This window comes from Ursus americanus, chromosome 20 (assembly GCF_024610735.1).
Source record: "Ursus americanus isolate L20-20 chromosome 20, mUrsAme1.1.p, whole genome shotgun sequence".
Lineage (NCBI taxonomy): Eukaryota > Metazoa > Chordata > Mammalia > Carnivora > Ursidae > Ursus > Ursus americanus.
Window position 1 is genome coordinate 31,131,979 of NC_142146.1, and position 122,624 is coordinate 31,254,602.

General features: G+C 50.1%; 1 protein-coding gene across 3 annotated transcripts; it reads right to left on the reverse strand.

Annotated features, from left to right (window-relative positions):
* Positions 1–3,760: 3,760 nt before the first annotated feature.
* SLCO2A1 (solute carrier organic anion transporter family member 2A1) lies at positions 3,761–84,116 on the reverse strand. 3 transcript variants are annotated; one of them, XM_045791797.2, is made up of 14 exons: positions 83,227–84,116; positions 47,466–47,603; positions 41,743–41,905; positions 24,161–24,388; positions 23,203–23,301; positions 21,019–21,155; positions 19,177–19,255; positions 18,474–18,638; positions 17,218–17,236; positions 15,021–15,186; positions 12,511–12,674; positions 9,233–9,297; positions 6,663–6,786; positions 3,761–5,754 (listed from the first exon to the last, which is right to left on the reverse strand). In XM_045791797.2, the coding sequence occupies exons 1-14, from the start codon at positions 83,320–83,322 to the stop codon at positions 5,634–5,636; spliced, it is 1,764 nt and encodes a 587-aa protein (XP_045647753.2). In that variant the 5' UTR covers positions 83,323–84,116; the 3' UTR covers positions 3,761–5,633. The 3 variants fall into 3 exon arrangements, with proteins under 3 accessions (XP_045647753.2, XP_045647751.2, XP_045647752.2); XM_045791795.2 differs by having other exon boundaries at positions 17,218–17,407; positions 83,227–84,115; XM_045791796.2 differs by lacking the exon at positions 83,227–84,116 and adding an exon at positions 47,719–47,875 and having other exon boundaries at positions 17,218–17,407.
* Between the last annotated feature and the right edge of the window lie 38,508 nt (positions 84,117–122,624).

A 122,624-nucleotide genomic window follows, 5' to 3' on the forward strand; every position in this document is an offset into this window, starting at 1 on the left:
GAGATGGGGGGCTCCTTGTGAATGTGTGGGGGCAGGGATAGTGTGTGCTGGGAGTACGGAAAGGCAGCCCCCTGAGGGTATAGCATGGCCCACTTAGGAGCCCCGTTCCAGTGTAGATTCCAAGAGGAGACCCTGAACTAGGAGCACCTTCCTGGGATTGGTTGGCTGGGGCTCTGAGGCCCTTCTCCCAGGCCCTGACCCAGGAGCGGGGACCAGGCTGGCCTCTCCACTTACAGCCTGGTGTAAGCTAGCCCTGAAGACCCTCCAGGAGCCTCTGATCCTGGATCCAACTGCCTCTCCAGGATTTATGTCTGATCTCCTTCGTGGGTCCTGTGTCCATGATTTCTCAGAGCTTGCCCAGGTTTTCCTGCTTCCTTCCCTTTGCCTGGAATGTCTTTGCACCTTGGAGTCTCTTGAGATCCAGTCCATCCTCCAAGACCAGGATCAACCCCCTTCTCTGACCAAATGAGCTCATAGTACTTGAACTCTGCTCTCCGTTAAGGTCTTATTCTGGCTCCTAATATGGCCCTGAAGGCTAGGGACCATGTGTTTGTCATCTCTGCTTCTCATCTTCATCAGGTACTAAATGAATAAATGGAGGCACAAGTGACAGCTAGAAGGGGCCTCATTTTCTCCCTTCTGAGGATAGGATTAGCCATACTGGCCTTCCAGGGCTGGTGGAGCTCGGGGTAAGTTTCCTCCAGAGCAAATCGGCTCATCCCCTCTTCCTTTCCAGGGTCACTCAGACAGCTGTACTTCTCTTTGGTTTCTCAGCCTCCCCAGCAAATCTCTCCCATCTCAAGAGAACCTTCCCGGACCCTACCTCAGCTCCGCCTCCTCTGTTTCCTTCCCCACCTCCCCACCCCTCTGCAAACTGCCTGTGGGCTGGGCCTTGCCTAGAAATCATCTCACCAGCTTTCAGAGCCAGCATGGATGCTTTGGAAAACATTTCCCCCTCCCCAACAGCTTCACAAAACTGGCTTAAGTGTCCAAGAGCACCCACGTCCCCCAGGCTCGCCCCCAGTCATAGAGGATTCTAGCACTGTCTGTACCTGCTCTCTGTTTCTTCTTAGCTCACAGGGTTATCTTGCCCCACCCCTGTGGCAGTTGGCCAGGGACACGCACGTTCTGGCCAACAGGCTGTGAGGAGAGGTGGAGCGTGTCACCTCGGGGCCGGCACCTTGACTTACCAGTGCGAGACCTCTGAGGGCTTTCTGGCCCTGCCTCGTCAGTTCCTGTGGCATGTTATGAAACGGAGGGACCTCGGCATCTGAGCAGACTGCATTGCTGAGCCCCTGCCCTGGAGAGCCACCCAGACCCACAGTAGACGTCGGGTGAACAAGATGAGAGCACCCGTTGTGTCACGCGACAGTCGGGGGCGGTTACACAGCCCGCCCTGCCTGTCCTGCCTGAATTCCAATCAGAGCAGCCAGCGAGGCTGGCGGCAAGATCCCCATGCATTTTAGTCACTGTTATTGACAAGATATAAGGTGGGCAGGTGCCTGGGGGGGGGCAGGGGCTTCAGCAAGCTGGGGTGACCCCGGTGTCGTGTGGGCATGAATGGCAGGGTGTGTCATGGCAGGAAAACTTCTCTCACTTGTGATTTGCCAAGGGCTTGCCTGGGACCTGTTTACATATTTAATCTCTGAGGAAAGGTTATAATGAATCGGGTGCTATTGGCAGGAGATGGACATTTCCCCCAGGTATGTAGTTTCTATGGTTGGAAAAGAGGATTTCTCCTTCGGATTTGCAGGGTTTCTCTGTCTGTCTGTCTCTCTCTCTCGCACACACACAGAGCCCCTGCCAATCTCATCACTTTGGGAACATGTAATATGATATTTTAATAACAATCTGAGACAGACGGATTCAGCCCCTAGCTTAGCCGTATCTCTCCACCTCTGCGAGTGGAGACCACAACGTGGCTTTGTTTCCTAAACGAGAATCTGCTAACCCGTCACCAGGTGGGGGTGTCCCCTTGAAGGTCTGTCTATGTGCAGCTACCTCAGGGCCTTTTCTCCTGAAAGCCTTTTCCCCTTTGTCCATTTTCTCAACAACTCTCCTTGAACTCATGGTGCTGTGGGGCGAAACCGGCCCTGTGTAATGAGCACGTGTAATGTTCTTGCTACTTGAATAGAAGGAGGGGTAAATGACGTCGTACCTGGTCCTCCCCACCTCCATTCCACATTACATAGCCCTCAGTAGATTCCCCCACCTCCCTCCGTGGGCCAGTGACGTTCAGCGCAAATAGAGGGGCCTCCCCCTATTTCAGAATATCTCAGTAGGGAGACTGGGGCTGCAGCTGAGTCTGGACGAGAAAGATCAGGACAGCCTGGTGTAAGTCCAGACCCAGCCAGGTGTCATTTGGGTGAAGTGGGCCACAACGATTTCCTCAATCTCAGATTCCTCATCTTCAAATGGGGCCTTCGGACCAGCCTGGCCTCCCTCATGGGGCTATGGTGAGGATCACCCCGGAGCGCTTTGGCCAAAGGGTCATTCATGGAGATATGGTATTTGATTTTCACTGCATTTCCCACCCCACCCCACCCCACCCCGAGCTAAGAAGTTCCAGGAAGGATGAGGTGAAAATTTCCTACAGATCCTTCTTTCCTGGCTTTTTTTGTTCAGCCCTTGAGGGGCTGGATTATGCTGGCAGAGGGAGTGGAACATAGGGTGGGCTTCCTAGGGCTGGGCAGGGAGAGGGCCTCACCCTGCATCTGGCCTCTGCACGGTTTCCAGGCTCAGGGGGCAGCAGGGCAAGTAGGGAGCCTCCGCCTGGGAAGGGACTGAAGACTCATGCTGGCAGGACCCAAGGGACTGTGGATGCCTTTGGGGGCCACACCCGAGGACGGTCGATGCTAACTTTCCAGCCAGCCAGCAGGATGACAGTTAGAAATCAAATGTAACTGATTTAGAGAATAATTGTGACATTTTTTTGCACACTCAAGCTGGGAGAGTGAAAGTCCCACTTTCAGTACGTGGCATGAATTTAACACAGTACAGTGAGCTCTGTTCTTCATGCCCACTAGCTCCTCACTGCAGCCACCCAGGAAATCAGATTAACAGGCCCCCCATCCCTGGTCGTCTTTTACTTACCAAAGGCCTACAGAGTCTATAAAGTTCTCAGTGGCCTAAGCACAAGTGGGTGTCCCCGAAGTTCTGCTGCACTGATGACCTACCACCAGGGTTTAGGGACGACCCACACTGGCCTCACAGGAGGGGCCAGTGACAGGTGCCTCTCCCATAGACTCAGGGGCTGGCTGGAGGGGTTGGGAACCTGTATTTTAACCACATCCTCTATGAGTGTCCAGCACTCAAGGAAGTTTGCTCAGCTTTCGAAGTGTTTGCTCTGGAAGTGAAATGAAAGTGACACCATTATATTTTCTGCCGGCCATCAGGAGAAGATTTGCTGTGGGGCGTTGTAGTATCACTGTGACCAAGTGACTGATGGCAATTATGATGTGATTTGTATCACAGACTTAGCTACTGGCACTCCACTCCACTTACGGACGTAAACTCAAGGCAGGGATCAGACTTTCCGAAAGCCCAGCCCCGTGGGCCTTGGACGGTTATCTGCAGAACTTCACTGAAGGAACAAGAAGCACTGGCTGCCTGCTCTGTACCAGGCTGATGCGTGGAGAGCAGCGGTACCTCCCATCCCTGTGGCCATGCGCCCCTGTGGTTGCGGCACGGGCACCACCTCTGGCCAGAAAAGGCAGGTTCTCTTGGCTCTCTGACAGACACAGATGACAGTACAAATTCATGACCAAGTTACATCAATAGCAAAATTATAATATATTAATAGCAATATCATAATAGAATAAAGGCTTGGGAGGGCAACCAATCTTCCAGAATCTGCAGGTTGGTGTTCATTGTCCGTGAGCTCAGCTGAAGGCAGTGCCTTCAGAATGTGGTTAAATCACAGAGAGAAGGACCAGGATTAGTTGCAGGGAATCATTCTCCAAGCAGAACCATCTTAAATGCTGGAACTGGCCCCTGAGGATGCATGGAGCCTCCCTTCCTGAGTGAGATCTTTGGAAAAGAGGCCTCATGTGGCAGTGGCTTTCACAAAGACTTCAGTCTCGTGGTAGTTTGGCCACTGGCATACATTTTTTGGCTTACCACCACATGAGCCCTTTCCAGAGGTGGCTTTTGGTATGCTTCTGGAGGGTTCTTCCAAGAGGAGTGGCATTCAAGAGAGCCGTGTATGGCAATAACCAGTTCCCAGCTGCTCCAGAGGATATGGCGAGCCAGGTCTCTATCTGGCCAAGGGCCAGGTGCAGGGGCCATCGGGTGGGACATGGATGGTCAAGATCCTGCTGACAGTCTCTGGGTGTGTGTGCTTCCCCTGCTGCCGCCCACTGAGCACACTCTGGGAGAAGGCCCAGCGTAGATGGCGGCATGTGAGGGGAGATCCTAGGAAAGCCTGCTGGAGAGCCATGTACTAGCACTGCCTTGCACAAAGCTGGTCTGCAATAAATATAATACTTGCTGATGAAAGGCCTCCTTTGTGGACGTCTAACTCTGAACCTTTACCACACAGCAGCGGGGTCGCTCAACCCAGGCCCCCGGAGGGGCAGCGAGGAGAGGCTGAGAACACGTTGATGAGCACAGGCGTGTCTGGAGCCAGGGAAGCCGACCACCCTGGCCTCTAATTCGTGGGCTCACCATCCAGCTTGGCAGCCCCTGAACCAGCCCCCTGACCCCCAGCTTCATTGCTTGCTCTGCTGACATCTTGGACTGCCTGTCTTTACTCTTTGGCACACAGGGTGAGGTCCAGACAGGGAAGCCCATGTGTGGCCACCTCATCTGCCCCAAGGAAACTTGGGGAGGGTCTTCCCATCACTCTGAGTTGAGCAGTCTTGTCCTCACATAGAGGGTGTGGGAGGTTGGGCTACTGACCTCTTCATGACCCTCCTCAGGTCTTCACCATGGTGTGGCTTTCTTAGCACAGAAGGATCTAGAGCTAACAAGAACAGCATCTGGATGACCCACCCTCGGGGTGTCTTGGTCTCTGCTCTGGTGCCTGAGTGTGGGGTAACTGAGAGGGGACCAGGTGGCCATACTTCCCAACATGGCAGCTTCCAAAATGGCCTTTTGAGGCAGGAAGCAAAAATCTGAGGGGAAGGAGGCAGTCCCTCCTGGGTTCTGTGCTGATGCTGAACCAAGACATAAGGGGAGCTACAGCCAGGCTCTCCTTCCCCTAGCCTGCCTCTGGCCATTCATCATAATCCAGCCCTCTCCCTTTTCCCCCTGGGAAGATAACGCTTTGCTCTCTCCACTTAGGAAACCAACCCCACCCACAAGGCTGGCGCGGGGGGCAGGGGCTGCCTCAGTGGGCATCCTTGCTGGGGGATCCAGCACTGAGGAGAGCCTAGGCACACAGGGGTGCCTCCCAAGGAGCCGGGGAAGACCTGGCCCTCCAGCTCAGTGCCCATCTAGCCCAGGTACACCGTGGACCTAAGGAATCCTGGGGCGGGTGTGGGGGGATGCGGGGAGGGCAAATGGTGACTGGGGTTTTCTCTTATTTAAAAACAAAACAGAAATGACGTGTCAACATTAGTAAATACAGGCAGGTGTGGAGGGGCAGGGTCCACTTTCCGGAGCAGGGCAGTGGCTGGGCCGAGGGTCAAGGGTCAGATGAGGCCCGCAGCCTTCTCCTGCACGTTGTACTCCTTGCTCTTCTTCACCCGCCAGCTGATGAACAGGAGCAGCAGCGCACCCAGCGCCTTGTAGCCCACTTGCAGGCCCAGGTACCTGTGGGGCAGGAGGAGACGGCACCAGTGAGGGGGCGGGGAGCCTCTGTGGCCCGTGTCCTGGGCCGGGGCCATCAGGAAGAGCAGCATCACTTTCACAGTGGCCCAGGGAATATGCGTCACTACTCAGGTAAGGATCCATTACCACCCAGGTGGGGACCATGTCCCAGTCGGCATGAGACTCCCAATGCAAAGGTCCTCATCCCTGCACGGGTGACTCCCCCAGGGCCAGAGGCAACGCTGCAGCCCCAGCCAGTCGGGAGGGTCCAGTCCTCCCAGCATAGCCAGGAGGAGAGGGGTACCTGCTTCTGCCGTCTTGGTGCAGCCCTCTCCCAGCCTTCTCTGCCACTCCCGCACGGCTTCCAGACCCTGGTCGGCCCCCTCAAGCCCACTCTCCCCACGGCTTCTGGTCTATGTGATGATGGCAGCAGGTGAGGTGGCTGGAAGGGGTGCAGAACTAGTGAAGCTGCAGCGGGACTTGGACTCGCAGAGGCAGGTTAGGCCCACCTGCCCTTGACTGCTACCATGAGCCACGATGGGGCCACCTCTCTCTGAGCAGTGGGAGCTGGCCTGGCATCGTTCCACAGCCATGGCCTTGCCTCAGACTCCAGCCAGCCCCTTCCCCTTTGACAAACTTCTTTCTGCTGTTGCTTTTCCTGAGGGACTGTGGACTGGGGCCCAGCTCCCAGTAGCATGCAAGCACACATGCGCACGTGCACACTCCATCACATGGATGGCTCTCTGTCACCAGTGACCCCTGCTCCCTGTCCATGGCAGCACCCATCTGGGCCTGTCCCTTGGGGGCCCGGCAGCCCCCACAAGGGGCACTGCAGAGGATGGCTGCCCTCTGCTCTGGCCTGGCGCCTGACACCCCCCATCCTGGACCACAGCGGCACGCGGGGCCCTCACCTGTCTCGGAGAGCATCGTTGTCATAGTAGGCACAGGCCCCACGTCTCCCGGAGCACTGCGAGCCCCATCTGATGCAGGAGTAGTCGATGGTGAGGCCGTACAGGGCTGGAGATGGCAGCCAGGCTGGCGTCAGCGGGAAGAGAGTTCAGAGAGTCCAGGTTACATGGAGCTGCAGGCAGGGGTGCCCGGCAAGGTGGGGAGCGAGCCCCTCCCCCTAGTGCCCCTGCATGGTTCCGCCCCACCCCTGGGAACCACAGTGACTTTAGAAAGCCAAATCACTTTCTGTGAAGCCTGAACTCCTCTTTCACCAGAGGCTTGGAAGAGAAAAGGGACCTGAGCCATCCTTTCAGGGCAGTGAGTCACAGAGGTCACCTAGCAGCCAGCTCAGAGAGACGACATGATGCTCACACTGGATTGGCCTCAAGTGGAGATATGCTGACCTCCACCATGTGGCAGGGGTCTCCTCAGGGCATCGAGTCCTCACATCCTCACAGGGCCTGGAGGTGGGTGGGTGCCCTCGTTCTAAGGAGGAGGAAGGTGGGCATGGCCAGCTCATGCTTGCATAGCCAAGAGGGTCAGAGCTAGCCTTTGAACCCTCGTTTCCTCAAAGCCCATGCTCTTCCCAGGCTGCCCAGCTGGCTTAGACAACTCCCCCAGAAGACCCCCGACACCCTGGCTGCTCAAAGCCTCTACCCCAGGCCCCTGAACTTCCCCACAGCTGACTGGTGAGACCTGATCCAGCAGACGCTATGCCTTCCTGCTGTTAAATATTCGGAATGACCCCTGTATTGTTAGCTACAGTTCTAGACAGTCACGGGACTGGGGAGGGATTCGTCCGGGATCCACAGCCTGAACCACTATGCTCAGAACAGCCTCACTGACTCTGTTGAGGGCCCCGTGAGCAGCTGCTTCAGGAGGAAAGAAGGAGGAGGTCTGCTTGTGGTTCCACCCATAAGTGGGAACCTTTGAGAACCTCTCTACTCAGACCCTGCTCGCTTCCAAGTCTCCAGATAAGCAGGGGATGGAAACTGCCACAGGGATTGTCCACCAAGGATGGTACCCTAAATAGAAACGAAGTCCAGAAACATTTTCAGCCAAGTCCCAGTGGGTAATTTTAAACTTGCTGGGTTTTATCCATGTGAAGTCCTTCTTTCTACCCCACAGTGCGATTGCGTTCTTGGGGATGAATGGAATGCCTCCGGCCCGGATTTTCTAACTGTGATCCCGTGTCGAGTTGTCTGAGCTCAAGTGACAAAACAGAGGCAGCAGGTGCCATGAGCGGTGGGACAGTGGTTGTTTTCCAGGTGGCTGGGAGAAGCTCTTCAGAGTCCATCCTGGCCGCTGGCTGCGTTGGGCTTCCTTCCCAGCAGAGGTCTCAGAGCAAGCTACGCATGAATTACGCGTGATAAGAAGGAGCTGTGATGACAGCAGTGCCTCTGCCACCAGGACAGGGTAGACCCCGCTGCCCTGCATCCTCCATGCTGGTAACACAGGCCTGAGCAGCGGGCTCTCCAGGGGCAGTGCTGGGACGAGGGCAGCAGGTGGCTAGACACTGAGAAATCCCATGGAAAAGGCTGGTTTGGTCCTCATCATCTGCACTCCTCACCCAGCCTTTGTGGGAGAGGGCCCTGCAAAGGTTCATGCTCAGCAGGCCCCAGAGGGACATCACCGACCCAGCCCAGAACGATAATGGAAGCCGCTGGAGGGCCAAGTGCAGCCTGGCTTCTGGATAACAAGGCACAGTGGGCTCTGCAGGGATTTCAGCATTGGCGGTCAGCAAGTCCCTCCACCGCAGCTGCCATACTCCCTGCAGCCGCGTGCACCCACTGGGTCCTTAATCAATACTCAGTTGAATGCAGTCCCTTTACTTGCCTTACCCGGCACTGCGAGGGCCTGCATATTACTGCCCAGATGGGTCAAGAAGGAACGGTCCAGCATAAGCCTCTGGGAAAGGGCAGGCAAGGGGCACTCATGTCCCACCCTCCCAGCCCATGCCCCCAGGGAGGGCTGGGTGTTCCCCACTCCCTGAGGGCAGCTGGCCCTCCTGGGGGGCATTACTGATCATTTGCACAGGGCTCCGTTTCTCCGTGGGCTCTGGGCCGCTTGAGCGAGCATAGGCCAGGTTTGCCGGCAGAGGGCCCCGCATGGAGAAACATTTGCTGAACAGAGGCAAGAGGAGTGAGTGTGGGAGGGAAGCCAGGGCTGGGCTCAGCTGCTGTTCTGGCTGGGACAGGAATGCAGGGTTTTGTTCCTACAGCCAGTTCTTGGAGAGAGATGAAAAAAATACCTGCCTCCAATTCTTTATTAGGTATTCTCAGCTGTGTCCACTTTTCATTTTTCTTACATAGTTTTGTTTGGAATTAATGCCATAGATGGAATCTTTCCTAACCTCAAGTAACGGGGAAACCGCCCATATAGGGTCTTGGCCTTTGCTGATGTGCTGATGATGTACGGCCTCTCCTTACAGCAGAGATGAGACAGGGCTTCCCTCAGCCCCACCCTGCACCTCACAGCCCTCCGATGCCCTGGCGCCGCCCTCAGGAAGGAAGGGGGCATCTCAGACACTCACCCAGCAGGCGCATCAGCAGGAACTGCACACCAATGGCAAATGACTTTTCCTCCTGGTTCACCACACTGAAAAGGAAGGTAGGGAGTCAGCAGCCAGAGGACTCGGGGCTGTGCCTTGACTCAGTCAGGGGCAGCCAGCCTCAGAGCATGCCAGAACCCACCCTCGAGTGGCCTCACAGCCACCTGGCTGGCTGGAGTGCTCCTGTTGTTTGCATCGGCGGTTCCCATAGCATGATCGCTGGGCCGGCAGCATGCATGCCCATCCCCAGGAACTCGTTAGAAATGCGAATTCTCTTGCCCTATCTTAAACCTAAGAATCAGGTCACTGGGGGTGGGGTCCAGCCATCCGTGCTTTAGGAGGCCCTCCAGGAGATTCTGCTGCACACTCAAATTTGAGAACCTCTGGTCTCTGTGATTTTCAGGGCTGCCCGTGCCTCCTTCAAGAGGCAGAGGGCAGAAGAGGCTGGGAATGGAGAGAAGGATGGGGAAGGGTGTGTTCACAGTGGCAGGTCTGAACAGCTCCCACAGAGTGTGAATAGCAATAAAGACAGCCCTGATAAAAGTGTAATTAAGGCCCCTGTGTGCAAGTAAAAGAATCCTTCACCTGGGGCCAGCTCCGTGGGCGTGTGGCCTGTGCAGCCTCCCGGGGCCCTGCCCTCAGAAACGCCCCAGGTTTGTTTAATGCTCTGCTGTGGCTGTCTTGAGACTCTTAATAATTTTGGAACGAGGAGCCTCCAATTTTCATTTTGCACTGGGTCCTACAAATGCTATAGCTGGGCTTGCCCCTACCCTTCTTCCCTCAAGAGAGGACAAGCATTTGGCTGAGAAAGGAGATTCAGAGAGAGATGGGGAAGCTATCTGGTGGTGGTATTGCCAGGCCCTGCCATCCCAGCTGGGCAGGGGGCAGAGAGAGAGGACACCCCAGCCACAGGTGGGGAGCTAGAAGGTGGCCTACAGAAGCACCAGGCTTCTCACGTTCTGAACACCCACACTCCTGGGTGGGTGGCTGTGGGGGAAGGGCATTTGGGGCAGAGGGGCCATCAGGGAAGGGAGCTCTGAGGGAATATCCAGGTCTCCGCACACACTTTGTTCTAGCCCCACGGTCCTGCTGGCAAAGTGGAAAGGGACCCTCTTCCAGTTCTTCTGAAGGATAGCCCAGTGAAAGTAATACTCACAGGGTTGAGGCACCCACTTGGGACCCCCCCCAATGGAAAGTGCCTCAAATCTCAATCTAATGGATGCTCTCTTTATGCCCACAGGTCCCTCCCATGGCCCAAATTCATAATAGTCCTGGTCATTGTCCCTGGGCAGACACCCCTAGATTCTGGACTGAACGGGGCTTGGGCACCCTAGTTTGGCTTCTGATGGACAGCTTGAGCCCCTTCTGGTGTCTGCCCTCGTCGGCTGTGAACTAACTCACGTTTGGACCACTCTCTGCTTCCACGTCTCTGGTGAACCTTCCCTCCCAGCCTGTATTTCCATGCCTGGTTGGGGCCAGGGTACAAATAATACTTGGGTCGCCTGCAAGGTCATCTTTAAGCCTCACCTTCACACTAGTATCCATTCTGATTTGTCTTTAAATGATTTTGGGATCCTGTAACCTCTAGCTTTGCTCCAGCTCCTGAGCAGACTTAGAAGGGAGAGGTTTTCTAGGGAAGCCCACCCCGTGGTTGAAGTGATGCTCCTCCGCCGCAGCTTCCCTGGCCCTGGGGCTCGATGGAATCCTCTGGGAGGCAGACTGACAGGGACTTCCCCTTACCTGCTGCTCAGGAACTTCCCTGTGAAATTTCCTGATCCCGTTCCCTCTCCTCATCACGGCCACCCACGGATATTCCTCAGGGTTAGAGGGTCCACCCTGGCCCATCTGGCCCTGGTGCAAGAGGTAACCCCACTCAAGGGCCTTTGAGGAAAGCGGCAGTGCTTGGAATGCACCAGGTGGGGAGTGGTAGAAAGAGGGTGCTGATGGTGTTGGCGGGGGCAGTACGCTGTGGCTCTGAGCATCCCCACACGTTCCTGTGGAATATGCTAAGAACACAAGGTGCTGACTGCTCTTCTCCTGGGCCATTTCTCAGTGTTGTGGTTGCAATGAGCAACGTGGAGGCATGGGATAAAAGCTTACCCTAGATCAAGAGCAGGCTTGGTCTATGTCGGTGGCGGCTCTCAGTGTTCCTCACTGTGACAGAAGCTCACTACATGTGAAGAATACACCTTGGTACTTCAGGTCGCTCCGTGGGATGTGGGGCACAAGGATAAATGACGCAAGGTTCCTGCTCTTTGCATGTACCTATGAGTAACAGTCCTTTGTCTTTGAACCAGGAGTCTTATGGTTCAGTCTCTAGGCCTGACCTGCCAGCATTCTTGAAACAGTAACAAAAACAGGAGCTTGGTAGTTTGCAAGCTAACTTGTCAATAGGGCAAAATCCCAGGCCCTGACAGGTGGCTGTTTCTGTTCTTCATCTCCTAGTCTTTTGGGGGAAAATAGCTCATTGGCACCTAGCTAGCTGTTAATAATTCTTAGAATTTGGTTAACAGTGATAATTAACCAATATATAGAGTACCTTATATTTACAAAGCAATTTATCAGGTAATCCTGACACCAGTCCTTTGTGGTCAATATCATTAACTTCCTTTCATAAATGAGGAAACTGAGACTCAGTGAGGTTGGCAACATCCCAGGACATCCAGCCAGTGTATGGCAGAGCTGGGCCTTTGACCCTAGCAATGGGCATCCAGATCCTGTGTTTTTCCCTCTCTGCTCTCAAGGGGGGTGAGGACAGGAAAGAGGCGGGCAGGGGTGGGTTAGGTGAACTTGGTTGAAATGTTGTTTTCTCTTTGGCAGAGGGTGAGGTGAAGGAAGGGTCAATTCCCTCTCAAAACCTCAGAGGCATTCCACCGCCACTGTAATGGGACACCTCTGCTCTCCCCTCCCACCTTGGCCAGCCTCTCCCTTCTGACCTGAGAACTTGGTCCTGGCTCCTAGCACACTGGGCTTTTCTTATTTTCATCCTTTCTCAAAGCCCTCATTCTATCTCTGGAACTTTCCACATTTGTCCCCTTGATTTTGTACATTTAACTGAATTCTCTTCCTTCCTCTTAGTTCTTTAAGGATTTAAACCTAAGTGAATCTTCAAGCATTTCCACAGTGTGGAGCTAGGCAGCCTGGCTTCCTGGAGGCTCAGCCATTCATGGCTCTGCCCTCCCAGGGATGTGGTCTCTCAGTGGCAGGAAAGGAGGAGAGGCAGAAGCGGGGCATCGTGGGGGACGGAGAGGCGCACTCACCGCAGAACCATCATGTAGAGCGGGTTGTGAGAGATGCAGGCAATGAGGGCCACGAAGGAGATAAGGAAGATGGCCGGCAGCAGGAAGTGGGCACAGGGGATGGGGCACGATCCCGTCTTGGCTGAAGAGGATGCCCCGGTCACACAGCTGCAGTTCAGATACGTCTGGAAAGGAGGGGGGAGGGGAAGATCTGCTGTCATCATCATCGCACTGCCACACACTTCAAACGCCAGTACCACATCCAGCCAGAGTCCCTCAGGTTTGGGGAGCTGGGCGATGCTGCGTGTGGAGGCTGGAGAGCAGACTTGGTGAGGTTTTCAAGGTGCCCCACATATACAACCTCTGACCACTGTTTGGGCCATCAAAACCATCTTCGCCGAAACCGGTCATGGAGCATGGGCTGGGTCCCTCCCGCAGTTCCACCCACAGCAGGACATGCGGGATCCCAGTGCCAGGCTAGGCCACCCGGCGTGGGACCAGGGCTGGGAGGGTTCTCTTCAGGGCCAGGTGCCCTGGGCCCAGCAGCAGTGGTTTTGTGTGTGCTTGTTTTTGCTGTCTGTGTGCTTCTTGCAGGGAAGGTAAGAAGAGTAAAGACAGGAGGAGACAGCAGAGGGAACCCAGGGGAATCCACTGAGCTCTTCACCTGTCAGGCCTTTGCCAGAGCTTCCTGAGAGGAACTCCTCCTGTCCGTGAAGGACCCAGGGAAGAGGTCCGTAGCTCCAGTCTGCAAGTTCATATGGTTCAGCACTCTTGTACAACTGGCCTTGGGGGCTACTGCCCATGTCAGGTGGTCTTCACCCTACTTCTCATAGCATCTGATGGACTAACCTGTGACCATTTAAATCTCACAGCAATTACAAGGCTAGGACTGGAACAAATGAGCTAATATGCTTCCTTCTGGCAGACAGCAGGAACTATGCATCCTCTTTATTTTGGCTGCTGGGAAGCTCAGAAATAAGTTATATACAATATGGCTGTTATTTCCCTTAGTCTGCATTTTTTAACACAGATTTTTTTCCCCCTTATAATTTATATTATGTGTCTTTTCTTGATATGATGCTAAGGGATTTGTGTTGTTGTTGGAAACCTGTCAGGATGATTTCTGGAAGTAGATGAATCAGAGGTAAGTAAATAAAGATAAGAAAACCACAGAAGCCACCAGACTCCTCCGACTGGAAGACAATGGAGAGACCATCTTATTTGCGCTCTTTGGCCTCCCTCTGCCAACAGAGGTGGCTGTAGGAGCGGTCTTGCCCTGTGCTCTCAGAGGAGGATGCTAAGTGGAGGCTAGCCTTGTCCATGCCCTCCACATGGGCTTAAGGGAATGAGGCACATTCTTCTCCTTAGGGCACACTTAGCAGAGCTGCACGGACTTCCCATTGCTCTCAGGAGAAGGCACATCCAACTCCTAGCCCCACCTGCCCAGCCTTGGCCTGGGTGTGACATGCTTCTCAGCGCTAACCCTGGCCTTCTCTGCTTCCTCCTGGGCCCGGCTCAGTCATGCCCTTGAGACTTGCACTTGCTGTTCTCTTCCCTGGAATGCTTCACTTCCAGGACTTCCTAGGGCTTTCTTCTTCTGGTTGTTCAGTTCTAATGTCACCTCCTCAGGGAGGCCCCCAGGAACAAGAAACCTAGTCATTAAATTTCTCCGTGGCATGGGTTACATTCTAAAACTACCTTGTACATTTATTTGATGGAATGCAAACTCGACGAGAGCAGGGACCTTGTCTGATGGGTTCCCACTGAGTCCTCAACACCCGTGGCTGTGCTGGCTGTTCACTAAGTATTTGTTGAATAACTGAACAGATGTCTTGACTTGGTTTGCTGCTGGCTGACCCTAGAAGCCAGGAGCCATAGCCCTCAGAGGGCTAGTAGAACCTCACCTCGTGGGCCCAGTGAACATGGGCTACACAAGTGGAAGGCTGGTGGCCAGGAGATACATGACCTTGAAGAGATGTACCCAGACTGAGGCAAGGTCTTGGGTTCTAGTCCCACATCTGCCCCTAAATAGCTGCATGACTTCAGGCCGGTTGTACAGCTACATGTCAGGGCTGAGGGGTTCAACCAAATGCCCTAGATCACACTTCCCACTCTAACCGTCAGGGTTCAGATCACAGAAGACCCTCTGCCCAATTTCTCTGGGCCTGTCCTTGTGGCTTCCCACACAGGCAGGATGCAGGACCCAGAGATGCCCCTTAGGATCGTCAGGATGAGATTCTAAGGCCTCAGCTGAAGGATTGCTTTGGTTCATTTCTGCTCTGAGCACTTTTGGGCCTCGGAAATGTGAATTTTTTTGAACATCAGCCAATCTTTAATTGCCTTTGGGCTGTAGGCATCTGGTCATGACCTTAGGGAAGGGGAAGTGGAGAGAGGGTGGGTGTGGCCCAGAGGCCAGGAGGCTGGGAACGAGCGTGGCATGGGTGGCATTCTGCCCATCCTGGAGCCGAGGAGCAGCGTGCGAGGGCAGGCGCTGAGTGCAGAGACCCCCACGGGGCTTCTCCTGCCCTTACCAGCTGCTTGGAGGCCATGGAGCTGAAGTTGACGTTGCTGCAGCCGGCATGGCATGGCGAGAGGTACTCTACCCCATTGTCCCCACACACTGGGTGGAAGATGGCGTCTGGGCATGAGCAGTGCCTGCGGCAGGCAAGAGGCTGCAGATGTATAGAACTTGATGTCCTGCCAGCAAAACAGGAAACGGGGAATCAAACAAAGCAAGACCAAAGAGAAACCTCCCCACACCAGCCCAGCATGAGATCCCCGGCTGGTTAGTGTGCCTGTGTGTCTCCGTTTGTCTTGGGCCAGCGCCACCCTGGGATCTGAATTATGCCTATTGGAGCCAGTGGTGAGTTGACTCAGTGCCCATGGCACCAGCAACTGCTGGCCAGAAAGACTTGGTCAGCAAACCCCACACTGCAGAAGGGCATCAAGATAACCCACCCACCAACTGACCCACCAACCAACCAGGACTCTGATGAAAGAGACGGCAGATGCCACAGCAAAGTCACAGGCAGTATTTCCCTTCTCTCCTCCTCCACCTGGGCTCGGGCCCCTGGTCACTGTGCCCGCCCCCGCGCTACAATCCAGGGGGTTTTACCAGCCGATCTCACCATTCCCACCATCCTCCTCATCTGACATTCATGATCGTTCTCTGGGGGGAAAGGGGGTTGGGATAGGCTGACAAATCACAGACTGGGGCTCTGCTACAATTACACTGCTGATAGTTAACATTAATGGGGTATCTCTTACGTGCCAGGCACAGTGCCCAAGGCTTTTCATGCTGCCATCACGACAACTCTACAATGAATCACATTCCTTTCGTGATGAGAAAAACTGAAGATTAGAAAAGTAACTTTCGCCAACTACAAAAGCACTGTGCCAGAACTCACCCCAGTCTGATGACAAAGCCCTGTGCTAAAAACTCTCCATGGGGGGCGCGCCTGGGTGGCTCAGTCAGTTAGGCGTCTGACTCATGCCTTCAGCTCAGGTCGTGATCTCAGGGTCTTGGGATCCAGCCCTGCGTTAGGCTCTGTGCTCAGCAGGGAGTCTGCTGGAGTTTCTCTTTCCCTCTCCCCTTCCCCTTGCTCATTTTCTCTCAAATAAATAAATAAATAAATCTTTTTTTTATTTTAAATTTTTAAAAAAGATTTTATTTATTTATTTGAGAGAGAGAGAAAGCATAAGCAAGGGGAGGGGCAGAGGGAGAAGCAGACTCCCCGCTGAGCAGGGAGCCAGACATGGGGCTCAATTCCAAGACGATGGGATCATGACCTGAGCCGAAGGCAGATGCTTAACTGACTGAGCCACCCAGGCGACCCTAAATAAATATATCTTAAAAAAAAAAAAAAAAAAAAAAGCTCCTAGTGAGAACCACCCAAAGGCTCAATGTCTTTCTTCTCGGCTTCTCTCAATCCACAGTCAGCCTGCAGCAGAACACAAACTGGGTGGGGGGTTCTGCCCCAAGCAACCCTCCCTTCCCTCGTACCCCTTCTCTCCTTCACCCGTCAAAGACAAAAGACAGTATTTCAAAGAAAAAGAGAAAACACCAAGGCTGAAAGACACAGTTTCTCCAAACTTTGCAACCTCATTAGGCAAAAGAAGAGGTGGTTGGAAGGGGCACCCAGGAAAAAATAAATGCTCCTTGTTCAGCACCCTCCGCTCATGGGCCTCTAAAGCTCTTCCCGAACATGAAGCCAGTCTTAAAACTTGGGACCCGGTTGCCTTATGCAAACTGACAGGTATACTTTACCTGCCCTCTTCCTCACCTGCCCTAGTTTTTTGAGTCTGCCATCACTTCCATTGTTCTTTCCCAGATCTTTTCAAGCCCCTTCTCTCATCTTTCTCCAGCAGCTCAAGGAGACTTTGTAATTGTAGCCGGCACAGAGCTGATGCTAAACATAGCTTATTTCCTGGTTCCTGAGGCTCACGGCCCTACACATTCATCCTGAAACCAAACTAATTAGTTTTTGGTGCTTCTTAAAAAACAGAGCCCTGACCCTGATTGCCGGTGGCCCACTAGGACCCTCCAATTTCTTCTCATCATTGAGCATATGATTCAAGACCTCATTTTCTAAGCGGCCATGTAAGAGATTAGATCAAAAAGTAAAAAGGAGAGAAGGGAGTTGAGGAAGCAAAGAGGAAGGCGTATGGCAGCTAGATCCAGGCTCTGGCCTCAGCAAAGGGGATCTTCTCACCTCTCGTTCCCATTACCTGGGGGGATAGACCTCGGCTACAGTGGGGGTGGAGCATCCCATGAAGAAGAGAGGGGCGCAGAGGACCATGGAGATGGTGATGATGGTGGCAGCCACGCGGGGAATGGTTTGCAGAGAGAAAACAAAACGTTTCATGAGGATTCCTCCAAACAGCATCCCCAAGGCTGCGGCAGGAAGGTTCACAGCACCTACAGATAAAGAGAAGCTGGTCTGGGTGCACAGGACTGGGAGTGGGGGCAGGGCATGGACGCTGAGCTGAACCATGGACAAGGGGGCATGGCTACTTGAAGGAACATTTGATACATTCAATTGCAGTGCTAATAGCTGACATTAATTGAGCACTTACTGTTTGCCAGGCACATCTACAGAGTTATCCTGACTTGTCAGATTGCCCTGCTTGTGCAAAGAATAAAGAAACAAGCGGAGTCCTTGTAGCCAGAGGGAGTGGGTTGAAGGTGCATTTATTAAGCACCTTTCATTACCTGGCCCCTCATTGCATTCTCACTGTGACCTCATGGGTCACACAGTGGTGCCCCTGTCTGATGTGCTATCTGGTGACTGAAGGCTAAAAGGATGAGGTCAGAGCCAAGGCCCTGACCACCTTGCCACATCCATATGGACAGAAGCACCTGTGGACTGGGCTCAGTAGTTCACTTTGGTACTTGGTGGGACCACATCAGTGCTTCTCAGTCTCAGCTGCACAAAATACCAATGCTGGGCCCCACCCAGAGATTCTGCTTTCATTGACTGAGCATGGAGCCTGGGTGTCTGTATTTTTTTTTTTAAAGTTGTCCAGGGGATCCAAAAGTGCAGCCAGGGTGGAGAATCACTGGGCCACATATTCCTTACCCAAGTGAATGTATTCAAGTCCTTGGTGAAGAAGGGAAAAAAAAACCATGAGGCATTTTGCCTAACACCAAATTCTACCTTCTTTCTTTCCTCTGTTGCCCCTGATGATGTCAGAGCCTTTGGGAGGCTGTCAGGCTTCCAGCCCCTCTGACGGTGAGGAAGGCAGACCCTAGCCTCCACCCACCCCTGCCTGGAATGATAGGGGCCCCAGAAATCTGCCAAGAACATTCTAGATTGGTAACCAGGAAAAATGTCCTTAAAATTCTTTCCTCTGGGCCAGTCTCCTCTGGCTCTTGTCTGTGTCCGGTCTGGCCTCGCCCATCCCTGGATGGGCGGAGGAGGGCCCAGCTGCTCCCTCAGGCAGGGCCCCCCAGCTCCTGCAGCGCCCTCACCCTCCAGACTCACCAATGAGGAAGTTGGCATAGGCTGCAGAGGCGCCATACTGCTTCTCCAGGAACTTGTTGAGGAATGTGGAGAGGCCAGCAATGACAGAGGAGAAGGTGCACTGGGCCAGGACCACCAGCATGAAGAGTGGGTTCATCAGCAGCCTCAGGAAGATGCGGGGAAAGCCTGCAAACAGACGGCTGTCAGGGGCCGGGCCCTCATGGCAGTCATCACAGGGGTACCTTGGGACTAGTCCCTGCCCTTCCTCCTCCTCCAGGCAGCCCTCCTTTCTCCCTCAGGGCAGATCTGAAGCACCAAGATGTTCAGTGGCCAGGGGCACACAGCTGCTCGACTCCCACTCAACGTGCTCACGGGCTAAGTAAAGTGAGGACATGCCTAGAAGATGTAGGGCGAAGGCTGGATAGAAATAGAGCTAACACTGGGAACATCCTCACATGACAGCCACCTCCATGTGAAAGGACGGGAGAGAACACGGGGGCCGGACCACGGAGGCGGGGCTGTCTCTGCTTAAATCTGAGTCTCCTGGAACTTGCATAGAAGCAGTCACCAGGACCCCTGGCAGAACCCCTCCTGTGAGGTGGGACCACCTGCTCTTACTGCCCCTTACCACACACCACACCACATGGGGTGGGGTACCCCCTGAACCCCACCTGAAGCCAGCTCCCCCTCCCCACCCTGGGGCTTTGGTGGGTCAGTTAGTTACGTTTAATGAAATCCACCAGGGAGCTTCTTGTCTTGACCTCGTCCATCTTCCTTGCTTCATCCACTATGGCAGGAGACCTCTGCAGGCAGCAAAGAGGATGAATGTGAAAGGCCCAGGCTCCCTGTAGTGACCCTTTCCTGGGCCCTTGCCCCTTGCTCCTCCTCGTCTCAGTGGCTCAGAGACGGGCAGCACTGAGCTGCCTCGGGTGTGTGTGGGAGGGCGCCCAGAGAATGCTCTCTTGAACCAAATGCCACCTGCCTGTCAGTGAGCCCAGTGCTGTGTCTGCCAGCATACATCCAGGCCAATGCCTCCTGAGACTCCTCTGGGCATGTTATTCATATCTAACTTTCCCTTGATGGATGCCAAAATGTGTCCAATCAGATCTCACCCCTTGTCTGTCTGTCATGGCAACACTTCCTCCCCATCCTCAGATTCCAGGGGCTGCAGGCTTCTGGGGTACACTGGTCTAGAATGACCTCTGCTTCCAGCTCTTTCTTTCTATCTCCTCTATAGAGTCCCTGCTTTCTTCTGGGTGCAAAGTTGAGTCCTGCTCAAGGCTCCATCCTGGCCCCTGGCCCACACTTTCTACTCATACCACCTCAGTGAGCTTGCCTACCTCTTGTGAACTTGTCAGCTGCAAATTTGAACCCCTACACAAAGCATGCCAGGCTCCCAAGCTCTGATGCCACCAGGGCTCCCCAGGGGAACACACCACCAGGCCCGGGAGCTCCCATGCACTGAGTCCTTACTCCACACCGGGCACCGTGCCCAGCCTTCCACACGCATCGACACTCCTCACGGCCTCCTCGGAGACAAGTGCTCTATCTCCAGTATTTTAAAGGAAACTTAGAAATAAGGAAACTTGCCCAAGATCACTCAGCATCTGGACTCACACTCAGGTTTGCCTGACCCCAAACCACCATGATGCACTGACAACCTCTGAAATTCCTCCCCGAGACTAGCGGCGGCTCTCCCACCCCTGCCCCTCCTCCCACAGCTCAGCCTAGATCTCACACACCTCATTGCCAAACACTGAGCTCTGGCTCTGGCTCAAAACCTTGGTGTTAACTTCAGCCCCCCCCTTCTCCTCCACTCTGCCCGTTGCTGAGTCCTCGGCACCCTCTCCAAGAACGTCTCTCCCTGCCCTTGCCTTGGCTGTCTGGCAACCACTGCCCTGGCTCTCAGCCTCATCCCCCATCTCTGCACAGGCTTTTTCAGATGGCCAGCTGTCCCTCCTTCCTGTCTCCCTGACCTCAACCCAGATGCCATGGTGCCACCTGCACGGTCACCCAGTCACCCAGCACCCCAGAACTTCATGGGACTGGAAGAAGTTTTAGACCCTAGGCCTAACATCAAAGCCCCATCCAGACTTCTTGTCTCTGTTTTCTATTCCCATCCTCTTCTGACTTCTTTACAGCAGACAGGGCCAGCAGACACACAGAACTGCTCACGACCGGCTCGCTCTCAACCCACCCTCCCGCTCTTCAGCTCTAAGCGGTCTCCTTCCAACTCAGTCCTGCACGTTCACACATGATGGGCCAACCGTGCCAGGTCATATATTTGACCTTTTCCTTTTTCCTGGCTCTTAACTGTGAACTTGGTGTTTTCCAAACTGCTTCCCTCCTGATGCCTATGATGCTGACATGGTAAGGGGACACTGATGAGAGACCATCTTTTGGAAATTCAGCAGCACTCTCACCTCTCAAAGCCTCTGAGAAGTCCTGTGTCATATAACTTGTTTAGATTTCACCCAGAATTTCCTTCTCAGTTCAGTTTATTTTTTCCCCACACCTCCCTATCTTGAACTCTGATAGGCAGAGTCATGGGCTCTCAGAACCTTACCTCCGTTTCCCTGAGCATTGTTCGAGGAAAGAAAAAAAAGGGGAAAGAGGTAAGAACCAAGGAGGCTGAGGAGATGAGCAGGCCCAGCCACCAGGCTCCAATCCACCGGGGGTCTCTGGGGGTCAGGTTAACGGCAGCTGCAAAGAAAGCAAAGGGAACAGTGTTTTCTGGATAAATGTGGGATCTCATGCTGCTGGAAAGAAGCCTCTGATCAGGGGGACTTTCTTCCCGTGATGCAGAAAAGGTAAGCCATAAGCTAGAATCTGAGTCAAGACAACATTCCCTCTGCAGGCCAGCGGGTCTCCAGAGCATGGCAGCCACCAAGCATACGGCTGAGATGCAGAGAATCCCCAGGCAGAAGGAATCAGAGCCTTGGCCTCACTTTTATTCCCAACTCCTGATAGGAATAACAGTGAGGGAGGCTGCATCCACCCACCTCCAACCAATCAGAAAACTGAGGGTCAGAGACATTAGCTTTGCCCTGGTCCAAGGTCAAGGCTGGTAAGTATTATTTCATTGGTCAATTTTAAGCCCATGTCTCTCTGGTGTCCAAACCTGCACTCTTAACCGCTGAATGCTACTGCCTCCCAACCTGATGATCCCTAAGGAAGGAAGCCCCATGATCCTTAGGAGCCTGAGGGAACAACCATCATCAGTGTGGGCTGCTTAGCCTCCAGAGGAGATACTTCTGGCAATGTCTCCCATCCACATCTGAAAATCTGCCATTGTGTCTCTCTTTGTGAAGAAACTATGTGGCCATGGAAGGAGGGAAAAGGTAGCAGAATGGCCCTCAGCCAAGCAATGACAGGTATTGCTGGGCATTGTCCCTGGTACTGGGACTCAGGTGAAAGTCTCTTTGGGTAACTAAGAGGCAGGAACCAATTCAGGAAGTGCCGGTAAAAGGGCAAAGATGGCTTGACGCTGAGGCAGAAAGCTTCCCCCACCTTTTCCCTGTCCTGTGAAGTAAAGGCAGGTGACACTTCAAGGAAGACACTGTGGTCTGATGGTCCCCAGGAACAGGAGTCTATGGACTCTGGCAGTACGGTGGCTTTAATGCCTGTCCACATTCTTTGGTTAACGGGCAGTGTCTGATCTGTGTGCCAGGAACTGATGGGGGTACTATTCCTGAGAGTCTGGCTCAGACCTGCCTTCTAGCCACATCTTCTGGCTTGTGGGAGCTTTCTGTATCACCCCCACACTTCACATATGTTCCACCTATTGGCTTTGTCCAAGTATTTTTCTCCACCTGGAAGGCAGAAATCCCACCCACCACTGGGGCTTGATGCAAATGTCAGCTGCCTGGAAAGCCCTCCCTGACCACTTTAGGCAGGAGCACTGTCTCCTGCCTGAGAGCTTCCAAAGCACTTTGCCTGCCCCTCTGTGACAGTGCTGGCTCTCCCTGCCCTCTGGGAGGCTGGGTGGCATAGGACAAGCTTACAAAGGCCATGAGCTCTTGCAGGATTCATTGGGGGGGCCGGCTCCATGAGTGGTTACCTCCGTGTTTGTGCCCTGGTCTATAGACCATATGTCCTCCTCATTCTAAGATACACAGGGATTTAGTCCATACCATTTTGTGAAGAATAAGAGTTCATACCTGTAAACCTCTTAATGTATATCAGGCATGTTCTAATCCTTACAACGACTCTATTTTACTATCATCAGCCCCATTTTACAGATGAGGAAACCGAGGCACAGAAAGCTAGAGATGCTTGCTCAAGATCGCTCAGCCGGTGAGAGGTGGAACCAGGATTAGACGCAGCTTGCTTACTACCAGAGCCCACAGAGTTACACATGATGCGAATCATAATCCATGTGTTTATTTTATGTAGTGCTTCTTTTTTATCCTCAAAAGAGCTCTTATTAGACCATCTTAGAATCTAAGGACCATAAAACTATTTTTAATACCACCACCAAAATGGGCAGCTGTGGTGGCAACAGCTGAGGCCCTTCCCCAGCTCTCCAGGTTTCTTGCTACAAACTTCCCGAGGACAGAAAGGGTCCTGTGCCAGAGAGGCGCATGGTCTGCTCTTGGCCGTCTGATGCTCTGCAGGAGTGAACGAATGAGGGAGAGAGCAGACCCAGGCATCTGGAGTTAAAGCTTCGTTTTCTGCCCTGCCTGGCTGGAGCTTGGGGAAGCTGCTTCATGGAAGCAGTAGTGGGATGGGCATCCTTGCACACACTCACCTGTGTCCACTCTGCCATAGTCCACGAAGATCTGCAGCATGACAGAGCCCAGCAGGTACCCGAAAGCCGGTCCAAACACAGAGATGGCAAACAAGATGGCTGGAAGGGGAGGAGGAAGAGGAGGCTGAGGGAACTGGGGAGGGTGTGGCAGCCCCAGGTTCTCTCCCTGGCTGAGGGATTCCCAACATGTCACCCCACTTGTCCCCTGGCCCTCACAAGTCCGCACTGTGGGCATTTCCCATAGACAAGACCAGAATCACTCAAGATCCTGAGATGTGCAGAACCCAAGCTGCTTCTCCTCCAGCCAGCTGCCAGAGACATCCACTTGCCAGGACGAAAAGCCTCCCCAGCATTTAACGATTCCTGTCAGGTGTGCTGGTGGGTGAAGCTCCCTGCAAGTACCATGCTGGGACCCCTGGCAGGAGCTGGGGGGCCACTGAGGCAGGGTGGGTGCTCTGTCTGGTTTGGGGTGTGGGCTTCAAGAATGCTCAGTGTGGCTTTTTCTAAGGGAAGGATGGGGGCAGTCAGATGGTCATTTGTTATCTGCTTTGCTTATCCTTCCTTGAGGCCATCCTGTCCCTAAGTGGACAGTTCGGGAAGACATGGGTACCGTGGCCTGTGCCCGGAGGACTGGACAGCAGCAGTTCCAGGAGCTGGTAAAGGAGCTCCCCTGTGCCCAGTGTGGGGCTAAGGGGTTACCAACATTACTTACGTAATCCCACAGCTGCCCAGGGCACGGACACTATTAGCCCCTGGGCCACCTGCCCAGGATCACACAGCTGGTAGGTAACAGAGCTGGCATTCCAACCAAATCTGTCTGCTCCCCAAACCTCAGCATTCATCTGCTGTGTTGTGGGGCAAAGAGGGCTCGACCTCGATTCAGCCCCTCAGAGTATGAGCAAGTGCTGCTTCAGGACTGGGCCCCCTCCCTGCAGCCCTCCTCAAGCCTGTGACTCACAGATATACAGGGGTGAGTTGTTGGGCTCAGAGAAGTCGTCCACATAGGAGATTCCGAACGGCTGAATGGGCACCGTCCCGACACCTGCCAGCAGCTGGGCGACCACCATGAGACCCCACATGCTACTGGTCTCCTTCCGGGAGTCTTGGGTGGTGCTGTGGCACTTGCTGGGGGGCAGGTCCTTCCAGTGCTTCTGACAGAGCTCGGCCTGGAAGTGGCTGCTGTTCCCTGCAATGAGAGGGCATGCTGGTCACCACCCAGCCTTCTGGTCCCATCAGCTCGCCTCCAAACCTGCCCTTTCTCTGAGGCCTTTGGGAAGTGACTACAGACACAGAGATCAGAGTGTGGGTTCCCTGTTCCGGGAGCAGTCCTTCTTCAGTGGGAGGGAAATCTTCCACCCATGGCTATCCATTCTTTGTCCTCTATGGGTACAGGCAGGGAGCTGAGCATGGAGGCCAATACTGTCTTTCCTGGAGGAAAGGGTCACCCAATGGAAAAGGGGGATCCAGGACCAAAACCCAGGCTTGCTGGCCTGAAGTGCCCCGTGCTGAGCCTCAAGCTTGGGGTCCCTAGGGTGTGGTTTTCTTTAGCAGGACAAAGGCCATTCTGTCTCACAGAACACAGTGTCAGCCCCACCTGGGATGTGTCCCTCCTGTGTCGTGACCCTTGGAGCCTGATTCCTGGATAAGCCTGCCACTGTGTCACACAGAGGCATTTAATGTCCTTCCCAAATGTGTGCAGCAACCAAGAATCTACAACTTGGGGAGCTGGAAAGGACTTGAGACCTTCTAGCTCAATCCCTCCTATTATAAATGGGGAGTTGAGGCTGCACCCACAGAAGCCAGGCTGTACCTTGAGACCCTTCTGTGAGCGTCCTGGAGACTCCCAGCATGCCGTGAGCACCATGCGGCCTGTGGCTGTGGGGACCAGACCAGGCTGGACTGTCACTTCCACGTGGATGTTTTTAACTTGGCCTCTCCAAGGCCTCAACAGCTCTTGAGGGCTCCCTTCCATAAGATCCCGTCTTCTCCTACCTTGTCCAAGTCAATGAACACCACTGACATCACTGATCTTGCTCTACAGGTTTGCTCGTTTCACACTAACATAATTCCCTTTAATTCTCTGGTGCTCCCAGAGAGGATATAAGCCCTGATCTATGTGGGCCTCGAAGCCCCACAGAGAGGAAATATGAAGGCTGTGGACTAGATCTGCCCTTCATGCTCAACTCTGCCCCAGGCTGCCCTGGATGGTGGGGTGGGAGAGGGTCTGCCCTCCTCATTGCCCTCTCCCTCCCCCAGGCACATATGCTCTGTCCAGCCTGGCCCCACCCTTAACCTGTCCTCTACACTGGTGTTTTTATAGGACACATTTGAAAACTGCTGGCCTATGGGGCTCCCCATTGAACAGGAGGCCTGTCCCAGGAACAGCAAGGGAGGACAAGATGTCTTCTTTTTTTTTTCTTTTTCTTTTTTCTTTTTTTTGTTAAAGGAAGTTTCCAAAGGAATTTTTATGTTTGTTTTGTTTTTTTAAAGATTTTATTTATTTATTTGACAGAGAGACAGCCAGCAAGAGAGGGAACACAAGCAGGGGGACTGGGAGAGGAAGAAGCAGGCTGCCAGCGGAGTAGGGAGCCCAATGCGGGGCTCGATCCCAGGACCCTGGGATCACGCCCTGAGCCAAAGGCAGACGCTTAACGACTGAGCCACCTAGGCACCCCAGCAAGATGTCTTCTTGTCAGGGTCATCCAGACTGGGGGAAATCTTGGATGCTGAGTCCTGAAAAAACTCCTGGACCAAATATCATTCATCCTCAGTTGGTCAGTTCTTTGGCCAAGAGTGACTGTGGACAGGCGCTCTGCTGGGGTGGGGGACAAGGAGGTGACAGAGACAGGCGCAAGCGCTGCCTTTACAAACTCTTCAGCCCACTGTGGTACGCAGCTCACTGAAGAAGCAACCACAGTCCTGCCTGCTCCAATCCAAACCACAATGAGCTATCCCTTCGCACTCATCAGGATGGTTACTATCAACAACAACACACACAGGAAGCGTCAAGTGCTGTTTGTGTAAGATGTGGAAAAAGTTAGAGCCCTAGTACATTGCTGGAAGGAATGCAAAATGGTGTGGCCACTACGGAAAATAGTACGCAGTTTCTCAAAAAACTTTAAATACAACTACCATGCAATTCAGCATTTCTACCTCTGGGCATACACCCAAAAGAACTTAAAGCAAGACTTAACACATATTTGCACACCAGCCTTCATCGCAGGGTTATTCGCAACAGCCAAAAGGTGGAAACAATCCAAATGTCCATCAGGAACGAACGGATGAACAAAATGTGATAGATACATACAACAGAATATTACTGAGCCTTAAAAAGAAAGGGAATTCTGACACACGCTACATACAAAATGGAGGAACCCTGAAGGCATTATGCTAACTGACATAAGCCAGACACAAAAGTGCACACAGTGCCTGATTCCACTTCCATGAAGAAACTCGAATAGACAAATTCATAGAGACAGTAAGTAGAATGGTGGTTATCAGGGGCTGGGCAGGAGGGGATGGGGAGTTAGTGTTTAGTGGGTACAGCTTCAGATGGGAAAGATGAAAAGTTCTGGAGCTGATGGTGTTGATACTCGCACAATAGTGTGACTGTACTTAATGCCATTGAACTGTCCACTTAAAAATAGTTAGAGTGGTAAATGTTATGTTACCCTCTCTCTCTCTCTCTCTCTCTCTCTCTCTCTCTCTCTCTCTATATATATATATATATATATATATATATTCCCACAGTAAATAATAATGTAGCCTGATCCATACTGAGTCGGGAGAGGACAGGGAGCATGTGGGAGAAGCCCAAACCCAACGTAGCTTGGAGAGGGTTTGGGAAGATTCCTGGAGAAAGTGGCCCTGAGCTAAGAAGAAGCGATAGGGGTAGACAAAGATCAGCGTCGAGGAGGATGGAGGAACAGCAAGGTGGAGGGGCTCAGAGATGCGGGTGACACGCTCCATGGCACGAACACAGTGCGGTGCAAGCAGCATGCAAGTGTAAGCAGGGTGAGGCACGGCCACTCCGGGAGGGCTTGCGGGTCCTGGGAAGGGGCATGGATTGTGTCCTAAGGAAACCCCAGAAGGGTCAAGATCCTGACGGGAGCAGTACAACGAACACACGGGAGGCATTAAGACCAATTTGCAAGGCCCGTGTGTAGGGAGTGGAATTGACCCAATAAAGAGCTATTTTGGTGGCAAAATAAGTGATGCCGTGCATTGCACGAGGGGCAGGGAGAGCTGGCCGGCTCTGCGGCCGTGTGGGACCGGGATGCACAGCTCAGAGGCATGCGTGCGAGACACGCAAGGGCAGGCTGGCAGCAAGAGCGCGTGACTAACGAAGGCCTGGAGAATGAATGTTTCTTTTCAGAGTTCTAGTTCTTGATTTCTCTGATTCTTATTATTTTACTACATTCACATTTCTTAGAACACTGTTGCTGGCTTGGCTGGCAACACTATTTCCTGTGAGACACGTAATGGTCGTCGAAGATAGTAAAAATGTTGACTGGCTTATTCAGTCTTCGCACGGCACATTGCAGGGTACGCCAGTGCCACAAAACTCCTCACAAAATTCCACCTGATGAAACGTCCAGGAGGCAAAACCCTCTGGGGGTCATGTGTTATCATTAACTTTTAGAATGTTGCATTCCCTGTCTTAAAGTGTGTATTTTAAAATACAGTCAATTGGCCCCAACTCCAAGTCTATGGAGTTCCTCTTTGGCTCTTCCGCATGCCAAATCGATTCAAGATCTCTTAATGAACTCTCTTCTCCTTATGCCAGCCCTGAATAGGGCCAAATCCACCTGGGCCCAGGCCGTGACTCATGCGAAATCCACCTGCAGAGGACCAGGCTTCTTGTGCCAGGGAGCACTGCCCGTGGGGAGGCAGCAGCTGGCTGTCCTGGGGGCAGGGAGCCCCCGAGCCAGGAAGAGCAGGGTGTGGCAGTGGCTAGGACCCGCTGCTCCCTGCCTCGATGTGGGTACAGGTATTTATGCCAGAGACAGGCATAGGGTGGGCTTCCCAAGAACTCATGCCTGGGACTCCGGCAGTGGGTGGCCATGGCCGGCTTCCTCTGGTGAGAGCGGAGTCTTCTAGAATTTAGACCATTAGGCTCTCCTCTTAAAAATCTAGAGGACAGGCATCGGTGAGTCCAAGGGGTGGAAGAAGGAGGAGGAAAAGACCTTGTGTCAGAAGACCTCGGCAAAACTGGTGGTGGGTGGGGGGACTCGGCTTTCTTTGTCCCGCTCCACCCTTCTCCTCCCTGGACTGGATTTCTCAGCTTCCTTTAGGAGCTCAGGCCCACGTGAAGGAGACAGAGCCACCTCTCCCCATTTCTCAAGCATTCCAGCAAACGCCTGTACCCAGCTACTCTCCATTGACCTATGGAAGCATATCACCCTCCTCTTCTGATGTTGCTAGCTCTGAACTACCCACCGTGTCAAATCCTGTGGTAAGGTCAGAGAAACGGCTGCCTATTCCAGCCACCACAGACTCCAGAGGCTGCCTGCCCACCCAAGGTCGCTTTCCTCCACCTTGGAGGGCCCTGAGAAAGGAAGGGAGGGAGGGGAGTCTGTTCATTAGAGGGATGTCAGTCTGTTTCTCATCTTCCCCGAGGCAGACTTCTGGAAGGCTCAAGTTCATCAGAGCACATTCTTTTCCCACAAGACACCAGAAGTCTGCTGTGCCAGTTTTCACAGGGCTGTGAAATGCTAACTAGAAACAGGCTGGGACCTCTCTCCTCCTCCAGCTACCCCAGCACCACCCCAGCGGCACGTGAGTCAACCCTCTGACTCATTCCACAATTTAAATTGAGAGTTTCAGTTCTAATTTCTGGACCCCTCAGTCAGTTTGGAAAGATAGGGGACTCTGTCACAGGAAGGTCTACTTCCCCAGAATGGGACCTACAGAGACAGAGCAAGGTCTAGTCACTCCATTGTTTAAGGGCACACATTCCAGGTGTGGCCAGGCTGAGGCCAGCTGGAGGGTTGCCAAGGGTATAAGAAGAGGTCTCTGCACAAAGATCTGAAACTGGGTCTGAGAGAGGACCCTAGAAGGGTCAGGCAACATAGGAAGGCCACGACAATGGGGCTTTCCTTTGACTAGTCATGCTCATCATTCTGGTAGAAGAAAGAGAGTTTTTCCAGGGAACAGAAGGGTGACAGTGAGTTTTCCTTCAAGTCATGTTCCTTGAAAGCCACATAGACCTCCCTGCTCAGAAAGGGGCATGGTTTGTGGGTAAGTGGGGTCAGGTGAGGCAAGACCCAAGCCTCAGAAGCAATCCATAAGAGAATAATAGGAAAAGGCTCGGGGGTGCTTCTGGAGAGTTTTCTGGAAACATGGCCAAGGTGCCAAGCCCTCAGGCTATCAGCAAACCCCTGCAACCTCATTCAGAATGTTCCAGTCTGAAGGACCTATTTCCTCATCCTCCTAAATTCAGCTACTCAACAGTTCTTCCCGAAAACTCTGGCAACACCCACCAGCAGGCCTGGAACAGACTGTCCCAAACTCAGACATGATTTGAGATCTCAAAGCGGTTTGCAAAGTGGGTTTTTCACACATCAGAAGTGATTGGGTTCCCAGTGCACTTCACAAAGCGTTGTTACTCCATAATGCCCTGCTAACAATATGTGGTCTATTCCAACTAGACTAAGTCTCCACTTACAAAATAATTTCTATGGGCATATGCATTCCAAGTTTCATTTTGGGAAACTAGGGGAACAGATTCTTCTGCACCAGCAGAAACTGAAAGAGTCAGGTTTGACAGCCTGAGACACATCATGGGGTAGTGAAAGGGATTCATATTTTGAAACCAGACAAATCAAGTTCAAATCTTGGTTCTACCACTCACTGGTTTGGGGGCCTCTCCGAACCTCAATGTCTTCATCTCCAAAAAAGATATAATAATACCTACCTTGCGATATTCTCATTAGGATTAAAAATAATGGGTATATTATAACCTGGGACATAGTGATCAAATAATATCAATTTTCATCCAAAGAGACCAGAAACTTTGAGAAATTTAAATGAAGAAGGGAGAGGGTGGAACCCTGGAGACAGGTGATAAAGCCCAGGTTTCTAAGAACTTGGGGGCTGGGTCTAGACTAGGGACAAGTAAGATCAGTGCTGATCACCAGCAGAGGATGGACTGTAATGAAGGAGCTGCTTGGAAGGGTTCATATCTTTGAAAGAAAAGAGTGAGCTCAGGGAGTAGAAGGAGTGTTCCTATGTTCTGCTCTCAGACTGAGTTTGCAGGACTAGTTCTGAGACTGAGGCTGGTCACCTCTTCACACAGCGTCACCCTGGCACTAGCGGGGGCCCCGGGGAAAATGCCTACTTGTATTGAGGAGGCCATGTGACCAATGAGCCAGACGTGAGAGGGCAGGTCCACTGTGCACAGTGAAACAAGGCTGGACGTTACCCTGCTGGCAAGGGGCTTTCCCCACCCATACCCTTGCCCCTGCACCCTAAGGAACTGCCACCAGGCCAAGGAAGAAGGCCTTGCCTGCGCTTGGCTCATCATCAAAACTATTTTTTAGTGGATAGTAAGGACAGAAGATAGACCTGAGTGAGAAGGATGGTGGTTTAAAGCCATTTAACTTTAATTTTGGCATTTTATTAATATTAATATTGGAAGAGATGTGAGTTTAATATGTACCCCCCAATTGGGAGTGAAGCAGAACTTATTCTTCACAGGTTTATTCAACAGGCTGATGAGGAGCTCTTCGAAAAAAAAAAAAAGTGATTGGCTGAGCCAACATGAGTTCATCAAGAGCCAGTCATGCCAAACCAACCTCATTTCCTTTGTTAATGGGGCTCACAGACCAGCAGGAAGTTGTAACATGGTGTTACTTGACTGGAGGAAGCCTTTTGACAAAGCCTGTCATGATATCCTGGTAGACAAGATGTGGACACGTGTCTGGGGAGTCCTCTGGGGAGAACTGGTTCAAAGCGTGCCCAGGGCTGGCATCAATGGGCCAGTGCGACCCAGGAGATGGTCCTAACTGTATACCATTCAACACCGTTGTCACAGACTTGGGTGAAAGCAGGAACAGCTGACAAATTTGTGAATGACACGAAACTGAGAGGAATAGTTAATAAGACAGACAAACCATAAGAGACTCTTAATCACAGGAAACAAACTGAGTGTTGCTGGAGGGGAGGGAGGTGGGGGGATGGGATAACTGGGTGATGGACATTGGGGAGGGTATGAGTGTAATGAGCACTGGGTATTATATAAGACTGATGAATTATAGACCTGTACTTCTGAAACAAATAATACATTATATGTTAATTTAAAATAAAAAGAAAAAAAAAAAGACAGTCCAAAACCTGAACACTCAAAATTAGGCCTGAGGCTGTAAGGAGGGGCTCCAACCAAGGAAATGAATCTAATGGAATTGGTCTGGACTGCTATACCAAAGTATCCTAGACTGGGTGGCTTGTAAACAACAAAAATTTATTTCTCACAGTTCTGGAAGCTGGACGTCTGAGACCAGGGAGCCAGGACAGATAGGTTCTGATGAGAGCCTCTTCTGGGTGGCAGATTGCCGACTTCTTGTTATGTCCTCACAAGGCAGAAAGAGAGTGAGGGAGCTCTCTGACCTCTTTTTTTTTTTTTTAAGATTTTATTTATTTATTTGACAGAGAGAGACAGCCCACGAGAGAGGGAACACAAGCAGGGGGAGTGGGAGAGGGAGAAGCAGGCTTCCCGCTGAGCAGGGAGCCCGATGTGGGGCTTGATCCCAGGACTCTGGGATCACGCCCTGAGCTGAAGGCAGACGCTTAATGACTGAGCCATCCAGGCGCCCCGGCTCTCTGACCTCTTATAAGGGCTCTGATCCCATTAATGAGGACACAACCCTCGTGACCTAATCACCTCCCAAAGGCCTCACCTCCTAACACCATCATGGTGGTCCTGACTTCTCTGTGCTGTTTCCCCCCTTTAGATCTGAGCCTCACATCCTTTCTGATGTTGGCCAATCCAAGCTCTGAATCCTGAAGAGTCCTTTGCCCTGTCTCTTGCTGGTTTCCTGTCTCCTGGTGAGTGACACACTACCCAAATGTGCCTGGTGGTTCCCATTTCAAACCTTTGGGCCACAGGAGGTGTCTGGGCACAGCCAACGGTTCTGCTCTAGCAGGTGTGGCAAGAAGGGCAGAAAGCTCCTCCCTGTGTCCTCCAGGGATGCTCAGGGAGCCCCAGGCCTCCTGCAGAAGAGATCAATGGTTTCTTTAAACCATAATCCCCAGTGGGACAGGGGCCCACACTGTTTCTGTGGGGCTATCCCTCACTCCCTAACAGTTTTCCCGAGCCACTGGAATAGTAACCACCCTTTCTTTTCCTCCCTGTGTGCTGACTCTCCCGAGGAGACCACCCCCTGCAACCACTCACCATGCCCAAGACATACACTCAGCCGGAGATGCTGGAGAAGTGTCTCCCCAGGGGAGCAGGGTGCAGGATACAACTTGCAGGATGTAGCTTGCTTGCCTAGCACTGCGCCCCTCCCCACCAGACCCAAGCAGAGCTGCCACGCCAGCCTCATTCCTGAACAGGGGAAATGACTAAACAAGCCTTGGGGGCCTGACTGGGAGGGGGAGCCACACTCAGGTCCCTACTCAGGCCTCAGCTGGAGACTTTGGAGAACAAGAGGTTCTCATTTCCAGGCTGGCCAAAGGGGGAGATTGTAGCTTGCCCACAAAACAGATGTTAAGAGAGCCTGACAGACAGTCAACAACTCTCATATCGACTGCCAGGGCCTTTAGAGAGGCCATGGTCCTATTGCCATGGAAACAACCAGTTCACCTGAGGAGCCCCAGCTCCTTCCCAGGCCTTCCCCAAATGTTCAACACCACAGCCTAGCGTTTTCTATCATTTCTCCCCATTGGTTTCTATTCTTTCCTACACTATGTATTAAAAAATGTTCCACATCAAATTTCATTAGGTTTTGCTATATTCATCTGTTTGGGGCTATTTTTTTTCTCAGTTGATTTAATCACCCCCATGTGCTTTGTGATTCCCCCCCTCCCTTATTGTTTTCTTTCCCTTTTCAGATTAAATAGATCCAACTGGCCAGGTTGTACAACTTCTACCCCAATTGCCCACTCACTAACCCCCTCAACACACACACACTTTCCCCTTCCCCCCCAGATACACCCCCACCTCCACACCCTCACCAACCCCTGCCATACACACTTTCCCCTCTCACATACATCCCCATCTCCACGCCTCCCCCACATTTTTTCCCTTGCACAGGTCCCTACTCCCACCCTTCCCTTCTCCACATACATCCACTTCCTGTCCACACCAGTATACCTTCCCTCACACACACACGTATACACAATTACCCCAGAGACACACTCACACTTCCCCCTCCCCGCTGCCGAACACCTTCTGAGCACACCCATCTCACACCACAGCTGGGTGTTCACCACTGAACAGCCCTGGGCTTGTTGGCCATGAGCAGTTCCCTCAGTGGCAGGACCCTCGGGGGCTCCCGTAGCTCAGCGGAGTGGGTTCTGCTCTGGAGTTTGGGGAGCTGATTCCAGGCCCTGTGTGTTGTCCACTGAGGAAGAAACACAGTCACTCAGGAGCCTGAGGCTTCCCCTCCTTCTGCCTCCTTACCACCCTCCTTCCCAGGGACACCCTTGGGACGAATGAGCATGGCTGAGCTGGCACCTTTATGACTTAAGGACTAGAAAGTGACTCTTCCCTTTCTTTTCATGACTGCTTCAAAAATACAATCCAACCCCCACCTCTTATCTTGCAGGAAGCTCCCTGCTTGTGTCCATCCATTGTCTGCATTGGGGCCGACTTCCCTCTGGACTTGGCTTAGGAGCTTTCACAGGTTACACCTAGTCCTGCCAGACAGTGGTTTCCGAAGACCCTTCTCTTCTGTCCTGAGGGAACTGGTGTCACGTTGGCCTGTTTCCCATCTACCCAAAACATCTCTGCGCCTTCCAGAAGTGGTCTTGGAGCCTTGGCTGGGTAACTAGTCTTTTTTTCTAAAGGCGCCAGGCCACATTTCCGGACCCCTCTGACATTTAGAAAATCTAAACATTCATAAATGTCTGCCTGGCCTTTTTAAAATTAGCAATTAGCTGTTAAAGGTCTCCATGATTCCCACAATGTTCAGCCCCTCTTTATTTTTTTCCTAAAATACATAGTTACTCTTCATTTCCCATGTTCATTTCTGGAGTAGCTTTGCTCCAAGGGGAGGAAACCAGCAATCAAGACATAACAGGTCTGGGGGTCATTACTTATGAGTAACAAATTTCAAATGTCACATCAAGGGTAGGCAAAGAAAAATTTGCTGGACAGCTAACGTGGGCATTTTACCTATACTATTTTGTGTTAATTTTGCCCTCAGAACACCCTGAAAGTGAAGGTATCATGGGTCCCATTTTACAGATAAGGAAACTGAGGTTCAGAAAGGTAAAGTAGGAGCTTGCTTAAGGAGCCTTGGCAAGTAAATGGCTGAGCTGCATTTGAATGTTGAAGTCCGTGCTCCACCCATCACACGAGGCTGCTCCGACTGAGGGTCTGGGAATACAGCAAAATAGCAGCCCAAGCTTCAGCTGAGAGAAATCCTATGGACTCACATATGGAGGATGCAGCAGGGACTATGTTGAGGGAGGAGCCCTGCTCCAGGCCAGAGCAGAAGACCTACAGTGAGGACCGGGGCAAAGCTGCCTTCAGATGCCGCAGGATGCCCAGCCCATCAGCCATGAGCTGTGCGACTCAGCTTGCTACAGGAAGCGGGTGCTTGCTCATTTGGGACCCTAGTTTACCCAGCATCATACATATCTTATCCTCACCACTGCCAATTTTTTTTCAAAGATTTTATTGATTTATTTGAGAGGGAGAGAGAGAGAGTGATTGAGCATGAGCTGGGGGAAGAGTAGAGGAACTAGCACACTCCCCACTGAGTGTGGAGCCCAACGAAGGCCTCCATCCTAGGACCTCAAGGTCATACTTGAGCCAAAGGCAGACACTTAACTGACTGAGCCACCCAAGCACCCTACCCCACCACTGCCAGTTATAAAAGCCAACGTTTAACAGGCTCAATTCTGAGCAAGCATCCTCCCAGCCCTCGTAGCCTTGTGAGCAAGTGTCCATTTCATACGGGGAGAAACTGAGCCTCAGCTGTGGAGGAGGTGGCCCGAGGATGCACTGTGAGGGAGTCTCCATTCCCAAGGACTGCCTGACTCCAGAACACCATTCAGGGTGGTGCATTTAATAAAATTCATTTGTTCCTGATCGCCTTGCATAATTCAAAACTAAAGTTCCCATAGGAATACATTTGAAATAGGAGTTGCGTTTCAAACTTTTCCCATGAAGTGAGACCTTCTGGATATTTTCATTTGCACATATTAGCATAGCGCATACCCATGCTGCACTGGTATCCAGCGCACAGCCCCAGAGAGATGCCACGGATGTGGCTCCTGGACCAAAGTCCTCCTCCCACCTCCTGACACCGGGAAGATGCCCTGAAGGTGTCTCAGCTCTGAGCACTTCCAGCTGCTGCTCCAACCCCAGCCAGAGCAAGGGAGACTGCTGTGCCTCATGGCTGCACATAGCACTTACACAGATGAAACAAGCAACGACAATGAAAGAGTTTATTCTCCCGGCCTGTGGTTCCTCCCTGCAGGCTGAGAGGCCAGCTGTGGCCCCTGTCCCAGTCCCCTTCGGTTCCCCCTCACTGGAGTTTGGCTAAGAGCACTGAGGTCAAGCAGGGAATGGCAGAGTGTCTCCCTGTGAGCAGGGAGGACCATGGTGGGCTGAACCCCAGCCAATGGACTGTCCCTAACAAGGCGCAGAGTGATTGCTTTCAGAGGCCCACCCATCTCTAACCACCCTCTGTGGTGGCTGCTTTCTGTGAAGCAAATGCCATTGGTATGCGGCCCAGGCTTCGGGCAGCCAACCCACCAACCCAGAGTGTGTGATGCCTGGCAGGGTGCCCTCCCCTCAGCCTGGCTCCGGTGCCCCAGACTCCCTTGCTGACTTCATTAACCCAGTCCTCATGCTGCTGAAGAAGTGCCGGGACCCTGGGTCTGGAGTGGGCTTGGCACAGGGTTCTCTGGCAGGGTGGCCAGCAATACCCAACTCTCCTACAGAGCTGGCCTCAAATCCCTTGTCTAGACTGAGGAGGAGAAAGAGCATGGCAGGACACCTAGGTTTGGGTCTGTCTTCCTCCTGGACCTACTTGAAGAAGGATTCAGTCTCTACATAGTCCAAATAGATACAAGGCCGTAACGCAGTCATGAGAAGAGATAAGTTCACTGGTGATTTACATAGAGGTGGGGAAGATTCTCATGATCAGAACCCAACAGCCATTTCATCATTAGACACTGCTACTCGGGCTCCATTCTTTTTCCATTCCAGCCACCTATCTCTCCCTACCCGAAGTCTCACAACCCATAAAGGAGTCCCTTCGGGGCACCTGGGTGGCTCAGTTGGTTGAGCGTCTGCCTTTGGCTCAGGTCATGATTTTGGGGTCCTGGTGTCGAGCCCCACATGGGGTCCCTTGCTCAGTAGGGAGTCTGCTTCTCCCTCTCCCTCTGCCCCCCACCCCCTGGCTCATGTGTGTACTCTCTCCCTCTCTCAAATAAATAAATGAAGTCTTTAAAAAAAAAAAAGGAATCCCTTTATCATTCTAAGTGATTCAACTCTTGAACCTGACCTCTAGATATGACAAAAAAAAAAAAAAAGAAAAAGAAAAGAAAAAAAAAAGCCTGACATTTAAGTAAACAGGTAAACAGGAATCAGAATCAGTTATTCCCTTAGCATATCCTTTGGTGGCTCATTTATCCTCAGACATCTTCAACTCCAATACGATGTGCCAAAGATGACCATTTGTGGACTGGGCCTCTCATTGCTGCTCATCACAAAACCACTGTCATGTCTTACGTCCTTCAAAACATGTACAAGTTTATCCCAAATCAATAAATTATCATAAAATTAGCCCCAAAGCAGTGTTGTTCCTGGGGTGCTGAGTGAATGCAAAGGCAAAACCACTTTGTAAGGCTATTCCCCCAACCCAGACCACACAAAATTTCTACAGGGGAAAAAAATCCCACTACAAATGATCCCAGAGGCAAACATTATAAAACATACAGGAAATAATCCACCATGAACAAGAGCAAGCAAACACAAAACATGGGAGGATTAGCATTCCCAAAACTTTAGCTAAGGGGAGCAAACTGAAAAAGACTATAAAATAAATATGTTTAAAATAATTGAAGAGACCAAAGTAAAAATAGAAGTCATAAGGCAATATCAAAAATCATGAAAATAGGGCAGAGAGATAGGAAAAACATAATAACTTTTAGAAATTAGCAAAATATATAGAGCCATTAAAATATACAATGTAGAGTATGAGTTGGATCAGATTAAGAGAGCCGGAGGGAGACTAAGTGGGCAGGAAGACGTACCTGGATCACCCAGGAGGTAACTTAGATGAATAAAGCATTTGAAACTATGAAAGACAAGAGACGAGGAGGGCAGACATCAAAATGTATTATATACATTTTGTAATGTATACATTAATGTATTATATGTAATACATTATATATTATATGTGTTTACATATATTTTATATATTTTTATATGTAATACATTATATGGATTTTTAGAGGAAAGAATGGAGAAAATAGGGCTATGCAATATTGGGAACATTTCTGGCTGAGAGTTTTTCCGAATCAAAAAAAACCTTAATCTTCAAAAGAAATAGCACATTGAACTTCCAAACAGATAAGTAAAAATTAACCTTTACTTAGACACCATATGGTAGACATGCAAGACCACAAAGACAAGAGAAAACCTTAAAGTCAACTAGAAAGAAAAAACAGAACTCCCAGAAAGGAAAGACGATGAGACTGATGGAGAAGTCCCAATACCAGAAAGAGGAGCCAGGAGACAGAAGCATGGTACCTTCAAAGCACTGAGAGGAGACAACTATGCATTTAAAATCCTGCTTGCACCCAAACCATAATGCAAGGACAAGGGTAAAACTGACATTTTCAGACACAGACTTAGAGATTTTCTCATTCATGGGCCCACCAGCAAGTAATGCTAATGAATATATTTCAGGAGAAAGGAAATTAAATCAACAAGTGTAGGTGAAATGCCAGAAGCAATTGTGAGCAAAGAAACCAGTAAACTTGTGGGTAAATACACAGAAATGCTGGCTTATTTATAACTAACAACGACTATAATAATAATGGTTACTAGGGGGAGGTTAAAGACAGGCAGAACTAAAGTACGGGACAACAAAAACATGGAAGATGGAAGAGGACAGTGAGCAGTAAAACATCCCAGCATCCTTACTTTGTTCTGTTGGAGAATAAAGACATTCATCAGCTTTAGAGTTTGTTACGTCATAAGTCAGTGTTAAAATGTAAGAGTAAGGGTGAGGCATACTGTGTTCATGGACTGGCAGACTTGATAAACACGTCCAGGATCCCCAAATTGATCTATGAATTTAATGCATTTCTAATAAAAATTCCAGAAGCATTTTTTTTTTTAGATAGAGACAAGCTGATTATAAAACTTATGTGGGAAGGCAAATGAATAAGAATAGATAAAACAATTTTGAAAAAGAAGTATAAAGCTGGAGGAATCATAGTACCCAATTTTAAGTTTTAACTGTAAAGTTGCAGGAATCATGACAGTGTGATAGTGGGAAAGGACAGACACAGAGACTAATGGAAAAGAACAGAAAGTCTAGAAAAAGACCCACACAAGTATGACCAATTGATTTTTAATAATGGTGCAAAAAATATTTAGTGGAGAAAAGATAGTCTTTTTTTTTTTAAGATTTTATTTATTTATTTATTTATTTGAGAGAGAGAGAGAAAGAGAGAGAGAGCACAAGCAGGGGGAGCGGCAGGCAGAGGGAGAGGGAGAAGCAGGCTCCCAGCGGAGCGGGATGCCCAATGTGGAGCTCGATCCCAGGACCCTGGGATCATGACCAGAGCTGAAGGCAGATGCTTAACTGACTTAGCCACCCAGGCACCCCAAAAGACAGTCTTATTGATCAATGATGTTAAAATAATTTAACATCCATATACAAAAAGAAGAAAAAGAATCTTATAAAAAATTAACTCAAATGGATCATAGATCTAAATATAAGTGGGAAGCTATAAAACTTAAGAAGAAAAAAACCCCAGAAAACAAAAAACGCATGCATAGGAGAAAACCTTCCTGACCTGGAATTAGGCAAAGAGTTCTTAAATGTGCACCAAATCCATGATCCATTAAAGATAAAAGAATTACAAATTGTATTTCATCAAAATGAAAAACTTTTGCTTTGCAAATGACGATGTTAAAAGAATATAAAAGATAAGCTAAGGACTGGGAGAAAACATTTGCAAATCTTCTGCCCAATAAAGAATCTGTATCCGGAATTTATAAAGAACTCTCAAACTGAACAATAAGAAAACGAATAATTCAATTACCAAATGGGCAGAAGGCTTGAACAGACACCTTCCCGAAGAGAATACATGCATGACAAATAAGCACATGAAAAGATGTTCAACATCATAAACTTATATTTACAAAAAAGAACCTGAAACACAAATATTCATAGCAGCTCTATTTGCACCTGGTACAAACCGGAAACAATTCAAATTTCTTTCAATGGGTGAGCAGGTAAACTGTGGTATATCCGTGCAACAGAATGCCACTCAGCAAGAAGAAGGAATGAACTAGCGATATATGCAACAACTTCAGTGAATTTCAAAGGCCTATGGCCCAGGAAAGAATCCAGTCTCAAGATGTTACATGCTCTATGTTTCCATTTCTGTGTTATTCTCAAAGCCACAAAACTATAGCGATGGAAATGGGCTAGTGGTTGCGGTGGCTGGGGAGAGTGTGACTATAAAGGAACAGCATGATGGACGTGTTGGAGTGATGGAACTGTTCTGTACCCTGATTGTGGTGGTCACACAAATCTCTCAGTGTGTTCACATTTATAGAACTGGGCATCACCCCCCAAAAAGTCAATCTTACTCTCTAATAATTTTTTTAGATGTTTCAACATAAGGCTAACTAGTAATGTGTAACTTCCACACCAGTAAAAGAAAAACAGATAAAACTAAAGAAGTAAGACATGACATTAGAAGGAAGAAAAGTGCACTGATAGGCAGTGAGCTGAAGCACACCAACCACAGGTGACTGGCCACCCCCTGAAGGAAAGGAAGTGAGGAGCCAAGAGGGAGTTACTGTCTTCTTTCTTTTTAAAAATGTTTTACCTAAATTCAATTTAGTTAACATACAGGGTACGTTTAGTTTCAGGGGTAGAGTTTAGTGGTTCATCAGTTGCATGTAACACCCAGCGCTCATTACATCACATGCCCTCCTTAATGCCTATCACCCTGTTACCACCATTAAAAAATAACATAAGAGGGGCTCCTGGGTGGCAAAGTCGGTTAAGCCTCTGACTCTTAATCTCAGCTTAGGTCTTGATCTCAGGGTCATGAGTTCAAGCCCCGTGTTGGTCTCCACACCCAGCATGGACCTTACTTGGAAACACACACACACACACACACACACACACACTCCCAAAACCATAATATACCAAAACCACCAGGCTGTATACCTTAAATGGGTGAGCTGTATGGTATGTGAATTATGTCTCAATAAAGCTGTTAAAAGAAAAAAAGGAAAGAAAAAAAAGAGGTATCTGAAGGAAAACAGATGAATCTTAATGAGCAGTATATAAGTGTTGTGTTATTTTCTTTACTTTGCTATATTTTGATTTTTTCATATTAAAAAATAAAATAATTTTTTAAAGAAAATGGAACTCTTACCAGGCAGTTTCATGTTATTTAATTCCTTATTTATTACTTACGTAAAATCCTCATACATCTCTCCCTACCACAGGGCATATCACTAAGAACCAGAGACTCTGTTACAGAAGGGGCTACTTTGTCTAAGAATTAGACCCTAACTGACTGGTGCCCTTGGGAAAGTTACTGGACAACTGGACAACTTTGAGTGCCAAGTTTTCATCTTAGACCTTTCTCTCCCTTTCACAGGTGTCCAGGAGAATCAAATGAGAACACAGTTTAAGTGTATTGTAACCTAAAGAATGATGGACGAATGTACAAATGTCAGGAAGTATTAAACACATGATTAAACATGCAGAAAACCCACAGATCTCATCATGGGCAATGCTCTGAGCCTCCGCCAAGCCCATCACAGGCACTGCTCAAAAGCATCCCTGCTTGTGTGCACTGGATCCTTCCTTGCATGGAGCACAGGGAATTACAGGGAATCACAGGGGGAGGTGAGCCACCAGCCGCATGCCCTGACCTCAGCAAGTCAGGGCTGCTCCGAAGCTCTACACAATTCTGTATGTTTTCACTTTCAGATGTGCTTTGGGGAGAAGCAAAAAATAAAAGCCAAGGATACTTTCTGCTGGGAGCGGACAGCATGGCCTAGAGTGGTGTTCACTGCCCCAGAAGCATCTCCACCAACTTTGGTGAGATGCCCACTCCTTCCTTATCCCCTTGAAGCAGGCGTTGGAGGCCACTTACCAACGCTGGCCACGGTGTACTGGTAGGGCTCTGAGAGGAAGTGTGGGAGGGTGAGGACGAAGGCACCTGAAGCTAGGAGGAGACCCCCAATGCCGATCAGCCGTGGACGGTGCACCCGGCTGCCGAAGTAGCTGACAAAGATGATAAGGATGGCGTTGCTGATCTGCAGAGATAGCAGAGAAGCTGAGTGAGGCCAGAGACTCTGTCCCTACTCACCCACAGAGAAGACCTGACTGTACTTGGACGAGGAAAAGCAGACAGGCAAGAGCCCCCCAGTGCCAGCCTCGCCCAGAGCCTCACAGGGGGCCCAGGAGGTGCTGTTTCAGCTCTCCCCTATTGTCAGAATCCCTTCCCAGCCTCAGCCTCCTGGACCAGACATAGGGAAGTATCTAGAGACCAGGAAAAGCTCATCGCTGAAATTTCAACCATCTTAGTCCCAAACCTTTTGGGGCAAAGTCCAAGGAAGCCTCCAGTTCTGGCTGGCTCCTAGGAACAGCACATACTCTCTAACTAAATGCCCTAGGGACGCTGGCTTGGTAGTCAGAATAACCACCAAGCAACATGTACTGTCTCATTTCATCATGCAACAACTCTCTTTCTGTGACCACAGTGGGACTCAGAATAGTAGGTAACTTGCCCTGGCTATGAGATTAGGAGGTAGCTTGAACTGGGACTGCCTGAGTTTAAAGCACCCAGTCTTAACTGGACCCGTCTACTGCCTCCCAGAGAAGTGGGTTTCTGCCCCACAGCTCTGCTACTAACCTGCCCCGGCCCTCCTTGGGCTTACTTCCACTCCTGTCAGTGAGGGAGGAGCACTAAGCCATCCTTAAGTTCCTTCCGGGCCGTAAACATCAGTAACTCCCTGTTCTTGGTGCTCCCTGGAAGGTGTGGTCTCCCAGCCCCACCCTGCGCCAGGGAAGGGAAGTGAAGGCCCAGCTTAGGGAGCAAGGTCTTAAATGATAGAACAGGGTATTGGCAAATCTTCTGACTACAACTCCATCCAAAGAGAAGATCCTCTGGCCCAGAATGTAAGCTCACCTGGACTGGAGGAGCCCTGAATGTCAGCACCCACAACCCTGCCCTGTCCAGACCACAGTCTCCTTCTGGCTGGAAAAGCAGGTACCCCTGTCTCAGGAAACAGGAGCCAGCGTTTTGGTATATGACTCTTGTCAAGATCACCAACTGGCCAGTTCTCAGTTTTCTTACTTCACCTCTCAGCACCATGTGATTCAGATGACCATTTCTTCCTTCCTGAAACATTTCTTTCACTGAGTTTCCCGGATACCACCTTCTCCTAGTTTTCTTCCACTGGCAGCATCTTTTCCATTTCCTTGGCTCGTTCCTCCTTGCCTCCCTGAATTCTCAACTCCCATAGCTCAGTCCCTGAACCTCCGTTCCTGTCTTGGTGAGCTCATCTGGTCCCATGGCCTTCCATGTTCTGTGTGTGCTTCTAATTCTCACAGACTCAGCACAGCCAAATCTCACACCTCATCTTCCCCCTCCCCGAAAACCTGGTCCCCCCACCCCAGTCCTCCTCATCTCAGTGAATTGGCACCTGCATCCTACCAATGCCTCAAGCCAAAAACCTGAGCGTCATCCCTGACTGCTCTTTCACAGCCACAGGCAGCCGTCAGCCATCTGGACCTTCAGCAGCCACCTGCAAGCTGCTTCTCTCCCACCTCTGTCACTACCTCCTGGTCTGAGCCCTGGCCGTATCCTACCTGAACTTCTTACAGCAGCCTCCTCCTTTCAGCAGACGTCTGCCTCCCCTCTTGCCTCCCTGCAGCCTATTCTCCACCCAGCAGCCGGAGTGGTTCTGCTGACACATCAGACCACATTCCCTCCATTCAAACTCCAAACCGTCAAGGTGAAGTCTGTCCCAGAGCCTCCAGAGCCCTACGGAGCCTGTCCTCCTCCCCCGAGAAGGCTCTGACCTGCTCTCCTCCAACCCTGTCCTCCCCTCCGCCCCAGCTGCTCTGCCTCCAGCTGTCCTCCTAGCTGCACACATACCCTCCGCGGGGCCTTTGTACTTGCTGCCCCTTCTCTTACCTGTCCACAGAGCTTCCTTGCCATCTAACCTACTTTAGACCTCTGCTCAAATGGAAAGTTCTCATGAAGGGCTTCTCTGAAAAATAAGGGGGTGGCGGTGGGCGAAATGGGTGAAAGTGCTCAAAAGGTACAAACTTCCAGTTATAAAAGACGTAAGTACGGGGATGCCCGGCATGGTGATTATAGTTAACAACACTGTATCATTTATTTGAAAGTGGCTAAGAGAGCAGAACTTAAAAGTTCTCCTCCTCAGAAAAAAAAATTGTAACTATGTGAGATGCTGGATATTAACTAGACTTATTGTGGTGGTCATTTTGCAATATATACAAAGGTCCAATCATTATGTTGTATACCTGAAACTAATATCAGGTTAAATGTCAATTATATATCAATAAAAAAGGAGTTAAGTATAACTTACATTTATAATAATTAAATATCGCTTATAATTTAAGCTATACTTAAATATATTTTATAATTTAAATTATATTTAAATATTTTTATAATTTAAATAGTTATTTCAAATATAACCACCACTCCCCTCCATTAATTTTTCTTCATAGCACTTACTGTAATCTGATCTACCAAGTTTTATTTATTTCTATAAACAAAGGTTATATTTATCACTAGAATGCTACACGAGCAGAGATTTTTATCTCTGTTCATTCCTGCCTCCCTGCACCTAGAGCAATGTTTGACACATAGTTGGTACTCGTTAAATATTTGTTGAATAAGTGAATGAATGAACAAATGACAGGCTGTTGCAAGAGGACACAACTGCCCATAAGACCCCTCCTTTGCGGCCAAGAGTAAGATGGTTTAAAAACACACAGAAAGGGGGTGTGAAGGTGTGTGGGGAGGTAGCCCAGCCTGATCCAGCAGCCTGATCTGGCCTGCTCCAGCCCTGGCCAGATATTATTCTAGGAGATTCTGAAACCCATACCTGGAAGCAAAGCGTTATTCTTAAGCTTCTTAGATTTTATCTCCCCATCTTTTTATTTCTCTATCATTTTTTCAAGAAATGATTGTAAGTGTCAGACTACATCAGCTAAGCTAACTGAAGCTGACTTTAAATGGTCTGGGTGAGGGACGGCAGAGTGCCCCAAAGGGGGAGGAAGGCCTGGGGTACCTGGGCCCCGCCCATCTGGACTGGCCCTTCCAGCACTCCCAGGGCACGCGCTCATTTCTCAGCGGAAAGTGGGACCTCCACAGCTGTTATGGCTGATGCTGGCTTAAGTCCTTGGTCCCCAAACTTTTCTTCAGCAGTGGAATCCCTTGGCAAAAACAGTGTTTCTATAATATAATATAATATAATATAATATAATATAATATAATATAATAATCATTTTATATATATACATGAAGCTGTTCTAGCTGAGGAGAGGAGAGCCTCTGTAGTCCACGCCTTAGCCCCTCAGCCCCTCTACAACAGCTCTGTGGACTTCCTGTTAGACCATCTGAGCGTCCTTACCAAGCCCCATTGTAACACATCCCTGCCCATCCGTGTCCCAAACCCAGGGGGCCGCAGGGCAAACTGGTGGGAGGCATTAAGGGGGGCCTCTAGGGCTCCCTCTGATTTTGTCTGCTCAGGCCTGGCCTTTAGCAGTGGGCAGGAAAAGCAGCCGCTTCACAGGGCAAGATGCCCATGTCTTCTCCCATCAGCTAAGCTCCTCATCCTGCCGCTGGCCTTTAGTACCCAGCCCTCCCCTCCCCTTCACTCACCCATCAGCCTGGAAGGCTCTGAGACTGGGCCGCTGCCTGATAACTAATCTGATACTGATTAGTAGCGTGCCTAGAACACGGTGCTGAGAAGGATTCAGTCTGGACTCAGCTGGAAAGACGACTGTGGTTGATTAGTGACGCCTGCCAGGGTCTCAGGATAGGACTGCAGTGACACGAATGTCAGAGATTCTGTCTTCCCTTCATGAGTGAGGACAGTATGTGCCAGGGGAACTATTAAAGTCACAGGCCAACACGAGGAGGGTGCAGTCGGTGGAAGGGTGCCAGGTCCCCGTACTGTGATCCCCGCTGTGCAGGAGCTAGCCGAGCTGCAGGAGCACAGTCTATGTGGAGAGGTAGACCGGTCACTGGCATCACAGGAAGCCACGACACAGACACACAGATAGAGACACACGTGTGCACGCACACACATACGCACACGCTAAAACACACGGACACAGACACAGACAGGAAGCAGTGGCTCCAGGAAGGATTTCAGAGGTGAGGCCTTGAGGCCAGCAGAGATGACTGATGGGCCACAGGGCTGCATGTGGGCAAGTACCTGCATGTCCCGGGTGCAGGAGACAGCCCATGCTGGGGGCGTGTGTGCACAGAGGGGCACCAAGAGAGATTCTGGCCATGTGTTTGGAGGAGAGGATTTGGGGAAGAGCAGGGCTGTGGACAAGGGAGGGGGGAGGACTGGTAGAAGAGGTGGGTTGGGGTTCAGAGGGAGGCCTTAGCATGGGGGGCCATCAGACAGACCTGGGCTCAGATGCTGGCTGCACTGTGTGCATGGACGTGGCTAGCCTGGATGGGGCACTTAGGTTTTAGATGCAAGCTTCCTCATCTGGAAACCATGGCTATGCAGAGACACCCCCACTCTTAGGGACTGCAAGGGGGACCTGGACAGGGCAGGGGCTCCTGAGGGCACTGCTGTGTCAGCCACTGAGGGTGAAGGAGTGAGGGCAAAGGAGCGTTTCCAGCTGGAAGCAGGATGGGGGATGGGGAAACTGAGAGGCAGTGGCTGAGGGTGATGCTAGGAGGCACCCCACTTTCTCTTATGGCTCTATCTGAGAAGCTGCTCTGGTGGAGGCGAGGCTCTAAATTACTACATCAGCCTGATTTCCACTAAGTCAAGGGAAGATCGACTTCTGCTCTGGGAGGGGGAGGCCATGCCTCCATCGCAGAACAGTGGGCCTTGTGGAAGGAGAAGAGAGAAGCCAGGCCAGGGAGCCCCATCTCCTCACGTGGAACCACCAGTGTTGCAGCTGCAACGGAGGGGGCTCTGCTGCCTTCTCTGCCTCTTCCTCCCTGATTTCCAGTGACCCCTAGCTGACCCTGTCCTCTGACCTTCCACTCCCGATCTCTGGGGCCACCCCATCTTCGTCTAATTTTGATGTGCAGTCACCGAGGGACGGTGTGAAATCCCCGTTGCAGGGAGGTCACAGAGATCTGACCTTGTTTGGGAGTCAAGGCCATTGTGCAGCTCTGGCTCCTGCGATCAGCTAAGACAGGAGCCGCCAGGCCTGGGGCTGCTTCTCCACCTGCACGGCTAAGACTCATCTAGCCCCGGACTATGGATGAGCAGAGGCCACGTAAACTTGTGAGTGGTCACAGAACTCAATCAGAGAGGCACAGTTTGGAAGCAGACAGCCCTGCACCCCTGGGGCGAGCCGCTGCACACGCTCAGCGCTCTCATCTGTCAGGTGGGAGGACTCACGGGGCTGCGGTGGCTAGGCCCCAAGGTCAGGCGCTGCCAGACGCTCTTTGCTGAGGGCCTGATGCAGGGAAGCTTCAGGAACTGTAGCCGCCACCACGCCTACTGCATCTAGCGGTCCCTATTCCCCACGTGTACCTCCCAGCTCCCCGTGCCCCTGTCCCCCCCAGAGCCCCCAGCAGGACCCTGGGATCAGGCGGGTGCACGAGTGGGGTCTGAGGGACCAGAAGCTCCTGCTTACCTCGTTCAAGCTGGAAATGAGGCCTGAGGAGGAGCTGGAGAGCCCGAAGCGCTTCTCGATGGTGGTGAGGCTGCTCTTGAAGTAGGCACTGTACAGGAGCTGGCAGAGCTGCAGGAGGCCATGGCAGAGCACGAACACCTGTGGGGAGACACGCGGCTGGTGAGGCCCGGGGCCGCTGGCCCCGCCAGGACCCCAGCCTTCCACCGTGGGACCTCTGCGGCATGGCGGCCCGCAGTCTGGCCTGTTGCCTCACCTGTTCCCTGGGAACACTTCCATCACGGGATGGTCCTGAGGGTGAAACAGTGTCATGGTTACACCAGTGCTTTACCCCGTGCATCGCTCCGTGCTGTCCGCCATTCCCACTCCTGCCATCCACATCCCAGTCAGCAGAAATGGCCCTGCAAAACCTCAGGGCTAGAGAAGCGCCCCTGAGGCAAAGGCCTGACTCACCAGGCCCACATCCAGGGCACTCGGCATTGCTGAGTTCCCTCGCCGCACCACCGTACCCAGCGGGCACTGCTCTGCCCTCCCCCTTGTGTCCTGGGAGGCCTGGAGGCGACTCTCCCACCAGTCCAGGTCACTCCCAGGGGCACAAGAAGCCCTAGGCCACATTGCTTCACTCATCTTGACCTGTCTTCCATTCCCGTCTCTACCCTCAACACCCATTCTCTGAGGCTCACCTCTAATGCATCATGATGATGCAAACCACCTGGTTTGAATGGCTACCCCCCAGCTTGTCATCACCTCTTATCTGGGGTATCTGTGATTGCGCTTGCTTCTCCTGGGCAGATGATAGGGTCCCCGGGAAAGCCCCAGGCCATTGTCTTTGCATCCTATCCCATCCCACGTGCCTGTCTTGTGCGTGAATTTAAGTTTTGGGTTGATGGGACAGATACACAGCTAGGAGGCTGGACAGCGGTTTGTAGCATCTGGAGTTGGCTCCAGGCTGAGCTCTGGGATTTCCTGGGTTCTCGGCTGGTGGGTTGGGCCAGAGCAGGCTCAGAGCCAGGAGCCCCACATCCCTGAGCTCCCCCGTAAGGTGCCCCTTTCTGAAGATTGCACTTTTCCTTCAGGGGAGGGTGGGGTGCCCTGGTGTTTCATAGCCTGCCAAAGTTCTTCCCTTAATTGAAGGGCTGGCATCTTAGGACAGCTACTGGGGCTCCACCTTCATTTCCGTTTCCTTGCACAGCCGAGCCCACCCCGTGTGCAGGGGCCCCTCTCCAGGCTGTGGGATTAGAGCTGACATTCCCTCTCCTACCTGCCAGGGCAGAGCCTTGGTGAGGCCAGCCTGGGGCTTCCAACAGGGCCCGGCACTGGCTGCCTGCCCACGCACCATGCTCATAGTTTCCAAGTCCAAGGAGGCCATTACACCCACGGAACCCCATGCCTCTCCCAACTGCCTCCTTCCTGAGCCTGCGGCCACCTTGCTCCTCGCTCCAGAAGGAAGCCTGTACATGTGGAGGCAGAGGTAGTACTCCATCCCTGCCTCCCTGGGGAGCCTCTGCTCTGCTTCACCTCATATATTGGAATTCTTAAGTTTTTGTGATACAGGCATTTTTGAAAACTAATCCCACTGTCTTTTACAAATGGGGAAACTGAAGTCCAGAGAGGGGGATGCCAAATGCCTGCCCAGCACCCTGCATGCAGCTGGTGCTCTGGGCTTAGGGACTACGCGCTTGAGAAACCTGGGCTGGACCAGTTTGGGGCCTGCTGCTCACTCCACTGAGCAACTTTAGCCAGTTCCCGCCCTCTCGGGCCCTTGATTTCCCTGTGCGGCAATTGGGCTAAATTGGTGGTTCTTACCTCAGTTTTGATCCATAATCACCAGGTGGGAGGTGGTGGTGTCTTTGAAATATAGAATTCGGGCCCAAAGCCAGGCCTCCTGAATCAAAAGTGGTGGAAGCCCCCTGATTTCCCGTTGGCACCTCTCCAACTTGCCCTGTGCTGTGTGTGCGGGTCATGCCTTGTCTCCGGCCCACCTATCTCCCCGGATTACTGCAGCAATCCCTCACTGGCATCCTGCCTGCCCCCTGAAAATCCTGCATCCCACCACCCCCAGGACAGCTTTCTCAAACTCAGATGTGAGCGGGCTATCCCAAATGAATACTGTTCACTGGCCCCTCTGCTTCCTACAAGATAAAAACCCCATGCCTTTGGTTCGCTGTTTAAGATGCTGTAGACCCTAGACCTTGCCTGCCTCCTGTGCCATGCCTGCTGTGGCTGACTGTAGTTTACGAAGATGGCTACACCAGTATCTCCTGTCCTTCACGCATCTCTTCCAGTGTGACAGTGACATTCCTTCCTCAAGAGGTGGGGTCTGTGTTCCCTCCCCTTCAATCAGAGCTGATCTTAGTTACTTGCTTCTAATAAAGACAATGAAGCAGAGTGATGCTATGTAGCTTCTGAAGCTAAGTCCTGACAGAGGATCTGTCTGGCTCCTTCTCTCTTGGAATCCTTAGAAGCCAGACATCACATTGTAAGGAAGTCCAGTCTTCCCTGCTCATGGAGCGGTCACATGTCACTGTTCCTGCCAACTCCAGCTAAAGTTTCAGTCTGCAACCAGCATCCACTGCCAGACATGTTGCTGAAAGAGCCTCTGGAGGATTCCAGCCCCAGCCTTCATGCCAAGTGGAGCAAAAATTAGCTATCCCACCAAGCCTTATATAGATGGCAGATGTGTGAACAGACCGAACGCTGTCATGGTTTGAAGCATTAAGTTCTGGGTTGCTTTGTAATGCAGCACTAGATTGCTTGCAACACCTGCTACCACACACCTTGCCCTTCAAACTTCAACAAGGTCATACAACTCAAGTTCCCCACAGCACACATTCATTGTCTGTGTCTTTGCTCACGATCTGGACAGAATTATCTCCCCTTGTTGGTCTCAATAACTACGTCTTCTTGGCTTGTTTTGCCCAGCATGGGGCTCAGTTATGTGTCTAGTTCAAAGTTGCTTCTAAAAATCACAGTACCCTGTGGCTGCAGAGGCCTCTTGATGGCTTGGCACATGGTTGGCAGTAGAGGTGGCATCCAGCAGGAGTGAGGGCTGTCATAAAGCCTGGGAGAGAGTATGAGGTCTGGACCAAATTCAGGTGGACTGATTCAGGGTGGAAGAAAAGGAGCAGAGTTTCCAGCCTCGACGCCAGGAAGGGGGCAAGGCCATGTGTGGAGACAGGGGCCCCAGGTGGAGGGATATACAGAGCGGGAGGACAGCAAGTTCAGTTTTGGAACACCCGAGTTTCTGAGCATAAAGCTCAGAAAAGACCAGTCTCCCTCTAACCAAATTAGTAATGAATTAATAGGAGTGACTAACCTCTACCAAATTCCCCAGCAGTCTCATGAGAGGAAGGTGAGGACAGTGGGAGAAAAAATGTCTCAGGTCTTTCCTGAAAGACATGCCTTTGCTCTTTCCAGGAAATACAGAAATCTCCTATTTTCTACCCCTCGATAGGTAGGAGACTCTGCCTAGAGCCAGCCAGCACCTTTCCACGTCCTACGCCCCCTCACAAAGCCAACTTCATCACTTTTGGCCACTGCAGCCCTGTCAGGTCTGGGCGCTTCCCGGGTGTCCTGGTAGAAGTGCTGGCGTCCATGTGGGCCCCTCATTCCAGTGGCTTCAGCAGATGGAGAGGAATGAGCAGATGCACAGCCGCAGGGGAGAAAATGCCAGCAAGGGGAAGAAGTGGATGGATAGTTCCAGGAGAGCTATCTGGCCAGGGCCACTCAGGGTCACAGCCATCTGACCCCACCTCCTGAGCTTATGCGGACCGGACCCTGGCACCACGACGCAGGCTGCTTGATCTTACCAAGAACTCACTCCATGGCCAGCATGAGACGGAGCAGCGAACACTGACCCTTGCAGGAGAAATAGAACACGGGGTTTAAGAGTCCACGTGGATGCACTGGTGGGAGAAGGAAAAGGTTTGCTAGTCGGGCTGCCGTCACCCTCCACCATCCTTCAGACAACACAGTTTTATGGGTGTGGAGAGTTTGGATTCAGAGTCAAACGAGCAGACTCTGCAAGGAACGGCGTGACCCTTGGCTCCGTATCTTACCTCTCCGCTAGCAGCTTCCCTGCTAAGAAATGGGAGCGATGATGATTCCTGCTCACGGTGCTGTCGTGCGGCCTCCACAGGGGCACATCTAAGCCCTTGGCCCCCTGCCTGGACCACAGTGAGTATCGCACATGTGAGGGATGCTCAGTGAGTGGAGACTTCTTCCACTCCCCTCACTTGCCCAAGTAACTGAGCCTCTCTGTTGCTTTCCATCCTCCTGCTGCATGAGAACTCTAGAGCAGAATTTCCCACAAGGTGCCATGCAGAACACCACTCACTTGAGATGCTTGAAGTTGAAAGCATTCCCAGGAGAAAAAAGTATGGAAAGTTTTGCTTACTATCATCCTGCCTCATGAAGATTTACAATTCGTGTTAGCATATTAAAGACTCTGCAAAAGTCTTTGGCCAAGAACTGCTTAACTGTTTTATCCAACTTTCTCCATACTTCTCCAACCATGGAACCCTCCTCCCCCAACGCACAGTCTAATATATATACATATATAACAGATACTAGCACTTTGCAAAATACACTTTCAGGAAGATCCCATGTCACTTTAAAAAGCAGCTTATGGTAGAATCAGCCTTGTGATTTCTTCACAAAACGAAAATAAAATAAAGATGTGTTACATGGCTGTATTATCTTTCCTAAAATAGCACACCATGATTTTCTATCCCCTCACTCTACTTTTTTGACTTCTTAGCTTCCTAAAATTACATCATTCTCACTTACTGGCATGTCCCCCCACCAGACAGAGACTGCAGGGAGGAAAGATGATGAATGGTTTTTAGGGTGCCACTCTCCCATTGCTTGGAATGATGCCTGGTCCATAGCTGGGGCTCAGTTGTTGTCAAGTGAATTAATGTGTCTTTAAATACTCTAACTCATGAGTCTTTGCCCCAGAAACTAGTCCATCAGAGTAGTCACTCAGGAAGCTGCAGGTTCATTCCAATGGTCTGTCCTCAGTCATATCAGCCCCCCTTCGGTGCGGCCTTAGGTCAGGCCATAGGCCGCAAAGGTCACAAGGCACAAAGCAGCGTTGAGTCCACTCTGCTGCCCCACTCATTTACTTGGCTCAATGCTAAATCATTGTTGGGTGTTTCTAAACCCAAACTAAAAAGTTTGATGTTTGCATTTATGTCTGAAGGGGCTTTCTGGGGTGGTAGAAATTTTATATTTTGATTGTGGCAGGATTTACACGATGTATACATTTGTCAAAACTCATCAATCATTTAAAATCTGAGCACTTTGTTATATATAAACTATATTTCAATAGAGTTGATTTAAGGAAAAACTAATTTTTAAATAGACTTGCAACCATGAAAGTATTCAAAATAACGTTCTGAGGCTTTGAAGGGAAATCCACAGTTTTGTTTTGTTTTTTTAGAGTGGGGGGGGGGATGGAGGGAGAGGCAGAGGGAGAGAGAAAGAGAATCTCAAGCAGGCTCCAAGCCCAGTGTGGACTCCAATGTGAGGATTGATTCTAGGACCCTGAGATCATGACCTGAGCTGAAATCAAGAGTCAGACGCTTAACCAACTGAGCCACCCAAGTGCCCCATTTTGTTTTTTAATATTATAAGCATTGGCCGCGTCATTGGAATACATTTATTTATTCAAGGATCCCACTTTGAGAGGGTCAGAACCCACGTAAATGGTGAAGTCTGTGTGGTATGCCAGTATAAACAGCTAGGTTCCATGTGTGTAAAACCGCACGTCTTTAGCCACCATCTTGCAGAAGGAAGCTCGAGCAGAAGGCTAATGCAAGGGGTGTCACCACAAGGTGTGGTGGGCTGTAAGCTCTAAGACCCAAATGCTCACACCCACGGCTCCATTCCTTCTCCCAACCCTAATAAACGTGAAGAGGAGGCCTGGAGAGGAAACTGGGGTGGTCATGAAGATCTTTCCTCGAATGAAGAGAAATCTGTTTGCTACCCATGCCAAAGAGCTACAATAGGCTGATGAGCTTCTGCGATGGCAAGTGGAGGTTCAGAGTGGGGCTTCCTGATGTAAGTAATATAGCCATAAGGGTGAACCATAAGGACAAGGAGGGAAACCTCGCAGCTCAGGATGCATGAGAAAGGGTCAAAGCGCAGCCAGGGCGTGGTGTCCTTGACTTTACCCGTTCATCCTCTTTTCCAAACCAAGCATTAGGATGATGATCTGAGGCATCCACTTGTGATTATAGGGAACCTGGACAGAAGTTCTGAAATGTGATCCCCAGGAGGTTGCGACCTGTTTGATCACCGCCTCTGCTGTCAACCACTTCTGATTTTGCCCACACATATCCTGGGGAAGGCAAAATTCCAAAAACTTCACTTGAGGCCTGATGTCCACTAGGATGTGATGTCTCTGAGATAATTTAATATACTGAGGGAGCCTAGGAATGGGAAGAAAATCCCACAGGGGCAGGAGGTGGGGCCTGAGACATAGGCTATGACCGCCCAGTTTGAACAACTGCTTCACCCCCCCAAATGGCAGCTGCCAGCAACCTCAATGGAGCTGTTCTTCAGAAGGAAGGAAGGAGGGAAGGAGGAAAAGGAGGGAGGGGGGGAAGGAAGGAGGGAGAGAAGGTGGCAGGGAGGGAGAGAGAGAGAGAGAGAAGAAAGAGAAAAGAAGAGCACGGTAGGACCTTATTCTCACTTTCCCCAGCAATTTGGGGAGAGCTCAGGGCTATGCTGAGGGCCACTCTACAGTTCTCTCTGAGGGAGGGAGGAGACCCCACAGTGCTGCTTGCTTTCATTCCTCCAACCTCTGGGAGTCAAAATGTGGCCCCAGCGTCCCTTCTGTTGCCCCTGTGCCTAGGCTGGAGCTGACGGCACCCCAGACAGCCTCACACATCTGGCAGGAAGCACCAGAACTGCACGGCCACGCTGACAACCCGAGGGGGTCTGAGCGACACCTGGCATTCAGAAACCCCTTTTCACAGTCAACTGAAATCCCTCCTATATAATCACAAATCCACTTCCATCTCTTTTCTCTTTTTCATCTTTCCCCTTCATTCTGAATCAACGTACTACATGCATATGTTTTTAAAAAAACAAGTAACATGGAAGGGCTTAGAACGCCGAGGCCCAGGCCTGCACTCAGCTCGAGCCCGCCACCAGTGCAGCAGGCCAGGGACAGCCACATCTGGGTCAGCTTTCCTGTGCATTACATCCACGCATATCAAAATAATAACTTGTTCTGCAGCTCCCTGACTTGTCACTGTAGACCTCATGCCATTAGAGGAGAGGACTTAGCTCCCTCACTCTTGTGTCTCCCACCCCTCTCCCTGTTCCTCCCAACTTGTAATCGTTCCATGTATATGTGCAATAATACTGGACCACTTACTCTGTGGCAAGCCAGCCAGGAGCCCGAAGGAGCAGGGCTTCCCTGCTCCGTGAACGCCCATGCTAGTTGATGGTTCCTCAGCTCATGGAGAAGGTTACCTGTGCTTTCCAGAGGTAAAGGGATGTTCTATATTACCCCTTGGGGTTCAGCCCCACTTCTCATTTCTGTCTCTATCACACCTACTTGTTCTAAGTCTGTTGTTCTCTAGGGCTGTGCCCAGTCCAAGGGCTCCCCATACCATAGGCCCCAGGCACTCACCTGAGAGCGGCCCTTCCTTGGTCCACCAACATTCCCAACTGTCTCCATCTTGCTGAAATTTTTGCAACTGTTCATCTACTCATAATTTCTTTCCCCTTTTCCTCTTTTTTCTGTTACTAGCTTTCACCATTCTTTCATTCATTATTCTCATTATTATGAGGGCGATGGAGATGAGGGGAGACAAATATGTATCCAGTCTGCCATCTTGAATCATAAACCCAACATCTTTCCTGATGCCAGCCTAGCAAACAAATTGATAATTCTGTGCCCACTTTTCCAATGGGGATAAGAAGTAGTATACACTTGTCAGTGGACTAAGTAGTCAAACAAAAATGTGTACCCAGGTCTTTCTCTACAAATCTCCCCCATACCTCCCTACTACATTCATGCATTCTGGTACCTCATTTATTTGACCAGAATCTTCCAAAGTGGTTGGTGTGTCTCCAACAGAAGGTCATGACCAGAGAGTGGTACTGGCTCTGGGTGTCTTCCCGTCTCCACTCGTATTTGTGTCTTTCAGTGTCTCTACCCTCAAAGCCCATTCTCAGTCCTGGCTGGCAGTTCACCACTTGGGTAAGACCTAGGAGGTGAGGCTCTGGGCAAAAAAGGCCATAGTGCAAATGGGGACGAAGAAGACAACTCAGAAAGGGTAATTCCTTGCTGTTTCCCAGTGACCTGAGACATGTAGGCTTCTGAAAGGAGAGGCAGGTCTCTGGATGGGCTCCTCTGAGGCCCACCTGAGAGGCCCCTCAGAGCTGTATGGGAGACAGGGATCCTTTTTCCTGTCCTACCAAAAGAAAAAGAAGGGAGCAAAGCAAGGACTCAGATGTGAAAGGTCTCCTTCACCAGTTGGCCTGCTTACCCCTCCTGTACCTTCTGCAGGGTGTGACTTTGGATCCAAACCATGGCCCCGTGGCCCCAAAGGGAAATGTCTCTTTCAAGAAGTGATTCAGGAAATCAAATATTTTCCCATGCAGGAAGAATGTCTGAACAAGATAAAGCTCAGAGATTCAAAATAGCTAGTCTTGGGTCAAAGTTGGTGGTATTCATAGTGGCGATAATAAAAGGTATCTTTAGTATTATTATGAACTAGTAAAAGCCTTTGATATGACAGGGTCCTGGGAGCCCTTGGATGTCTAAAAATCAGGATAATCTAAAAAGAAAAACATGATTTCCACTAGAGCTTCCTTGTTCCTTAAGGGCGAAGTAGCCAGGCTGGTGAGTTGCAACTGGGAACCAGAGGGGAGACCAGTCAAGCCAGGCCCCTGACCAGTCTCTCCAGCACCCCCTTCTAGCCTCTACTGTCCAGAGTGGCCTTACTGTATGGTAGGGTTCTCCTAATATGACTGAAAAAGGCCACTCTCTGAGGCCCGTGAGAGCTGCTTCAGGGAGGACGGAGGCTCAGCAGAGGCCAGGAGGCTACAGAAAACTACAGTAGGCACAGATGAGCACCATGCCCAAGTGGACCCTCTCCCACTTTCATACCGCCCGGGGGGGCCTGGCCAAGGCACCTCTCGGAGCCAGGTTCCCAGTGAATTGAATTAGGCGAGATCTTTTGGTCATTTTTCAGTTTAGTCTACTCAGCTTAGATAAAAATCTCACCTGACGGCCTCTATGTAGGATGAAATTAGGATGGACACTGGAAAGCCCAACCTGCCTAATTCTTTTAGTTTTTGTGATTATTTTGTGTTTTTGTATTTAATATTAATTATGAGCTAGAAAAGGCCTTTGATAAGCCAGAGTCCTGGGGGCCCTGGCGAGTACAAAGATCAGAACCATCTGTAAAAGAACACGTGGATTGCCACTGCGGCATCCTTGTCTGAGGGGACACCGGGCACAGAAAAGGGAGGTACATGAGCTCTCTAGCTCCTAACACCGGGGATCCTCAGATACTTCTGGTTGTGGTTGTTTTGTTCAGGTTTTCTCCTGTCTGACCCTCGGCCCCAGGGAGGGAAAAGGCAGATGGCTGGATTGATTTGGTATCATTTGCGAGGGAAGATAAAATGAAGAACAGAGGGTAAGAGATGGCCTGGGACGATGGGGAACTGCAGTCTGGGCTTTAGAAATCATAGATTAAAAAGAAAATTCTAGAAGAAATGAAACATGAGCACATGAGACTAAATGAATTTATCAGAATAGCTAAGAGCGTGGTGCTCAAGGGTTCTCAGAAAAATAAAAACTTTGAAACAAACCTATCGTTGACATTTATGTGAATACGTGTCCAAATTCTTCTGCAGAAATTCCCACAGTTATTTCTTCTTTTTTAAGTCAGAAAAGCTTCCCTTCGTGGAGTACAATGTCATTTGTCTTTTTCGGAAGTTGGCACAGGAGTAATTTGTTAGACTGAAATAAGACACCGTTAGGGAAACTGCTTTGAAACCACTTATGGCAGGAAAAGCACATTCAAACTATATTAATAGGGAGACTTCACCATATTTTATATTCTTCCTATTCTTTGTAGTAATAAGATAGGTTGTTAATATTTTCCCCTCACTTCCCTGAAGCGTTTGAAGATGAAGTTCGCAAGGAGGGGAAGCTGGTTTTTCAGAGAGAGAGAAAGTGGGGCCTGGGCCTATGGTACCGAAGAGTTCAGAACCCTGAGCGGATCCCCAGGAAGCTGGCCAGGAGGAAAGCTGGCTTTGGCCACAGGGAAGCACCAAGGGACTATTTTCTTCACATCATCTTGTTTGTTTACTTATTTTGTCTTTCCCCATGGGTCCGTCTTGGTCACCCTGTATCTTCTGCATCTGGCTATGCTGCACATCATAAATGTCCAATCAATGTTTGCTGCATTCAGTTAATCCTCATACTACCCTGAGCGGTAGGTAGAATTCCTTTTGTTTGTGGATGAGGAAACGGAGGTTCAGGGAAGCTTACACAGTTGTCCCATGTCACACAGCCGGTAAGTGGTAGCAGCCAGCTGAGGCCAAATCAGGCCAACATCCTGCTCCACCGAGCTGCCCAATCTTACGAGAATTTGGGGGAAGGAGGCGTCCCTAAAATTGTTTTTGTCAAGATTGCTGGTTATCGGGGTGCCTGGGTGGCTCAATCGGTTAAGCGTCTGATGATTGGTTTCAGCTCAGGTCATGATCTCAGGGTTGTGGGATCCAGCCCCGTGTTGCATCGGGCTCCCAGTTCACGGGGGAGCCTGCTTGGGATTCTCTCCCTCTGCTCCTCCCCCCACACGCATGCTCTCTCTCTCTCTCTCTCAAGTAAACAAATCTTAAAAAAAAAAAAAAAAGATTGCTGTCCAATTCAGTGGCCTCCAAAGGTGACTTTACCTAAGTTCTGTAGCATTCGACACATTTGGTTTCCCTCACCTTTGTGATGTTACCTGCCATCCCAGTGCTCTTGCTCTGACTGTCCCTTCTCAGAAATCCTTGGGGGAGCCCTTCTCTGGCTCCCCACCTGATGAGGATGGTATCTGGGCTCTGTCCTCAGAAACTCTGCCCTTCTCTCTATACAGGCTAGCCCTGGGCACCCCACTCACCCCCTGCAGGGCCACCCCTGAGGCCCACTGAAGCCTCCTGCCACTGCTGGAGGGCAGACCTCCCCTCCTCTACCCCGGGCCACACAGTGAACTGCATTCCACACATTTCAGCTTTGACGCCACACCAGTATCTGAAATTCATGACCCAAACCATTATCTTCCCCTGGATCTTCTCTTCTCAGTTTCAGTTCTTGCCCTGGGACGTCAATCTCCAAACCAAGACTCAAATCCACGCCATACTCTCCAGCTCCACTGCCACCCTCTAGTCCAGTCACGATCAGATCCCGCCTGGCCACGGTGACAAGGTTCCTACCCTTCTTCTAAGCCCACTCCTTCCTCCTTCCAATCTGCTCTTGGGCCAGTAGTCATCTTTTCAGAAACTTTAAGTATAACATTCACACAAAAAAGGCATAGGTCACAGAGAACAGCTTGACAGAATTTCACAAACTGAGGACACTTAAGGGACTAGTACCCAGATCAAAAAACAGAACATGCCCTGCTTCCCAGAAGCCCCTCGTGCCCTTCTCAGCCACTCCCCACCTCCTGGGGAACGACTCTCCTGACTTCCAGCAGCACAGGTCAGGCTGCCTGTGCTGCACTTCATGGAAATACAATCACATGCTATGTCAGCAAGATCTTCTGAAAATGGACATCACAGCCTGTCCTGACCCTGTAAAAAACCCTCCGACAGATTCCCACCAGTTCAGATTAAAAACGAGCAAAGAAGGGGGAATGAAGCATGAGAGACTATGGACTCTGGGAAACAAACTGAGGGCTTCAGAGGGGAGGGGGGTGGGGGAATGGGATAGGCTGGTGATGGGTAGTAAGGAGGGCACGTATTGCATGGTGCACTGGGTGTTATACGCAACTAATGAATCATCAAACTTTACATCAAAAACCAGGGATGTACTGCATGGTGACTAACATAATATAATAAAAAATATATTATTATTAAAAAAACAAAAAACAAAAAAAACGAGCAGAGTGCCCCAGCCTCCAGTGCCCCCCCTGTTCCAGCCCCCGGGCACCTTCTGCTCTTGCTGTGCTACCCACCACCTGGGCCTCTTCTCAGGTACCAAGCTACCTCCATTCAGCCTGTGGTAGAAAGTGGAAACTGAGTGGAAAATAGCCCCTGTGAGATGAGGCGTTGTCTCAGAGTTTTTGAGGGTGGGGGCCGTTCACTCTCCCTGGAGGCTCTTTACTCCTGTCCCCTCCCCTGGTTAGTTTCTCCGATCTTTCTTTTCTGGTGGCAGAGAATGTCCCTCCTGTTACACACTCCCCATTGTTTATTCGGGGCACGGAGCCCAGGCTACAATTACAACCACCTTGAGTATTTGGGCCCTGTGGCAATCCTGGCAGCTCGCATATACCTGTCACCAGCCAGCAGGGTGGAGGAGAGAAATGGCCACAGAAGTGCGGCTGCTACTGGACGAGAAGAGGCGATGGCTTGGCCAATGCTTGATAACCAGTAATACCAAGGTACCCATAAGCCAAAAGTAAGTGGATGTGAAGAGATTAAAAGAGATTATAAATTCTTTGTACAGATGGGTGGTTTTTTCCTTCCTATTGTACCCAAAAAAGTTCTGGAGGCTGGTAAGTTGCTTAGCAAGCCCTTGTTACTTCTTTCACTCTCCTCAGAGTTTCACCCTATCAGAACTCCCAAGTGCCCTATTAGAGCTCCCAAGCATCTCCATTTGTAGAAATGAAAGCCTGGACCCGTCTTTGACTCTTGGCCCCGCCAGGTGTGGTAGCAGACGAGAGACTGGAGACTTGCCCTGCACAGTGAGGAGGGGAGCAAGGGAGTGAGCGTCTGGGTGTGGCCTGGGCCACCGGGTGAGGAGCCAGAGAAGGTTTGGTGGAAATGGGTGGGTACCCTGGCAGGATAAGGAAGGAGCCCTTGCCCAGGGAAACCCCTGCCGTGGGCAGCCCATGCCCACCCACAACCTGCTGAGATAATCCCACAGCCTCCCTCAGAGGCTGCCGAGTTCCCCGATAAACCACAGCGTGCTCAGCCCATCAAAGCCCCAGTGGAGGGCTGAGAACAAAGCATCCAGAGCCTGCGAGAGAGTCAAACACAGCAGGTGCCTGAGAGGAGGGTGAGCTGCTGCCCAGCCTGAGAGGCCAAGGCACTGACATGGGTGTGTGGCTGCCCATGGGCACAGACTCAGCCACTGTGCTGGGCGCTGCTCCCAGTCAGCATTCTCCCTCCTGCTGCTCTGGTGTCAGAGTGCCTCTGGAGGCTCGGGCACAGACACACAGGCACACAGGCACGAACACGCACCAGCTGGGTGTGCTCAGCCCGCCACTCCCGTCACGTGCACGCACAGAGGTGGGGACTCCCCTGCAACAGGCCTGTCAGTGGCAGAGACATGCTTTCCTGCATGGGAACACTGTCACACCCCGTTCTGATCACCCTGGCATTCCCCTGCATGCTTAGGGACCCAGCATTCACAGTCTCGGGCTGTTCTCACAGAGGCCCACACCCTTGCAAGATCCCATCACTCCGAAAGAGATGCAGCCCCCTAAAACCTTGGCCCCAAGTGGAGTAGGCCCTTGGCAGCTAGGATAAGACATTCAGGGGAGGAAAAAGGAAAACCCAGCCTGCAACAGAGTGAACTGATTGCTGCTACATAGGAAAATCACCTCACCTCTGGAGTATTCCCTCCCTCTGTTCATCTGGTGGCAGGTAGAAGGACGGCAGGAAGGAAGGGCTCTTTGTCCCACACTCGAATTTCTCTATCCCCTCAGATGCCTCAAGGCAATAAAAGGTCTTCTCTAAGTGCTCAGCTACGATCATGATCCCAGATTCTGCCATTTGACCTCCTGTAGTTCACAAGAGGGGCATGTACCCTGGTAGTCTCAGGACCCCTCACTGACCCATGAGAGTCAAAATATCAAAGATACGGACCCGAAGGACTATGCCACCCACAGTGCTGTCCCCCAACACTTCTTGTTATGGTCTTCATGACTGATCGCATGTCTCTCTACGACCGACTCCCTCTGCCTCTGAAACACACAGCAAAGTACTAAGGACACTCTCTACCACTGATGTTGCCCCCAACCTCCTTGCTGGGGATATCCTTGGATTATGTTAGGGTCAGAGTCCTAACTCCAGGTACCTGTGAATGTAACATTGTTTTGAAATAGGCTCTTTTCAGATGTAAACGAGTTAAGCTGAGGTCATACTGGAATAGGATAAGCCCCCATCCAACGACTGGTGTCCTTTATGAAAAGAAATCTGGATACCGAGATACACAAGACAATGGAGGCAGAGAATGGACTGACGTGTCTACAAGCCAAGGAATATCAAGGCCTTCTGCCAATCACTGAATCTGCAGCCCCCTTGGTCTTCATCTCCTAGGTTCAGTGACAGAATCCTGTCCCTCTGGTCCAGTTGTCCTCAGCTGACCCTCACAGAAACCTGTTTGACCTCCCCTGGGCCACCATATTTCCCCCCCCAGCTCCAGGGAGGGTGCTCTCACTTGTTTTTCAGGTGCCTGAGGAAGCAGGTTGCTTTATTTTTTAATTGTTAAGTCCCTCCAAATTCACCCAGCTATTTCCTTCATTCCTCTATTACTCACTTATTGTCCACTGTGAACAAACACAGTAACCGCCAAGGCCTCCTGTGCTGGGCACCCATTTCCTGCCTCACCCCTGTTCCCATCCTTGACCTGTCTTGCCTTTAGGGTCCTCTCCCCCACACTGGGTGTCTCCTTGCTCATTCTCAGGTTCCTCTGCCTTCTAGCCACAGCTGGAGGGTCCATGAGAATTTTCCCCAAATACAAGGACCTCCGTTCCATGTGAGCCAATAGTTACAGGAAGTCCATGCAAAGCGGAGGGGGGGAGGAGGTGCTCCTTCTCTCCTCCCACCTTTCAAAGCTGTCACGTAGAATGACCTGTCTTCTTGGCTGACGGCAAATTGTCACCAGGATCAGGGAGTCCGTCGGCAGGCATTTTGCCACAGGCCAGAGAATAGTGTCTACTCCCCATTTTTTCTAGAGCCTGTACAGGATACAGCTCCAGACTGACTTGCTCTTCCAGACTCTTGCAAACCTGTGCCTGCCAGCATGTAGGCACCTGTAGGAGGCCTCCTTCCTTTGCATGGCTGGCTCCGGGAGGCACTTGTGTCTCTCTGCATGGGGGTTCTGCCCCCGGTGCATGCTGCTTTCTGCCTAGAACACTCTCCTGCACCCTGCCCTCCCTTGACTCCTCGTAGGCCTAACTCTGATTTCCCTGTCAAGCTCTGTTTGCACATCACTTTAATGCCATCACACTTGTGATTCCACGGCAGTCGGGGTTATATGGGAGAGGCGGGGGAGGGGTGGGTCAACTCCTAAAGACCTCACGTAGTTCAAAACACACACAAGTCAAGTTACCCTTCACTGAACGTGGGTGTCCCTATGACTGAAACAGCGCCTCCCTCTGGCAAAGGTGCAGACACAGTTTACGATTCCTTTGGCCTGCCAGCTCTGACAGATTTTATTGGGGGCTGTGAGTGTGTGTGTGTGTGTGTGTGTGTGTGTGTGTGTCTTGCGGGGGCATTGCATTATTTGCTAGTTTTGCCCAGAAGGAACATTAAAAATAATGTGATAAGCAGATATTTATTGAATACCGTCATGGGCCAAGCATATTCCAGGGGAGACCAAGGGCCAAGCAGGGCCAGACCCCTCTGGGGGCAGTTTGTTAATAAGATGAGGCAGATGTATAGTAGTAACTACTCTCAAGGTGATATGGCAACTGCTAGAGCAGCCATACAAGTAATGGTGCCAGACGTGCTTGGAATATGAGAAGGCGAGGGAGTGGTTCCTGGAGGAAATAAGGTCAGAGCTGGGTGTTTGAGGACGAGGAGAATGTCAGAATGTAGAGAGGAACAAAGGGTCATCCTAGCCCAGGAGACAAGATGAGGAGTGGAAAAACGAAAGCATGACAGGATTAGGGGTCAGGAAATGATCTGGTTAGTCTCAGAAAGTTCTGGTTAGGTGAGAGGAGAAAACCAAGTCAGGAAAGAGGACCGGTGCCCAAGGAGAGCCATAGAATTCTCTCTCTCTTTGGCCATTACTGAATAGCTGTGGGCAGCAATAATGCTTGTCAACCATTTTTAGACAGGTTAACCAGTAACAAGATGAGGAATAGAGGAGAGAGAAGGAAGACTAGAGGCACGTAGGCCCATGCAAGGTCTTGGAACAGGTAGAAGAAGCCTCCCGTCAGGGGCTGGCCATGGGCCAGTGGACGTCAGCAGGAGAAAAGCTCCAGGGAAGGCAGTGACTGGATGACTAAGTGGAAGTGGGGGCTGGTGAGTGATCAAGGAAAGGGAAGGAGGGAACTCAAAAGACAAGAGATCTGGGTGAGTAGTGACAGCTATTCAACCTCACACCCAAGAAGAAAGGATAAGATCCTTTGGACTGTATGGAATCCAAGGACCAATCTCCAAAATACGGTAACTTGGTAGCTACACACAGGGTTTTGAAAGAAATCCCCCCTTGGGCTTTATGCAAAGTTGACACTACACTCCTTGAGCAAGACCACAGCTAGGGGAAGATGTCTTGTCTCATTATCTCTTTTACCTTTCGCTCCTTTTCCCTGAGGCCAGAAGAGCTCTATGCCTTGTGAGGCTCCATACAGCCGCAAGTTACCATCTGTGAGATGGAGTGTTTGCCTGAAATGGAGCCTTGGGGAATATCTCCCGGAAAAAGAACTTCACTTGCTCAATTTGCAGGAGAATCAGGAGGCCGCACAGCTCTCTGGGACACAGGAAGTCTAATGTGAAAGATGAAGGATCTGGAGCCTGACAGAGGCAGGTTGGTTGCCAACAACATACATGACTTGGTCCACGTTGAGTTTTCAGCCTCAAGGGGTGGGCAGCTTTACCACCAAAGTGCACCAGGATGTCGGTGGTCTTCTGCAGTCATTCTCGCCAGCACACGGCCCGGGGCACCAATTCCAGCTCTACTCTCTCCATTGCTTCAAGTCACTGCTGGACTTCTGCAGACAGAGGGCCGCTCCTTCTGTGACCTCACCTCTTTGACTTTCCTGTGTGTCTCCTAAGGTACCCCCTCTCCCCTCCCCTCTGTCTGCCTTCCTCCCAGTTCAAGGGCGAAGAGGGAGAAAACACTGGCAGGCCTGCAGAGGGAAAGGTAGAAGAAACTGGGTGGGAACAAGTCTTCAGGCAAAGAGAAGAGAGGGTGTCAGTCAGCACTGCAGAAAATGCCCAAAGCCTCTCTTGGAAAATTTCCTCAGGTCTTAGGCTGGTGTTCGAGAGGAAAGGAAACTGTTACATGAGAGGTCAAGGCAGGAAGTCAAGAAGGCATGCTAGCGTCTTTCCCATCGGAAAGCCATGTTTAGATAAAAGCAACCAGAACATCCTTCCCTGCTACCCACACCCTCTGGCACGCCCTCCCACACCCACTGCCCAGGACTCCAGGGAGTGACAAGGGGACTATGCTGCAGTGATCTCCTCCACTGCTGGGAGGCCTCACCCAGGGCATCAAGGTCTTCCGTGCTCTGTGACATGTCCCGTCTAAATACAGGAAATGAGGGAAGGAGTGGGAGCACGTGGGAAAGAAGCCAATTTCTCAAGTTCTCTGTTTACCTACGGTATTTAATTTTAAGCTATAAATAACATGAGTTCAAACACCCCTGACCTGAGAACATTTGCCATCTCCAAACTACCTGGGGTAAAAAAGATTGAGATGAAGGTCAGCCTAGCACAGCAAGTCCATGGGCCCAGAGCGCCTCTGGAGATTCTCTGAATTCCAACATGAGGCAGGCCATGCTCCTCCAGGCTGAGAAGGCTCTGCCCTCTGCACCCTCCCCAACCTCCTTTCTCCCGGCCCAGAGGCAGGTCTCAGGGCCTGACGTGCATAGCCCTTGGCTTTGCCCCAGGCTACACGCAGCAGGAAGCTCCCCAAAGTTCCTCCCATCAACTATGGCTCCACATTAGAGACACTCCCTGGCAACCATTTCAGTTTAATTGATTACTTCCTATCAGTCGCTTTCGTGAGTATCTGGGGGACAAAGATATCACAGACATCCCAGTGACCTCCACATGTGAATCAGTGTCCTGATATGTGTCTTGCCTCAGAGTAGAGGTTCTAGAATGTCAGGGTGCATCAGAATTACACAGAGGGCTTGCTGAAACAGCCGGCTGGACCCCTCCTCCAGTTTTATATTCAGAAGCTCTGGGATAGGGCCCAGGAACCTGCATTTATAACAAGCTCCCATGTGATGCTGATGCTGCTAGTACAGGGACCACACTTAGGGAACTATGGCCTCAGACTCAAGTGGGTTCCTGAGCTTTAACCTGAATCTTTCTTTCCAGACATCTCTTTCCTGGAGACAAGGCCCAACCTCTGTGTGCAAATTCATTACCAAAAAAAAAAAAAAAAAAGAAAAAAAGAAAATGGGGTAAACCTGAGGCAATCTCATGATTTCTCGGCACTTCCCTTGGCTACCTGGCCATCTGGACACGCGGTCTCTTCACATGCTGAGGGTCCAGCTGCACTGCTGGGGGAGGCCGGCACACTAGCCCTGGCTGCATAATTCCGTCCACCTCCCGATTCCTTTGACTATCCCACGCTGCCTTACCTAGAGGTGTTGAAGGCAAGTGCAAGGGAATGTGGTTTCGTCATCCACACCTGGTTTGTTTTGGCTGGGATTTCTACCTGCAGGTTTCAGACTCATGAATGAAATCATCAATAAGCATCCCTAGACGAGAAAAGATTAGCTAAGCAAATACTTGACGCCTACCAGCTACAGCCCTCGGAGCAGCAGACATGAGCTCACCCACCTTTCCAGCACCGCTATCCATTCACGTCTGCAGCCCAGAGGCCTGTGACCTCCACGGCAGATCACAGAACGAACACTGATAAGCAACACAAGAAAGGGGCATCTAGGCACTGGCGATATGCTGGCCATCTGATCTGTGTTGAGGACGGAAAGAGACTCCAGTCATGGGAAGAAGTAGATGGAATGCCCCATTCTAGGCCTCCCTGCAGCAGCTCACTCCAAAACGCAACTTCCTTCCCTCAGTGACTTCAGCAAAGCCCCTCTGGCCCCTGCAGTCCTTCTGGGGGGGTTGTCTATTGCCCAGTGGTGCTCACCTCTCCTGGAGCCCTGTGCCTGCTGCTGCCACATTCTGTCATGTGCAGGTGCTAATGTCACTGCCCTTTGACCCCATGACAATGTTTTTGATGGGTCAGTTTGGCTAGGCTACAGTCCCTAGGTATTTAACGAAAGTAACTTGGGTGTTGCTGTGGAGGAAATTTGCAGATGTCATTACAACATATAACGAGTTGACTTTAAATAAGGAAGATTATCTTAGATAATCGGGGTGGACCTGATTCAATTAATCAGAAAGCCTTAAAAGAAGGTGTGAGAGGGAGAGAGAGAGAGACAGAGAGAGGCAGGGAGAGAGGGAGGAAAGGAAGGAGGGAGAGAGGGTGGGAGACAGGGATGGAAGGAAGGAGGGAAGGGAGAAGGGAGAGAGGGAGGGAGAAAGAGACGAAGAGAGGGAGGGAGAGAATGAAAAATATAGATTCCCCTAAATAAGAGCTTCGTCCCAATGCCTGTGATGATCTTTTCCTGACTGTGGGCCCTATGAATTTTCGATTCACTTATCCAGCCGGACAATGGTATAAATCAATTCCTTGAAATACATATACATATATACATGTATGTGTATCTTCTATAGGCTCTGGTTTGATCAAACCCGGAGACAGACAAAACAATGGCCTCCCCAGTGTCTGAGTCCCCTAATACTCAGAACGAGTGAATACAGTTGCTTTACATGACAAAAAGGATTTAGCAGAAGTGATTACATTTTTTAGAATAGGAGATTATGCTGGATTATCAGGGTGGGCCCAATGTAATCACAGGTTCCTTATAAGAGGGAGGAAGGAGGGTCAGAGTCAGAAACAAAGGGAGAGGGAGAGAGATATTAAGATGCTCATCCGCCCACTCTGAGGAAGAAGGAGCCACAAGCCAAGGAAGTAGGTGGTCTCTTGAAGCTAGGAAAGGCAAGGGAACAGATTCTCCACTGAAGCCTCCAGAAGGACCTCAGACCTACCAACACCTGGACTGTAGGTTTTCAGTCCTCCAGAACCGCAAGACAATAAATTTGTGTTGTTTTAAGCCACTAAGTTTTATGGTGATTTGTTTCAACAGGAGTAAAAAACTAATACAAACGCTGATTCATCCAGGATCCTTCCCCTCTTCCCCAGCAGTGATGGGAAAAAAGAGGCTACCTCTTTTCCCTCAGCAGGACCATGTCGCCTCCTTTTCAGTGTCTCCTAGAACTGTGTTCTCTGCCTCCTCATAGGAAGTCTCAGTATTCTTGTCTGCTCAGCCCTCCTCCTGAGACCAGCACTGCCCTCCTCCCCGTTCTAGAGAAGGGCCCCTATTCAACCACAAGGATTCAGCAGGAGCCCCCGTCAGAGGGCCTTGTCCTGCCTCAGGCAGGGGAGCAGGATCCAGCAGAGCCAATCAGAGTCCTGCCCTGGAATTATTTCAAGGTGGAACTAAAGGAAGGGCAGCAGGTATGCTGGTTGCCGAGCATGACTCAGCCATGAAGAGGACAGGTTTATCGTGTAAGATACTGGTGGTGACTTTCAGAGAAAAGTACAGAAGGTACACAGGGCTCAGCCTGCACTCCAGGCCACCTGCCCAAATCTTCACACATTTTTCTATTGTGGTCCTGTCTCTCTCTTGTTAGGAGATGCTGTATGGTCTAGATATTGGTCTCTAAGTCAGTTTTAGACATTGCAAGCATCTCACAATCTACCACTCTTCTTGCCTTAAAGAACTCTTCTTTTTATCAAAGTAGATAATCTTTACTTTAGTTGACATTCTCCTGATATATTTTCTTTTGTCCTTTGATTTTCAACTTTTTCTTTTAAAGAGCATCTAACTAGATTCTCTCTCCCTCCCGCCCTCCCTCTCTCTCTCCCCCCACCTCTCCGTCTCTGTCTCTCTCTGTCTCTGTATCAATCCTGTCTGAGATTCTCTAGCTCTGAAATGGTGAGAGTGGTCTGTTTTCATGTGTTGTGATTTCTGACAAAACTAGGTTTATATCTACCTCATTTTATTGTGCTCCTATTTCCATGATGTTTTTTGTTTTTATTTTTATTTATCTTTATTTTTGGCCTTTTATTCTCTCTTTTCCAGCCTTCTATTGGTTTGACTAGGTTTCAACTTTTTACTCTCTTCTGCTTTGGAAGGTTTACATTCAATGTCTTTTCTGTTCATGATTACCCATACATTTTAACATACATAACTGACTTAGCAAAGACTAAAGTTAATTAACTTTTCCACTCTACTCCCCCCAAACAAGCCAAGGACTTAAGATTTAACTCCAATTTTCCCTAATTTTTCATATGAATGGTGTATACTATCCTACTTCCATCTTTTCTGCCCTCCATAAATCATTATTATTTTTGTCTACCTACAATTAATAATTACTACCACTTTTTGCATCCTATCCTTTTCTTCTGTGTTTTATTTCTTGCTTTATGAATTTCACCCTTCTTTATTTTAGTGAGGACTCATGATCAGTAAATTCTCTGCTTTTGTTTGAAAATCTCTAATTTGTCTTCTTGAATTTCTTTTAGAATTTGGTGGTAATTTTCTCTTAGCATTCTGAAAATTATTCCATTATTTTCTAGTATCTACTATTTATTTTGAGAAGACTGGTGTTGGTCTAATTACTGATTCTTATAAGTAATCTGCAATTTCAACCTAGAGCTCTTAAAATTTTTCTGTCTTTACTGTTCTGCAATTTCAGTATACTACATAGAGGTGTGCTTTTATTGTAAATTCCTGCCAGAATTTACTGTGCTTTTTTTTATTGCAGTACAATATATTTTCTCTGAGAATTCTCTGTCATTTCTTCAATATTGTCGGTGACCTTTTCATTCTACTCTCTTCTTTGGTACTCATTTCAGACTTCTATTGGACTTTGTACTTCATGTTTCTATATCTTTCAACCTGTCTTTCACAGTTTCTACTTCTTTATTCCTCTGTGCCATATTCAGGGTGACTTCTTCAATCCTATCTTCCACTTACAAATTATCATTAAGTGCAGATGTGATTAAGTTAAGGGTTTGAAATTGGGAAATTATCTAATCTGCTCTTTAGCCATTCACTGAATTTTTACTTTTTATATCTATGTTTTTCATTTCTAGAATTCCCACGTGTTTCTCAAAACTGCCCATTCCTTTTTCATAGTGTTTGTTCTTTCCTGGTATTTTCTATTTCTTCTTACACCTCTTTAAACATTTTAATATGGTTTAATAGTCTCTTTCAGAATGTTCCATTATCTCAAAATCTGGAGGTGCTAATTTTCCTCATTGATATATCTGCTGCCTGTTGCTTACGGTGGATCATATCCTCGTGTAACTTTTTGTTGTAAGCCTTTCTTCCAAGGGCATTGTCTTCTCTTAGGAATTCTGGTTGGTCTAGATTATAGAAACAACCTTCCAGAGTGGTTTTACTCTTGTGTCTACCAGATGGCAAAGAGTTATCGCCAGCCTAAAAACAATTTCTTTGCTACTTTATTTGCTTAGAGATCCCCATACCACATGGATTGTATAAATTCTGTTTTTAATTCTATGTGGCACAGACTTGGGGTTATGATTTCTTAGAGGAATTATTTCACCCAGAGGTCCTGTTAGAGGTAAGTCTCTTCACTGTCCCTAGGGTGGTGGGTAGAGTTTTATTAGTTCCCTTCTCACCAGGGGGCCTGTGCTTTATGCATCAGTCTGAGGGCCAACTCCCCATGTCATCTTTGCTACCTGTGCTATTACTAATACCTATATTTCTCAAGAGGGCATAGTCCACTCTTTTTTGTTCATCGTTGTATCTTCAATAGTTGATGGTAGGTGATCAGTAATAACATGTTGCATAATGAATGAACAAAATGAATGCATTTTAGGCAGCCATCCTGACACCATTCCCAGCCTCAGAGTTTCAAAAGCCCTGCTGAATACAATACTTGCAGAGTGCTATCTTACAAACAGGGGGTGGTTAATCAAGGCTTACCAAATGACTGGGTGAAACCCCACCCAAGATGTCCCCACATACTCCTACGTGTAAAAGTCCAGGTTCAGGACCAGACCCCAGGCAGCACTTAGCAGTTCTTGTCCCAGCCTCTATCCTCACTGCCTCTCCCTCAGGCCCACTCTTCCTTCATGGCATGGAGCCCATCAAATACACTCACTTCCCTAAGATGCTTGGCCAACCTTAGGGCTAGATTCCCAAGCTCTGAGCCAGCCACTGGGAGTGGGCACCAGAAGAGCAGAGAGGGAAGCAGAGAAACGCCTCTCAAATCTTCCCAGGGAAGAAAATGTTCCATAGTTTTACCTCTCTTTAAGAATTAAAGTATTGTTGGGGCGCCTGGGTGGTTCAGTTGGTTAAGTGTCTGCCTTTGGCTCAGGTCATGATCCGGGGTCCTGGGATCGAGCCCAGGCTCCCTTGCTCAGCGGGGAGTCTGCTTCTCCCTCTCCTTCTGCCCCCTCCCAGCTCGTGCTCTCTCTCTCAAATAAATAAAATCTTAAAAAAAAAAAAAGAGTTGAAGTATTGTTATCTGACTTTATCTGCAACTCTGAGGAGCCGGAAGACTCAAATGCAATAACAAATGTAATAACGCAGTGGGAACAGTGATGGGAACTGCAGGAATGTCCTTCTAGGGAAGCCCACACCCCCACCCGCCATCCTGGCTTCATCTTTGGTCCATCCTTAGGTACCTGGAGACCAGACACCTCCCATCTTATGTGGCGTTTCATATCCCACAACGAATGTCTTGCTGCATCCAGCAAAGGGGGGCGTGGGTGGCACCACAGACTCTATGGCTTCTTAATTGGCAGTTTTTTCTAATTATAAGTACAGGACATGTTTACCACAGAAAAATGGAAAACACAGAAAGTCACAAAGAAGGAAAACAAAACCATTTGTAGGTTTCTCACACAGAGAACTATCTGTTTAGGTGTACCCTCTTCAAGTCTTCTTGTGACTTAAAAATTCGGATCATCTCTATATATAGTTGCCTATCCTGCAGCCTCTGCTTTAGATTATAGGATGAACCCTTCCCCCACATTTAAACTATTCTCAGGAAAACTTTATAAAATAATTTGTAAATACTCCATGGTTGGAGGTCCCCTGGTGTATTTGACTCTTCCATTGCTAGATATACAAGTCATTTCCTCATTATAAGCTTCTGGGCATATGAGTCACATAATAAAATGCTGTTCAGCTGATCGGGTTTCCATTTATTCTTTAGGAAGTATCTCTAAGCCACCTTCAGGCTGGGTCCCTGGTCTAAGTACTTGTGTGCTGTACAGCTGGAGTATCTGTCTAGCCTTATGAGCACAGGGGAGGGGAAAGAGGAAAGCTGAGGAACGAGGACTTTCAGGGCCACCATTGTCAAGTTTGGCTTGGGAAAATAAAATAATAGATATAAATAAGTAGCCCCTGTTGGTATGAAGTAGCAAAGCTCTGGCTCAGCTGGTTGGGATTATTTTTTTTTTAAGGATTTTATGTATTTATTTCAGAGAGAGTGAGGGAGCACACATGCGCACGTGCACACACACACACACACACACACACACACACACACAGGCGCGCATGAGTGGGGAGAGGGGCAGAGGGAGATGAGCGGGGAGCCCCACATGGGGCTCAATCTCAGGACCCTGGGGTCATGAGCTGAAGGCAGACGCTTAACCAGCTGAGCCACCCAGGCACCCCAGCTGGTTGGGATTTGTGGTGGGATGCAGGAAGCGGCCATAGAGGAAAAAGTCAGAAGACAGAGTCCCCAAATACCAGCTTTGTCACTGCGTAATGTGGCAATTCCCATGAGTTGTCTGCCGGTTTCCTCCACTATAAAATGTGGATACTATGCATCTTGGAGCATAGGAGGTAGGATTTAGTCAGATAGCATTTCTGAAAGGTCCACTTATTATTTCACTAAATTTGGCACATAATAGGTTCCCCAAAATGCATTTGCATTCACAATTAAATATCCATATGCCCCCGTATATTTTCCTATACATACGTGCCCTAATAAAATGTATCTATCTCTGTGATGATAACTCAGAAAACCATATCATAATTGTTACTAATAAAAATGTGTTGCTGAGGGTGGGAATTCTGAATATTTGTGATTTTCAGGCAACCAAAACAGGCTTGTCCTCACTCCTTGTTAGTTTTACATGCTTATATGTTAAGTTTACATGTTGATTCAGTGCACTGTACGTTCCTGGGATGCTGAGTATGAAGAAGAAGGAGCCCCAGGCTGCGGTGAGCCTAGGAGGATAGCCTCCTGATGGCAGGGGCAATGCGAAACCAAATGGACAATGACAAGGCTCTGTAGGCTCACATTCCAAGTCAGTGACAAGGTCCAGGGGTGGAAGATGGCCCAAGAGACAAAGCTGGTTCTATAATAATTTGGCCCTGCCATTTTGGGATGGGAGGGATGTGTGCGGTGTATCCCTGGAGTACATCCCACAGGTATGTTCCTGCTAGCATTAGGCCAGATCCCTCTGTGAGGGTCTCTGCTGGACCCTCTGGTGATAAAGTCAGGATAGAGTTCCCAGTGAGCTTCTTGTCTACTTCTTCCTGAGAGATGTCATCTAGTTGGAGGCCAGAGGATAGACAATGTTTATCCAGGGCTCTTGCAGGCTTGGCACGGACACTCCATGAAGGCCTGCAGAGTCCGGGGGAAGTAAGAGCTGGAGGTGAGAACAGAAGAAGATGGGGGTAAGGAGGAAGAGTGTGAGAGATGGGTTGGAGCAGGCCTCGCAGCTGATGAGGGCATAACAAATTTGCAGGGTCTGATGGGGTGGAGGTCCCCATCATGAGAAGATCTCCGCTGGTTCCAGTAAACTCAGGGCCCCCCAGCCTCCAAAAAGCTGGAGGCTCCTTCATGAGTGGTGACCAAACTCCTTGCAGTGAGTAGAACCAGCAAAAAAATCTTTGTGATTGGGGACAACAAGAATGGGGGACCACACATACCCCTTAGCAATGCCCAACTTCAGAGCCTGGTTCGGCTTTCAGAGGAAGGTAGCCCAGACCACCTGGCCTTCCATTTCAACCCTGCTGAGCAGCTTCCCAGTTAAAGGACTTATGGGAGAGGGGAGACTGCTTTCTACTGGAAATATCAAGGAGAGTGACCAGGAAGAGGCGGTTCTGCTAGCTTCCCTCTGGGGACGTGCATGGAAGGGCAGGGGCAGATTTCACCTCAACACAGGAGAGACTTAAAGCCTGTGGTGCTACCAGTTCCTGGACCTGCCTTGTGAGGTGGTGAATTCCCCATTACTAGGGCTATGCAAACAGAGGTAAGGACATCATCAAGAGAATTCCTGCCTCTTTGAGCAGATGATCTTTCTTGTCACGTTCAATTCTGAAATTGAACAATTCTATAAGCCAAGAAGCACTGTCTTTCCACAGATGAGTGTTATCATCACTTGTACGGATTCTATACCCCGAGATGTTACAAACGCTGTAGGAATCACGACGAGCAATGAAGGCAGGTCTGGGCAGGAGGACTTCTGCGTACAAATAAGGAGTAATGGGGCTTGTTGCTCCATGAGCCCCACCACCAGTGTCCTGGTTCCTGCTCCTCTTCTCTTTGGAAGACTACAATCCCTTCCTGCTATAGATCCTTGAGGTTTATTTCCATCACCAGGCACCATCCCTGACCCTCCAGCAGCGGCTCCTCTGCCCCACAGTCAAGGTGGAAGTCCATTCTTGTACAATGTCATACTGTGGAGGCAGTAGGGTGACCAACTGGCCCCAACCTGTCCAGAACTTCTCCAGTTTTAAAACTGAAAGTCCTGTGTCCCAGAAACTGCCTCAGTCCTGGGCAAAACAAGGCCGGTGGTCATGTTGAGAGGCAGGGAATTTACAGACCCTTGCTTCTCGGAAGCTTGGGAGTCTCTTAGGGAGCCAAGAACAAACAGTAATACCTGGTACAGAGCCTCACATGGTGGACGCCCAGTAAAGGCTTATGAGTGAGTGAGCCCCAGGCTCCTGCACCAATGCTCAGCTCCCTCCTCTTCCCTCCAATGCACTGAGAATCAAAGGCAAAGCAGGAAGTTTTCAAAAGGGCCTGAGGCACAAGGCAGGAAGGATGTAAAAGGAACTGAGAAAGTGGTCAGTTTAATCCTATCCTGGGCACCTGGGTGGCTCAGTAGGTTAAGCGTCTGCCTTCAGCTCAGGTCATGATCCCAGGGTCCCAGAATCGAGTCCCACATTGGGCTCCCTGCTCAGTAGAGAGCCTGTTTCTCCCTCTCCCACTCCCCCTGCTCATGCTATCTCTCTCTCTCTCTCTCAAATAAATAAATAAAATATTTTAAAAAGTCCCATCCTGCAAACTCATTGGCAGCCCATTATGCAGGGCAAGGGTGACTCAGGAAGCCTGTTGTCCTCCCCGCCCTTTCCTTCTGCCACTATCCTTTTCCTCCAAGCCCACAGGGAGCTTAGTACATTCTCTAGCCAGCTCGTCTCTTGGGTGTCCCACGGGGATCAGCCCAGAAATTGTCTGACATCCACACCCCATATCTGTCCCACTTAAACTTTCTAGGTACCGTTCCCTCTGTGCTTAACAAGCTGGCTGAGTGAATTAACCGGATAAACTAGTCTGACTTGAGGTCCACCTGTGTTGTGTTTCCCAAAGTTGGTACACTCTACCACATTTGGGAGTCACACTTGGGAGACATGAGCTAGACACAGCATAGCTTCCTAGAGCATCACTGTTACTCCAAGATTTGGGGGGAAATAAAACATATTTGGAAACACATAGCTACACTGTGGAGGACAACATAAAATTCACTTGCTTTTAAGAGAAAACATAAAATATCCCAGAATACTGGGATATTTGGGATACTGGGTAATACTCATGGTTCATCCACTCATCCTCTTGTCTACCCCTATGTGAAAACCTGTTCATTGTATCCTAGAATTCAGGGCATCTTCGTGGGGCAGCTGGACAAACACTGGCTTACTACAGCCCTCCCTAATGACATCTGCATTTTAACTGAGGCCTTCTGTGCTCTAGGCCAGCATCTCCCAGGGATGTTAGATGAAACATTCTTCGGAACATAAGTAGGTATTACTGATGTTTGATGAAACAAAATGAAACTTGTTACCAGAACTCCCAGATTCCTACGGGACTCAGGTGCACACTAAATTTCTACCAAGGGGTTAGTGTGCCTACTTTCTGGGTGGCAGGGGAGGCAGCCCTGTGGGGAGCCAGCATCGATGCTGACCAGACTGACTGTCCCCCAGTTCATTTGGGGTTAGTGTCCCAGGCTGGTGCTCCTCCCCCCAGCCATGCCAGAGCCTCCAGCATTTCCCCTGAGTCTCCTGAGCGTCTTGTTCAACAGGGCCAAGAGGCTGGGATGACAGGCTCTGGGAGAAGGCTGCTCACTGGAGTATCTACCCATCCTTCAACCCACAGTGCCTGACACTCCCTGCCTTGGTTTCGTTCCCCACCCTGATCAAATGTAATCCATCCCAAACAGGAGGACGCACCCCCGGGAATGAAGGTACACTGAGAGAGCTGGGCATTGATCAAAGACAACCAGCCAGTCTGCACCCTCCACTTCTGCCAGTTTTCATAGCAGGTCTCCCAGCAAAGCTCAGACCCAACTGGCCCTGCTCCCAGTCTCATCTCCATCAGCAACTTAACAGCATGAGATGAGAATCTGAGAACTTGCAAGGACCTCAGAGGTCACTGAGCTCAGGCCCAAATGTTCACGGATTAGAGAATCCAGAACTGAGAGGCATTCTGTGGCCATGGGAAGAAGAGGGCTGGGGAGTGAGCTGACCCTGAGAGGGAATTCCTGCTTGCTATTTTCTGGACAGGTGGTCTTGAATGAGCCTCCATTTCCTCAAGTGTGAAATAGAGATGCTAAAACCTCCCCGCAAGTCTGTTGTTGAGAATGAAAAAGGTTTAGGATATAGACTAACAAATCAAGTTCAAGAGAAAAGACAACTATTCAGCTAAGCCCAGAAGAAAAGCTGGAGCACAGAAATACATAAGATCCCATCCAGTTACTAAAAACTGAGCTTTAAATTTGTCTTTAAATCTTCCTAAAAGGCGAAGTAGAAGGGAAATTGAATGGGCTATAAAATATGGTAACCATAAGATAAACACATACCACTACAGACTAAAACTCAAGTTTCTACCTGACATCAAGATTTGCTGAATAGCTACAGCACTCAAGACAGTGTGGTATTGGCGGAGAGATATACATATACGTTGATGAAACAGAACAGAAAACCCAGAATAAATCCACACGAACATGGCCACCTGGCTTTTAATAAAGAAGCAAAGACAATTCAATAGAGAAAGGATAGTCTTCTCAACAAATGGTGTGGGAGCAATTGGATAACTATAGACAAAAGAAAAAAAGATGAACCTCATATCTATACGAAAATGAACTCAAAATGGATCATAGATTTAAATGCCAGGTTATAAAACTTTTAGAAGAAGACATAGGAGAAAACTTTCAGGAAGTAGGTTTGGTGAAGATTTCTTAGACATACACCAAAAGCAGGATCCAGACAATGAAAAATCGATAAATTAGATTTCATCAGAATCCAAACATTTTTTCCTGTGAAAGACCTGTTAAGAGGATAAAAAGATAAGCTACAGACTGGGAGAAAATATTTGCAAACCACATGCCCAACAAAGGACTTGTACCTCGTATATATAAGGAACGCTCAAAACAATAGCAAAAATTCTGATTGGAAAAAGGACAAACTATATGAACAGACATTTCAATGAAGAGCACATACACGTGGCAAATAAGCACACAGAAAGATGTTCAACATCACTAGCTGTTAGGGAAATGCAAACAAAGACCATTCCGAGATGTTACTACAGACCTATTTGAATAGCTAAAATAAAAAGTAGTGACAACACCAAATGCTGGCGAAGATGCAGAGAAACTGGATCTCTCCCACACTGTTGGTGCAAATGTAAAATTATACGGCCACTTTGGAAAAAAGTTGGGCAGTTTCTTAAAAAAAAAATCAACATGCAACTACCATCCAACCCAGCAAATGCACTCCTGGGCATTTATTCCAGAGAAATGAAAGTTTTTGTCAATCCAAAAACCTGTACCTGATTGTCCATGGCAGCTCTACTTGTAATAGCCCCAAACTGGAAACAACCCAAATGTCCCCCAGTAGGGGAATGAATGGTTAGACAAATCCCAATACATCCATACCATGGAATATAACTCCTCAGTAAAAAGGAACAAGGTATTGATACAAGCAACATCCTGGACAGTTGAATGAGAAAGCCGATTTCAAATGGTTACATATTGCATGATTCCATTTATGTAACATTCTCAAAATGACGAATGATCGTGATGGAGAACAGATTGGGGGTTGTCATGGTAGTCAGGCGGAAGGGGGCAGGCTTGACTACAGAGCAGTAGCACAACAGAGATCTTGGCGGTGACAGAAATAGTCCTGTGTCTTGAGGCAGTGGGGTGATGGTTCCACGAATCTATACGTGTGACAAAATGGCATGGAACCACACACACACATTATAGCAACGTCCATTCCCTCCTTTTGGTATTATAGTGCAGTATTAAGACAGAACCACTGGGAGAAACTGGGTGAAGGGTACATAGCACCTCTCCGTACTATTTTTCCTAGGAACAGATGATTGTTTCAAAAGAAAAAATTTTTGAGAAACTCAAAATAAATCAAGCTTTGTCTGGTACTAAGAACTCAGCTTTCTCCCATGGTCCCTCAAAAGGAGTCCCCAAGGACCATGGTGACAACCCATCTGTGCTGGTCCTGTGGGGCACAGACAAGTGTAAATTCACATAGCTATTTCTTTATGTCCTTGTTCAAGAGACACTGAGAGTGCAATGCCCAAGTACATGGTCATGAACTTATGATACAGAATGGGGGCCACTGCCCAGAAGCGTCCCAAGCTTCTTAGCTTTGCCATGTCCAGCTCTCTTGGCTTTGGCACATAACTGGAGCTCTCTGCAGGCCAGTGTCTCCACAGGCAGAAAGTGGGGTAAAGCAAGGGCTGGAGGTGGTTAAACCCATGGGATGGGATAAAACCAAGCAGGAGTGTTCAGAGGGAGAATAAGGAGCGAGGAGGTCTGCACTGGGGACCACCCACATTCCTCTGCATTCCACAAACAGAACAAAAGAAGGTGAGGGGAAGCCATGCTCCCAACCCAACATCCCAACATCATATTTGGGTCTCCTAGAATGGAAGAAAAGTCACTGTCACAGACAAAAGAGAATGATCAGAAAGAGATAAGATGAGCTATCCATATCGTGAGACATAAATCACTCTTCCCTTTGTTCTGTGGCAGTATAGGTCCCAATTCATCACCAGGAGAAGGGCTTTGAGTATCATCACAGGAGAAAAGGGTCTGAGTGACCTGTGACCCCCACCCAACCAGTTCCTATTGTTCTCCCCTCCCCACACCCCCACATATAAGCAGGGCAAGCCAGGCCCTCTCAGGGGATAGATAAATGCTGCCCTCAACATCAGAGAAATACCCACCAGCCCTGGAGCAGGAGGAGTGGGCACCTCTTAACCCATGAGGTCAGTTAAGGAAAGCCTTGGCCCCATGGATTCTCTTGAGAGTGTTTTCCCCAAGCATGAACAGTCAGGTTGGTGGGCTCTAGCACCTTCCTCTGGAAACAAAGAAGTTAAGCCCAAGAGGTTAAGCCCAAGAGGTTAAGCCCAAGATGTCTCCCCCCATTTGAGGGTCAGAGGCCTTAGGAAGTTACAGACACAGGCCAGGATAAAATACCTCTCCCTCATTTTTGGGCCTCCCTCCCAGGTCAGAGGTCACTGGGCCACTCAGGCCAAGCTTTCTTCCCACTGTGCCTCCCCTGCCCTCCATCCCCACTGGACTTACCCTCACCGACTGGATATACACTATTTCCCTATGCTGGGGCCTGAGGTGTGGGAGTTCCTGAAATTTGGGCAGCAATTGCCAATAGTCTATTCCTTTTATAAGATAACCTCAGTTTGGCCCCCCAAATTTCATTTTAAGAAGGAACAGATCTCTTTGAGGCTGCCAGGATGCCTTAGCCACAAAGGCTCTCTCCTGCCTCCCCATCCCCACCCCCATAATCGCTGAATAAACCTGTTTTTAATTTAGAGTTCTGGATGATGAACTGTTCTCTCTGACAATGACTAGTGAGCAGGTCTTCAGCTTCTTAAGAATCCTGTAGCCAGAGGCAATACAGCCTGTCTCCAGAATAAATACAATTGTATTCACTCCTCCAGGAGAGAGTACAAAAACCTCACCCCATAAGTAAGAATCACCAGGCTCTTTAGGGGAGAGTTGTGAAGAGTGAAAAGGTATGATGAGCCTGTTACTGACTGGGGACATCCGTCCTATAGACATGACCTCGACCCCTGCTCGTGGCTGGGATGCGTGTGTCAGCAGGGCCTGAAGAAAGCACTGAGCCCTAGGAACAAGCACACCTCTAGGAACCCCGCATCCTCAACCAAAGCTGAGCAGCACTGTGTGGTGGTGAGGGCAGCGTGCACAGTGTTTAGTCTCTGCCCCTTGGGTCTCACAGCCCCTGTTCCGCAACACTCCACCCCTTTCTGGCTATGTGTCCACACACCTCACTACGCCTTGTTTTCCTCATCATTAATGGGGACAGCAATAGTATCCACTAGGTAGGGTCGTAATGAGGATTAATTATGGATGGAATATATTCAAAGTTCTTGGTACATCCAGATAGCTCCATTAGTGTTAGCTCCTATTACAACTACTTCAGACATTAACTGTGGTTTCTCTTATCTATTAACTATGCCTCATGCGAGCCATAATTGGTAGAACAACAGATCCTAAATGTTGTTTAAATGTGCATCCTGTTTGTGGAGGCAAGAACTGACATCTTATTGATGCCAATCCTGGAAAGTCCTGCAGGGTTTACAAAACCCTTTTCCTATGCCTCATCCCACATAATCCTTAAGGAGCCCCCATGAGGTAGGAATCATTCCTAGTACCTGTTTTCTGTTTGTTGTTGTTTTAACATAAGGACTCTGCTGCCCAGGAAAGGTGAGAAATGCCCCATGGGCTAGCTAGTAAGAGGTTAGACTGACTTGGATCTATGTCTCCTGACCTCACCCCCTTCCCCTAAACCATATGGTATGTGGGGTTTTGCAGGTATGTTATAAAGCCAATTGGTTAGTCTGTCCCAGCAATGAGGAACCCAGAAAATGATGGGTCCTTAGGTTGGGTGTCCCCTGTTAGCCCTCATGTCACACATGCTCACAAGACACATGCAGTCCATTACCCAGTGGGAGAGAGTGCAGGACAGTCACCCAACCTCTCATTGGGAGGACGGAATCTCCCAACAGATCACAATTCCCTAGACAACCACTACTGCCCTCTGGAAGAAAAAGCTTACGTGAGTTTAACTAATGGAATTCCAGGCCCCAGATTTGCCTTGAGATATCCAAATTGTACCTGGTTTCAGGTTGATTAAGAGAAGCTAAGTGGAAATCTCTCTAAACTCTGGTTTCAGGGTTACTATGGATCAATGGAGGTAATAATTAAGAAAATCTGATTTTTAGAGTTAAGAAAAACTCTTAACCGGTATGAACCTTTAGGAGACCAACTGGCCTGGGTCCAGGCCTAAGGCACATGTGGTTAAATCATCAACATATAATACATTATCTCATTTTTATAGATCTTCAAAGAAACTGCTGCTATAAACTCATTTTAGGGACTCAGGGCAGGTCTAAATGGATCAATCTCATTGGGGGTGACCCTCAGGGCACGTATTGCATGGTGCACTGGGTATTATATGCAAGTAATGAATCATGGAACTTTACATCAAAAACTAGGGGTGTACTGTATGGTGACTAACATAATATAATAAAAAAATATTATTAAAAAAATAGAGGGGTGCCTGGGTGGCACAGCGGTTAGCATCTGCCTTCGGCTCAGGGCGTGATCCCGGCGTTATGGGATCGAGCCCCACATCAGGCTCCTCCACTATGAGCCTGCTTCTTCCTCTCCCACTCCCCCTGCTTGTGTTCCCTCTCTCGCTGGCTGTTCCTATCTCTGTCAAATAAATAAAATCTTTAAAAAAAATAAAAATAAAAATAAAGAAAGAAAAAAAAGAAAACTCTTCTGGGACAAGCTACCCCTCTTGCCTTGTTGGTGAAATAGGGAGAGGTGCCCCCACCCTGACTATCTCCTGGGCCTCTTTCTTTTTGGACCACCCAGCTGTTGCTCCCAGTTTCCTCCCAATCCCTAATTTAGCAACACCAAATTTTCTACAGTTCTCTGCTGAAACTTCTCCAAGACTCTTTTGAATGGTGGGACCAAAACCACACACAGTATTCTCATCCAGGTCTGGCCAAAGGTGAGCCAATTTGAGGATTATCTGAAACTATCACAAAATTTCTGTGTCTTATTTACATCCAACCATGGAATCAACTCAGCCTTTCCTTATTGTGGTGTGGGGACAGAGCCGAAGCAGGAGTGGGGATCCCAGCTCCGCTGCTAACAATATGAGTAAGTATATAGGTGGGATTCACTGTGACCTCCAGATCCCTTTCTGTTGAACACTCACATAATCAGTCCACAGAGACACCTCTTCCCCACCCTCCCTTTAATTGCACCACTGGAGGCTTTACCTAGCCCTGTCTGACTGTATGATTGTTGGAAACAACCTCTCTGCACCATTCCCCCCATCCCCCACTACCCTCGAGAAGCCTTCATGTGGGCTCCGCAGTCCTCACCACAGCAGCTCAGCCCTCTCAGGAGGTGCATGTCTCATCTGTTTCTGCCCAGGCAGAACCAGCAAAAGAGCCTGAGTGTGGATTCAACGATACCAGGTCCCCCTGGATGTGTGAGGAAGTGGTAAGCATTCCCCAAACCCCTGGGGAAGAAAGTGTCCTCACCATCCGGCCACCTACACCCCATCCTCACCCACTCCCAATAACTTGCCAGGAGAGAGGCACCTGCTCCGATGTTACTGAGCATACTGTGAGGGCCCGCGGCTTTCCTGGGGCCATTTCCAGACCAGGAAGCGCGCCGTGTTGGTTGCCAACCCCGGGGGGAATTCTGAACTTCGCAGGCTGCAGCGAAGAGCGGTAGCACAGCCCAGGCACTGCTGCTTTTGGGGAACGGGAACATCCCTTCTGCCACCCACCCCAGGATGACTTAGGCTCTGACCTCCATCTCCGAGGAACCACAGCCTGTCCTCTCCCGGCACTTTCAAGCCCACCCCTTCCTGAAGTTAACTGCCCGAAGGAGACCGAGAAAGTCCCCGCGAGACGTTCCTTTTCAGTCAAAGGGCAGGACAATGACCATCTGAGAAGCGTTGAACCAATAGGCAGGTACGGTCATTGCCCCGTTGCTTACCCTGACGAGGGCGTGAGAGCGCGCACAGACGCGCGCACACAGGTACACACCCGCCCGGCACGAGATCTCCTGTCCCCAGCGCCCCTCGCCCGCCCACCGGGCCCCCGGGCGTGCGTCCCTGAGCGCCGCACCTGCGGCTGAGGGGAAGCCCCGGCGCCTCGGCGCCCCCCTCGGGCTCCGCAGCACCGACGCCGGGGCCAGCTGAAGGTGCGCCCGGCGCCGCTCGGCCCCGACGGTCGCGGGTTCTGCGCTCACCTTAATGTTGCTGAAGACGGAGCGGGGACAGCGGCCGGCTCGGCCCGAAGGGGCGTCGCTGCCCTGGCGTGCGTCGGGCTCGGGCCAGAGCCCCATAGTGGCGGCCCCGGCGGGGCGGGACGGCAGCAGCGGCGCGGCGGCGGCAGGGCCCGGGCGGGCGGCGAGGCGGGAGGGGGCCGGGTGCCTCGGGCTGGGGCGGCAGCGCTGGTGGCTGGTGAGAGCGGCCGCGGCCGCCGCAGGAGGTTCGCAGCGCGGAGACTGCGCGAGCGAGTGCGCGCCCAGAAGTTTTATAAGTGGCCGCCGCCGTCGCCGATGATGAAACGCGCTCTCCCTCCTCCCTCTTCTCCTTGGCGGTCGAAGGCGCTGCGAGCCCCCGCCCCCGCCCCCGCTGCGGCCGCCCCCTCAGACAGGTGTGACGCGGCGGCCGACCGCGCGTGACCTCGCTCCCCGCCCGGGGTCGTCTCTGCTCCCGGAGCGCGGCTGGGACCCGCGAGGCTTGACCGCCCGGGGGAAGGTCCCGCCTGCTGGGCGGCGGGGGGCGGCGGGCCCCGGGGAGGGGAGGTAGCGGCTGGCCTGGCAGGAGCCGGCAGGAGGGTGGGGGCGCCTGGAGGACTGGCGGGGCGGGGGCGCAGCGGGGACCGACAGGCGGGCGACTGGAGGGGACCGGAGAAGAGGTTGGCGGGGCTTCGGAGGCAGGAGGAGAACCGAGAGGTGCTGGAGGGGCCACCGGGAGCCAGGGGGCCTGACGGGGAGCCGAATTTTCAAGAGGAGAGGGGGGCCGCGGCGCCCCTCCCGACGCACTCGGGGAGATTTACGGAGCGGGTCTCTGCTTGTTTGCACTCGCCGAAAACCTGGGCTCTCAGTTCCGGTGATGGCTCTGAGACTCGCTGAGGCTGTTTGTGTCGAGGACTGATTTATATTTAAACTGCTCTTTGCGCTGGAGAGGGGGCCGCCCCGGGCAGGGCCCGAACTCTCTGGACCTGAGCCAAGGTAAACTGCAGGCGCTGTCAAGTGTCAGCAAAGCTGGGTCTGGCCTGAAGTACTGCGGCCAAGAGAGTGGGCCCCCCGTGGACATAAGGGACGCACCCCACTGACCTCCTTCTCAGGGCTGGAATAGAACAGCGGCTTTATTTTTTTCCCCCCAAGATTTTTTCCACTAGGATTCCTACTGCAGAGAAGAGAAAGAAGGTGAGGCTTTTCAAGAGAAGGAGAAGAAAGTTATGCCAAAAGCAGCTGCAGTAAGGAATCCCATTCTGGAGGTATTTTTCCAGCTCCCGAATTCCTACAGTCCTGTGCAAGCCCACTCTACTGCCAGGAAAAGCACAAGCCCACCTTCAATACCCAGGAAATTTTGGATAAGACAAAGACCCACGGGACAATGCCTTTCTGGGCCTGGTCTGGGCTGTCCTCTGTCTGTGGGCTTCCCGTATCCACCTGCGGTCCTAGAACCCTGGACACAAGAGCATGCAGTGCTGGAAGCAAAGCCATTGGACAGTGGGCAGCCTCTGGCCACATCACTCACCCACAGAGTAAAGGGCATCTAGAGAGGTTTTCCAGAGCCCTGAAGCATCCTCAGGCCCAGAACAGGTGGGCAACTCCAAACACAAGGACAGCTGCCACCCAGAGCGTTCAATGCACGCTGCAGTACCCATGGTGTACTGTGCCAGGCATTCTGTTGGGTGCCTAATGCGTGATTCCACAGAACTCCAGCATTAGTCCAACAGTTATAGGTACTATTACAATTTGGAGTTTATAGATGAGGATCCTAGAGAGGTCAACTAAAAAAAAATGACTGAAAGACACACAGCTAGTAAGTGATGGAGCTAGAACCCAAACCCAGCTCTGCCTGACTCCAAAGCCCAGACTTGGAACGCTATGCCCTTTAAAAAGTGATCTATTCCAGCAGCCTCACTGCACAATGAGAAGAGAAAGAAGAGAGCATTTCATTTCATTCAAAGCAGAGAAGGCCCCGGTCACAGGCACATAGGGGCTGCGATGCCTGGAGCTTCTTCCTCAAACCCTGAGTGCAGCCTTGTCATGGTCCTCCTATAGAAACCCAGGGAGAGTCAGCTTTTCCAACCCTCATTTTATCCTACTCCGTTAACCTTGCTCTCTGAATGCTGTCAGGACCAGCATCATCTCCAAAGGAAAGCCTATTCAGAAATGCTCACCAATGGTTATCTGCTTTTATCTGCTCTTTTGAGGTGTAGTTAGCTAAATGTAATGGAGACCTAACCAAAGTGGCTTCAGTGAGATTTATTTGTCTCATAGTAAGAAGCCTGCTAGTAAGTAGTCCAGGGGTCATGACCTAGGCCCCAAAGGATTCCTTAGAGTGTGGCTAGCTCATTGTCACAAGATAGCTGCTCCACCTCCGGCCTCTTCTCTTAATTCCAAGAAGGAAGTGGAAGACAGGAAACAGGAGGGGGTTGTGCTCACACCAGGGAAGCAAATCTCTCCAATGCATGCTTAGCTACTTTTCCTTAAGTCTTGTTGGCCAAGACTAGGCCACACGGCTACCCTCTGCAAAGGAGACTAGGAAATGTAGTTTACGTTATTGCTACCTCCTGAACAAAACTGGGGTTCTGTTAGGGAAAAGGGGAGAAAGGATATTGTGTATTTAACTTTCAGTGTCTGCACAAAGAGTAACCTATTTCCTAAAAGCACCCCCAGGGTCTGTTTCCAAGATCCTTCCCAAATCCTTTGATTTCAGCAAATCTTTCTTAGCGCCATAGAAAAATAAAGCACAAGGATAGTCTCTGACTTCAAAGACTCCATGGTCTCAGGTGGGGAGCAAGAAGAGAAAGCATTAATGTGTTGTAGAAAGAGCATAGCTCTCTGTCATGCACAGCTGCTATGGGGGCACAGAAGAGGGACCCTAACTCATTCTGGGACAGCAGGAAGACTTCCTGGAGGAAGGGAGCCTCAAGCCAAGGCCTTGGGATTAGAAGGATTGGGATGATTAGGGTGAAGGAAGATAAATCTATCTGCTTCCTGGTTTCAGTCTGTCTGGAGACCCAGGGACAGTGGGAATGTGTGATACAGAGGCTGGAACATCAAGTGGCATGCTATGAAGTGTGGGCCTTATCCCCAACACAATGGGGAGCCACTGAAGGCTTCTGGACAGGGGGTGCCCTGGGCAGATTTGCATTTCACAGAGACCTCTCTGGCAGCTGGGTAGGAGTGCAATGGGGTGGTCTGTGGAACCCCAGGAGCTACAATGAAGGTGTGGTCTGCAGCAGTGGGGATGTTGTGTGGGGGAGAGAAAGATGCGAGAGACATTGACAGAAGATGGCACCCAGGTGTTAGTGAGGGAATGTTAGGGACAACTCCCAGGATCTGACTTGCATTAGTGATGCCAAATCCTGGCAGAGAGAACCCAGAAAGAGCAGCAGCTATTAGGGGGATGCAGGGAACCCCTCTGGGCTCATTTTGAGTTCAGACTGCCTGGAGTACATGCAGGTCTAGATGACCAGCAGGGAGGTATGTGGGTCTAGAGCTCAGGGTGGGTGCTGGGTGAGAGACTGGGTCTTGGACATCCCACATGGAGGCGGTAGGTAAGCCTCAGGAACAGATGAGTCTCCCGGTGAGAATGTGTTGACAAGAAGTAGCTCCGTCACTGACTACAGCAACATTCAGGGGTGGCACAGGGGATGGAGCCAGCAAAAGGGACAGAGGGGAGAGCCCAGGGTACAGGAAAGTACACCAGCTGAGAAGTGGTGTTTCAAAGAGAAGGTCAGGAACACATCCAGGTTGTGGAGGAGGGAAGATAAGACCCAAGAATGGCCAATGGGCTGGCAACAGGCTGGCATTGAGGACCTTGGCAAGAGTGTTTCCAGTGGGTAATATGTGCAGAGGTTAGATTATGTGTGTTAGGGAAGAATTGGAAAGGAGCTATCACAGCTTTTCCAGGGTTACAGAGGGAAGAAAGAGAGGGAAGAGCTTTGGGCCCTCCCCTATGCCTGAGTCTCCTGCTTTCTCAGTTCTTATGCTGGACCAGTTGCATGTTCACCTCCGGGCTTTTGTTCATTCTGCTCCCCCTGCCTGCGCTGCCTGCCACGTAGTGCTTGGCTTCTACCCTTCAAGAGCAGCTCCTGTTCCTACCTGTTCTGGTCTCTGTAGCAGGAGTAGCAACATGCCTTGCAGTGGTGCAGACCTGTCACATCCACGATCCCTTGTCTCTCAGGAAACTAGATGTCACTATCTCCACTTTACAGGTGAATAAAATAAGGCTCAGGGCTCCTCCCTAGCACATACAGTGTGTCTCTGCCTTTACTATCACAGGTGACAGTAGAGACAATACATGCGGTGGCTAAGGGCGCAGACCTTACAGTCAGACATAGATGCCAACCACCCTTCTCTTCGGCTGAGTTACCTTAGATGGTCTGCTTAACCTCCCAGTTCCCCAGTGCCTTCTCTTTAAGATGGCGATATTAATGTGTATCTCCAGGGGCTCTTCTAAAGTGTGTAGTGCAGTCTCGGTGCCGTTGCTGTGGTGCTTGGCAGTGCTGATGGCAATAAGCGTGCCCTATGTCTCTTTTTCTAATTCGGCTGTGAGCTCCTTGGGAGCTTCTGTCCCTCATTTGGCCCAGCACAGCCTGTTGCTTAAAAATGTTTATTAAATGGAATTGAGCTTAACTGAATTCCAAAGAGACCCAGTGACTAGGAAAGACCTCCCTCATTGTCCTGAGGCTTCCAAGCCTTCTCTGTCAGACCCCTACTGCCCGGGGCCATCCCTTCTGCCCACCCCTCACCCCCAGACTTCTTGTTGTCCACCTTGTCCTCCCTGGTGACTGGCATGGTTCCCTAGGTATGTTTATCAGTCCACGGGCCATGCCTCCTCCTCCTGCAGCCGCTGATGAGGGTCTCCTGACAATCTGAAGCCTCAAGTGTGATCATGAATTAACTCTGGCCGCCTGGCTCCTTGTGCACATACAGGCATGGAAGAGGAGGTCCCCCAGTGACTGCACCTCACCCATGATAGGTGGGGGACACACCTGCAGCCAACTGCTCTGCCACTCTGTCACTGTCCCTCATGGGGCCGCCTGCTCCCCTGTGGGCCACCTTGGCCACTAGTTTATGTTTTTATTTAACACACATGGCAGTGTTGACAGTCTGTACCTGGCACCAATACAATGTTGATTCATTTAATCCTCAAAACAACCCAATGAGAGGGGTTATTGTTATTAGTGTCACTTTTTATTTGGAGAACCTGAGGCACAGAGAGGTGAAATAACTTGCTTCGGGACACATAGCTCGTAAGTGGCAGAGCCAGGATCCAGACGCTGGCAGCCCAGTGCAAAGTCCCAGCTCCTGGAGGTTGTTGCTCACAGAGACTGAGTCACAGCGTGCAGGCATGCCCAGTCAGAACCCCCAGCCCCTCATAGGATGGCTCTTTAAGGGGTCCGAAGCCCACGTTGGTGCCTTGCCCATCCTTGCCCCCTCTGAACCTCCGCTGCCAGCACCGCTGGCCTGGAGTGCTGTCCTTAAATGAGGTCCGAGCACAGCCTGGGGCCGCTGTGGCCCTCCTAGATCCAGCTCCAAGACCCCGCTCCATTCCGCTCCTCTCTACTGCACACATCCCACTCCTGCAGCACCTACTGCATGCCATTCTCTCTTCCACGGTGACGTAGGGCCCACCCTGCACTCCTACAGCCCCACACTTCCCTCGCAGGATCCGAGGCCGACTTTGCCCTCCCTTTCCCCGAGAAAATGCTGTGACAAGAGGGAAGGGTGCTATGATACCAGAGGGTCCCACCTCCTGGGACCCCAGCTTCTCAGCATATCCCCTGGGGTACGGCAATACTTGGCACAGGCTGGGGCACGCAGCGGTGAGATTTCCTTTCAAAGCCTGGCTGTGCTCCTCTCTCTGAGTCTCACTCAGTGGAGGTTACTCTCTGCTTTGGCAGGAAGCACAGCAGGGGCAGGAAAAGGAGAAACCTAAATAGGCCTCACCCTGCATCCCTCCCATGTCCATTCCACGTGGGTGAGGCGCCCAGCCTGGCCCCAGCCTCTGCACCCCGCACACCTCAGTTCAGGTCACGCGGAGGGATGCTTATCACGGCCTGTTATCCTGTGCTGGCTCGTCACCGCGCCTGTGTGATAACCAGCCCCTGCTGGACAGCTCAGACTTCACCTCGCCTCTCGCTCCTGCTGGGCTCACACACCACTCAGTCAGTGGCCACCTACATCATCTTTTGCCCTGTGCAGCCTGGGACCCAGTGGATCCTGTCATCTGAATCTACTGAGTAAACAGAAAACCAGTGCCTTGTCTCTGCCATGATGCTTGTTTTAAAACTTTTTTAATCTTTATATTACACTCTTTCAAAAATTATTTAACTGTGTCTTAACTCTACTGGGAGAGAGAAAATATTTGTTCCATTCACCCATCATTCCAATACCACTATTTAAGCTTTGATGAATTTGTTTTTTTCTAATTCTTCCCAACGAGTATGTTTTTACTCAGAAAACTCACAGTACCATTTGTCTCCTAGTCTTTGTTGTTGTTTTTTAATTTTTTAATTTTTTTTTGAGAGAGAGAGAGAAAGGGAGAGAGAGAGATAACAAGCAGGGAGGAGGGTTGGAGGGAGAAGGAGAAGCAGACTCTCTGCTGAGCAGGGAGCCTGATGTGGGGCTCAATCCTAGGACCCTGAGATCATGACATGAGCCGAAGGCAGACACTTCACCGACTGAGCCACCCAGGCACCCCCATCTCATAGTCTTTGACCATAAGCATTGTTCTGTGTTGCAAAGGGCTCATCACCATCTCTCTGAATGGCAACAAGGAGTTATTTAAACACTGCACTGGTATTGAATGTTTGGGGTGTCTCCAAATTTTGTCTTTTACAAATAATGACTTGAATAACTTTCTGCAAAAAAAGGTTTGCCTTTGGACTGATTGCAAGCAGCGTAATTTGAACACAATTAGATATTTTTCTCTATGGTATTCAAAATCAGTCCTCATGCTGCATCTCTACCACTTAGGTCCCCTCTCTCTCCACAGTGCTATCCCTCTTAGCCCCTGTAGAGGAAGACCAGCACCCCAGAGGAATGGCATGCGTCCTCCAGCTGGAGAGTCCATCTAGGCACTGGGGACACCAGGGTTTTCCTTATCCCCAACAGCCCCGACAAAGCCCTGGACGTCAGAGAGCCAACTCGGGGCTTATCCAAGGATGCCATGGAATGTGGCTACCCTGATTCAAAACCCTGTTCCTTACCCCTAGTTCTGGAGAAGGAACTCGGCCCCCAAGACTGTAGGGCAGAGGCATGCATGGACAGTTTCCTGGGGAGTGCTGGATCCCTCCCCTGTGTAATTGAGGTATTGGACTTCCCAGTCCAAAGAGGGGTTATCCTCTTGTTCTCTCCCTGCTATGTCAACTTACTACCTGTGTGACCTATGGCAAGTCACTTAATCTCTCTGGGTGGCACTTGCCACTTAGAGCTGTATGAGGAGTGAACTGGACTCACACACCCTCACTAACAATCACCATTATTACTGTTGTTTTCTCCTAACTCAGCAGTGCTTCCCTCATGGGTCCCTGCTCCCTCCTCAGCTGTTCCCTGCTTTTCTCCTTAGGAGGCCCTACAGTTTCCATAATGACATTTTCCCAAAGACCTCTGTTCAGTAGAGCCTAGGTAACACTTAATCCAGCCCTCTAAGTAAGCTTGTCTGGAGCCCCATCCTCCCCTAATGCTGGCTCCAGGAGGGGACTACAGGATTAGGCCTCCTCCCAGGCCCTGCTGTCCTCTGCCCTCCCTGTCTTCCCCTCTACATTCACATGGAAGTCTGGGAGTCCCAGTCCCAGTCCTGGCTTCCACTCCTCTTCCCCAGGAGCCCAAGTCCTGGGCCCTGTCGTGGGTGTAGCGTGAACACATGCACACACACGTGCATGCACACACACACACACACACACACGCCCTCATGGACAGGCCTCCTTAAAGCCTTCTTGGCATTTCCAGGTTGGAGGTGCCCCTTCCTTCCTCACCTCTCCCTCACCTCGCCCACAGCAGGGTCTGCCCATGGAAGCACTCGTGAGGGAAGTGTGCTGAGCACCTTTTTCCATGTTCTCCATTTCCCACATGGCTGGTAGTACTATGATCATCACTGCGGGGCCACCTGTCCCACCCTGTGCCCTCTCCCTGGTTCTGAGTCTAGGTCTGGGCTCCTGCTCCCACCTGACCCACCCTTGCTTCCCGAAGGGGTCTTCTCCTCTTCCCTCTGTCTTGCTTCTCGGCCCTCCTTCTCCTTTTCCTTTACTTGTCCAAGTCTGCAGCCTCCCCGCTTACAGGAAAGGCCTCTGCTCCCTGTTTCCTTCTCTTATGCACCTCAGCACGCCCTCTGTCTCTCTGTTTCTCTCACTCGGGGAAAGGGAATGGGCGTCCTGCCTTGCCAGGCACACACCCTCCCTGTACTGTTTGGACTGACCCTGTATCAGTGGATTGTGAGCCTTCGGGGCAGGGACCAAGTACAAACACAAGGGCAGATAGCAGGATGCCACCCGCAGGAGACAGAGCAGGGACGACTGTCCGAAGAGCATGCCTCTCCCCACATCTCAGTCGGGAGGGACTGGAGGGGACTATGTGCTTATCATGTACTTTATTTCGCAGTTGAACCGCGCTTGGGCTGAGGGTGCCGGTAGGCAGTGATTGCTCTGATAAGGACCTCCTCTGCTGTTCTGTCCTTGCCCTGGGCCCTGCCCCTAGCCTGGCTCCCTTGGGCAGCATCGACTGCTTTCTCAGCTGTAAACTTCGGGGCCTGTAAAGCTCTGTGGGCCCCTTCAGCTGGGCCTGGGGTCCCTAACACACCCTGGGCCATGTTCACTGTGCACTGAGTCACCTGATGAGGTCACTGGAAGTCAGGCCTCCTCCCTGGTCATGGGTCACAGGGAGGGAGCACATTGCTGGGGATTCGGGAAGAGAATGTTCAGTGCTCCCCTGTGAAGCCAGCAGGAGAGGAGGCTGAGGGGGGCGTCTAGGGAGGGTTCGGATGTGAGGATGGGGAGACCACAGCTCTTTCCCACTGGTGTGCAGGGCTAATCCTTGTAAGGGCTCTGGGCCCAAGAATCTCCCTGTGGCTATTGTAGTAGCATGTTGGCCAAGGAGCGGACCTCTGCTGTTGGCCCCCTCCACAATCTGTCCCACTTCTGGAGGAAGCACCTGACATTCCTTTGGGGTACCACCCGTCCCCACGCTCAGATGATGAGGACTGGTGCGCTGACTCCCACCAGGGTGGGAGCGTGGGAGCAGGCCTCGCCACTTGGGCCCTCTGCTAGACAGTCCCTCAGTCAGGACAACGCACTCTCTCCCAAGACTGCCAGCAGCGGAAAACCTCCCTTAGTGTTGGGGCCTGGAACATTCTAGGGAGAAGGAGTGGGAATGTGGGATGGAGGTGACTGAGGCCTGTAACCATGTCCTTTGTGCTCTGCCACCAGGCCTCTGCATCTGGACTTTGCAGTCCTGTGGGCCAATACAGTCTCTTTATAGTTTAAGTTTTGTGGAGCTGGATTTCCTGTTGCTGCCATATTAGATAAATCCAGGAAACCAAGGATTGGACAACACCAGGCAAGACTAAAAGAAATTATAACAAAACATTAATAAACTTTCCATAGTGGGAATGTGAGGGTTTTTTTTTTTAATCTTGGTTTTTTTTTCTACATCTTTCTGATTTTAATGAAAAATATTACTTTAGAATGAAGTAAATAAGCTTTATAAAAAAACAAAAGAAGAATCACTTGGCCACATAACAGTTTTCCATAAGCACCATTTCCAGAATTGAAACCAAATCTCCATCAATCCCTTGCCTAGACGGGATGCTCCTGGTCCAGCCCTGCTTCAACCCTGTGGTCTTGGGGGGGGGGGTGTCACTGCTCCTCACTGTGTCTGCACAATGAGAGCATATGTGGGTGGCTTCAAAGCGCTCCCGGTGTTAATGTTCCAGTCACTGACCTTTGTCAGAATCCACATCTGTACCCACTCATAGGAGAGCTCAGCTGCTTCAAACACTCACATCAAACAGCCAGAGAATGCCGCTGCTCAGTGGCGGCCCCTCATCGTGAACCCAGACCCCGCGCTGTATGCTCCATCCTCACATCAGCCTGTAGGGGAGCTCTGGTCGTTGTGCCCCTTGCCCAGGGAAGTAAACTGAGATTCGGGGAGCCCAAGAACCTGCCTCTGGTGATAGGGCTAGTGAGGAGCAGAGCTGGAACGTGACCTGCCATCTATCTCATTCCAAAGTCCAAGACATTGGCCGCGCTGTGTTGCTGTCTCTATTCCGAAACATGCCTGGATGATTTATTTGTCCCTTTCACAAATATTTACTAAGCACCTGCTATGCACATGACATGATTCTTATTCACAAAGGAGACATGGAGGAAATATAAGATACCAGCCTATCCCTCCAGCTCCTAATACAGATCTATGATCTCAAGAGGAGTGTGTGCACCCTGGTGGGGGCCTAGGACCATCCCAAGGGCAGTGGACAGAATATATCACTACTATTTATAGCTATTTCTGTCTCATGATTTTTCATTTCTATTTTATGCTTTTATAATAGTGGTCTTGATATAGTAACATCCACATAAAAAATTATTGGGGTGCCTGGATGGCTCAGTTGGTTGGGCATCTGACTCTTGATTTCAGCTCAGGTCATGATCTCAGGGTTGTTAGATCAAGCCCTGCTGGGCTCTGCACTCAGCAGGAAGCCTGCTTGAGACTGTCTCTCTCCCTCTGCATACCACCCCCACGCATGCTCTCTCTCTCTAAGAAAAAATTAATAAATAAATCTTAAAGAGTTATCCATGATAAATTTTTGATGGGTGTGTACTCAGCAAAGACTCACCAATTATATTTGTGAGTCTATAGATGGATAACTATAAAATAAAAATTCAAGGTTATTTGAGGATTAAAATAAGAAAACAATGAGTGTAGTAAGAGCTCAGAAGCGAAGGATGATCAGGAAAGGCCTGTAGGGAGGAGGGTGCATTAGGGTGAGTAGGCTCTATCCAGGCAGAGAGAGACGAAGGCATCAAAGGCAACAAGAGAACACCACCGACCACAGCTGGATTTGAGAATACACCAGCCTAAGTCAGGGAATGTGATCACTGCCCCTGCCTTCTCCCTCAGCCTTGGAGCCTGAAGAGCATCAGCTAACCCTCCAAGCCTCTGCGTCTACCCGGGCCAGCAGCCAGGCCCCCACCCTGGCATGGGACATGCTCAAACTCAAGACCTTTGGACCTGGAGCCTTTGCCTCCTCCATGCCATGTCCCCTCTGTGAGTCCTCCCAGACCTAACTGCTCCCACTGCCCTGCCCGCCCAGCTCCACTCAGCCTGCCTTGAGCCCTGGGTCCATGGTCCCCAATCCGCCTCCTCAGCCTCTGCCCCCTCTGCTCCTTTCCCCTGCCTTTTGGCAGAACTGGCTTCCCACAAGGGCCTACTTGTGTCTTCTTAGTGGAGCTTCTCATTCTCCAACTCCCGGGGCCATAAGGGTGGCTGGGGGCTTTCTCCTGGGTCCCTGAGGTCACTTCTGTTTCTTGGGCCCTGGCTACCATGAGGCTCACATATCCAACCCAGCCCCACTGCAGCCCCTGTCTCATTTCTGTTGCTCCCCCCCACCCCCCGGCAGGTCCCTCTCTTCACTCTTCAAGAGCTTCCCCTCTGGCTTCCACTCACACCACAGGACCGCCCTCCCGTCCCCACATCCTCAGTGCCTGACCTCCTCCATTTCGGTGGCCTCTCCCTCTCAGCCGCATCAGTCACCTGTGCCCACACCTGGGGGTCGCCTCCACCAGGAGCTGCTCCACCTCTGGCCACTCATGTTCTACTCTGGCCAATTCCAACCGTAGCCGGCCTTGTACTCCACACAGACGCGCAGTGCTTTAACGCCTTCAATCCTCCCGTCTCTCCCACCTATTTCCACTTCCTTCCAGCCCACAGCCTAGAGAGGTCCATGGAAGGGCTGTCCCTCTTCTTGACTGAGAGTGACTAACCCCTTGAGCGTGCTCTGGGTCCATCCCCTTCAGCTTTCTCGGCAGGGTATTTGCTCCTTCCAGTTTCTTCCTTGCCCTGGCACCTTCCCCTGTGGTCTCTCTCTCTTCTCTCTCTGCAGAAAATTTGCTTATGTTCTCACGTTTCCCCACATTAATAATAGAACAACCCTTTGGCTTCCTCTTACCACTGTCCTGTTTTTTTGTTTTCCTTTATGGTCAGGCTTCCTGAGATCTTCTCTATTTTTCTCGCTTACCATTCACAGCTCAACCACTATGAACTGGCTTGGAGATTTCACCATCACAGTGGGATCACCCTTGACAAGTTCACCAGGGGCTGGGTTCTACTCTTGGTGGGTTCTCGGCAGCCTTGCCTACTCTGTCATGGGGGCTCTCTCCCTGCTGAGCCAACACTCCCCATTCCTGCCTCTCCTGCCCCCACCCTGTTTCTCAGCTCCCTCCAACACCCTCACGGTGTGAGCACCTCTCCAGGGCCAGTGCTCTAGCGCTCTGATCCTCTCCCCACTCTGACCCGTGACCTCAGCTGCCGTCTGCTGCTGGGAGTCGATCACACCAGCATTCTCTAACCCAGATCCTCTCTGACCTCCAAACCACGCCCTCAGTGGTCCTGACCTCTCATCTGGACAACCCACAGATGCCTGGAACTCAGCTGAGTGCATCCATCTTTTCCCCCAAACCTCCTCATCCTCCTGCTCACCTGTTTCCCACCAACAACTCCAAGGCAGAAATCTCCGAGTCTTGCTAGATGTCTTTCTCACTCCCAACAGCCAAGCAGTTGCAATAGCAGCAAATAGTAAGGATGATGGTCATGGCATTGTTCATCCAGACTGATAATTCACTCTCTGGAACCAGGCTAAAGGGTCAAGAGTATGGAGTCTCGGCGCCCAGACGTGAAGATGACCCCACCATAGGCATCAGGTGACCACCTAGGCCCACTGCTCTGTACCTCACGCCAGCCTCAATCACTCCCCTTCCCCATTCTGTCTGTTAAAACTGCTTCTATCTCTCTAAAGCGCCCACTTCCCTCCAGAAGTTAGCGAGGCTTCATGTTTTCATGCCCTTGTACACTTCCACAGACTCTGCTGTAGGGTGTGCGTCTCGGCCATTCTCTCTTTGTACAGAAGCTTCCCTGTGGGGGAGGGGAGGCGGCATGAGACTCACAGTGTTGGAAGGGTGTGGGAAACTCAGAGTGCCCTCCTCCAGCTGCAGCTTGCTTCTCCCCTCTTCGGTGTGTCTCAAGACCTAAGCCATTCAGTGTAGCTCCTGTGCCAAAGTCCATCCTCTGCTGGTTATGTGAGATCTGGACCCTTAGTTAGCCTAACTGATCTTACTAAGCAAACAGACCATCTGTCCCTTTCCTGGCCTCAGGTCACCTTGCAAAACACCTCTTCTTCCACCTGTCCCCGAGAGACAGTATCACAGGTCATATGGAAGCCTGGCCCATTTGGTCTCTACGACAGCATATTTGGGGTTCGTCACCTCTGCTGCTGTCTCCCCTGCCACCAAGGGGCTTTAGTGGAAGTTGAAGAGAGAAAGAGAGAGGCCAGCAGACAGCAGCAGGGCACTGGGGATCCAGACCCTTGGGCGTCTCGGTGAACAGGGGCATCTGGTGTTCTCACCTGTATGTTACGTGTGGTAATACTCGCCTGGCCTGTGCAGATGTAGAGAAGATGAACAGAGGTGGTCCGTGTAGAGCAGCGATTCCCATACTTGAGTGTGTATCAGAAACACAGATCACTGTCGAGCAGAGAAAGACAATTATCATATGGTTTCACTCATTTATGGAACATAAGAAGTAGGAAGATCGGTAGGAGAAGAAAGGGAAGAAGAAAGGGGGGGTAAACGGAAGGGGGAATGAAGCATGAGAGACTGTGGACTCTGGGAAACAAACTGAGGGCTTCAGAGGGGAGGGGGGGTGGGGCAATGGGATAGGCTGGTGATGGGTAGTAAGGAGGGCACGTATTGCATGGTGCACTGGGTGTTATACACAAGTAATGAATCATGGAACATTACATCGAAAACTAGGGATGTACTGTATGGTGACTAACATAATATATATATGTATATATGTATATATACATATATATATATATAAACACAGATCACTGGGCCCTGCTCTCAGAACTTCTGATGCTGTGGGTCTGGGGTAAGGCCTGAGAACTGGCATTTCTAGCAAGTTCCCAGGTAATTCTGCTGTGGGTCCAGCAACCATGCTTTGAGAATCACTCTTTTAGAGGAAACTGTCTCCTCCAGAAGCCTTCAATACATACAGCAGGCTCATGTGAATGTGGGCCACTCCCATCTAAGCTGCAGGGATGATTTCGGCCTTCCGCTTTGGCTCAGCAGACAATGGTGAGTCCCTTGACATCAGCTTGTTTCTGTGCCTGGACTCACTCTTGGTTCACTTCGCTGTGGCTGGAGAGTAGAAAGTAGCAATGAATGGCCATTAACGGTGTGCAAGCCATAGGTAGGTGGTAGTGACGGCCATCAGAGAATGCTCTGCCTGCTTCCAGGTTAGATGCAGATATTCCTTTTGGACCGTTGCATTTTCTCTATGCCCCATCTATGTGAGTTTTTTTTTTTATTTATTTTTTATTTTTTTTTTAAGATTTTATTTATTTATTTGAGAGAGATAGAAACAGCCAGCGAGAGAGGGAACACAAGCAGGGGGAGTGGGAGAGGAAGAAGCAGGCTCATAGCGGAGGAGCCTGATGTGGGGCTCGATCCCATAACGCCGGGATCATGCCCTGAGCCGAAGGCAGGCGCTTAACCGCTGTGCCACCCAGGTGCCCCTCTATGTGAGTTTTAAAAGGACACATGCCTCTGCAAAGGCTGAAAGATACTATCAATCACATTCAGAATACTCTGCTTCCTCTAGCACCCTGAGCGCCCCGACCAGTACCCACAGAAGGACTTGCCTTCCACATAGGGCAGATGGCAGCCCTGGAAAGGAAATGGAATGAACACACTTGCTGATGTGGGAGCACGAGCACAGCCTCAACACAGGCCAGCGTCGCTCCCCAGGGGTAAGCCTCAGAGCCGCCCTGGCTCCTTCCTCTCTGCCCTCTGTCTGCAGGAGGGACTAAATAAACAGCCCTTACCTTGAGCCCCCTGCCAAATGTCTGCCCTGTTTCCCTCAGCCAGCAAGGTTTGATCGTATCTGCACAGGAAGAAGGGCGCCCATGCTCAGAGGGCTGAGGTGTACGTACTCATGAACGTATGACGCTGCTGAAGCGGGGGCTGAGTTTCTCTGGATGAAGCCGAAAAGTATTTGATATTTTCTTTGGCAAATACTGTAATAAAACAGTACTCACTTCCTTACCAAGACCCAGATTTGATTTAAAACAGCCATATTTTAATAAAGCCGGCGGGGTAGTGCCTGGATCATTGCCTGGCACTCAAAAGATGCTCAATAAATATTTGTTGAATGAACGAACGCATTCATCCCAGGATACTCTGTCCATTCCCGAAGCTCTGACACGGTCCTGGCTGGTCTCATCTAAAATGAGTTTTTCCTGTTTCTTTTAATCCTTCCCTTTTTAAAGTTCTCAGATGGGGCATAAAAGAAATCCTCTCTCATCCTGCAACTGGCTGCCCAGGAACAATGGATTGGTCCCTCAGCATCTCATAAATGAAAAGCCCCTGGCCACAGGCTCCCCGTCCACTTGGCCAACCTGGCCCTCCCCTCCATTGACCTCACCCCAGAAGGAGTCCCCAACCACCTTCTGTTGGCCCCCCAACTGGAGGCAGCACCCAGAGCTGCCTCCCCTTCTCTGGAGATTTAAGATCCAGGAATCCACAAGGGCAGGGTGTCCTCTGATTACTTTGAGGGCATCCCTCCCCTTGTAGATTCCTCATCAAGTGATGCCCCTAGTTCCCAGGCCTCAGATTTGAGGTCTTGAAGGAGGACTAAAGCACAAAGAAGTGCCAGGGATGGGGCCAGGGGTCAAGAAAAGGCACACGGAAGATTTTTTTTAAAAGAATTGATTTGGTCACCAAATATAAACAAACCTGTCTTGCCCAGAGCCAAGAGGTGAGAAGATCTGCTTACAGCTAGGTTTCTTTTCATGCCTGGCTCACCTTGTTATGGGGCTGTCAGTGCCAGACCCACACAAATTCAGCCATAGGTTCTCTCTTAAGGGAAGTCGGTCTTGCTGGGCAAAGCCATCTTACTTAAAATGGCCAAATAATGTGATAATGTGGCATAAGTTAAAGAAGTCAGTCTATGGCATATCACAGTATAATACAAGATTATTGAATTTGATGTCACGTTTCTCTAGTTTAGGTTGAAATAATTCATTACCATTTACAAAAATGCTAAAATTTATGTACCTAAGATCATTTCCAGTACCCCCATGGAATACGTTCCCTTCTTTGGGCAATGTTGCTCAGGCCCCTGGCCAGGGGAGAATCCTCATGTGTTGCTCCAGCTCCTGCTGGCTTGGGGTTGGACAGTGCTGCCTGTCTGGGCCACGTGGCCCCAAGTCACAGCCCCAGGTTTCCCTCTCTGGGCTCTGATGCCAAAATGACTTCTTGGAGCAGAGCTCCTGAGAGCAGAGTAAGCAGGAAGTCTGCTCCTCAAGTCTACCAAGGCTGGGGTCTGCCTGCTGTCCGCCCTCCCATCTTGGCCCTTTGCCTGCACAAATCAAAAGCAGCGCAACTCCCCTCTTTCCTGCTTGTTCTTTCAACATCGGATCCAGTTCGTGACCTGGCATCTGTAGGGAAACCACGACAAGAAGAAATATGAGGTTCAAGCAGGTTTTTGCGTCAACCTGCCAGTTATTTCAGCCAAGGCTGATGTGGCGGGAAATGTGGCTGCTGACCCACTTAAGCCAGGGAGTGGGCAGCAGCCCAATCTGTGACTCCCCTAGGGCCAATGGAGGTGTCAACACATCCCCAAAACACTGTGCAGGGAAGTGAAGCAGAGCGTGTTACAGATATTGTGTTTGAGAGAGCAATGTTCATCCCAAAGCATTTCACAGGCACATGAGGGGGTAAATCAGCCTAAAATGTCACACTTTACAGGATAAATGAACAAGATTAATCTGTTTTCAAGTATTGAACATTTTGCAATAAATACTGATATTTTTTTGGCGTATCTCCAATCCAGAAGTATTATTATTATTTTTTTAAAGATTTTATTTATTTATATGACAGAGAGACAGCCAGCGAGAGAGGGAACACAGCAGGGGGAGTGGGAGAGGAAGAAGCAGGCTCCCAGCCCAGGAGCCCAATGTGGGACTCGATCCCAGAACGCCAGGATCACGCCTGAGCCAAAGGCAGATGCCTAATGACTGCGCTACCCAGGCGCCCCCAGAAGTATTATTAATAGGGCCTAGAAGTGTTATCAAGGTCTAAGAATAAAGAAATCTAATTATTTATTTTACAAATGCATATAATGGTGTCATTAACCTGGATAATGTCATAGCAGAGTCCAGCTCTGCTCTCACATGGGAATCACTCATGAAGACGTTCGCTGCGTCATGCTCGCCCGATGCAATGTGGAGGTGCATGTCTTCCTCCAGCTTGCCTTCTTCCTTTGTGAAAGTGTGTTCATGAGTGCACCTACAGGGCAGTACGGTAAGCGAAACAAGTCAGACACAGAAAGACAAATACCTTATGATTTCACGCATATGTGTAATCTAAAAACCAAAACAAACGAACTAACAAAACAACAAAAACAGACTCATAGGTAACAGAGAACAAACTGGTGGTTGCCATAGGTGAAGGGGATTAAGAGGTACAAACCGCAAGTTATAAAATAAATAAGTCGTCCCCATGTGAAGTACAGCACCGGGAATATAGTCAATAATATTGTAGTAACTTTGGTGACAGTGGGTTAACTAGACTTATATAATGTATTTGTAGATGTCAAAACACTGTATCTACACCTGAAACTAATCTAATAATCTAGGTGAACTACACCTCAATTAAAAAGCAGTATTCGTGAGTATCTCAGTTCATTCAGGCTGCTATAACGGAATAGCCTTGCTTAGGAAAAATTGAAATTTATCTCTCACAGTTCTGAAGGCTGGACGCCCAAGGTCAAGGCACTGGCAGATTCTGTCTGGTGAGAACTCCCTTCCTGGTTCACAGAGAACCGTCTTTTCACTGTGTCCTCGCAAAGTGGAAGGGATGAAGGAACACCCTGGGGTCCCTTTCATTGGACACTGATCCCATTCTTGAAGGCTGCCCCCTCAGGACTTAATCTTCTCCCAAAGGGCTCACCTCGAAACACCATCACACTAAGGATTAGGTTACAACATATGAATTCTGGGGGGACACAAACATTCAGTCTTTAGAATGGGAAAAAAAGAGAAAGAAAATCTAGAGCCCATGGAAGTACAAGCTCCGAGCACTTTGCACCTGGCAACTGCTCTGTAAGCTAATGCACTAATGTGACCTCTGTGGGGCTGGGGACCTGAGCATCAGTAAGATCGGCCAAAGGCTGCATGCCCTTTGTAGGACCTGAGAGAGGGGTGTTATGCCAGGAGAGGACAGTCGGCCCTCACGTACAGATCTTCGACAAACCTCAGTTCTTTACTACTAGTTGCAAGTTCCTCGCAGAGCCTCTGATGTGGACAGCACACATCAGTGGATATAAGTCTCAGGTTAGGATCTCCAGATAAAATGTTGGATGTCCGGTTCAATGTGAATTTCTGATAAAAAACAAATATTGCATGAAATAAATTTTTATTAAAAAATTATTTGTTGTTTATTGAAAACTCACATTTAACTGGGTATTCTGTATTTTTACTTGATAAATCTAACAACCCTACACAAGGTGGCTGAGGGCCACTAGGAAATAAGTCCAAGTGGCGACAAGCATCCAGCCTGGCCAGGCCTTCCCAAACTACATAAGCTAATGCAGGTTGGGGGTGCCCACTGGTCAAGAGGCAGCAAAGGCACCCTTAAGTGACCTCCCAGAGAACAAGTCCATTTAATCCATTCTATAAGCAAGTGTCCTTGTAATGGCATTTCATCTCTGACACACGAAGCATTTCAGTGAGATAAAAATAAGCAACAACCAAATTTAATGTGAAGATTGAGGGTGACAAACTGAATCTAGATGCTTTATGTCGAATGCATTATTGTTTCTTTGAGGTCACAGATGTCAAAATCTTAATGAGAGAACGAATTAAAAGAGAGCGCTCACTATTGACTTGTTCTGTGAATGGGGAAAAGACTATTATTATTTTATTTGAAATGCAGAACAAACATATTCCTGAGGAATGTCAAGGATCTGCCAAGACACAAACAACACAGGTGGCGCCCTCAGAGGTCAATGGGTGAGGGGCCAGGAGAGTAAGCCTCAGGCAGAACTGGACCAGTTTACAGGGGTTGTGAGAGGGGAGAGGGGCCGCTGGGGGCAGGCAAGCAGTGTGCTGATGGGGAAAGGTGTTCCTGAGGATGCACGGTGTCTGGCCATGTGTGTGCATGTGAGTTGTTGCTGTTGGGGGCACTCTGGAGAATAGAGAGCTCATGGTGACTATCCAGCAGAGCCCCAGGACCTAGGAGGGCAGTGGTCAAGGAAGACACCACCCAAGTGGGAGGGGACATGGGGAGCTGGGGGTTGGTAACCCAGAGAGAAAGCTGGGCCTGTTCATGGCCAGTCCAGTGGGAGAGACCTTCCTCAAAAGTAGGAGACTCAGGCTGAGGAGAAATCTTGGGGGAGACCCCAGGGTCTGGAGTGAGTGTGGCCTGAGTGGGAGTAGTCAGGGCCTGCCTGGCACCCAACTGGACAGGAAGGGACAGTGAGGACCAGGAAGTCACCCCTTGTGGCTTGGTGGCTTGGGTGAACAGAGGTGTTGGGAGCCACGCTGTCTGGCATAGACTGTTAGGACATGGGTCAGGAGAGTTGCTCCTGCCTTTACCTACTGTTGGACAGTCAGCCAGCTGTGCTCCACCAATCCCAGGCCTGACAGCTGGTTCTGGTCCCAGCTCTGGCACTAGTCCCTGCGTTACTGTGGACAACCATACCTCCTCTCAGAAGCTGTGTTCTCAGCAGTCCAAACAAGGAGGCCCAGACAGCTACAGTGGGAGTGCTCTGGGAGTCACAGCATCTCTCTTCAGGTCGGCTGGGCTGGTGGATTGAGGCTCCTCGACTGGAGTCTCTGTGCGGAACAGCTGCCTTGGCCAGGGTCCTCAGGAAGGCGTCTAAGACCGGCGCGCATCATACCATTACTACTCCACCTTTCTCAGTGTTTAATCAAGGGGGTCTGAAAGTGTAAACAACTGGAAGAAAAGTGAAACTTGACCTTTCTCCTTTTCTGAGGGAGACACAAGCCCTAGTGGTGGGGACAAAGGTCACTCTGTGCTTCTTGAAATGAAAACCCAGAGAAGCCTTCAGGACTTCCTCATTCCTTGTCTTCTGTCAGCAGCTCCCTAATGGCCCTGGTTCCTGGGACTCAGCAGGCCCCATAAAGGCTGTCCTCACAGCCCCGTCAGCCAGATGGCCAGGCAGCCTGTCCCACCCCACCCTGCACTAGGGCCAGCAGGGCTGCAGAAGGCAGAGGGTTACTTCCTCACACACCCACCATGCACAGAATCTCTCTCTCTCTCTCTCTCACACACACACACACATACACACACACACACCGGCACGTACGGCCATCATGCATACAAGAAGCGCACTTGTGACCCTGCACTCGTCCACACCTGGGGCCACACTCACACCTGAGCACGTTACCCATCCTCAGGTACACACACGCAGGACACTCCACCACAGCGCTCTCCAGGTACAAGACTGCACATGCATACCCCTCCCTGTAGCCTGCCCTCACACACACCCACCCTGGCAAACACAGATGCGCCTATGGACATGGGACATGTGGCACTCTTGCCTATCCACCCATCCCTGTCCACACACACAGTCACTTCACACACATACAGCCAGGGGCATGGCCTCGCTGCGGAGGGACAGCAAGTCCCTGGAGTCCTGCCCTTCCTCCCCTGGACAGGCCAGGACATCCGCTCCTCCCCTCCACTCCAGGCTTGAAATGGCCTCCACCACCTCTCCCTCCGTGAGCCAGGCTGTGCCCCATAACTGCACTTCATGGTGCTTGCACTGATCCAAAGGACACTCAAGACCTCGCCCTTTAAAGGCCAAGCCACCGCCCAGCAGCTGCTTTTCCCATGTGTATAACATGGAGTGTTATAGGCACTGGGCATCCTGGCCACCTGCGCTCTGGCAAATCAATACAGTTCTTTTCATTTCCGCATTAGAGAAGCTTTTTCCAGCTGCAAGAAACACAGACACACTCAAGTGAGTTGGAGTGGTGGTTGTGTATTGGAAAGGAAGAAAAAGGACAGACAGAGAGCTACTCGGGCAGGACTCCCACAGTACCCTGCAGTCAGGATTCATGGTTTAGGATGAATACGAAGACAGCCTCAATGATGATGACCGTGAGCATTTCCTGAGCTCTTGTCCCTCCTGGGTCCCAGGCATGACACTAGATGCTCTGCACCCACCATCATGTGGTGCTCACAACAGCCTTGTAGAATCGAGTCCCGTTATTGCCATCAGAGGAGCAGGATGTTGGGGTGTAGAGAGATTTGTGACTTGTGCAGATTCCTACAGCTAGTGCATGCAGGGCTGGGTGCAAACCCAAGCTGTGGGGAGCCCAGCAGTGCAGCACGGGAGAACCACTCAGCCCAGGTGACCCCCTCATCTCGATGCTCTCCTGCCCTGGTGGATCTGCCATTGTCTCAAGACGACCTGCCCACATCTCTGTGGGTTTGCTTTCTCTCTCTCTCCTTCTCAAAATCTCCTCCTGCTTCTTGCTCTTTGTATCCAACTCAAAACTCCCTGAGAGAGGACCTTCAGAGGCAGCCGGAATCTAGCCAGTGTGGAACTGCTCTGAAAGCAAAGCACTCGCCGAACTGGACCCAGGTGCCAGACTCCTTTCTTTGTCAACAGTGAGCAGCTGCCTTTGGGTGGGGGACAGTCAGCTGTGGTCAGGGCAGCTGATCATGGTCAGTCAACATTGGAACCCCTGAGGGTGGAGCAGACACTCTACCAAACACAGATTGTCCAGTGTGGGTTTTTTTTGAAATCTTTACTAAACACAGTTCTCATTTCCTGACTTGTAAGAATCATCTAGTAGGCATAATTGAACTTAAAAAAAAATTATGCAGGATTTTATGATTCCTGAGGCATCATTCTGAATTCCAACTGGATCAGGCTGCAAAAGTAGGAGGTATAGAGAGCTAATGTGTGGTGACAGCCAGGAAACTCCCTAAACATCTTTTAAAAATACATTCCTGATTGGTTATTTGCCTTCACCTCAATGTGGAGGCAACAATGAGAAGGAAATTCCCTGGCAGTGGGTTCCCGTGAAATCAGGCATCATGTTCTTAGCTGCAGATTCAGGCAGGCCCCATGGGATGCTGCTTCCTCCTTCCAGGACCTTCCAGCTCAGGCTGCTGAGGGGCTTCGGGGCTCCTCAGACATGTGGGGACCTGGGCCAGCTCCTCGGTCATCTCCCTTCCCAGGAGGCTTCTCTGGTGACAGAAGGGCAGAAGGTGGGGGTCTCAGGTCACTCTGAGAGGTCACAGGCTGCTAATCCACTCTTGGAACTGTCAAGAAAAGCCCACTTTGGCTTGATCCTTTGCACAAACAGATGAGAGGCCATAGAACTTGACATCCGCATGTTGTCCAGCTTCTGTTAGAAAACATCCATGTTTATGCAGAAGCATGATGGATGGATCAAAAGTCCAAAACTCTTCATTGAAAATACTTGGTCAGGACTGAAGAGTCACACTCACAGCTGAGGTCTGGATTCAGAACGCTGTCCAGTGTCAAACAGGATTCCCTGTGGATCAGAAACACGCCAGCAGCAACTGTGGAGCTGGTGCTCCTACAGGACAGTCTGTTCCTTTGGGGCTTGACCCCCCAGCAGACCAAGGGTGGCTGAACTTTAGTCTTCAGTTGAGGGGCAACTGGGAGCAAGGCTGCGGGGTTAGAATTCAGAGCTTCCTCCTGGTGGGCTCCAGGGTGCGTCAGCCAGGGAGGGGCGTGGGAGCTCCCATTTTCCTAAGGCAGGAGCCAGTCAAATGAGAAAATGGCCTCACACCACGTGCTGCAGTGTGACATTTACATGAGGACAGACCGACGCTCACAGTCACACCAGGCAGGCCTCAATTTAAGGGCAGTTGGATGTGGGTGGTGTTGTTTTGCTGAGAGAAAACCTGTGTGTTGTTTGTTTTTTCCTGTTACTCTGCAGAAGAAATGAGACTTTCTACCAAGGTTTAACAGGATTTGTAGCCCAGCACCTGACTTGGAAACACTTCCAACAGGGTCCGTATTCACTACACTGATATGTGGGTCTCATTCCCTTGACCTTTAGTCTGTACTGTTGACCAAAGCAGTTTAAAGGAGACACCGGAGCACTGGGTGTTGTAGGTTAAGTGATGAATCACTCAATTCTACTCCTGAAACCAATACTACACTATATGTTAACTAACTTGAATTTAAGTAAAATAAAAAAATAACAAAAATATATAAAGGGGACACCTGGCCTAAAAGTGGGATAGAGTTAGGTGATTCTGGGGAAGGCAAGTGGACCCCACAGCATCTCATGACTTAATAAACCCAGTTCAGGAGAGGAGAGAAGGGAAGGCCATCTGCCAGCAGCTTCCCAGAGCCCTACGCTCTCACTGGAAGCATCTGACACACCATATCTTAGACTTGACACAAACGGATCTCCAGCCCCGACAGCCCAGTGTGCCCAGACAGGACTTTCAGAGCATGTAGAGGGACGAGAGGGTTTGGGCACAGGGCCCTGGATGTGTGCCCAGCCCTTTCCAGAGAATACAGACATTTCTCTCCCCTGCCAACAGAAAAAAGGAAAGAAGAAGCCACATTTTCCATTGCAATCAATGGGACCAATGCCCTTCCAGAAACCCCCTCCTCACAGAACCTCGACAGGGTATGTTCCTGAGGGTCTTTGCCCGGAAGTGGCCCCCATGGTACTACTGGGGCTCTTCTTGAGCTCCCAGGTTCTTCAGGTGGAAAGACCCAATTGGACATCTCTGGGAGTGAGGGAGGCAGGGGGTGGACCATGGGGCACTGCAGAGACTGCTGTTTGGGGCCCGTGTGTGTGAGTGGGAGAGGAGCAGGGCAGCATGGTTCTCTGGGCTTGCTAACACTCACTGAATCCCACCCAGACCTACTCTATCGGTGTCCTGGGGCTGCTGTAACAAAGTGCCACAGACTGGGAGGCTTAGACAACACACACATATTGTCTCACAGCTCGGGAGGCTGCAAGTCCAAGATCAAGGTGTCAGCAGGGTTGGCTTCTTTGGAGGCCTCTCTCCATGGCTTGGAGATGACCGTCTTCTCCCTGTGTCTCCACGTCATCTTCCCTCTGTGTGTGTCTATGTCCAAAACGCCTCTTCTTACAAGGCACCAGCCACATAGGATTAGAGCCCACCCTAATGCCCTCATTTTAGTCTAATTACCTCTTTAAAGATCATATCTCCAAGTATGGTTACATTCTGTGGTATAGTGGGGGTCCAGACGTCAACATAGGAATTTGGGAGGGCACAATCCAGCCCATAGCACCTTCTAGAAGCAGCCAGTATCATATCCCATATGAGCAGCTATGCATGCCACTCACAAAAGCAATCCTGTACTGCCCACAAAGCATGTTCACACACGCTTTCTCCTTCAATCCCTTTAATTCCCCCCAAAGTCAGCACAGAAAGCATTCTTGTCTTATTTTATACATGAGGTACCTGAGAGGCGAAGCCAGCGGCCCTAAGGAGCCCTGCCAGGAGGTGAGTGAATGGGGCTGAAACCTGGTCCCCTCACTCCTCTGCAGTGCTCTCTCAAACTCACTGTTTGGGATCAGAACACTTCCCTTCAAGGAGAAAAGAAAATATTTCCTCTGAGAAGAGCCTCACACCCCTATCAGGTTTATGGGAGCTCGCTCTACTTGTCCTATTTAATTTTTCAGAGCTTCATCTCACAACATTTATTTGCTGAATAAAGTCACTTCTCCTTGTGGTTGGCTCTCACATGGCTGCTGTGGGCCAGGCACTCCGCTGGGTAACTCACGTGCATTGTCTCTCAAAATAAATCATAGTTTGTAGATGAGAAAATGGAGGCTTAAGGAGATAAAGTAAGCAGCTAGTCAGTGCTGGAGAAGTGTTCTGAACTCAGATAAAGGTAATTCAGAAGCCCATGCTTGTTCCAGGGTAGTGACCTCCAAAGAAATTTATGTATTTATGAAGGGCCCCCTTTATCCCAGGCACCGTTCAACGTATTGTTCTGATGCTTAGGATTCACTAGTTTACAACACAGACACTGATCCCTGGCCTTATGGAGCTTATAGTCTTCCAAAGGAGACAAACAATAAATACAATAAATAAGTAAATCGTGTTATACATGAGAAAGTGAGAAGTACTGTGGAAAAAGGAAAGGTGTAGGGTAGGATGATCGGGAATTCTGGGGCTAGGGAGAGCGCAAGGTACAGTATTAATTGGGTGGTCAGGGAGAGCCTCAGGGAGAGGGTGATGTTTAAACAAAGACTCAAAGGAATGAAGGAATTAAGCAATGTGGATGTCTGGAGAAGAGTATTCCAGGCAGAGAACAAGTGCAAAGGCCCCGGGGCAGGAGTGTGTCTGATGCCCTGCGGGAACAGCAAGGAGGCCGTGTGGCTGGGGAGGCGAGGAGAGTGCAGGAGATGAAATCAGTTGAGAATAGTGACCAGCTGGTGTTGGGCTCACAGACCAGCGCCATGACGTGGGCATTACTCTTAGAGATGGGACCAGGGTGTGGTCTGCCTTACCTTCCAAGAGGATCACTCTAGCTGCTGTGCTGAGACTGACTGCAAGGGAACAAAGAGGAAGCAGTTAAGAGGCTTTTGAAATAGTCCAGATAGTGGCTTGGACAAGGTGGGCCTGGTGTGGAAAGTGCCAGACTCCACTGCCATTGCTGCTATTTCTCCTCCTTCTTTCTAGAAAGTCTGTGGAATGGGTCTGCCTGCAGTCCACCCCTGGTGTTCCCAAGAAGCAGCTCTGAGGCCAAAGAAAGCTGCTTCACTGACCGAATATCAGTTTTTTCATTTAGAAAACAGCACAAAATGGGGTTAACAATACCAGCCTCACAGGGCTGTTTGAGAACCACCTCTGACGATGGATGTGAGGTGCTGAGAGAGTAACAGGTGCTCAGTTCCAGATGTCTCTCTCCATGCCCTCCAGACTCTACATCCTGGGACCTGCCTCAGATTAGGGCTCTCAGCCCTTGCCCTCCTGCCCTCCAGAGGAAGCAGGCACAGATGGTTCTCTAAATGGAAACACTTCGGGGCACACGGCACTGTGCAATCCTTCCCCTGTTGGGGGTTGGTGCTCACAATGGGAGCAGCCCTTTGTGAGGCCCTGGAAGCAGAGCCCGAGGCCACGGAGGAGCCAGCTTAGAGAGGCTCAGGGACCCATGGATGAACTTCATGTCTTCTGACCCCGAGGGGAGGGGCTGGAATGAGCTCTGGATTGGGAGTCCAACAACCTGCCTTTCTTTGTTTGAGATATAGTTGACATATACCATTATATTAGTTTCACGTGTGCATCCTAAGGATTTGATATTTGTAGATACTGCAAAATGATCACCACAATAAGGCCGGTTAGCAGCAACCTGCATTTCTGCAACAACTCTGCCAGTTTCCAGCTCAGTATACTTGAAAAATGACTTTTCCCTGGGCCTCAGTTTCCCCATCCATCAAATGCAGATACTGGCAAAATGTCTGTGCTTCTGTCGAGCTTTCTGGAGGTTTTCTGGGCCTGAAGAGAGCCCAGGCAGTTGTGGAGTCATGGATTTACTCACTCCCTTATTTTGCTACATGACTTGACCCTATTTCCTGGCATCCACCTCTCCCCAGCTAAGCTCTCCATTTGGTCTGAGCCAACTCTACAGGGAGCACTGGTGATCTGAGCTGGGATCAGAGAGTCCTGGGACAAACCTGAGCCACACAGACTTACTCTCTCCTCTCAGGACGTATGATGTCTCTAAGGGAGATAAGGGGGGTGATTATGGTGGCAGGTGGTTAGACGGTGCAGCTGGAAGGTCCTTTAGAGACCCTCCTCTTATAGGTGGGGAAACTGAGGCTACGAGAGGGAAGGGACTTGTCTAGGACTCAAAGAGGTCACTGGAAACATCTGTTTTTTTTTAAATAAACAACAAACAGCTTTATTAAGGTACACTTGGCATACTTTGAACTGCACATGTGTTTTGACATACATACATACCCATTAAACCATCACCTCCAGAAATGTCCTGGGTCCCAGTCTGCTTTCTATCACTATTGATGAATTTTTGCTCTACTTTAAGGTAGAGCTCACAGGACTGGCTGACAGATTGGGGTGGGCTGTCAGGAAAAGAGAGGGTGATCAAGATTTTAGCCTGAGGACTAGAAGGCTGGAGTTGCCATCATCTGAGGTAAGGGTGGAGCAAAGTTGGAAAGAGCTTCCAGAGCTCAGGTTTGGACAAGTGTTTGAGCTGTCAAGTAGTCCCCATGTGGGAAAGGATTGATGGTAGTTGGCCATCTGAGTCTGGAATTCTAGAACATCTGGGCTGAGACACACAGAGAAGGACTGAAAGCCAGGGACCGGACAGATCCCCAAGGAGTGAGTGTAGTTGACAACCAGGCCCTGGCTCTCCCACACTAACAGGTCATTAGGCTCTCTAGAAAATGCACCCTGGCTCCCAAGTCTGCCCCGCATTCAGAGTCAGGCCTCCCTGAGCCCTAGAGAGGAAGTCCTCTGAAGGCAGATCTGTGTCATTCCATCTGCGTTTGCGTGGTGCCCACACAGTGCCTGGTCCTTGGTAAAAGCTTGGTACACGTTTGTTGAACAATAGGGCTAGAAAGGGCAAGAAAAATTCTCCCCACCTCTGCAAAGTCTCAGGAATCCACTTCTGCTTTTTTTCCCAGAGCCATGAGTCACAGGAGCGGGACTGCTTCCCACAAGCCAGGAGGACTCCCTTCCTCTGGCCCTCACCTCTGGCCCGTGATTCTGCAAAGAAGGAAAAAGCAAAATGACATTTGATTCAACTTTTCCTCAGTGGACTTCCCAAGAACCCCATCAGTTAGGTCTTATCATTCCCACTTTACGGATGAGGAGAGTGGGGATGGAGAGAGAGGGTGGGGAGTAGATTTGATCCCATTGCCCCTGAACTACTGCTGCCTCCCCACGAGGAAGAAGTTCTATTGTAAGGGGACCCTTGGTGACACTGCATGCAGGCTTGAGGGAATCTGCCTTTGGCTGTCCCCCAGAGGTCTCTTCTTCCTCTGCAAACCTGTGATAAGACAAGCCGCCCCTCTCATCTTTCTGCCCAGAACCACCCTTGGCACCCCGTCCTGGACTGTCCTCTCAATGTGAGTCCCGTAATGCTTCCTGCCCTGCCCTGTCCTCAAGAACCTTCTCTGGGCCATGCATGCCTCCTCCCACTCCAGGTGTGCACAGGCTCACACGACAGTAGCTTCTGACAACCCCAATCCCGCTAGGACATTCAATTTGCCCAATAAACACAGCTGGGCAGCTCCTGCTGTGTCTGGTCTGGCACACAAGTGACAGGCACCATGTTAGTCCTCCTGTAGCTGGGGAGGGAAGGTCAAAGGCTCAATTTCATGTCATTAACTGTAACTGTGAGGAGCACTCTGGAGGAAAAGGCCAGGGCATGGGATAGAGGGACCGGCCATCCTGGGGTCCATGAAGGCATCCTGGGGATGTGAGGGGAAAGATGGGGCTGATGGATGAGCAGGAGTCAGTAAGGGGAAGACATGAGGAGAGAGCATTCCTGGCAGAGGAGAGAGTGGGCCAGAGCTGCGAGGGACAGAGAAGGCCTGTGTGCCTCAAGGGGAGACCAGGTAGGGAACTTAGGAAGTCTGGAGAGAAAGGCAGGACTCTAATTGGTGTGTCTTGTCCACCAGCAAAGAAACAGGCCCTTTCCTTAGCTGGATCAACGGCTGGGATCCAGGTACGGGGAGTGGGCAGTGGTCTGGGGTCCAGAAGCGCCCTTGGGAAGGAAGGTTCCCAGGTCAGTCCTCACTCAGCAGAGGCCGGCAGCTCCAAAAGCTCTGCTGGAAGAGCAGAGGTTCCTGGTCCCCACACCCTCTGCACTTCAGGCTTCCAGCACCGCCTGGGAGGAGGCCCAGGCCTTCTGTCTGCAGGCAGCTTTCGGAGGCGGAAAGGTGGAGCCCTGGAATGTGCTGACCTCTGCCTCCTGCAAGGCCCAGGAGCTGAGACCCATTCTTTCCAGCACCGAAGCTCTGCTGAAGCCAGGGGCGGGTGCGGCCCCATGCTGGGCAGGACCACACAGGAGCATCCACTTCCCTTAGGGTGGTTCCCAGAAGGGCTTTGGCTTCCCTGGAGCCTCCGTCCTCCTCCCCAGCATCCTTCCTTAATGAGGAGAGGAAGGCCCCTGAGGCCAGGGTTAGCACAAGTGCACAGCCAGGGAAGTGCCGGTTCAGTGCTTCCCGGGCAGGGCTGTGCTGGAACCCTTGAAGCTGGTGGCCCTGCAGCACCTTTCAGGAAACTTCACAATTGGTTTTGGAAACCACTCCAGTTGCATAGGAGCAGAGCACACATGGCCTGTGTCCTGAGGGAAGTTGCCTGGTGGCTGGAAGGGGTGGGGGCTGCGAGGAAAGCTGCAGGGCAGGGCCTAGGGTTGTGAAGGGCACCAACGTGGGAGGCAGCCCACTCTTGAGCACCATACTCACTCTCTCCAAGCCTCAGTGACCTCGTCCGTACATGGAAGCCACAGTTGCTCTGCCAATTGCCAAAAGAGAGTTTTGAGGTCGCAGGAGGCTGTAAGGTGCTTCCCGAGTGTGAGCTGAAACTCATTGGTGTCCGGTTACCCTGGGAGAGGGATATTGAGGCAAGCTGGTGACAAACTTCAACGGAGAGCATAGAAGTTGCCAAGCTTCCAAGGGCACAGCAGCACCCACAGAATGAGGAGTGAGTCTAAGCCTGAAGACATTCTTTGCATCCCTGATTTTGAAGTACAGTGTCCTGGGATTCTTTTCCCCAGATACATTGAGCTCTGTGCTCCCCGGTCACACCAAGACTTGGGCTTGTATGGGGGCCAGTGGTTCTTCACTGGAGGTCTCTGGGAGGCTGCCATGGGGGTGAGGGTTTACACACGTGCATACTCTGGGCGCTCAGAGAATCCTGGGGTGGGGGATGCACACGAATCCTGGCCGCAGGACTCCTAGGGGTGAGTGTGTAGAAGTCAGGATTAGGCAGAGAGCTGAGAATGAGGCAGGAGCCCCTCCCAGGCAGCCCCACAGCCCTCCATACTGCTTTTTGTGTTCACACCCCCCTGACGTCTTCCCTATGGTGAGTTCTCAAGCACATGCTCTTCGTCCCCCTCGGAGCCACAGTGCGTTCCACCAAGCAGGGCCTCTGTAAGTTGTTGGGAAAGGAACAGAATAAGCTCTTGGTAAACTCTCAAGTGTCCTCTACCTTTACTCTAGCACCCAGCACATCTCCTGTACACAGCCAGTGCTCAATAAATGTCTGGCAGCTGACTAGTCGTTCCGCAGATGAACCTGCCCCACAGAATGGGGCACCATTTGGCCTTTCCCAAACATGCCTCTTGTTTTCCAGCCCCCCCCCGCCCCAGCCCTCTTCTTTCTGTGGGCTCTCCTCACTAGCTGACATTCTGAGCATCCTGCGTGGACCTCCTGTTCTGGGATGCCTTCTTTGACGGGCCTGAGCTCAACACAGCACCACCCCAGCCAAAAACCTCCAAGGCCTTCCCTCAGTCCCCACAGGACTGCCTGACTCTCGAGGCTCACCAACACACCCCAACCCCCAGCCCTTACCCTGATCACAACCCCTAACACGGGGTCCAGACAGACAGTAGTCAGCATCTCACAAACACATGTAGACAAGCACGCTCTCTCGTGGCGCTAGGGCATACACACTCGGAGATGTGCACGTGCCCGCGCTCTCGCGCTCCCACTGTTTCTCAGGAGACTTCAGGTTGGTTGATAAAACTGAGAGGCTCTGGAGAAGTCACCTTCTGCCATCAGAAAGCACTGAGCTGATGGTCAGGATGCCTGGGTGGGTGGCCCTGGAAAAGTCACCCTGCGGAGCTACATATTCCCTGTCTGTGCAATGAGGAGTTGTCTCTGTCAGCACCAAAATGTGAACCTGTTGAAAGTGGTCAATCATAGCACAAGAACAAAATTCCCCAGAGTGACCTTGGTGAAGGGAAAGGGGAGAAAGGTGCTCCAAGTGCCCTGACTGGTGCCTCTGGGCTCCAGGCTCCGGTGCATTCGTCCTGGCGCCCAGGTCAGTCTGCGTCTGAGAACTGCAGCAGAAGCTGAGGACACAGCCAGTGGGGAGAGTTGGTCCCCTGGTCAGGCCTTTGCCACATTTTGCTCTATTATCAGTTCCCACAGGGGTGGTGAGCCCTAGGCTGTGGTCAGCTGTCCCACCGCATTTGAGACAGATTTCCCAGGAGCAAGCCCTGAAATTGGCTCCCAATGTCGGAGGAGGGAGAAAAAACCGATTCCAGGGAAGGACTATTTTTGATGGAACATTAAAGCCAGCTGTTGTTCCTGAAGCCTGTGGGCCCCCACCCTGTCATCCCCAGGGTGGCCGGTGCCCTCCTCCTTGGGAGCTGGGAGAGATGCTGTCCCCTAGCCTTTCATCTCACCACCGCCTGCTCAGTTCCAATCAGCAGTTCTTCCGCTTGGGTTCTCCACCTTGGACTTGCTCCTGAAAATTTCTGGAAGCATCAAATGGTGCAAACAGATTGTTTTCATTATGATTATTCTGGGTTTAACCTCCTGGCCCTGTGTCACTAAGATTATGGGGCTCTTTCTTAGAACTGTGAGAGGACTCATCCCCCTAAATCAGTCTTTATTTTTCTTCTCTTCAATTCTGGATTCTCTTTTGAGAGGCCCCCAGTCCTCTGCACACCCTCCCTGCCTCCTCCAGGCATTGTCCAATGAAGTCTTGGGGTCTCTGGGGTAGCAGAGAGGCACCATGACCCTGCGCTCGTGCCCAACCTGCTCTGTCATCAAATTCTGGCCTCTCCACAGCTGCTTCCTAATATGAAACCAGCATCTCTGAACCTGCCTCCCAGAGGGCTTAGGATCTGCCAACATTTGGTCTGAGTGTTTTTAATATGAAGATGTTCCTATTCTTCAAAATTGTAATAAAAACAACACACCCACACAAATGGGTTACATACAAATTTTAGTACATTGAAAACTACCAACACATTAACTTGGGCTGCTGCATTATTATAACTTGTTTTTTTTGTACAGACCTTAGAATAAAACTTCTATTTAATTAAATGTGGTCCTAGGAGAGTCCAGAGAGCTGATTTTAAAAAATCCCAAAACACACTCTTACCAAATACAAGTACTTCTCCACATGAAACAGGATTTTCTGGATATTCAATCAAAACAGATGGCGGTGGTTTTCAAATGGGGTGATTTTGCACACCACCCCCCCCCCCCCACACACACACAGGGACACCTGACAGTATCTGGAGACTTTTTGGTTTCCACTACTGAGGGGAGTGTTACTACTTGCATCTAGTAGGTAGAGACTAGGGATGGTGGTAAACATCCTATAATGCACAGGATAGGCCCCCACAATGAAGAAATATCTAATCATAAATGTCAATAGTCCTGAGCCTGAGAAATCCTGATCTGTGGGAAGGTGCTTGATGCCTAGGTTGGCATGATTCTGACTGATTTCCATACCCTTGGATTTCAGGTGGTTATGTTATTCAAAACTGCCTTATTGATCTCACCAATTGACACACCACAAATAGAAGTCAACAAATAAAGTTATGCTTAGTAAAACACTGTTTACATGGGGTTTCGGGTAAGATTCTTTAAAAAAAAAAATCCGTAGCTAAGAAAGTCTGCAACCAGTTGGCCTGGTTGCTGCTCAGGATGCTTCTGACAGCCTGACTTTCCAGCTCCAGTCCATGCCACTCAACCACCCTTTTGGCTTCAGGGAGAGGCACAGACCCCTCTGAGTGAGACTTCTCAATGTATGGGAAAGAGGGCTTATCATCCCAGTGGAGTGTGGCCTCCATGGAAGAAGGAGTTTTGGTCTGCTTTGTGCCCGGCACAAAGTAGGTGCTCATTAAATATTCACTGAATGAAAGCGAGACTTACTCCCAATGTCTTCAAGAGACTGAAGCTTCTCCCTGACCCTCTGGAGGGCAGAAAGGTGGGTACAATGTCCTGGGGACCCCTGTCCTGTGCTTCCATGCTGCTCTTGGCCTGGCTGGTCATTTCCCATATGACGAAGTCCTAGATACCCATTCATAGGAGATTGGCTCCTTCAAAGGAGGTTCTGGACATCCCAGGCACGCCTCCCTTCTCCAAATCCTCTGATCAGGAAGTGACAGTCTGGACCCAGCATGGAGTGGGCCTCTACTCTTCCCATCCATCTCTGAAGGCTCCTCCCAGCCTCCCACGCACTCCACAAAGAGCCTCGCTCAGGCCTACTTGGGGCTGGTCCTCCATGGCACACTCATCAACAGCTTCTAAGGCTAAGGAGTATTTCCAAACACCATCCCTTCCCAGGGCACACGATAGGACCCCAGGGAGTCATCAACAGAATCCACCTGTGCCTTCTGGAGCCTCACCTGGGTGACCCAGGTGCCAGGGCTCCCGTGCCAATGGTGCAGCAGCCCCTCTTCCTTCAATGATCCACACTCTGTTAAGTGGAGCTTCAGCAAGTACCTACAACGTGCCAACCCCCATGCTAGACCCATGAACACAATGGACACTGGGCTCATGGCTCACCCCCCTTGAAGTTCACCATTAAGCCACTGCTAAGTGGCTAGAACGAAGCTTCAAGCAACAATGTCCAGAAACTCAGACCCTTGAGGATCTGCCCACTCCCCAAACTTACAGATGTAGAGACCCAGAAAGGCCCTCCCATTTCTCACTGAGAGCCAGAGTCCTGCCTGGGAAGAATGCAGGAGCTCTAGACTCAGCCCAGACCTCAGACTTCAGAGGGAGAGTCTCCTTACAGAAGCTATTCAAGTTGCAGAGACACTGGGGGAAGGGAGAAGGATGTCCCAGGAGGGACGTCCAAGGGGAAAGGCACTGTTTACATTTCAGTGGGCTCTATTGTTTCAAAAGACCTAGAGTAGACATTCTCCACAACAATGGCGGGATGGGGTCAGAATTCCTCATCTTGCGGTTGAGGGCGGCCTGGCTGGGCTATTTGTTTACAACAAAAGTCATCACTTAACCAAAATAGCCAGCTCACAGAGTCTAAAAACTATCTTCTACTATTGAATTGGAGGATGTAGGCCTAAACACTGCAACTGAGTTTACTTGCTCCAGATGGTGTTCTTGCAAAGACTGGAGCAGGCGTCATCAGGCTATTGGAGTCAAAAAAGCAGCCCCCGAGGCGTCCTACCCTACCGGAAGGCCTTACACAATAGCTGCACTTCACAGTGGGCTCCAGAAGGGGAAAAAGTCTAGGTTTTCTGCAAGCCTATCTCTCCCACCACCAAGTATCAAGAAGAAATTGAGGCCTGTGATGGCGAAGGTTTGTTTTCCTGGGTCAGATGGTGACACTGATAGGGCATCCCAGGGTCTGTCCCTGTAAAGGGCAGCTCAGCACCTGCCCCTCCAAAAACCCCGGGCTTCTACTGACGCCTCTCTTTCTCTGTCTCTCATGCCCCCCACTCCAATGACGACTTCTGCTGGCTCTTCCTTCAGTTTTCTGTCCAGACCAGACCACCCCTCCCACAACCTCCAAGGCTGCCACCCTGTCTGAGCACTACCTTCTCCTACTTGGGTTATTGCTGTGGCCTCCTCAGCAGTCTCCCTGCTTCTGCCTTCACTCCTCTAGAATCTGTTCTCTAAACAGCTGTGGAATGATCTTTTAAAATGTAAGTTCAATGTTGTCACTCTTCTGAAACATTCCAGAGTCCAAAGAACACTTTCCAGCTCACTGTAGCAAAATCTAAAGTCCTTTCTGTGGCCTTTCCATATTTGTCTCTAGCTCCCTCTTTTTCTCAGGAGTTTAAAGAAAAGAATAGGAAGGAGAAAGCACGAAAAAGAAATGACCCATTGAGGGTTCCCAGCTGCACAGACAATGGCTCACCTTGGAAGGATGACAGATCCAGAGATGAGGCCCTAGGCTGTTGGGAACCCTCTGATTCCAGGTGCCACTGAGAGCCTTCAGGTCCCATTGAAACACTGTTCCACATGTATAATACTGTGTTGCTGGTATCAATTTTAGTATTGGGATTGCGATAAGGGTGGGGTTGCTGTGTATGAGTAAGTGTTAGGGTTTGGGGCAGTCCTGTGTGAGACAGAGGGATGCCTTCAGTGGCCTTTGGCTGGCCCAGCTGGTCAGGGAGAGCATTCCAGAGAAGGGTAGCCAGAATGCATGCTCACAACCTCAACAGATGATAATGAACTCAGGAAGCTATTCCAGGTAGAATTGAAATACAACAAGAAATGACAAAATTTTTCCCAAGCAAGGGCTGGGAAGCTGGAAAACAATGACGTATCTTGGCTAAAGTATTTAGGCTGAGACACCAGGAGGAGATGATCAGCTGTTTCTCAGGTACCCACTGCGTACCAGGCCCTGCGCTGGGTGCTAGAAGATGGACAGGGCTAACCTTCCCCACCCTATCACACCCGCACAAGGCAGTAGGCGTTAGAAATATGCACAAGTTCACACACACAAGGAGAAGACATACTGGGATGAGATAGATCAATGGTCTTTGTCAAAAGTTTCTCCCAACAGAAAACAGGCAGTATTGCTAAAAGATCCACAGAGCAACTGAGGCTGCTCCCAGCTCCTATCCAGTGGTCCCCTGGAGGCCAGCCTCTCACTTTAAAACAAATCCTTTGAAGAACTCCTTGTTCCTTCCAACATAAGCACCCAATTACTTCTTCCCATCAGAAATATTGAGACTCTATGATACATTATCATTGGAAAAAAAGCAGGGTGTGGGACAGTATGTAAGTAGGTGGACTCTTATTTGTGACGTTAAAAGTCACCATAATAAAGGATGTGCAGGTTAGCTCTGGACAGAAACAAAGACATTGGCAGGATGGGGTGGGGGGCAAGAGGCAGACAGACACTGTTTTTACTGTGTTTGATTATCAGGTTTATGTATCACTTAATCAAATAAGGAATTAGTTTAAAAAATTTTTAATTCCCAGGCTCTGAAGAGGCAGATTGTTTCACAGGCAAGTCCCCAACATGGTGACTCATAGGCCTTCCTCACCATCAGGTGCCACCTACGTGCTGTGGTCCCAGGCAGGCCCCAGGCTCCAGCCGGTACACAGAGCACGCAGGCAGGAAGACACCTGGGAGCCTATGGAGGCTGGGGGGCCTGGAGTGCCAAGCTGCCTCTGAGTGGGTTCAAGTCCAGGTGTCCACTCACCCCTCGCATTGCTCCGTTAGAGAATCAAGGTCCCAGGAGAGGAAGTCCCGTTGACCAGTTGGTGGTCTAGTGCCCACCCTAGGCTGCATCAGGGTAACAATGGGAAGGGCCTGGGGCTATGAGCAGGCATCCCACACGTGCCTGGGATCGCTCCTACTAGGGCTGCCCACAGTGAGGAGGCTTTATTCACTTCACTGGGTGCTGTTAGGTGCCAGGTCGCCACAAATGGCTGAACATTCTCCACAGGGATGATGGAACACAATGCACTTGAAACTATAGGGTAAAAAAATGGCATGGTGGATGGTCAGATCAAAGGAAGCATGAGAGTGAGTAACCGGCCACAAGAGATGGCATGCATCTCCCACTGACAAGAGTACCCTCTGAGAGAAAGAAATCCTGGGTCTTGAACTGTGAAGCTCTTCTGGACAGAAGTTACACTTTCAGAAGCAATTAAAGGGATTTGGTTGTATGACTCATGTTATAAGCCCACTGGGTCTAAAACCTCAGAGTGCCTGCAATGCCACACCCCGAGACTGTTCCTTGGCCCTTCACAGGGACCAGAGAGCTCCCTGGGAAGTTCTGCAGCCCAAGAATGTCGGAGGTTGGTCGGTAGATCCTAGCACACTCCCAAACTCCCTGGCTAAGTGGCCTACTTCTCAGCAATCTTGGGGCACCCTGAAGTCTATGAAAGGCCATTTTTCTTTCATAAAAATGTTGAAATAATTGGAGCTGAGTGACACAAATCTGGCATGAAAATTCCTGCCGCAAGTCCTGAAGTTCAGGCTGCCAAATACCAGTGTTCTTACTCGCTTCGTCAATATTAAACAATGACTTACTCCAATGAAGAGAGAAGATTAAATACAGCTTCATAGGCTTTCTTTTTATTACATTAAAATCCATATTTCAGAATAGCTAATAGGCTAACTATATACCTCACAATTGTTATCAATAAAATATTAACTTCAATCATTCTGAGACAGGCAAGGGGGTTTTCAGTGACAGTTGATACCAAAAGGTCAAAGGCCTTACAAAAAACTACTCCCAGCCACAGACTAAGAGAAAGGAGCTGGGCACACCTGATTTCCCCTGGTGGTTCAGCCTTTCAAGATGAGGTCCCTATTTTAACTTCAAAACAGTTCTTGGTTCCTTCTGTGAGTAGCTTGTTTTGTTCTGTGTGACTGAGAACAGAGCTGTCTCTAACCTCTGGCAGAGGACCCTCGGCCCTCAACCCAGGCCTCTCTCCCAAAGAGGGTGACCAATGTTCCAGTTTGCCCAGGAGTGAGGGAATTCCCAGAGCATGGGACTTTCAAAGCTAAAACCAGAAAAGTCTGGGCAAACTGGGACAAAGTTGCTCAACCTACTCCCTGCTCATTCAGTCTTTTCATAGCTGCCTCCTCAATGCAGAGCCAGAGGCGAGGGAGGGGGAGTGTGGTCCTGGCAAGAACAGTCAAATAATAACAATTTCTCCCACATGGTCATCCACCTACCCCAGACTCTGTGCCAAGGGCTTTTCATACATTATCTCATCTCACACTTTCCACAAATGTTTTCCCCATGAGCCGGATTAAGTCACTTGTGCAGGGCCACCCAGCCAATAGATGGAGAGGCAGGAATGGGGACACTGGTGTACCTCACGTCAAAGGTATACTGAGAACATGAATATAAACCAAACAATCATTCTTCAGTCTCTTATATCCCTAGTCATTTAAAATTTTTCCTTGAGAAACCCTAAAATGTTTTGAAACACTGTATTCTCTCAAAATTTAACTCTATTTTATAAGTCTAAATTGCTCTCTCACTCTCTCTATTTTTTTTAAAGATTTATTTATTTATTTATTTATTTATTTATTTGAGAGAGAGAGATTGGTGGAGAGGGGCAAAGGGAGAGAGAATCTCAGAGAGACTCCGCACTCAGCATGGAGCTCCACACAGGGCTAGATCTCTTTATCCTGAGATCACGACCTGAGGTGAAGCCAAAAGTTGGATGCTTAACTGACTGAGCCATCCAGAAGCCCCTAAATATATATAATTTCTGATACACTGTAAATATTAAACAAAACTGTCACATCACACTTTAAAATGTATGCAATGACAGGAATGCAAAATAGCACAAACCCTGTGGAGGGAAATTAAGTAACAGCTAGCAAAATTACATAACTGTTTCCACTTTACTCAGCAATCCTACTTCTAGGAATCTATCCCAAAGACACACGAGGAAAACCAAAATGACATATTGTAAGACTACTCACTAAAGCATTGTTTATAACAGCAAAAGACTGGATCCCACATTTCTAGCTATCAGGGACGGTTTAATAAGCCACAGCATGTCAACACAACAGAGTTCTATGCAGTTATAAAAAGGAATAAGGAGAATTTCTGTATTCTTGGTAAAATCCACAGGGCATATATTGCTATATGAAAAAGGCAAGGTGTAGAACCACGTGTATAATACACTACCTTTTATGGGAATTGGGGGACTATAAATAAGAAAATAAATAAATTCATATTTGTCTACATTTCAAGACAAAGGCAACACCGTTGAAGAAGAAATGAAAAGTTTCCACATGGGGGAGTGTAAAAGAATTAGGAAAGGACAATGAAAGCTGAATTTCTCTGAATTTACCTTACTTGACAGTTTTGACTTTGGAATGATGTAGATATTTTAATTAAATAGTTAAATAAAATTAAAGAATTTTCAAAAATGAAAATATAAAGAATTGGAGAAAATTAGAACAAAAGAAAATATACATAAAAACTGAGTACAAAATAAAACAAATGAACCTAACTGAATATCAAGTTGCTGACTTAACCATTCACAGAATTATTAGAGTGACTTTAAAATACAGTAATTTGACTGAATATTGCAAATAAGACATATGCTAAATAAACTGCAAAGAAATCTTAAATTAATTAGTAATCATGTTGTGGTGATAATATTAGTGATATTATTTTGAAACTATTATATGGTAGGAAAAAATTAGTAATTATGTTAGTGTTAATAG

Coding starts and splice junctions, on each gene's coding strand:
- SLCO2A1 (XM_045791795.2), bottom strand. CDS start 83,322: ATGGGGCTCTGGCCCGAGCCCGACGCACGCCAGGGCAGCGACGCCCCT. Junction 23,302..24,160: donor CAACTCACCCCTGTATATCT/GTGAGTCACAGG, acceptor CTCCCCTTCCAG/CCATCTTGTTTGCCATCTCT. Junction 9,298..12,510: donor CTCTACATGATGGTTCTGCG/GTGAGTGCGCCT, acceptor CTTCCTTTTCAG/TGTGGTGAACCAGGAGGAAA.